This window comes from Notamacropus eugenii, chromosome 1 (assembly GCF_028372415.1).
Source record: "Notamacropus eugenii isolate mMacEug1 chromosome 1, mMacEug1.pri_v2, whole genome shotgun sequence".
In the NCBI taxonomy this organism is placed as follows: Eukaryota; Metazoa; Chordata; class Mammalia; order Diprotodontia; family Macropodidae; genus Notamacropus; species Notamacropus eugenii.
Window position 1 is genome coordinate 22,813,817 of NC_092872.1, and position 144,179 is coordinate 22,957,995.

Here is a 144,179-nt window from a genome sequence, read left to right on the forward strand (position 1 = left end):
AATTAGTCTAGGCCAGTATGGCAGGAGAGTGGCTAGCAGCCTAAGGAAAAAAAGCATTATCAGAAATCGAAAACAAATAGAATTGAACATGGTGTTTTATATCTGAAAGGTCAAAGTCTGTCATTTCCAGTTTCAATCCATTATATATTACTATACTCTGCACTTGGTCACTGTACAGAGGAATATGACCCTCAAAGAGAACTGAATCTCATTTTTGTTCGTTGACCTAGTTGGGCTCTTTCTGACTCTTCTACCAGCTCCTAGCCTCTCCTTCTAATCTATGGTCACATTTTCCAGATGTCCTCCTGCTAGAAGCCAGCTGTTTCTCATAATAGGCCAAGTGTCCCCACCTTGTCCTATCCATACATCCCTACAGTGGAAGATGATGCTTTTCCATTTCAATAGCAAATATTCAAGGCATTTTTGTCTTGTTTAGAGCCCACATGATTCAACAGTCTGCCTGCCAAATACAAGCCAGGAAAGCCAGGATGATATTAGGTTTCATTAAGAGATATAGCTTTAAGAAATAAGGAGGTGATAGCCTCAATCTGCTTTGTCCTGGTTTGCTCATATATGGAGTATGGTATACCATTCTGAGTACTACATTTCTGAAAGTACATTGGCAAGTTGGAGAGCATCTCAAGTCACGTGGTCAGAATGAAGACTTTTGAGATCATGCCGTATGTGATCAGTTAAAAACCTCCACCTTCACCAGCCCCCATCAGCTCTTACAATAGCTGAATTAGTATGTCTCCCACAAGTCTCTCTCCTCTCAAATCCATCCTCCACACAACTGTCAAACATTTTCCAAAAACCCAGGTCTGATCGTGTTACTCCTCAACTCAATAAACTCCAGAGGCTCCCTATTACCTCTTCAGTAAAATATGAAAGTCCCCATTTGGCATTTAAAACCCTTGACAACTTGACTCAAACCTAGTTCTCTAACCACATTATAGCATCACTCCCCTCCACATACTGTACACTTCAGCCAACTTGGCTTTGTTGTGCTTTTCCTCACACATAACATTCCTCCCACATCCATGCCTTGTCATAGCCTGGCCCCATGCCTAGATTGTACTTCCTCTTTCCGTCTGCTGCTTAAAATTCCTAGTTTCCTTCAAAATTCAAGCATTAGCCTCATCAGGAAACCTGATAGTGTCTTCCTCCCCCACCAAAATTATATTTTTATTTGGATAAACTTATTTCTACATGTGTTGTCTACTCTGATGGAATGTAATCTTCTTGAAGATAGGGTCTGTTTCTTTTTTGGTGTATTTAGACCCTCTAGAACCTAGTACAGTGCCTGACTCATGAGGAGAATTTAATAAATACTTTTTGATTGATTGAGGAATGTAGGAAATTTACCTTGAAGTCAGGAGACTTAGGAGAGACATGAAAACTTGTCTTCAAGTACTTTCAAGGCTGTCATAAGAGGGATTTGACATAATCTGTTGGGCCCAAGAGGTCATAGCTAGAAACAATGGGTGGAAGTGGGAAAGAAACCAATTAAGATTTGAGTTAAGAAAATACTTCTTATTAACTAGAGTTGTCCAGAAGTGGAATAGGGGATACTCTAAGAGGTAGTAGGTTCCTACTCAATGCAGGTCTTCAGACCAAGGTTAGAAGACCACTTGCTGGGTATGCATAAATTCTTTTATTTTAAGTAGGAGTTGAAATAGTTGAACTGTGAAGGTTTTTCCAACTTTGTCATTCTGATTCTGTATAATTCTGTGTAATTCTATGATTTTTCCTCTGGCTTAATAAAGCAATAACCATGCCTGTGGAAGCCTAACATACAAGGTAGATTCCACAAAGTACCCCAAAGACAAGAATGCAATTCCAAGGAGACAGAAGTCAGGAAAGGTTATAGGTATGGGGGGAAGGTATTATATTTATCTAATTTTAACTTTCAGTTCATGATAAAAAACATTGCTTGAGATGTTCTTTCTCTCTCCCCACCTCTTTCTCTACCTCTCTTTCTCTTCCAACTCTCTTTCTATATATGTATACATATATATTCACATATAGAAGGAGAATTGGAAGGGTGTATGTATATATGCATATACATACGTACATATTTACACAGACATACAAATAAACATATTGTATTTTATGACATGGACATGTCATATATGTGTACATCATATACATGTCACACATATGTGTGTGTTTATATAAATATTGTGTATATGTATGCATGTTTCTGTGTATATATATGTATGTGTGTATACACACACATGGATATGGATGTGTTCTATACTTCAGCTTTGTGCAGGATATAAACACAGTTTATTTTCTGAAGAGATAAGATTCATGGTGGAAAAAAAAAAACTATTGCCCCCAAAATTAAAAGGAATAGATTAAGAATTATTGCCCACTGGTGGTCACCAGTTCAGGAGCAATAGTTTTCCCTATTAAGCATAGACTTTGGTCTCTGTAATTCATCATACTCCTTTAAAAAGTCTCTTTTTCCCTAAATGTGCTGTGGCACTGGGTACTATATCTGACAGTCACTCACTTTTTTCAAGTGAGTGACTGGATAATTTCTCCATTCCAAGTCTCAGCTCCAGTCAATATAAATGAGAGAAGGCTTTAAAAAGAAAAAGAGAAATTATTGCTGTCTTCTGCTCTCCAGTCATAGCCCAGCATCCACCTTCAGTCAAGTAATAAATAAAACTGCTACTGCCCCAGTCTTACCTGAAGCTTTCCAGTAGAAATAACATTCAGCATTTATAAGGGGCTTAGTCTCTTCAAAGTGGTTTATGATCATAAATTAGTTAATATGCTCAACTTCCCTGAAAGATTGTTTAGCACACCTTGGTTTACAGATGAGAAGGGGGTGACATGGATCAAAGTGAAATGGCTCAGCCTTCCCTCCTAATGGGTGGAGGGGTTTGGGGGGCAGCAGAGGGAAACATCTGGAGCAGATGGCAGAGGCAGTGGTACACCTCACTCAGCCAAGGAGGTGTTTTCTCTTGTCCTTTGCCGCTATTATTTGAGAGCTAGGAAGGTTCTTGATCCCCAGCTGTTTCAGGATTCTCAGGTGCCTGCTTTGATCCATCAGCAAGTGAATTAAAGTCAATAACCTCTCTGCCTGGAGGAAGCCTTGACTCAAGATGCTGAGACCTTTGTAACCTCAAAGCTGCATTTGCTGTACTAAAAGTGATGCCACTGAGGAATGTATAGAATTCTGAGACTCAATAACTTAGCTGTGCTACCAGCTTGAAGAATCTGGGCAGACACAAGGCTCCAATTCAACTCTGTACAGTCCTAGAAATATCTGGGAGCCAGAAATTTTAGAAATTCCATCTGTATACTATTTCATGATAATATTCACTGGCTCAATTACTCCCTCATTCATTCATTCATTCATTCATTCATTCATTCATTCATTCATTCAACAAGTAATTACTAAGCACTATGTGTGAAGCGCCCATACTGGGCCAAAGAAATATAAAGTCACCACAAACCATCCATGCTTTCAAAGAACTTACCTTCTGCTAGGGGATTGCAGTATTTAATCAGGAAAATAAATACAATATAATCTAAGCAGAGAGTACTAAAAACTAGGGGAATCATCAAAGGCTTCCCTCAAGAGACAACATCCTCCTTTATATTTTCTTCAATTTTTGTGTCTAGTATTTGTTGTTTTTGTTTAATTAGGAGTTTTTTGTTTTTCTTTCTCTTTTAAGACAGTGTTTTGTCCATATGAATATTTTTGCTTATTCTACTTGGTTGATCCTATTCCCACAGGCTCTTTTCCTGTAACTTTCAATACCCTTTCCCCTTTTTCCCTAGTTTTAGAGTTTTATTTAATTTGTTGGTTCCTTTTTCTTTTTTGCTTCTTTCTCTCTCTATTCTCCTTCTTTTACCCTCTCAGGTAAGTAATTAATTAAAGATGCCTGCTCCTATCCTCCCCTGTAACGTCTTTTGTTAGCAAGGTTTTTTTGTTTGTTTGCTACATTTTTTTTCTAAAATTGATTCCATTACCCTATTCTCTTCATTATTCTCTGACTCTTTCAAACATTTATTCTTTGATTCATGGTCTCTCTACTTAATTTTTTCCTTGATTAGTTGCTTTGTGGTCCTCAAAGAATTAAATTGTCTAAACTACCAAGTTTGAGTTCCGTCTTCTAACCAATAGAGGGCAAATGATTCCTTTATTTCCTGACAAGTAGAGGAAGAAGAAATGGACACCATGTCAGAATTTATGTTCTTGGGTTCAAAGATCACTGCAGACAGCAACTGCAGCCATGAAATAAAAAAGATGCTTGTTCCATGGAAGAAAAGTTATAGCACATCTGGACAGTATGCTAAAAAGAAGAGACATCACCTGACTGACAAAGGTCCACAGAGTCAAAGCTATGGTTTTTGTAGTAGTAACGTATGGCTGTGTGAGAGTTGGACCATAAAGAAAGTGGAGCACTGTAAAAACCAAAGCTTTCAAATTATGGTGCTGGAGAAGACTTTTGAAAGTCCCTGGGATAGCAAGAAGATCAAATCAGTCAATACTTAAAGAAATTAATTCAGACTATTCACTAGAACTGTTCACTGAACCTGAAGCTTAAATGCTTTGGCCACATAATGAAAAGATAAGACTCCTTGAAAAAGATCCTAATGCTGGGAAAGACTGAATGTAACAGGAAAAGGGGATGGCAGAGGATGTGATTGACAGTGTCATGGAAGTAATGAACATGAACTTGGATAGACTTTGAGAGACAGTGGAGGATAGAAGGGTCAGGCATGCTATGGTCCATGGTCCACAGAGTCAGGCAAGACTGAATGACTAAACAACAAGAACAATTTGTATATTCAGAAGTTCTGAGAATTTTCTTGTATTATTACTTGACTTTTGATGTTCAGGTTTATTGATTTTTCACTTTCTTTTGAGAGGCCAATGAACTTTAAGCTATCTCTTTGAGATCAATATGTTCTGTTTTAAGAGAGATCATGTATTCTTTTGATGTCATTGCTTTTTTCTTCTGTTCTTCCCTTATGTCTTTCACTGCAGTATATTTGTGATTTTCTCTTCCCCTCCCTTGGAAGTTAGATACTATAGATTCAAGTCTTTCTATCTACTAAATATTTCTGTTATGAAAGTCATAAATTCTGTTCTGTCTTTTTCTAAATTCTACTCTTAATGTTCCAATTTGCCTCTTAAAGAATTTTGGAATATCCTGCTCTCTTAGGAATCCCCAGGATTCTATATATCAGCAACTATTAACGCAACTTTGTCTTGCAAGGTTGTTGTAGAAATTTTGCAATCTTGTAGCTGTCCTATTACTCATCTTCTCCTTTTAGCATTTTCCCTATGGATTTGCCCTGAGTGGATCCCAGAACACAAGGTAGGGGGTCAGTTTACACCCCCTTACCAGAGCTATGGCAGTGGCGCTAAGAGAGGATTTTAGGGATGAATGTTCTCCACTGTTAATTTATAAAGCTGTTACCTTATCAGACTTTTTTGTTTCTTATCCTGTAGAGACAACTATAATTGCACTACTTTGGGGACATAATTCTTCTTTGTGAGGGGTGTTTTAAGGATTAATGGGGACTGAAGAAAATGTCTAGTCCTCCATACTGTTCCCCAGGTATTTTTCTACACTCTTCAGTCACTACTATGATGCTATACTGGTAACTGTTACTGAACTCATGGGCAAATGTTCTTGGCCAAAAAGCTCAGAGATAATAAGACTGATCCAATCCCCTGACTCCCAAAGGAGAATGAATGAAAGTACATGGAGTTTTAGTAAATGCAACACTGAGATTATTAAGTCAATACGTGGTTAGCATAGCTACATGAAATGTATCTTGCTTTAAGAGCTGGTCAAAACCATATAGAAAATGTGTGTTTTCTATTAGTAAGGCAGCTCTATTGACAACCCATTTCTTCTATCAAAGCCTCTAACTCTGAAGTCCTTGGAAGACTTATATCTGCCATCTACACTTCCCGATTCCTGTTCTCCAGTCTCCACTTCTGTTTGGACAATCAAGTATAGCTTCTTTATCTTGGCATTCAAGGCTTTTCATAATCTGGTTCCTATCTTTCTGACCTTGTTTCATAGTACTCATTCTGTGAGTAGTACTCATAGTACTCATTCATACTCATAGTACTCATACTGTAATTTAAAGGGATCTTTAGAGATAATCTATTCCAATTTCCTCATTTTACAGATGAGGAAACTCTCAAAGTGACACAAGTAGTAAATGGCAGAGTAGGGATTTAAATCTAGGTCCTCTGGCTTCAAAGTCAGCACTTCCTCTATACCACATCATGCTCCACTTCTCATACTATCTGAATTATCCAAAATACTATACTCTATCCATTGTTCCTGCCTTGGCTTTTCATGCTTGTTCCCTGTATCCACAACTTCTTCTCCTAAACTGTATTTCCTTCTACTAAAGTAAAGCTCTTTCTTCAGGTTTTAATGAAAGTGCTACCTCTTCCATGAAGCCTTCCCTGACAACTCTAGTCAGGAGAAAGATTACCAGTACATACTTTAGTACCTCACCCTCCGGGAACACTTAATGGATACTTTTGGATGTATTGAATGAATGTAAAGATATGTGAGTATTTGGGCCATCTCACTTCTTGGGCTATTGTTCAAAGGTAAATCTACTACTGGTGATGTAGTATGTGTAGTTGAGTGTACTGTGGAGCAGGGAGAGACTCAGCATTTAATTGGGGCCAATCAGAGAGAGGAGATGCATAGTTAACACATTACTTAGATCACTGGGTTATTTATTTTTAACAAATGTACCCCAGGCATATAAAATAAAGTTCAGAACTAAGTTTTCCTCATACTAATCAATTAGGATTAGGATGGGAGCAGGCTCACTACAACTCTGCAAACTATTTTGACAGCCTTATATCCACCTAACTTAGTGGATTTCATGTTTCGACTAGACTGGTATGTCATGATTGCAACCCATGCATATTTTACATTCCCAAGACACCTCTCCCCCAACAAACATACCCACTAAATTTCTCTGTAGTTGAGATGGATTGTCAGTGACCAGGAAACAAATATGAAATATGAATAGTTAAAACTTGATTTGAATTCCTAAGAAGACTTTTTTTCACATCAACCATCCCCTGGCTTATATGTCTCCTGGAGATGGATCAATTTCAACCAGTCATGTATGGCTACCACAAATGCCTTTCCCATTTTTCTCAATGAAGTTCCTTCCCCAGATTGATTTTTGGTTGTATTTATTCTGTGCTCAGCAGGACATTCCAAGCTTATTCACCTAAAAACGTACCAGTTAGGCATGTATGAAATATGAGATGTGGCTATTATCTGTAATCTATGGATAATACAGATCAAACTTTGCTGTACTGTTGGGGCTTTGAATGGAAAATTTTCCATCTTGTTATCCATAGTTAAATCAGGTGTGCCTATTCATGTAGAAAGTCAGTCTAGATTCCCAAATAGTAGACATCTGCCACAAAGTGGACCTAACCAGAGTACTTTGTTCCACTATCAGAGAGAAGAATATAAACTCCATGGTGTGGTGGGAAGAGCTCTGGATTTAGAGTCAGGGGATGTGAATTCAAATCCTAGTTCTACTAATTATTACTTCTGTGACTTTGAACGAATGATTTCACTTCCCTAGAGCTGCCTCATTTTACTTATCTGTAAAATGAGGGGGTTGAACTAGATGATCTCTAAATCCCCTAATATTTCTAATTCTATAGCCCTAACGATGATGGCAAAACTCCTCAGAAGATGGCTTAGACCCATTCATCAAAAAGTAGTGTCATGTCATTGAAAAGGCAGCATATTGGTGAGTCAATTTAATGCAGAGGCTAGGCTCACTATTTAACAGCTGTGTGACTTTGGGCATGTAATTTGACTTTTGAGACTTCAATTTCTTCAAATATCAACCTGGAATAACAATTTTCACAAGTTTGATGTGAATGTCAAATGACATATTGATTAATCAATAAGTATTTATTAAGAATAGACACAGTGGGGATGTAAATTAGAAAAAGAAGACAGCCTCTGCCCTCAGGGAGCTTATGTTCTATTGTAGCATATAATATGTGCTTAGGTAAGTAAATGTTGTATATATTTTTATATATATACGTATACATATATATTTACACAATAAATCATGTAATATTGTGTATATCTATACATATATGTTCATATATGCATAAGTATATACATATACACTATATAGCATTGTGTTATAGATATGTGTATGTGTATATATACATGTAAGAATATATGTGTGTTTACATATACATATGTGTGTACATAAAGTTATATGGAAGAGAAAGAGGTAATAACAATTGCAGTGATGAGGAAAGCACTCTTGAAGGTCTCAGCTCTTCTTTGTGACCTTATGCAAATCATTTCACCTCAGTGAGCCTTGATTTCATCTTCAAAATGGAAATAATGCTCATACTATCTATCTCTTAGCATGAGAGTGAAGAAATCAATCTCTAAGCCTTAAAGTGTTATGTAGATATGAATCCTTTTTATTATCATGACTATGATAAACATCATCCATATTATTATTAAATTATTAATTTTCCCTTTTACTTTTTTATGTTTCCTTCGACTATGAAGGACCATTCTAGACTGTAGTCTCTAGAGCAGGCCCATACAACATACAGCTCATGGGCTCTTTACATTCCACCAAAGGTTTTCAGGTGGCTGGTGAAAATGTAGGATTACCATCTCACACTCTCTCCTGGTTGTCACATGACCTGTGGCAATCAGACATCATCAGTCTATCTCTAGTCTAGCATATCTGTAGGCCAAAGAAGTTTAGCCTATTTTAATTTTGGCCCCTACCTACTGCCAAGTTGTGCCAGTCTGCTCTAGAGAAACAATTGATTTTATTTCCAAATAGTGTGACCTGAACTCTCTCTCCTTCCTTTCACTTAGAACCTTTGTGATAAATCTCACAGCAACAGAAAAGGGAGACTGAGGACTCAGATGAAATTGAGGTCCCTAGCCTATTCAAGAAATTCGCAAACCCCTTACAGAATCCTAACAGAGCTTCATCTGGAATTGTGAATACCTTGTTAGCTAAAATTCATGAGGTGGGGTTACATCTTTCCAAGTGAGCCACAGGCCAGATGGAAGAGAAGCAGTAGTTAAATCAAGATCTCTTTTGCAATACATCAACATGGCACCATCAGCAGCTCCCATGTTCCAAGCAAAATCTGTCCCCAGCCGCCCAACATTACTGGGATCATCATCAGAATGGGCCACAGAATATCCCTAATGGGTTTTTCAAATACACTATACCTGTCTGTCCCTGAAGATGGTTAGGACTCTATCTAGCGTCCAAAGTTCATTCTCTCCATCAGCAGAGGTACTTGGCAATGAGGTTACTATAGATTCTCATGTAGATTTGTCAGTATTAATGCCATGGAGCAAACACTAGCAGGCTGGAACATGATACTGATTGTGGGCACTCTCTGGATAGCATATTTGCCAAGCCCCCTCAAAGCCACACTGGCAGCTCCTAAAAGCTGAAATCCAGTTCTGTGAATACAATGCTGAACTAGGGGAATGTTAACCCACATCTTCTGCTCATGCCAGATCCCAAAACAGTCCAGGAAATCTTGGTCCAAAAAGCAAGCACACAGCACTTCCAGTGGGAAGACGAGGGAACCACTGAAATTATTCTCTCTACACACAGGTTAGAGTAGGATTGATTGTGTTTATGACCTATATCCAGCATTTCTGGGTCATATTGAGGAAGGTAGATTATGCAGAATGATGGCACATACTATCAGTGAAATGATCATTTATTGTTCTTGTCCAAGGTTTGTGATTCAGGGACAGAATGGTACTATCCAACTGAGTAATCAGAAATTTCCACAATGGCCTGTGCTATAGGGTAAACTTACCAGCATGTGGTTTTTTCAAGAAGGCAGGCCATTAAATGGGGTGTAGAAATCTATCTTGTCCTACAAGAAAATAGAAGGAAGGGGATTAGGGAAGGGAGGGCAGATTGGGGGAATGGGTAATCAGAATGCACACTGTCTTGGGGTGGGCAGAGGGGAGAGATGGAAAGAAAGTTTGGAAGACAAAATCTTGCGCAACCGAATGTTGAAAACTAAAAAATAATGAATTAATTAATTTTTATAAAACCATCTGAATAACCACTAAAAAAAGACAGGTCATCAGGGTAAGGAACAGAGGACAGCACTGCCGGCACTCTTCTCTTATAACAATGGTTCTGGATTGAATTGTGGTAATCTCATGACCTTTGAGGAGATGGCTATGGCTGACTCAATGCTTAGCTTATCTCATTTGCACCTTATCAGGAACTACATCTGGGCAAACTACTAAAGTGTGCCTTGTCTCACTTTCCTCAACTACAAGATGGGAACGACACCCAATTACCCAAGAAGGAAGTTAAGAGAAATAGGAGGATTGGTAATTAGAAAGACTTGAGGATTGGTGTAACCAGTACATGCTAGAGTTAGTGCCTTGGGACTTGGGAGAACCAAGCGGTAAATGTGCAGTATGAGCATTTACACCTCAGAAATTAACTGGCTATTTCTTAGCCAGTGCCAAGTAGTTTTGATGATTCTTGCTTTAGAATACAATTTAAGATACTACGAGATCTTAAATTGTATTCTAAGGCAGCAGTCATCAAAACTACTTGGTACTGGCTAAGAAATAGACTGCTGGATCAATGGAATAGATTAGGTACACAAGATACAGTAGTCAAGGATTATAGTAATCTATTGTTTGATAAACTCCAAGACTCCAACTTCTGGAATAAGAACTCACTATATAACTAAACTTCTGGGAAAAGTGGAAAATAGTATGGCAGAAACTGGGCATAGACCAACATCTTACACCATATACCAAAATAAAGTCCAAATGGGTACACAATTTAGATATGAAGGCAGATAATATAAGCAAATTAGGAGAGCAAGGAATAGTTTACCTGTCTGATTTATGAAGAACAAGGAATTTATGACCAAACAAGAGTTAGAGAACATTATGAAATACAAAATGGATAATTTTGGTTACATTAAATTGAAAAGTTTCTGCACAAATAAAACCAAGATTAGAAGGGAAGCAGAAAATTGGGAAAGAATTTTTATAACCAGAGTCTCTGATGAAGCCCTCATTTCTAAAATGTATAGAAAATGGAATCAAATTTATTAGAATACATTGATAACTGGTCAAAGGATATAAACAGGTAGTTTTCCAAGTTATCTACAGGCAAATGAAAAAATGCTCTAAATCACTACTGATTAGAGAAATGCACATCAAAATAACTCTTAGGTACCACATCACACCTGTCAGATTGGTTAACATGATAAGACAGGAAAATTATAAATGATGGAGAAGATGTGGGAAAATTAGAACCCTAATGCATTGTGGCTGGAGTTGTGAACTGATTAAACCATTCTGGAGAAGAATTTGGAACTATACCCAAAGGGCTATAAAACTGCATATACCTTTTGACCCAACAATACCATTTCTAGGGCTGTATCCCAAAGAGTTCATAAAAATGGGAAAAGGACCCACATGTACAAGAATATTTATAGCAGCTCTTTTTGTGGTGGCTAAGAACTGGATATTGAGAGGATGCCCATCATTTGGGGAATGACTGAACAAGTTGTGGTATGTGACTGTAATGGAAGACTATTGTGCTATAAGAAATGATGAACAGGTAGACTTCAGAAAAACCTGGAAAGATTTGTATGAACTGATGCTGAGTGAAGTGAGCAGAACTAGGAGAACATTGTGCACAGGAACAGCCGCATTGTGCTATGACTGACTTTGATAGACTTAGCTCTTCTCAGCAATGCAAGGATCTAAAACAACTCCAAAAGATGCGAGGTGGAAAATGCCATCCACATCCAGAGAAAGAAATATGGAGTCTGAATGCAGATGGAAGAATACTATTTGCTCTCTTTTTAAATTTGTTTTGTTTTGCTGTTTTCTTTCTCATGATTCCTCCCATTCATTCTAATTCTTCCATACAACTTAACTAATGTGAAAATGTTTAATAAGAATGTATGTGGAGAGCCTATATTGAATTGCATGCGATCTTTGGGGAGGCAGGAAAGGAGGGAGATGGAGAAAATTAAAACTTATGGAAGTGAATGTTGAAAACTAAAAATAAATTAATTTATAAAATTTGTTTTAAAAAAGAACATAAAGCCTGAAAAAACAGAAATTAACACATGCTACAAATCAGAGTTTAATTTATTGGGATTTTTTATTATCTAGACTAAAGAAAGTGAGAAAATTTTAATCTTACAGATTAATTTTAAACATGTTTCATAAATACTTTCTAATCCAGTTATTAAACATTTACCAGCATACTTCTGATGTATTTCCATCTCACAACGCTGTTTCTGTACCCCATGGCCACATTCATTGTTTCTAGTTAGCCCTGGCTAGCATCATGCCTTTTTCTGGTCTCTTCCTGACACCCTTTCTTCTCTATGGATTGTGTTCCTTCAGAATTATTTCCTTTACTCCATTGCCCTTGACACAGGGAAAATCATAGTAATAAGAATTACTTATCAATAAAACATTTTCAAGTTTGGAAAGTGCTTTATGCACAGCACCTCGTTTGTTCCTTACATTAGTCCTGGCAGCTAGATTACATTTATTATTCCCATTTCTTAGATGAGAAAATTGAGTATAAGAAAAATTAAGTGAGCTGCCCAGGGTACCATAGCTAGAAATCAGTTGGGGAAGAATTTGAACTTAGGTATCACCTTACTCCAGGTCTGGCACACCAACCACTCATTATACCATCTCTCTGCCTCAAGATGAAACAATCATAAACCCTTTGGACGCATGTATGCGTAAATACTTAGGGTTTGTTTAGGCATATTTCATATACAAATGTACATGGAACGTATATGTGTGTGTGACTGTGTGTATATGTGTGTGTATATATAATATATATACAGTGTGTATATAAATATATGGATACATATAAATGTATGTATATATACAATATACATGGGTATATGTATATGCACACACACACACACACATACATATATATATATATGGAATAAAGGGAGGAATTTCACGAGATCAAGAGCCCTAAGAGTTACTGCTGGTGGCACCTTGAAGTTCTGAAAAATCCATGGTTTCATTTGGTGTAGTACATGCTCCATGGACACAGACCTCCCAGACTTCTGGGTATCACTCTTAATTAACAGTGTGCTACAGTAAAAAGAACAGAGGGCTATGAGTCAAGTGATACATGAGCTCCAATTCTTGGTCTGGTACTTAAAGAAAGGAAGACAATAAGCATGTATATAGCACCTACTACATGCCAGGACTGTGCTAAGTGATTTACTAACATTATCTCATTTGAGATACTTAGCCACATGACCCTTAACCCATCACTTCATGTCTCAGAGACTTTTTCCTCATCTGTAAAATGGAAATAAAAACATTCACATTCTTTCCCAAAGAGCTATTTGTAAATCTCAAAGTAATAGAGACATAGGGACTATTATTATTTTCATCCTGTAAAATTTGTGTCTCTCTTTTCCCATAAACCCTCCAGAGAACAATTGATAGCAGAATACTTTTCTGTCGGTTTCTGGATCTTTGGAATCTCAAGGGCACTAGTGTCCCACGGCACAGCTCACGCTGCCTATGCGTTGTCTGTCATGCTGCCTACATGACTAGTCTACCACCTTTTCCCAGATTTCACCTCCTCAGAGTAACCTTTCGTACAACTTCTTTCACACATCTTTACTGACAGCACACTACAGCCTGCCTACTCCCATTCTGAGTTTTGGCTATTGGCTTTTGGGTTGTTTGTCATATTTCTGGTAGTAGAACTAGGAATTAGGATTTTCCTGGATCTTCCTTTAGAAACAAACCCCACTCAAGACATGCCATGGCTTTTTATTACCAAGCTACAGTTTTCTAGATTGACAAACTCCGTATTCAGTCCTCCACCTGCTTCAAGCAGCACCATCTTGGGGTATTTCTGTATGGAGAGTGAATTGGGGAGGCTGAATCACCAAATCATTGAATCTTAGCACTGGAAAGCACTTCAGGGACCATCTAATCCAGCTTCAAATGGAACAAAAGTCTTTTCTATAGGCTTCTCTAAAATGATGCTCACAGTACTCACATGTTACCTCTTCCCACTGCATATATACATCAAACTAGTTCAAACTTTGGGAAAGTGTTTAAAAGTTGAAGAATGCCATTTTACTTCCAGCTCAAAATTCATCTAGAAACCAGATGGCTCTGATGGGGTTTGTTACGTGATACCTTTCAGGATCAAATACAAAAGGCTTTGTTTGGCATTCAAAGCCCTTCATTGCATAGACTCCTCTTCCCTTCCTTGCTTCTGTTCCTACCTCACTCCCTCACATGCACTCTTCAATTCAGTGACGCTGGCCTCCGAGCTGTTTCAAGAACAAAGACATTCCATCTCTCTACTCCAGGCATTCCCTCCCTCTCTCCCATGCCTGGAACACTCTCCCCCACCCTCCACTCTGACTATTGACTTCCCTAGCTTCCTTTAAATGCTGATTAAAATCCCACTTTCTACAGGAAGTCTTTCCCAACCCCTCTCAATTTCAGGGCTGTCTCCCTGTTAATTATTTCCTACTTATCCTTCATGTAGCTCACTTTGTGTGTGTATGAGTAGATATATGCATGTGTACATGTATGTGTGTACATACGCACATATATACATATATACATGCATATGTGTCTATATATGTGTGTGTATATATATATATATATATATATATATATATATATATATATATATATATACAATTTGTTTTCATGGTGTCTCCCCCACTATATTCTAAACTCCTTGAGCATAGGGGCCATCTTTTGCCTCCTTTGTTGTATCCCTGGCATATAATAGGAGCTTAATAAATGTTGATTGATTGGTATATAGCAAGTGCCTAATAATTGCTTAGCGATTGACAACATCTGAAAAAGCTTTTGTATTTGAAAATAAAAGCATAAGTCCCAGTAAGCATGTCTTGTTAAGTCTGAAGCTCCCTCACTTAATTTTAATTTTGGCTTTAGGGATTATCCTTAGTATGAATAGCATACATTAAATTTTCTACCACCTGTCTTTGAAGATACCAGTTTTCACAGTTAACTGTACTTTGTCCTTCACATCTATGGAGGTGGCCGGTTTGGGGAGCAGGGGGTAGTGGTGATAAGAGTGCTCCCCAGGCTTAACACTCAGACCTCCTATATCTGTTGACCTGAATGGAGCTCGATAAAGGGGTTACTGCCACCTCACCACAAGCCCTTTGTACTTCAGCGTAATCATTAATAATCCTTTACATTGTTTGGCTGTATGGAATCTCTTGATCTTCACAACACCCCTGAAAGGTATTCTTATTATTTTCTTATTATTATTATCTTATTTTTATTTAGGGAGAAAGTGAAGAAAAGTGTGCTGAAATAATTTGCCTAAGGTTATCCAGCTAGTAAGTGGCAAAGCTGGGAGTAGAACTCAGGTCTTCAAAGTCCAGTATTTTTTCTCCTATAGTACTGATTAACATTTATTCGCTTTTTAAATACATTTTCTTGCTTGTTTATTCGTTTACTCATTTCTTATTTAGTGAATTAATTTTTGGAATACATAGAGTCTTTTGTGTTGTTAAAAAAAACAGCAAATAATTATCAACATCTAGAACCCAGGAAAATCCACCCTTTTCTTCATTGATCCATTCTGGCCAGCTTCTCTTTTTAATCCTCTTAAGATAAAGTCTCTACTCAAGGTCCAGGTCATGGACCAGGGGTCCTATGGGGCTCAGAAGTCAAGCCCTAGAGGTTGTAGGAAAAGGCTATGTTTTTATTGTGGTGGCCCTTGGACTACTGTTCATGGTTTGGATGTCTTGTTGGTGCTGCTGAATCTTGGACCTGTTCCAAGGCCAGCTCTTGTAGGTGAAAGCTACATACCAGTCTTCTCTATACTTGGCTTTCTGCTAATTGTTCTGTAGCACAATCTCTACTGATCCTTGTGTTTGCCACTCCTTTTAAAAATCTGCTTTCCTTCTTGTGAAGGCTGATGCACAGGACTATCTTAGCCCTATGATTAGACCGATCCTTCAGGCTCAACCCCTTCATAAGCTGTTTGAAATGAAGTAAGCATTGAACAGGTGTGTCCTTGGGCTTGGAGGCAGAGGACCAAGAAGTACAAAAGCCAGAAGGCCCCAGGTCTAGCAGGCCTAGGTGTAGGTGAGCACAGCATGGAAGAGAGGATGCCCTTTAAAGCCATTGGGGGTAAAGGGAACCAGGTCCTCCCAAGGAAGAGGGGATGGCAAGGGAGATAGGGATGGAAAGTCATAGCTGATATAAAGGGAAACCAGTAGCCACCTTAAGGCATTATTAAGTTTGTCATCTAGCTCTTCGCATTTTTTCAAGTTTTATTATTGTGTTTCGTTTTTTATCATAAATGTTTATAGACTGCCCATTCTCCATGAAAGTGTTCAGCAAGAAAAGAAAACAATTAAACAAGACTAATAATAAATTGACCTCAACCGAAACGCATACAACAGCCTCCCTCACAACCTTTCTATTTTTTTAAACAAAAATCTATTTTCTCTCGTAAATTCATTGCAACACTTTTTCTTCCAAATTCCTTATAAAATATGCATAATCAAGCAAAACAAATTCTCTCAATTACTGCATACAAAAATATATACATCTCATTCTACACCTTTAATACAGTGTCTCTCTGTCATGGATAGCATATTTATTTCATCAGTGATTCTCTAGAATTATGAGTGGTCACTGTATTGACTTCTTACAGCTTTCAAAGTTGTTCTTCTTTACAGTTATTGTATAAATTGTTCTCCTGGTTCTGCTCATTTGATTCTTTAGCAATTTATAAAAGTCCTCAAAATTGTTCATTTTTCTAATGCTGATGTACAATGTATTTTTCTGTTTCTGATTACTTCACTCTGCATCAGTTCATATGAGTCTGTCCATGTCTTTTAAAAATCATCTTTTTCCTCATTTCCTACAGAATGATAACAATCCACCACATTCACATACTGCAACTTATTCAGCAATTCCTCAAATCATAAACATCCTTTTAGTTTCCAGGGATTTTTTGCCACCACAGAAAAAGTTTCTATAAATATGTTTATAGAGATAGGATATTTTCCTCTTTCTTGTATCTTTTTTGAGGTGTACGTCTAGCTATGGTATAGTTAAGTCAGTGGTTTTTTGTTGAGATTTGTACTTACAAAATGTTTTGATAATTTCTTTTGATCTTTACAGCAGCTTTATATTAAGTATCTATTTTCATATGATAAAACTAAGGCATATGACTTACCTATGGACCAACAGCTAGTTGATGGTAGAGTTGGGGCTAGAACTCATATCTTTTCATTCTAAGTTCAGAATGCTTTCTATTGCTCCTATACTGCCTCTTGTATAAAAAGTAGAGTATAGGAAGACCTGGGCACATCTCAGAAACTAGTCCGCTTTAGTCATGATGTGGTTGGAATAATAATTCATATCATCAACCCACCATTGCAATCTATGTTAAAAGTTACCCTATTAATGGAGAAGGATACCTATGATTCACAATTTAATTCCTTAGTTATGAATGTGGAAGGTATAATATTCCTTCCAATATTCAAAAGGGGAGTGTCTTGAAAGAAGAACTAGAAGAATGGGGACTGACTTAACCAGAAGAAGAAGGCAAATCTTTAAGATACAGTCTTAAATTTGGAATCATCTTGACTTTCTCTCTGTCTCTCTCTCTCTGTCTCTATCTCTGTCTCTCTCTGTCTCTCTCTCCCTTTCTGTCTCTCTCTCTCTGTCTATCTATCTCTCTCTTTCTCTGTCTCTCTCTGTCTGTGCCTGTCTCTGTTTCTTTCTGTCTCCCTGTCTTTCTGTCTGTGTGTGTGTCTGTCTCTCTGTCTCTCTGTCTCTCTCTTTCTCTCTCTCTCTTTCTCTCTCACTGTGTGTCTCTCTCTGTCTTTTTCTTTCTCTCTCTTTCCATCTCTCTCTGTCTCTTTCTTTCTCTGTGTCTGTCTGTGTGTATATGTATGTCTGTCTCTTTCCATCTCCGTCTTTTCCCATCTCTCTGTCTCTTTCTCTCTGTCTGCCTCTGTCTTTCTCTATCTCAACTTTCTCTCTCTCTTTCCATCTCTCTGTCTCTTCTCTCTCTTCCTACCTCCAACCCCTTTGGAGGAGGGGAACAGAGGGTTTGTCCCTCTTCTTCTATATGTTTCTGTTCACTTGGCAAAAAAGCATTGTTTAGCCATTCCATCCTTTTCAACCGATGGCAGGTCAGTCCTACTGGGTCTAAAACAGGTAGTTATGCGTGATCTACTACCATTTGCCTTTTAGGAACACTTTTGGAAGAGTTTGGTCAAACAGTAGAGAGTCTGAGTAAGCCTGGGGAAAAAAAGAGACTAGAGATAGATTTGGAGGGCTTTGAATTCCAAACAGAAGAGTTTGTATTTTTCCTCCGCTGAAGCAATTGGGACCCAGATCTTCTTGAACAGGAGAGTTCAGTTCAAATGTGCTTTAGGAAAATCCATTCAACAGTGTTGTCAAAAGTAGAGAAAGGAGAGGGGAGAAAGAAGAGTTAGAAAATCCAATTAGAAGGATATTATAATAGTCTAGGCAATAGATTATGAAGACATTGACAGATTCAAAGTGGTTTGTAACCTATAGCTCACAGGAATCAGTTATTCAGTTTGTTATACCGGAGTCTAGTTGAATCTTCCCTTAACATAGAACATTACAGCAAAACACACACACAAAGACACTCACATATATACAAACCTTTATCTGAATATTCTATGTTCTACTGCGATTGACATTGCTTATCGTAATTGTTAAAGTTATGACTGCACTCTATATCCAACATGGACACTGGATACTGGGTCTAGGTTCAAATTCTAGATTTTCCACTGGTTGATTTTGTAACTTTGGTCAAATTCCAAACTCTCCCTGACCCTCAGTTGCCTGATCTGAAACAGAAGAGTTTTGGGTGAGATGACCTTTAACTAAAGTTCATTCCAGGGATAACATTCCATGATTTTAAATAGGACATGTAATAAATTTGGCCTTAAACCTGAAATTTGAAAATGACAATGCCCCTTGGGATTTTTCAAGTCAATGTAAACCCCATCCAGGAAACCATTTCAGAGATGGGATGTGCCCAAAAGGAGATTACTTTAGTGGCAGCTCATGCTGAAAAGATCAATAGTTCTGAATTGTGGAGAGAGAATTCTTCTTCTAGTCTTCTCCCATTGACTCCACTGGCCATTATGTAGACAACCTTTCAAGGACACTCCTTTTCCTCACTGGTTCCTAGTAATGTCACATTCCTTTAGCAGTGGCATATTGGGAAAGTGCCCTGTTTTGTTTCATCTTTTTCAGTGATCAGACCATTCTCTGATGGTTGGCTGGTTCGTAGAGTTGCTGGGTGATTAAATTCCTTTCCTGCAGGCAGGGGGTGGGAAGGCAGGGCAGAGCACAGGCCTTTGTCTGAGGCTATGGAATGGACAGATTTAGGGAATGTGTTCCTCCCATTCAAAAGGGAAGAAAAAAAAGGCCCAGACCCAGAGCTCTCAAGAAATGCTTGACTGAGTATGCCTGTGGCCTCAGGGATAGAGAACAGATAATATGTTGTCCCAAGATAGGAAGCTGATGACAAAGGGGAGCAGCAGGAAGATGTTCATCTCATCATGACTGAGACCTTTGTGGAGCATTCACAGGGCACATCCTAAGGGAGAGGAAAACAGGCCAAACCTGTTTCCTGAGATGGGAGTAGAGGGAGGAAAGGAGGGAAGTAGAAGATGCAGTCACCCTAGTCCTAGCCTAGAAGACAAAGGACAGGGACATGGCAGGGGGCTAGGGAGATGGGGGGGGGGGCTTCTCTACACCCTCGTTCACCAATCAGCAGAAAGGAATCATCTTTCCTACTCAAATGATCTACTTAGGTCACACCTCTGGAAAAAGAGAGAGAAAGAAAGAGAAAGAGAGAGAGAGAGAGAGAGAAAGAATGAGAGAGAGACAGAGACAGAGACAGAGAGAGAGAGAGATCAAGGAAAGAGAGAAACAAAGAAAGAAATTCTCTACTGCCTTCTGAGTAAAGATAAAACTCTTTCAACCCTCAGATAGTATTTCACTACACACTCCTCTAATGTATTTTCATAAAATATTGTTGATTATATTTATCTGTGTCTTATCCTATTAGCCTGAAGGAACCATGAAAATAAGAAGTATGTCCTTTCTATGTTTTATATGGTACACAGGGCCTAGGACAGTGTTTCATACACAGTAGGCATTTAATGTATATTTTCTGAAATGTTGAAAAAACAAAAAACCAGAGAATTACTTATAGTAGACACTGGGCACATTACAGATGCCAGTCACCAAACGATGCCATTGTACCCACTTATGTAGTAATGTCAGTGAGGCCATATCACACATATTTCCCTGAACCTTTAGGCATTATATTTCCTTTATCTTCCCTGACCATATTCCTTAGTTTCTTTTACAACAAAGTCCAATATACTACCTAGATGGAGAGTTATAGACTAGACTAGGATACAGGATAACTGGGTAAAGGAGGTCTTCCAAGTACCCCAGGAATTCTGTTTGGTTTTGCATTGCTTAACTGTTTTATCAATGACTTAAAGATGTCATATTCATCAAAGTTTCAAGGAACACAAAGTTGGGGGGATAAGGAAAATAGGGGGGACAAATACATGGAGCACTGGGTAGAAGTTACAAAGAGGCAAATCTAGGTCTGAAGTAACAGAAACCTTCCTCACAATTAGGTCTGTCCAAAAGCATAACAGGCTGTCATGAGAGCTGATTGGTTCCCCATCACCAGAGGTCTTTGCTGAGTACATGCCTGATATATTATAATTAGGATTTCTTTTGTAGGATAGACTGAAACACTAGGAGGAATTCCACCTCTAAAAGTCTGTGATTTGGGGGATTCTATGATTCTGTAAGTACAAAAAGGACAAAATGTCCATTTCAGCTACCAGAGAGCCATCTTCCCAGTGGGAGACATCAAAAAGAGAAGGGAGAAGGAAGTCAGGAGATATGAATTCTAGCTCAGTTTCACTAATTTGTTAGATGACCTAGGAAAAGACATTTTACCTCTCTGTGCCTCAGTTTCTCATCTATAAAATGAAATACTGATATATGATATGTTTATCTCACAGCATACTTAAGAGAATCAAATAAGGATTTTAAAGCACTCTGGAGAAAAGTAGAATCATGTAGCCTTCAAATTGGGAGAGAACACAGAAGTCAACCTGTCCAACCTCCTTCCAATGAAGGAGTTTTCTTCACATTATACTATTTACCTTATGAGGTAATAGTGGGAATCACAATATAATACATGTAAAGTAGTCTTACAGATTGTAGAACTCTATAAAAATATAACTATCACTGTTATCACTGATAGAACTGGACTACCCTGGAATATCTCCAATGTCAGCGATTTTACTTCCTTGGCAGGTAGGTTTTTCCATCTTCAGATATATCTTATTCCTGTGGAGCCTTTCTTTTTAAGTCAAAATGTGCCTCTGTACCTTCTACTCATTTTTTTCTATTTCTGGTCTCTAGAGGTACACAAAATGCCGATGCTTTATAACTTCCCTGAGAAAATTTGAAGATAACCATCATAGGATTTAACATTGGAAAGGATTTTAGAAATAATCTATGCCAACATCCTTATTTTTCAAATAAGGATTGCAGTTCCTATGGTTACATAATTAATATGTGACAGAGCTGGATTTGAACTCAGGTCCTTTGTTTTTTGAATATAGAGCTCTTTCCACTACATAATTCCACTTTTTAAGACAAGACCTTCTTTGACCTGATAAGACTTTTATGGACTAAATTTTTCAAATTCCTTCAACTGTTTCTTATATGATATAGGTTCTAAATGTTCAGGTATCTATGGTCACACTTTTGTAAGTCACTCTAGTTTGCCTAGTATCTTCTTTCTAAAAAGTGGTGTCTCAAAATGGAATCCAATATTCTTGATATAGTTTTTTTTTTATTAATTCATTATATATTTATTTTTTAAATCTAGGGATATAATGAGTTTGCAGCTTCTCTCCTTGAGTGTCAGGAGTTAAATGAGACTATACAAAAAAGGATCAAGGCCCAAGGAAAAGGAAGTTTTTGTCCTAGTCCAAATAGGAAATGAGAAGTGGAATATGACACTCCTAAATGCATATGCTTGGGTTTTTTTGTCAATGAGTTCATTGACCTGATTTTCTCTGACATGAGGGTCTCCCCCTTCGTGACCAGGATAAGAGTTATGTTTTTTTTAGTGGTAATGTGGAAGTGAGCCTCTCAGAGTTGTCTCATGTTCTGGAGATATGTTTTGTTTGGTCAAACAGAAATCTGTCTAAAGGTGAGAAGACTGGTGGCCTCATGAACCTGACATTCTACTGCATCAGCCCTGAGAAAAAATTACAACTATATTTTCTTTAAAATGGACTTCACTTCTTCCGCTGGAAGAGCTGAGTTGAGTAAACTTGCAAGTATAACTGACTGATAGCAATTTTCCTTTTTGATCCAATAATGTACCAGCAAAGAATGATTTGGATAAGAACAAAAACCATCTCTTGTCTGTTGAACAGTTGTTGCTCATAGATAAAAGTGGTGGCCCTGTTACTTGCTCCTTCACCAAATTCAAGTGCAAATCTAGTCTCCTTGAACAGCAGAAATAATTTAGAATTGGTACTTATTGGACTAGGAGTCATGAGACCTTGGTAAGGAGACCAGTTTTATCACCAAATGGTTCTATCAAACAACCAACAGGCACTAACTAACTAACCAACCAGCTGGGTGATCTTGGGAAAATCACTTAATTTCTTGGAATCTCAAGTTTCTTGTTTGTAAATGAGGGCTAGACCAGATAATCTTCAGCACTCTTTCTGGCAGTAAGTAACTATAAAATTATAAATTCCTTCTTTAAAAGGATAAAGAAATTCTGGCTAGTTGTGTCAAGCAGGTTGGGCAAATACCATTGATGATTATTCAATGAGTGATTTCTCTAGGGGGTTAGTTTTAGGGACTGATAACATCTGCCCTCAAAGAGTGATGAGTTAGAGCAAGATGGAAACAGACAACTAATAGTATTTTGCCCAGATGAGGAGTGTCAATGGGAAGGGAGGGTGGGGAGGGAGTGACATTAGGTCAGCCCACTTAGGATCCTAGGTATTCAATCTAGAAGAGACTTCATAAGTCATCTAGTAAAGCCCCTAAGTTTTATAGTCCTTTAAAAAAAAGTTCTAGAATGCTGTCAGCAAAATAGTAATAGTAGTATTATTAGTGACGTTATCCATTGTTTAGCCTAAAGGAGTTGATGATCCCATTCTATTGCCTGCTGAGATTTTTTCTTATTTCCTCAGTTCTTTCACATTAGAAGTAGTGATGTTCTCCAAAGTTTAAGGTTCATGGATTTGCATGGAGCTTTCAAAGTGATTCTGGAACCTTCAGACTGAAGAGACCAGGTACAAATTGCAATAGCTTTTAAGATGCTGGATAACCTAGACAAATATACAGCACTAACAAGAAAACTGGAGGGATTAAAAAATCATTTTTTTTCTTGAGGTGTAATTTGAGATCACTGAAAGACCTGCACAATTTCCCATTCTTCTTTGTTTTCTACTGGACCTATTATTTCATTGGAGCATTTCATTGGAACTCCCCATGCTTTTTCTTCGGCCAGTAAAGATCAGTACCTTCTCTGTAACTTCGTCTAAAAGATTCACCAGGAGTGCTAAGAGGTTCCATAACTCACCAAAGGTGATGAACCAGTATGTGTCACAGGAAGGATCTGAGTCTAGACACCAACTTTCTCTATCCAAAACATCAAAGAACCTCATTATGCTAAACTTTTAAAAGAATACTTTCTTTATTATAGGACATAGTTCAGAAATTGTCCTAATGCTGTATGTATGTGTATGCATAAGTGTGCATATGCATATACATGTAAATATATATGTATGTATATGTATGTGCGTGGGGATATATACATATCTATGTATATTTATATTATATGTATGTGAGCATATGCATATATGTGTATGTATATATATTTTGCCTTTGCTCATGTTGTTCTCTTTCCACTAGAAATATTCCTCCTCTCTAAGTCTTTTGAGTAAGTTAAGGAAGTAGGAGATCAACTTGGATGACCAGAGTAGGGCACAAGGTAAGTTCCACAAGAGGTAGAATGTAGAAGTTGAGGTGAAAGGTAAAGGTGCCAAGAAACAGGAAAAAAAGAGAGAATGGGAGGGAGAAATATTGCCATTCTCTTCTTTCCCCAAGGGTGATGCCTTATATATCACCCTTGTTTTGTGCTGGAGAGGTCGGTGGGCATATAAATAAGTAAAAAATCCTTGGGGGAATTTTGCATGAAGGAACTTGTAACATTGATGCATAGACATTGTGATATATTTTTATTACTCTCTTTGTCAAGGACCACATCTTAATGGAGAATGTGATTGTTATTCATGATTTCCAAATGGTTAACTAGATCTGGAAGATTTGCATACAGCCAAATCATTCACCTTTCCATTGCTTCCATAGCAATGATCGATGGAAATGTGAGCTCCCATGACATCTGAGCTCACTTTTTATATATCTGTGAATGGGGAATTGGTTTAATGGTTTCTGCTTTGTATCTCCTTACCCCAGATGGGGCTAGTGGCTCTGCTCATGGATCTGATCATCTGCCTGACTTGTTTCAAAAGGCATTTTCAGCCCTTGGGCAATTTTTTAAAGTAGGCAGCATATTGGTATAAGGAAAATAAAATGTGGGTGATGGGAAATAGGTGACAATGACTATGCCACCTTCAGGGTACATGACAAACACATAACATTTCTTTGCCCAATATAGACTTTTAAAACTAGACGGAGTCAGCTAAATAATATTTCAAATGCTTAGCCTAACATTCAAGACCTCCATAATCAGAATCAACCTAAATTTCTAGTCTTATTATTTCTTAATAAAGATCATATTGGTACAGTGGATATTATGTTAGCCTTGGAATCAGAAAGACCTGGGTTTTAAACCTGACTCTGACATCTATTAACTGTGTGACTATGATCAAGTTACTCAAGCCTCCATAAGATTTTATGTCATCATCTGTGAAATGGGTAGAAGATCCTACAGTACCTATCCTCATAGGGTTGTGAAATAAAAGGGAAGGAAGGAAGGAAGGAAGGAAGGAAGGATTGAATGTCTAGGATACAAACACAAAAGGCAAGACAATCCTTACCTTCAAGGAACTTATATCCAGTAGAGAAAAACAACAAAAACAAGGGAGAGGTGAACCAAGAGAGTTCTTATTATCAGGGACATTTAAGAAATGGTGCATGAAATCATAAGGAAATTGATTGACAGGAACTTTCTGGGAATGATAGTGTGAATTTAAATACTGGTCCCAGAGCTGGAAGTAGAAATCTGGAGAAAGGTTGCATGGTGATAAAGATGGACAGAGAGTTGCAGCAGCATGGTGGGTCTGATCTGGACTAATTTCAGGGAATTCTCACAAATTCAAAGCTCTATTAGCTCAAGGTGAGAGGATTGGGTTGGAATTGGAGGTTGAAACACAACAGCATGGCAATCATAAAGTATGATGTCAATGTCAGCTCATAATACTACACACATTATGTTCTGTGGGCACGTGGGATTAATTACTATTTTCTGAATACACACTTGCTTTTTTCACACTACCCATCTGCAAGTAATGACATTCTATCACATCATCCTTTCTCCCATCATTTCTGGCTTTACAAATATTAGCCATTCTGTTGGTACTAGCTTAAATACTATATCCTTCAGGAAACCTTCGCTGGTCCTCCTACCCCCAAGATGAGTGGTGTTGCCCTGCCCTGAACTTCCATAATACTGACTCTTATGGCACTTATTAGATTCCATTTTGCATTATGATAATATGTGCATGTATATAGCTACATAATGTATAGATGTGTGCATGAGTATATAAACATACACATATGTATATATACACTTGCACATGTTATGATTTGTAAGTCATTTAAGATGAAGATCTAGGAATTGTCCACCTTTTATTTCCCATAATGCCTAGGACTGGGTCTTATTCATATTAATTCCCAAGTAAATATTTGTTGAACTTAGTTTGCTGCAGTACTCAAGAGCCCATGATGAAAAATGTGGCAAAAATGTGGCCAAATCTCTCAACTAATACCAATCATAACCTTGTCTATGTTTTGTTGTTGTTTAGTCATTTAGTTTTACCTGTTCTTCATGACCCCGTGGACCATTGCACATCAATATAGTCCATAAAGTTTTCTTGGCAATGATATTGGACCAGTTTGCCAAATCATTGTCCAGTGGATTAAAGTAAATGAGGTTAAGTGACTTGTTCAGGGTCACACAGCTGGTAAATGTATGAGGCCAGATTTTAACTCAGATCTTCCTAAATCTGGGTTCAGCATGGTATCCGTTGAGCCACCTAGTTTCCTCTATGCTTTAGGAGGCATTCATGAGTGGCTTTGGGGGGAAAAATCATCTCCTAGTGACTAGCCTTCTGGTTAAGACTCAATTACAAAGTAATGAGGCTGATAAAAAGAAGACAAGGTTTTAGTCTTTTTGGAGGTTTCATACTTGACAGTTTTTTCCAACTATGTAGAGTCTACCAAGGTTCCACCATGCACACCATTGCAATAATCTTGCAGAAATCAGGATTACCTATTTACCTCCAATAAAGCACAGATGAATGACTTTAGTAAATGAGAATTTATCTTAATCTTTTTTCTTTTACAAATGAGCAAATTAAAACACATAGAAGTATAGTCAGCATTCATCCCATACAATTAAGTGTGGATCTACCCACTGACTCTGTCCTGGGTGCTTTTCTTTCTATAAATTTTCACTTCCTAACATCATCAGTTCCTCTGAGTTCCATGCTCATTTCTATGGAGATGACATCCAGATCTATGTATCTAGCTCTAGTCTTTCCCTTGAGCTCCAGTATTGCTTCACCAACTGCCTATTGGATATTTCAAATTCCATGTCCTATAGGCATCTAAACTCAACACATCCAAAGCAGAAATTATCCTTTCCCCCACATGCATCCCTCTTCCAAACTTCCTTATTTTTGTCAAGCGAATCCTTCTATTCATCTAATTTCCTAATTTCTGTATGATCCTCTACTTCTCATTCTTACTCATATCATACTGAGTGCTGCCAAGTCTTCTCATTTCTACCTCTCTAACATCTCTCACCCATTTCCTTATTCCCTTCACATAGCCACCAGTTTCATTCACACCTTCAATATCTCTTGGCCAAAGTATTACAAAAGTCTCCTAATTAGATTCTGTTCTGCAACTGCCACTACCCCTCCTAATATAATCCACCTTCCATACAGTTGCCAAAGTGATTTAACTAAAACACAAGTACATCCATATCTCCGTTGCCCTACTCAGCCAACCCCAGGGGCTCCCCATCACCACCATATACAATACAAAACTCTTCACAACCTGACCCTTCACTTTTCCATGGTTAATACATAATACTCAATTCCATTAACTCTATGGTTCAACCAAACAGGCCTCTGCACTGGCAGGAAGCTTTGAATGAACTTTCTCCTCCCCTCTATCTCATCAACTCCCTAGTTTTCTTCAAAGCCCAGCTCAACTTTCATTTCCTATTCAAGACCTTTCTTGATCTCACTTTCCCTTGCCCAGGTTCTTAGCGTCCCCTCCCCTTTTACTTATTTTGTTCATATTTTACATGTATTTGTATATGACCATAGAATGTAAGTTTCTCAAGCAGAGACTTTTATTTTTGTCTTTGTGCCCCAAAGCCAACTAGTTCCTGGTAGCTTGTAGGCATTTAATAAGTGCTGTTGGTTGATTTCAATTTGGAATGTTCTACAAGTACTTTTATGCTCATTTTATTGATGAACATAAACTCATCAACTCATTAAATTGAAGCTGTGAGAAGTTAATTGGTTTGTCTGTGATAATAAACTAAATACCACAAATGGAATTGGTACCCAGATTTTCCTGACTAGAAGTCCAGTCCTCTATAAAATATAACTATACTCTCTCATTCTATGTCTTTAACATAAGGATCCAGGTTAAAATTTTTAATTGAATTGAATAATTCTACAAACTGACTAAAGGTACCACATAATAATAAAGTGATAGGAGGGCAAACAAGTGAAAGTATAACATTTTCCCAAACGAATACAGAGAAGACACTTGGGTCTCCATTAAAAAGAACACTGTAAATTAGAGCTTCTGAAATAAATTAAGAGAAATGAAGAAAGTAAATTTCTCATAAAGATAAAGAAAATTGTGGGAAGGAAAAGAGTAGATAAGTAGGAATGAACCATGGGTTCAATGGAGAAGATGCTAGTCTCACTGTTCTTGGTTCAAACCATATATGGAATATTGGGTTCAACTTTGGGTGAAATACTTTAAGAAGGATATGGACAAGCTGGAGCAAATCCAGAGGCAGATGACCTCCAGGACGGTGAAGGTCTTCATTATCAAGTGATATGAGGACTGATTGATAGAAACAGGCATGGTATCTTGGAGAAGTAAAGCCTCAAAGGGGAATATGATTACTATTTTCAGACACCTGAAGGTTTAAATGTATTTTTCTAGTAAACAGAAGGAAGACCAAGGGGAAGCAGATTTTAGTCTCAGTATAATGAAGAATTTTACAATGAAAGAGAAAAATTTCATGGACACTATTCAAGAACATGGACTACTAGGAAAGTTATTCACTCAATCCAAACATACAAATCTTTCAAAAATTATTCCAACACATTGAAAATATACTTTTGAACAATAATCTGAAGAATATGAAATGCATGATTATAGCTGTAAAGATGATGACAGTGGATTATATTTCCTGAATCTGGTTGGACCTAATTTGACTTCATGCCATATGGACTTCCAAGCTTCTAGTATATTGGAAGAGAGAGACATAGAAAGACAGGCAGAAAAAGACAGATGTGGAGAGGAGAGGAGAGTCAGAAACAGGGAAAGAAAGTATTAGCCAATGCTCTGCCCATCAGAAAAAGAGGTAAAAGCCTTCTTTTACTTCCATTAGGTAACCTCTTCATCTTGGTTAAACTTTTTCTTAGCTCCATTATCCATCAGGAAAAAGAAATGAGGAAAAGATAAATCCAATAGGCCCCTGTTTTCCTGTCTGCCAGGGAAAGGGAGAAAAGGGGAAGAAACAAGAAACTTTTGTTCTTCTTATCCCAGAAAGAGAGGGAAAAAAAGTGGAGCATTCAGTTCAAGAAAGAGGAAAGAGACCATTAGAAGAAACCTCAGAAGACCTAGACATTTAAGACCCCCCTGCTATTTCCATTCAATTCAATCTTTGGGTCTGCTCAATGACTACTACTCTTTAAAGATTAGATATTAGCCCATACTTTTTACATTATGAGTTCTGAAGTCTAGTACTGGATATTAATGCTAGTATTAATCAACAGGGCTTTTATATTCTCCTGCGGTTATGTTTTTCCTAGTATCTGGGGAATACATATTTTGTGCTGATCTCTCCACACTGTCCTATCTAGTGCCCTTTGTGACCAAAAGAAATGCATTTGGTTGAGGAAAAGAGAGGCGTTAACTACTCTCAGCTTAACTCCCACTATGATCTGATGAGGTAACCAGATACAGGGAAATTCACTTTAGCTAATGAGGAATTTGGAGGTAACCAGAAGGAAGAATTTCCTGAAGGCACAAGCTGTGAGATATTTCCCTGCAGTCAAAAGCTACCCTATATTACCTTCCTCTCAAGATTTTAAGAATATGGTTAGCCATTTCTTGTGATAGAACATTTATGCAACCCTATGTAGAGGCAGTGTCTATTGATACTGATTTGAGTTTTCTTTCGTATAATCTTAGAACAGCTCCTGTTCCTAAAGTCCAATTCTGAAGCTTTAGTTAAATTCTGAAGACACTTACTAAGCACCTACTGTACTTGATAAGTCACTTTGCTACTGTACTAAAAAGATAAAAATGTAATCTCTCAAGGGAATTACAGTCCACTGTCAGAAGGATGAATGCAGAGAATGGAGAATGTTTGGATGGAATTTACAATGCACGAAGGGAATTTAGATAAGACCATAATGTTGTCGTTGATCTCTTTATGACAAAATCCAGTGTTGGCTTTTCTCAGTCCTCATTTTCTTGACCTCTCTGCAGCATGTGACTTTCGTTTTTGTGGTTTGTTTGTTTGTTTTTGTTTTAAGACTTGGTCTTATCTCACCCAGGCTGGTAGCACAGAAAGTCCTCAGGAACCTGATGCTACTCATGACTGGCATGAGAACTTCGACCTGCTTCACTTCTTACCTGGGCTAGTTGGTCCCTCATTAGACACCTGGTGGCATTCCACTCCTGGGAACCCATATTATTCCTGGACTAATCCAGACACCTGATTTTCTTAGCCTACTCTAACCTGGAACTCCTGAGCTCAAGTAATCCACTATCCTCAAATTCTACCAGTACCAGGGAGGACAACCTTGTACCAATATTTGATATTGTTCATCACCTTATCCTCCTAGATATTATCCCTTTTCTAGCCTTTCATGATACTGATATGTCTGGATATTCTCAGAAATTCTGGCTGTTTCACCTCTGTTTCTTAGATGTTCATCCAGTCTAGCTAACTAACTATGGGTATTTTTAAAATCTCTGTCTTGGAACCTCTTAACTTGTCCCTCTATATCTTCTCACTCTTGGTAGATTTATTGGGCTCCGTGGGTTTGATTATCATCTCTATGGTACTGATTCTAAGCTCCATTGAGCAAGGGCTGATCTCTCTCCTGAGCTACAATTAATAGCTTACCAACTGCCTTTTGGGCATTGTGAACTAGACATCTTATAAGCATCTCAAATGCAATACATCCAAAACAGAACTCATATTTTTACCTCAAAACTCTCCCTTCTTCCCAGTCTATTACTAGTTATTTGACTTTTTGAGGGAAGGGACTATCTTTTGCCTTTTTTTGTACTTTTGGCATTGATCCCAGTGCCTGGTACCTAGTAGGCACTTAATAAATGTTTACTGACTGAAAAATTGTGGCTTCCGGATTACATAAATAACAATATGGAGTACTAGATATTTTTTTCTCACACCTCTCCAACATAGGAAATTTGTGTATGAGATGATAAATTGCAAACAAGTTGCCCATCTCAATCAGTGGAGAGAGTTCTTACAATAAAATTTCCCTGCTCTGTTGAAAAATCACAGGTAAAGACCAAAAATAAAAAAAAAAATTTCCTAATAAGGTATAAAAGCAAGAGCCAGAATCTTCCCTGGAAGTTTTTCTAATAATTACAATAATAAGAAATCACATTTATATAAGAGCTTTAATGTTACACAACATTTTGCTACTGTTTTTTTACCCCACAGTAAAACTGAGAGAAGAAAAGGACGTGACTGAATCACCCCAAACCAATATTTGGTGTGTATGTGGAATATACACCTTTCAAGGAGACTCAAAACAGTTAGGACTCCATGGATTTTTCCGTACCTTTCAGCCATTTGTCAAAATTTCACTGACGGTGAAGAGTGAAAAAACATCACTCAATTAAACCACAAGTTCCTTATTTATCTATCCCATGATGTCTTAGCCCTTACCAATATTTTTTTTTTCAATTTTTCTGATTTATGGCAATATTCATGATGGAACAAGATGGATGTAACAGGTGATACCATGATGTACCCTGAGAATCTTCCATTTCATAGCAAGTTTCCCATTTCATCCTTAAGTGAAAAAGTCACATCCAAGATGGTAGGACTTGATTACTGAGTGAATAGAGAATGAAGATTGAAGCAGATTTTTTAAAGCCATGCTTGAACTGGGCACGCTCGGATGCATATCAGGCCTCATGAGATGTTTGCAAAACACAGATTTTTATCCATTCAAGTCAGTGTAGCATTTCAAAGGGAGCATATTACTATTGAGCTGGAAAAGGTCGGCTTCATCTCATCAGTCGTGGAGCTGTGTGGGTAGGGAAATCTCCAATCTGGCCAACCATCCTGAAGGAGTGTGAATTCCCACCCTCACAGACAGAGCTATCTGCTAGATGTCTGCCAAAAAAATGGATGATTCTCAACCAAATTATCTTACTGTCTGCCAAAATATCTTGTTATGGCAGGATTTTCCAGCAGGAAACATAACCTGAATTGGAAAACATGAATGCAACTTGAAAACAAATAGTTTGAAATATCCCTCTCCTAAAATGAACTGTAGGGCTCTCTGCCTTCAGAACTTAAACCAATTAGCCAGGAGTGGAACAGAAAAGAGGGAGCAAAGGGAAGGGGGAAATGACCATAATTCTGGAAAAGAGGAAAGTGAGGAGGCTGTCTAGGAAACTGCCCAGGAGAGAATATTCCCAAGCTCTCCTGGACATTCTTTCCATTTGGAAGGCAGTCTTCTTTGTATAATACTTGTTTATGTGTTATTAACCTATTTCAATTGTGAGCTCCTCAAGATCAGGGATTATGTCTTTTTTTTGTCTTGTGGCCCCTGAACCTAGAATGATAAGGGTGCATAGAAAACATTTAACATGTTTATTGACTTGAATTGAGTGGAATAGAATGGAGTGGGGTGGAGTTGGAACAAAGAACACAGGGCTTGAAGGCTACCAGCTTCCTACAATAGGTGTGGGAAAAGGCACTTGGTGACTAGAATCATCTTTCCTAAATGGTTTCTTTTTCCTAGCATGTCCTCCTCACTTCTCTCCGGTTTTCTGAATCCTGACTATATATCTTTTAAGACATAATTCAAGTCCTATTTTCTCCACAAAGCCTTCCTTCCTAAATGAGTCCTACGCCTACCTCTCAAAGCTCTAGATTTTTATATTTGTGTTTATCACTTATTTGACATTTGTCAATTGCTAGATATAATTTTGAGTAGGTGTCTTGTCTCTACTTCAAATTTGTAAGCTTCTTGAGAGCAAGAATTATGTCAAAAAAAAAAACAACTTTGCATCTCCCTCATTGCTTAACACTAATTCTTTTACATAATGACAAGGCAAGAGAATACATGGCAAGGCAAGACATGAGAGCACCCATTTCTTATAAGATGAGAACACTGAGGTGCAGAAAAGTTAAGTGATTTACCCAAGGCCACTTAGTTAGCTAATGCCAAAGCCCAATCTAGAACCCCAAAATCATAGCTCTTTGTTATCACAGTTTTCTTTTCTAGATAGTAATAATCATAGCTAGCATTTATAAAATGCTTTAGGATTTAAAAATAACCATAGAGGTATTACAGCTTTTGATTTCCAAAACAATCCTATGATATCCATGCTATTTTCCCCATTTTGTGGATAAATAAATAGAAGCTGAGATAAGCTAAGGGACTTATGAAGGTGCTAGATCTAGTAAGCATCTGCAGCAGAATTTAAAGCCAGGCCTTTTCCCCACAAGTCCAGTGCTATATCCATTTTACCACTTAGATATCTCCAATGTTTGCCAACTATGTCTTTAATTATTCACTCTAATTTTGTCTCCTAATATAGATTGGGAAACAATATTTAATCTAATTAAAAGTAACTGCAGTAGAAAATAATAATTAGCAAATTAATCAATCAAGGTTTCACTTAGAGTCTTACTAAGAAAGACAATTTATAAGATCTTGCAATTGATTAGATATGTCAATATATAACAATATTGACTGAACCTGAGCCTGTTGAATAAGATGTACGAATATGAAATTCAAACATGTTTGCCCTTTTCGTGGGAACCAAAATTTTGAAAGTAAGGGGTTGTCCTTGTATTGGAGAATGATTAAACAAATCATGGTACATGAATATAAGGCAATATTATTGTACCATAAGAAAGAATTAAATTGACTATTTCAAAGGAAACTAGGAAGACCTTTATAAATTAATACAGAGCGAAGTAAGCCAAATTAAAAGAAAAATTCGTACCACATTCATAGCATTATAGGGAAAAACAACTTCAAAAAGCTTTAGAATTCAGATAAACACAATGAGAAACCATGAGTCCAATTGAGTAAAGATAAAATATGCCATTCACCTCCTAACAGTGATGAACTTATGTGGAATATAGTTTCAGAAATGACTAATGTGGGAATTTGTTGGATTTTTTTTCTAAATTACATAGCTAAGGATTGAGAACTTTGTTTCAGGATTTTTTTAATTGGCATAATGGTGGAGGGATGGGGGAGTGATAAGAGTAATAAAAATGCCTATTACTCAAAAAATAAATAAAATAAACTATTCTTTATAGAAAGTACAGTGTGATTAAAATTCTCTGGCAGGTGCTAATAACTTTAAGGACAGCAAAAATCATTAAATAAAGGCTTAGCCTTTAAAAGAGGGTAATAAATAGGCATATAGTGTTCTTTACCATTTTGGCCACCTGTGTGGTAGTACTGTCTTTCCTCATGATATTGACATCACAGGCAGATTGAACTTGGACTAATGTCCATAAATCCCGAACCACGCTGGACACCGGAAAGAGCAATGGATTTAAAATTGGAGATCCTGGTGGGCACATAACAACTCAAAGTTTCTTATGACTTTAAGAATGGAAAAGACAGAACAAAAATGACTAATAAGATTAAATTCAAGCTATACAAATAGAAAATATGACAATGCCTAGTTGCTTTTATTATCTTTGTGTAAAATAACATGCTTATTTTGAGGGATGATGGATCAACTGATATAACACAGGTAAAATGTTCAGCAAGCCTTAAAGCACTATAGAAATGCTAGCTGGTCCTGTATTATGATGATGGCAATGGGGAGCAATGGAGGCTCCCAAGAAATTCACTATTTTGAATTATGTTTCTAGTTCAGGTGTGATGTGTAATCATTTCTGCCCTTCACATTCAAACAAAGCTAGAACTTCCTCAAAATTCTCATTTGTAAAAGTAATTCCTGAGATCAGGCAATAATGAGAAAAGGTGAGGTGTGCTTGACACATAGTAAGTACTTAATCAATGACTTATTAGATTGAAAAATGTTTGCTGGTGGCCAATAAAATCTGTCTGCCTAATTCTTCAGTGAAACCTGGCTCCTCATGTTCAAAACAGGAGGTCAACATATACATTAGCCACTTTCTCATTTTATAAAAATCATTGAGTCTCCTTTGGAAGGGACCCCAGAGGACATCTAGTCAAGACTAAAAACCTCATTATATCAAAACTAAAAAGTAAGCAACCAGTCACTGCTTGAAAACTTCCAGAGACATCCCATTCTGCTTTTAGATAGCTACATTTGATGGAAATTGGTTTATTTTATGCTGTGTTTTTTTCTACACTGAGCCCAATTTTCCTTTGTTGCACCTTTCACCCACTAGTTCTAGTTCTTCCTTCAGAATCAGGCATCTCAAACCAGATCTTTCAACCTCAACACTCAAAGAAAAGTATTTTCTGTAAGGTTAACAAAGATCTCTGAATTACCAAATCCGGTGACCTGATCTAAGTCTTTATCCTTCTTGACCTTTCAGAAGCTTTTTTGATCATGTTTTGCTTTAAGTAAGCCTTTTTGTGACACTCCTCTCTTCTGGAGAATTCAACATGGCACGATGGAAAAGATCCCAAATTTGGAGTCAGAGGACCTGCGTTCAGACCTTGGCTCTGCCCATTACTATGGCTATGATCTTAGGCAAGTTATATTCCCTCTCTGGGATTCCTTAATTAGAAACCAAAAAGGCTAAATTCAATGTATGTTTAAATCTCTTTCAATTCAAAATATATAATCTTATGATATCAAGATTCTCTGGTTCTCCTCCTGCCTCTCTAACCTTTCTACATCAATCTTTTTGTTGTATCCTTATTGATATCTTTACCTTTAGGTGTAGAGGTACCCCAGAGTTCTATCCTGGGTCCTCTTCTCTTCCTACAACATCCTGGTTAGTGTTTATACTAGCTCCTGGTACTGAGTGATCATCTCTATACAGATGACTACCATATTTTCGGTCCTACTCTCTTTACTCAAGTTCTACATTATCAACTATCTGTTAAATATATCAACTTAGATCTCCTAAAGGCATTTCAAACCCAACTTGTGCTTTTCCCAAAACATTTTCTTCTCTTTCTAATTTCCCTATCTCTGCTGAGGGCACCATTGTCTTTCCAGTCACTCAGTTTCTTAATCATGGCGTCTTCCTCAAGTCTTCACTCTCCCTCTGATCCTAATTGATTGCCGTGGGCAGTCAATTATATTTTTTACAACATCTTTTGTGTATATCTTCTCTCCACTCACACAACTATAACTCTAGTTTAGCTCCCCATCACATCTCAAATGGATTACTGCAGTAACATCATTATGGATACCCATGCTTCTATTTTCTACTCTTTCTAATCCATCATCCACACAACTTCCAAAGTGATACCCCTAAAACTCAAAGTGTTACCTCCCTCTTCAGGGAGGTCCCTATTTTATGTAGGATTCAATATAAACTCCTCTGTTTAGTATTTAAAGCCATTCATGGTTAGTCTTCTACCTACTATTCCAGGATGATTATGTATTACTCTTTTTTGTGTTCTCTGCATTTCAACTAGTCTACCTGTTTTTCCTCATCCATGGTAGCATATCTCCTACTTCCATGTCTTTATGTGGTCCACCATCTTTGCTTGGACTTACTTTCTCCCCATCTCTACATCACTACATTTTACCAAATTCCATCATGGTTTAAAATTCAACTGCACCATCTCCTGTAGAAGGCTTAAGCTGGTCTGTCTAGTTGTGACAACCTCTTTTGTAAATTACTTTTTATTTGCTTCATATTATCTGTGTATTTTTTATTTGCCTCCAATAGAATACAACCTCGTCAAAGGCAGGGAATGATTTGTTTTTGTCCTTGTATCCTCATCAATTAGCATAATAATTTGACCATGCATGGTTAGTAGTTTAATAAATGTTTGATTAAGTATTGAATATGGGCCATGGAACAAAACAAAACATTTCCGGTATGGTGGTTACCATATATGAGTCTAGTAGGACTATCAACTTCCTAATTCCAAGTACTACAACTAGTAGTACTTGGTGAAGCTTATAATTACATTAGCTTTTATTGGCTACCCACATTTAGCTTATAGCCTACTAAAACCCCTGGCCTGCTGACTAGACATATCTTCCCAAGTGCAGAATGTTACATTTATCCCTGCTGAATTTCATTCCAAAGGAAGTCCCAGCCTAGCTCCAGACTCTAAAATTCTTTTGAATCCACTGGAAGCCATCTGGCACAGAAGTGGCAAACCCACATCCCATGTTAACCAAATTTAAATCGAGAAAAAATTAGCAATATAAATAAAAATAAAACAGAAGATAAATAATGGTAATATATGGTTTTGTAAGTTAATTGTTTGTTTTTGTAATATGTGGTCTATAGGGATCCTTATATATAGTTTAGTGGCCCCCATTTCTAATTGAATTGTATATCACTGATCTCACATTTAACTATTCCTCTCAGCTTTATGTTACCTGCCCATCTTTCAAGAAGATCATCTATACCTTTATACAAATCATTGAGAAAAATATTAAATAATACAGAGGTAAACACAAATTCCCTAAGGACCTTCCAAGCTGACATAAAATCGTTCATGACTAATCTTTGGACCCAGATATTCAACAGTTCAGAAGCCTCCTACCAGTATACTGTTGTATGACCCTCATCTCTGTCTCAGCAACAAAAATAGCAGTAGACACTTTGTCAAATGTTTTGCTAAAATCTAGGTCAAGTATATCTAGAGCATTTCCCTGATTTAGTAATCTTTTTCTTTAATAGAAACAAAGTTAGTCTGCCGTGAAATACTCTTGGTGAAACCCTACTGGCTTTTCGTGATTTTTTTTCTTTTTTTAGATGTTAATTGACCATCAATTTAATAATGCATTGAAGAATTATGGAAAGGATCAATGTCAAGCTCACTGAGTCTAAAGCTTTCAGACTCCATTCTCTTCAATTAAAAACAATTGGGATAACTGTTCATATAATCTATCCAACCAGGTGGCACAGTGGGCTTGGGGTCAGGAAGCCCTGAGTACAAATCTAACCTCAGACATTTACTAGCTTGTGACTCTGGGCAAGTTACTTAACCCCTTTTTGTCTTGATTTCCTCATCTGTAAAATGGGGGTAATTATCATACCTACCTTAGATGAAACAAGATTATGGTTGTAAATCACTTATCACACTGCCTGGCCCATAGTACTCTATAAATGTTAGCTACTGTCACCTCAGTCATTCTCCAGAATCTTTCAAACACCACTTCTAGTGGCGCAGCAATCCTAACTGCCAGTTCCTTAAGGATCCCAGGATTGAAAGGAAAATTCTTTGTTCGAGATTTGACCTTGATTAACAAGGCCAAATTCAAGAGAGAGAATTAAAAAGAGTTTATTAAAACTACGTCAAAGTAGTAATATGTTGATGGACTGATCACTGAAATTCAGCAAAAGATTCAAGATGGAACTAGATCTTATGAATAATTTTTGTAATGAGATAACGTCAATTCAGATAGGTCTATATCAGCAAAAGGGGATGGCACATTGCATCTCAGTACCATCTTAACTGCCAGTATATGAGAGTTAACAGGGAAGAGTACAAACATCACTGGTAGGCGTATGAGAGGACTAGCAGGTAATACAAAGACTGCAGACTGGGGTGATGCCTTCCTCAATAGAGTTTCCCCCAGTACTGATTTACAAGAAGAAATGTATGTATATATGTATATTTATGTGTGTATGTATGTATATACACATACATAAACATATGTATGTGTAATATTATATATAATAAAGATATAAAACATGTCATAATGTATTATAACATTATAATATATTATACATATATTATATATTATGTATAATTATATATTATTAATATAATATATTAATATATTAATATAATATAGTTATTTAATTAATATATTAATACATTACAATATAATTAATATATTTATTATTGTAACATAATTAATATATTAATATAATAGTAATATATTATTATATTATAAATATTTATTATATAATATATTATGTAATATATAAATATATTATAAATATGATATTATAATATATTATACAATATATACTAAAGATTTATTCATATCTTTTCATCATCATTCATGACTAGAAAAGCATTGGCATTTTCTTCAGAGTATCTAGTTACCTTCTCTTCAAGAAGAACCCAATACTTATTGTTTTGTTCCCAGTAGTCAGTGATTATCATCTTTACCCTTCTGTGTGTCACATTCTTGTACCTTCCAATCTAATGATATATGTGTTCATTTGTCCAGCTGCCTCTTAAGATTGGTTTTTTTTTTTTATTGTTAGGGCATTACATCCTTTTATTTCTTTTTTTTAATGGAACACTTCATTCTTCCACCTTAACCTTGAAAAAGGCAGCTACTGAAGCCCTTTTTACATCTCTTCTAGATGGAAAATCATCATGTACCCACATAGAGTGCAGTTACTTGGTCATGGAAAAAAATACAAATCTCATACACTGTAATCAAGGCACTGAAAAATTCTCTCTTCTCTCTCTATTTGATGGAATATGACAAGTTCCATTTTCTCAAAAGCAGCTTCATGCAAATAGTGTGCATGTGTGTGTGTGTGTGTGTGTGTCTGTATCTGTATGTGTCTCTGTGTGAATGAGAGTGCCAATGTGTACAGGTGACCTTTTGGAGAACTATGGACTGATGAGAGAAAGAGAGAGAGATAGAGATGGGGAGAGAGCAAGAGAAGGGAAGAAAGGGACAAAAAGAAAAGAGCAAGAAACAAACACAGAAAGAGGTAGGAACTCAAAGAGGAGAGAGACACAGAGATAGAGAAAGAGAAAGGAGACAGGGAAGAAGAAGGGAAAGAAAGAGAAAAGAAATAAAAGAGAGAAGAGGAGAGGAAAGGAGAAGAGAGTGAGAGAAGAAAGTGAGAGAGAAAGAGAGAAAGGGAGAGGGAGAGAAAAGAGAGAGAGAGAGAGAGAGAGAGAGAGAGAGAGAGAGAGAGAGAGAGAGAGAGAGAGAGATGGAGGCACGAGGGAGGGAGAAGACACAGACAGAAAGAGACAGAGTTCTTTGGTCATTTGCAAACGTAGAGTAGTGTATAGACAGCTGTTCCTCCCAAACAGGATATCACAGTGTGTATAATGGCATGTCTACTTTGGGGGATGATGGGGATGGGGAGCAATCGGTCAACTGCTGTGTGTACCAATTTCAAATTGCTAGTTACACCCTTAGATAACACCAGTGTTCCATGTTGCAAATCCAGTGTTACCATATAAAATAGTTGGCAAGCACACCTCCTGACAGAGATGGAGTAATTTGCTATCTGCTGGAGTGAGAGGCTAACACAGTTTGCTCTCAGATGTTTTTATTTAGATTTACAACGTCCCCAAGATTAACCATGACTGTTCCAGTTGTCCCTAGAGATATCCCAATAGATCAACATGCCCAGTGCCTGCTTCCTCCCCAAAGCAAGACAAATGCTATGTTGGCTATCCCAGGGTACATCTCGATCTGCTTATATCCTTATAAACTGTTAGAACTGGAAGGACCTTTAAGAGATCATACTATCAAATCCCTTCATTTTACAAGTGAGAAAACTGAGGACCACAGAGATAAAGTGAATTGCCAAAAGTCATAGAACTAGTAAGGGACCAGGCTAAGATCTAAATAAGGTCTTCTGACTGCAAGTACAGCATTCTTTCCGTTGTACTCTGTTGCCAGTCACTTTCAAAGCAGCAAAATATGGGGGAGAGGGAAGGAAAATAATTCAAATAAAAATTCCAAGGAATGTGAAATACCAGTGTTCTTTTTTCCACATCATATTGAACAACTAACATCTGGCTCTATTTAATATTTTTCTCCACATTTCTGCTACTTATCTATTTATATTCCCCAGAATATGTATATAGGGGCCAGCAGGAGAAGTGCAGACATTTAGAAATAGTTACCTGGCACACAGTAGGCAAACAGCAAGGCATAGTGTGACACTCTATGTTACATGTAGAAAATATTTAGATATATTTAGCAGAAGTGATTGAAAACCATGTCTCCCTATGCCTTACCCCTCCTAAAAAGTTTTCCTTCTCAGTAGAGATATCACCCCCTAAAATCCTCAGAACTTTGTCTCTGCCATCCTTAAAATCCGTCACTAAATGCTCCTATGTCCTCAAGACATCATCTTGTATCTCTCTTCCTTTTCACAATCTCTTAGAAAAAACTATTTCTACTTGCCATTTCCCTTTCATTTTTTCTCCTCACTTCTCAATTCAGTACAATCTGACATCCAACCTCATCATTCATCTGAAACTGCTCTCTCTAAAATTACTGATGATCTCTGTCTTAAAAAGTTTATTATTTTTGTTTTTCAAGTAACAAGTATTTTTATTCATCTGTTTCTTCCACTACCTCCAAACCTCACCCCCAGCCACTGAGAAAACAAGGAAGGAAGGAAGGAAGGAAGGAAGGAAGGAAGGAAGGAAGGAAGGAAGGAAGGAAGGAAGGAAGGAAGGAAGGAAGGAAGGAAGATTCCTTGATTCAAAGGTACATACTCCAGCAAAACAAATTTCTCACATCACCCATGTCTGGAAATTTATGTCTCTGCATTTTAAGTTCATCATCTCTCTGACAGGAGGTGAGTGGTGTATTTTATCTTCATTTCATTATTTTAGATTTAAGATGTATCATTGAGTTGATTAGAGTTCTAAAGACTTTCAAACTTTTTTCTCTATAATGTTGTTAACATTTATAAATTATTCACCTAGCACTACTTATTTTATTCACAATAAAGTTCATAAAAATCTTTCTAAATTTCCCAATAATTACACATTTAATTTTTCTTATGATATAAATGAAATATAGTAATATAGTATAAATATAGTATAAATTACATTTATATACAATGTTTTTGTTTATTCATTTCCCAATAAGATGATCCCTTAATTTCCAATATCTGTTATTATGAAAAAGCCTGTAATAGATATTTTTTGCACATAGAGTCTTCTCATCTTGATGTGTGGTGTTATGTGTTGGTCTAAAACTAATTTCTGCCAGACTGCTAACCAGTTTTTCTAGCAATTTTGGGAGGTCAAATATTGAATCCTTTCCCCAGTAACTAATGTGTTTGGGTACATAAAACACTATGGTACTGTGTTTAAACTAACAACAAATTATTTTAATGATTTCTGCTTTAAAGAACCATTAAAGGATTGGTACTGAAAGACCCTTTTCATTCCCACTTTTTGAATTATTACCTTTAACATTCTTGACTCTTTGTTCCTTCAAATGAATTTTCTTTTTTTCTCACTCTATAAAATACCTTTGGGGAGTTAAGTTGTTATAGCAACGGATAAATAGATAAATTTAGGTAGCATCATTATTTTTATTATATTGACTCAACCTATCCATGAGCAATTAATGTTTCTCTGGTTATTTAGGTTGGCATTTCTATAAAGAATGTCTTATGGTTTGATTCACATAATTCTTGGAATATGGGTAGATAAAGTCTCAAATATTTTAAAACTTTTGTGGTTTATTATCAGTGAAATTTTTCTTTATAGTTCTTCCTGCTGGGTTTTGTTGGTTAGATATGAAAATTCTGATGATTCACATAAATGTATCTTATAACTTACAACTTTGCTGAAGTCACTTTAATTAAATTAATTAGATTCCCTAAAATTCTGTAAGCACGCCATCAGATCAGCTTCAAAGAGCAATAATATTGTGAGGTGGTTTTGCCTGTCCTTATTCCCCCAATTTATTTCTCTTTTCATTATAGCTACATTTTTAGTGTTATATTAAACAGTGGTAGTGATTATGGGGGTCCCCGCTTTACCCATGAACTTATTGGAAAGACCACTAAATTTTCTCCATTACCTATAAGGTTTGCTCTTGGATTTAAATAGATACTATTTACTGCATTAAGGACAAGTACATTTAATACTATGATTCCTATAGTTTATATTATTCTTATTTTTTTTGTGTTGACCCAACCTTGCATCCCTGGTATAAACTCAACCAGTGTATGATGTTTCTGATGTGTTTGTGATACCCTAATGCTAATATTTTACTTAAAATGTTTAAATCAGTGTTACTCCAGGATACTGGTATTCAGTTTTCTTTGGTTTGCTCATTGAGGGGGCCTGTACTTGGGTCAAGTCCTAAAACTGAATGTGTGGGCAGAATCTGTCCAGTACTGAGTATAGTGGCCCAGTCTAGGTCCCTCCTTTAAGAAACCTGAGGTTGCTCAGGGGTTGCTCTAAGTTCTGAGAGATTCCTGGAGACTTCCTCTTATTACAGGGGTCCAGAAACCTCCCCTTAATGTGGGCTCCATCTGGGATCCTTCTCCTTTCTTACTGGGCTGTTGTTAATCCTATGTTGGAACTCCTTGACATATTTCAGAGACTACATGGGCTGGATTTTGCCTAAGGCCTTTCTTCTACATGTTGACTCTTACCATTGATGCCAAGATGTGCTCTTCTTCGAATGCCCTGAAGTTACTCTTTCTACAAATTGTGTGAAGGAGATCAGAGACCATACGTATCAGTAAGCATACCTACTTACACAGGGGCCTCTGCTATCACAAGTTCTTAGATCTGCATTAATAAAAGGAAAGGCAACTTTTGAGAGGTCAACAATCACTTTAATCAAGCACATGAATCATTCATTTAGTTCAGGGGGAAAAGTCAGCACACTGAACTTCAGAAAAAATACAGGGAAATCAAAGGTCAACAGACATGCTTCCAAATGTCTGACATAAGCAGTATATATATCATAAATCGACAGGTCCAACTGTCTGATCATAGTTACCAAACAGGAAAGCACCATCATGTGGGTTTTCAAGGGGGGCAGGGGAGATTGCTCAGTGGCTTCCCAGAGTCTCATCTGGCACACAAAGCTTTTTCCAAAACTAACCCCCAAAGTAAAATCTCATCCTCAGAGAATTTATAATTTTTTTAGAGCCAGAGGGCTTCACAGCCCTTGAGAACCGGTATCTCATTAACAAATCTTCCCAGACTCATTAATGGGTGGGGAAGATCTTCTTTAATCACTTTATTCAATCAGAGGCACTTTATAGTAAAACAAAAGCAGCTAAAGATAAAGACCCTTCTTTGCTTGTCCTTATACCATAGTTAGAAGTTAAAAGAGACCTCAGAGGCTCTCTATTCCAGACCCTTCATTTTCTTTACAACTGCCCTTTGTTGTAAGTAATATATAGAAATTAAGAATGTATAAAATTATTATTCCTGTTATACAGATGTGGAAATTTTGTTGCAGAGGCTAAGTGGTTTTCTAGAAAGAACATAGCTGAGAGTGTCAGATCTAGGAATTAAATTCAGTTCTCCTTTCTCCAAGTCAGGTTCTCTCTCTAAAGTGCTATATTGTCTCTCACAGTAATGATATATCTCTATCAAACATTTAAATTTAAATAGCATATATATGTATATACACATATATGAAGAGAGCAGGAAGGAGAGGGAGAGGAAGCAGGAGAGGGAAAAGGAGAGAGAGGGAGAGAAAGAGAGAGAAAGAGGGAGAGAGATTTCTCTCTAGTCCAGCAGTATAGCTTTTGTTCTTCACAGTTCTTTAAAAATTACTAGTAGCAGTCAAGCAATCACATCCAAGGTTTTTTTAGTACCCTGAGATGATGTGATTCATCTAGGCTTGATGACTTAAACTCATTGAGGACAGCAATGTTCTTACCGTCTCTATCTTCCCTTATCTTTGGGTTCCAATTTCCTGCTAAGCATTTTTACTCCATTCTCTCCCATCTGAAGATCATTCACTTTGGTGAGTAAACAGAAATAAAGCAGGATATTTTTAGCAATATTGGGAGTGAGAGGAAGATCAAGCCTAAGATAAGACCCCTTGCTTGCAGTAGATGGGACAATGATAAATGACAGAGAAGGTAGAACTACTCAACTCTCTCCTTTTTTTAATCCTATAACATTTATCACAAGCCTGAGTTATTACTCAGTTTTAGTCTTCCTAACACTATTTTTAGAGGACTATGACACTTTTTTAATCATCTCCAATTACCTGTCTTTACTTCCATCTCTCCTAGTGCCTTTATAATGTAAGATCATTAATGAGCTCTCTGTGAAATCTTATTCATCTTTTTAGACCCTTCTTTATTTTCTTTCTGATTGGAATCATTTGTGATTGCATCTTCAGAATTTCTTTCTTAAGAACCTTTCATCTCTCCCACTTCAAATTTGCTTTTACAATACCAGACCGGGAAAGCATAATGGAAAGAGAACTGGATCTATAATCAGGGGACTTTGGTTTGAATCCAAGCTCTCCTATCTATTATCTCTGTGACCCTGAGCAAAAGCAATTCCCTTTTCCAGGTCCCAGTTTCTTCATAGGTATTATGAAGGGAGATCCAGAAGATCTCTAAAGAACTTCCAGGATTCTAAATAATACAGTCCATGGGTACTATTGGTCTTATCTCTCAACTCTGAGATAGGAGAGTTCCTAGAGAACCAGTATACAAAGCATAATCCCCTACAGAACGTTATTAACCAGTCAACCAGCCACAAACATTTTCAGTGATAGGAGGTTTAATCGTAAGGCAGCCTCTTGCATTTAAAAAAAAAAAAGTGACTCTAATTACTAGAAAAATTCATTGTAAACTAGAGTGTTTTTGTCTTTTAACTTCCAGGAATAAATCCTGATTCTGAATTCTGAAGCAATTCAAAACAAGAATATTTCTCAGTTTGAAGCTATCTTTTATATGTCCCCAGTCCTCCCAAGTAATCTTTCCCCTAGATTAAATATTTCCACTGCCTTCAATTATTTCACTTACAAAATTTCCAGACCACTCACCATCCTGGCAGTCTTCCTCTAAATATATCCAAGTTAGTCAAGAGACCTCCTGAAAAATGACACATAGAACTAATATATATCTTATTCTCACTTTTAAAATGAGGAAATTGAATCTCAGAAATCTTGAATTATAGACAAACCCATCCAAGTCAAGTGAGTCCACCACCTCTCTGTCTGTATCTGTACGCTTCTATTTAGGCAGACTACTATTACATCACTTTTTAAAAAGCTATTACATCACTACTGGCCCATAGTGAGTTTTGTCAGCTGAAACCCCCAGGTCTTTTTCACCAAAGCTTACATCAAGTCAGTTATACCTAGTCCTGTATATAGACAGTCCTAAACATGGGACTTTACAGATTTTTTTTCTGTTTCTTTTTTTTTATATTTTGGATCAGTTGCCATTCAGTACATTAGTTATTCCTTCCAGCCACCTTTCTGTCATGTAAAAATCTGATATGCATCCATTGAAATGTGATTGATATGAGTGGAAGAAATTATTGGATGTTTCCAAGGGAGATATTCTAGTTGGGGGGAAATAATGATAATGGTGATGATGATAATAATGATAATAGCTTACATTTGTAGAAAACTAAACGCTTCCCAAAGTTACATACATGCAATTGAAATCTGCCTCCCTGTACCTTCCACCCACTGATCCTAGTTCTCCTTTCTTGAGTAAAATAGAACAAGTGAACTCCCTCCTCTCCCTCCCTATAGATGATGAACTATAAAATGCTGCAAGAGAGGGGAGAGAAAAACACCATTTTTTTTCCAAAACTATCTTTATATTTCTTTTCCTCACTAAAGAATGAATGAATGAAGTATTTATTCAGTGCCTATTATGTTTAAAGCACTGTGCTAAGATGTGGGGATAAACACAGAAATGTAAAACAGCTGTGGTTGTTCAATCATTTTTTTCAGTCCTGTCTGCTCTTCATGACCCCACTTGGGGTTTTCTTGACAAAGATACTAGAGTGGTTTGCCATTTCCTTCTCCAGCTTACTTTACAAATGAGCAACTGAGGCAAAGAGGGTTAAGTGATTTACCCAGGGTCACACAGCTAGTAAATGTCTGAGGTAGGATTTGAACTCAGCTTTTGCTGGCTCCAGGCCTGGTACTCTATCCACTGTGCCACCAAGCTGCCAGTCCCTGCTCTCAAAGAGCTCATATTCTGTTAGGAAAGACAACACTTATAGAAGATTTCCAATGAAAGTCAAGTAAAAAATTCCCATGGTCTTTACAGTGCAATAGCAAAACAGATGCTAATTCCTCATCATCAAAGTTATTTCAATTGTTAAAAATCACATCAAGTTCTGGTATTGAATTATTTGACAGTGCCAGACTTAGATGTCAAGAAGATTTTTTCTTTGGATCTTCAATAGCATTAGCTCCAGCAGTGGCAGGAACAGCTGCCAGACCATGTCTCCAGAGGGTGCTTCCTAGGATGATGGCTGAGGGCACTAGGCTGTAAGCATCATGATTCCCAAAGCTCTTGGGTTTAGAGTGTGAGAGAAGATGTGATCTAGTTGGTGGTAGTGACTTGACTTTCCTGGTACATACTGCCTCCTGTCTGTCTCCTAGGGTGCCTTGCTGCTTCAGCCAGACAGACTTGCCTGTTCTGTGACTGGCAGCTGGTTGGCTTTTGGTGGGAACCATGGTCGATTCTTCACAGGAGTTGCTTCCCTAGTTGATGGTTATGAGGATTGGGCGGGAAGCAGGACTGTTGGTCTATAGTAGGCTGTCACTCCCAGAGTTCCTAAACCCATCTAACAATTTGTGGGAGTTGTTTCTGGTAGTAGTAAGGAAGTAGGACCTTTCTCCACAATGATTTTTCTCCTCAAAGACTGTATGAAATTATACTAGCATTTGAATGACTATGCAGATAATTAGCCAACTGAGCCTAAACATGACCAAAGATATGTCCGGATTGGTTGCCACTGATAGACCTAATTCAGTGTAGGCAAAATGGCAGAGCTCTAGATCTTCCATGAACTCTTCCTGTTTGCTATAGCTTAATTTTCATTCCTATAAGTATCATCTGTGAGCTACCTCATCATCTGAAAGGCAATGCAAATAAATAAACTGTAGAGCTTGGGAGGCATTCAAATTCTCAGAAAAGTAGAGCTTCCTCTGTTTTTGGCCTTCAGAAAAAAAAAAAAACAATCTAAATGGCACACAATAAAACCAAAGGATTTAGGATCAAGGGTGATACCCATATGGTTCATCTGGAATCAGTCTTCCTGCCTTTGGACCAAGTATGCCTCCACTCGTCATTCCTACTACTTTACCCAGATCAGCAAAATCCCATTGCTACACTTTTGTATGATGCCTTTGACACCCCCTCCACATCAAAAAGCATTACTCCAGCTATTATCTTATTCTATTCACATTATAGATAAGGCAGGTATTTCTTCAATACTTAATATGATCCATGGTTTAATCTGTATGAAAACACCTTGCTCAGATCTAGATGCAAGCCTACCCATGGCTTAGTTACACAATGAAGTTTGATCAGTTACTGTCTCTCTCAATTCCACAAGACAAAACTAATCAGAACTTGTAAGCTAACTTCCTGGCACCAAACTTCTTTACAGTTAATAATTCATGTCCTCAGAAAACCACCACAGAGTTCATCTCAAATTTCATATTAAAAAACTTGCCACCTTGGTAAGATCTTCCAGACCACAACAATAAGGCAACGAATGTGTTCTTTAGTGATAAAGGTTATTCCCATATTACAAATGTGAAAAATGAGACACAAGGAATTTAAGAGCCTTATGCCTAATGTCAAAGACAATGAAAATGTGATAGTAAAACTGAATGGGGTGGAGTGGTAATGCACTTTGAGAGTTTATTTTTAAATTTTTTTAAAATCAAAAGAATCCACTGTAACTTTTGGTAACAACTGCTGAGAAAACTAGAAAGCAACCTAGGAGAAGCTTACCAACATCTCATATCCTATACCAAGTTATAGTAAAAATAGGACATGATTTAGACATAAAGGGAGAAGTAACATATTACTTATTGGATTTATGAATAAAAGAAGAATTTACGAATAAACAAGAAATAGAGAGAATTATAGTACGTAAAATGGATAATTTTGAATATATTAAATAATTTTAAATATTACAAATAAAGCCAATATAACCAAGACTAGAACAGCAAAAAACTGATCAAAATGTGTAGATAGATTCTCAGATAAAGATCTCATATCTCAGGCATATAGAGAACATTGTTAAAGGAATAAGAATACAAGTAATTCCCTAATTTATAAATGGCCAATGAGTATGAAGAAGTAGTTTTTGGATAAATAAATCAAAGCTATGTATCATCATATGAAAATGCACTAAGCCATTGTTGATTAGAGAAATGCAAATTAAAACAACTCTGAGATACTATCGCACACCTATTAGATTGGCTAAAGTGATAGAAGGGAAAATTATAAATACTGGAGAGGATATCAAAAAATTAGAGCACTAATATACTTGTGGTGTAATTGTGAACTGCTCCAAACATTTTGGAGAACAATTTTGAATCATGTCCAAAATGTTATAAAACTAGTTATAACCTTTGACCCAACAATATCACTATTAGGTCCGTTTTCTAAGGAGATCAGGGGAAAAGGAAAAGAACTTGTACATTCTAAAATATTTATAGCAGCTCTCTTTGTGGTGGCAAGGAATTGGAAAGTGAGGGGATGCCCATCAATTGTTAAATGGCTGAATAATTTGTGGCATATGATTGTGATTGAATACTACCATGCTGCAAGAAATGATGAGTAGGTTGGTTTTAGAGGAAAATAAAACATGAAAAAGCTTGCATAAAATAATGCAGAGTGAAATGATCAGAAACAAGAGAGTGTTGTATATGATAACAGCAGTATTGTTCAAGGAATAATTATGAGTGACTGAAGTATCCTGAGTAATATGAACATTCATATCAACTACAAAGGATTTATGAGGGAAGATGCTATCCACCTCCAGAGAAAGAACTGATATATATATAGGGTTCCATAGAAGAAAAAGAAGATGAAGAAGACAAAGAAGACAAGATGAAGAGGAGGAAGGGGAAGAAAAAGAAAGAGAAGGAGAACAAGGAGGAGGAAGAAAAGGAGGAGGAGGACGAGGAGGAGGACGAGGAGGAGGAGAAGGAGGAGAAGAAGAAGAAGAAGAAGAAGAAGAAGAAGAAGAAGAAGAAGAAGAAGAAGAAGGAGGAGGAGGAGGAGGAGGAGGAGGAGGAGGAGGAGGAGGAGGAGGAGGAGGAGGAGGAAGAGGAGGAGGAGGAGGAGAAGGAGGAGAAGAAGAAGGAGAAGAAGAAGAAGAAGAAGGAGGAGGAGGAGGAGGAGGAGGAGGAGGAGGAGGAGAAGGAGGAGAAGAAGAAGAAGAAGAAGAAGAAGAAGAAGAAGAAGAAGAAGAAGAAGCAAAAGGAGGAGAAGAAGAAAGAAGATGACAATGATAACTACTATAAGGTAGCAGAAGTACAAACAATATCTTCAACCACACAAGTCCTCAAAAAAAGCCAGCTTTCTCAGGAATCCCCTAATCTTAATCAAAGTTCTTTTGCCAGCCATCCCTAATCAAGTGACCTGGGAAAAACCTATTTATTTTGAAAAGATAAATCTATCTCTGGATAAAAATGAAGTAGAAACAAAAATGAAAGACAACATATAGAACCTGATGTTAGAAAAGGATTTTCCAGTGCTACTCAAAGTAGAATATCTACAATTATCTGGTCAAGAACTGTGGTCTTGAGTTTTCTCTCAAACTTATCCCTCCTACAATACAAAGGAAAGACTTTTGCATGACACTGAGAAGGCCTTTCCCTTCTTGCTTGACTTAGATTTCTCAATCTTCTATAACTCACAGGAAAAACAAAACCCCCAATCCATATGAACAATCTTTACACTCAAACAAACAAACAAAAATAAACCTAATACATGGGAGAATACAGTCTCAATTTCTGCTTGTAAAAGCTAGTGAACATGAAAAAAAAATGAATCATTCAGAAGAAGCAGAAACTGCTGATGGTGGCAGCTCAGAAAAGGGTCTTGATTTGATTACATTTTATGTTGTATAATATCTATTTGGTGAAAGTGGGATTGTTGGATTTCGGTCTCTGTTGAAATTCGTCTTTTCCATATCTGTTTCACATGATAGGGGACTCTAAGTTTAGAAAACATTGCAACTTTTTTGCTTAACTATAAAGTCGATACTTTCTTCTTAAGTCTATTTTTTAACTATAGCTCAGAAATCAGCAAAAAACTGAAAGTTGATTCTCTAAGTTCAAAATTATGTAATATAGATGAAACATATTTCAAAGCATATTTATTATTATCTTTATTTGAAGAATTTATGCTTCTAACTTTAATGTACTAAACATAAGAACTTACGTGTCTGTAGCAATTGATTATGTTACTTTCTTCACAACCGCATGAGGAAGGGAAAACAAGTATTACTATCCCCATTTTACAGATTAAAGTCCTGAGGCTTGGGAAGGGTAAGTGATTTACCCAGTGGTACACAGCCATTAGGTACCACAACAGGAATTCAAGCCCAGAACCCCTAAAAGAAATATCAGTACCGATATTGTTAGCAAAGTCACTATAGTATACAAAGTGAATTGTTACCTATAGCGGTTATACAGGTTAAAAATGTCATTGTTTTTTTAAAAAATTATTTAAATAAATAAATGGATAGAAAATTTGTGCCTCCTTTTCCATGATTTCAGACTACTCTCCAACACAAAACCCAAGTTTTCATCACTAACATTTTCTCAGTGGTGATATACTGCTGTGAATCATGAAACATTGCAATCTCCAAAAAAATACAATTGTGGGTGAGCCAAAGGGCAATGTACATTAGCAATATGTAGGCTACTGTATGTATGTTTTGAAAAATAGCTTAAATATATTCAGGAAATATATATTCTGTTGCTTCCATATATCAGTAGGTCTGGGATGTTACTCATATGATTATTCCCTCCAAGGACGTACGCTGAAATTCATTCATGCCTACCAATTATGTACAACTTTTTCCCAAGTCTACTCTATAAGTTTGCTGCAGTGGACCCATTCAGTGTTTTGGGGCATTCAGTGAATGCTCTTGACATGATGAGGATACAATGGAGTATGTGAGTTTTCCAATGGTTTATGCTTTACTCTCCCTATGTGACCATACTACTTTCTTTTTTATGCATGAAATCCCTGAGCTTATGCCCACAATGAGCCTCTCCATCACCTTATGATGAGTAATCCTCAGCTACCATTGTGTAAACACTATATAGTATTCTCTGACTCTCACAAGGAAAGTACCAATATTTAAAAGATGAATTTTTCTTTCAGGCAAAAACTTGGGATCCCTAATTGTACTTTGCAATTTCCCAAAGATAATTCAAGTCCATTCTCTTCCTCCTTTTCAATTCTGGGTCCAAATTGCTTTCTGTTTGCCCTCTCTCTCTCTCTCCTCTCTGTCTCTCTGTCTCTCTCTCTGTCTCTCTGTCTCTGTCTCTGTCTCTGTCTCTCTCTCTCTGTCTCTCTCTCTGTCTCTCTGTCTCTCTCTCTCTCTCTCTCTCTCTCTCTCTCTCTCTCTCTCTCTCTCTCTCTCTCTCGCACACATTCACATATAATGATTGATACTATGGATTGTCTGTCCAGCCTCATGTCTTCATTGAGATCATAGGCAGTCTTCATCCACTTAGTTTTCTGTGTATGAATAGTTAGGTCAACTCTTTAGAATGATTAGGGGTCTGATGTAAGACATTTTGCAGTATTCTGGAGCACAGTGTAATTAACATATTGTCATCTACAAATGGGAGCATCAAGACCTCACTAAGTATAAGGAATTCCACTTTTATTCAGAATTTGTGCTTTATCTCCTTTATCAGACTGCTACACTTCTGCAAGCATATATCCCTATTTTGTTCCCTACTTGATAATAATGGTGATCATAAGATAAGATTATCTCAGTTGTTAATATTTTTCAAATAATCTTGTATAATTTTAATATGTTCATAGTAGAGGATAGACTTTAAGGTAAGAATTTACCCTGCCAAATGAGAGACTTTTAATATTTAAAAAAGGCACAGAATTATCTTGTACTCTCTAAGTCTTTCAATCAGTTGTGTGATGGTAAATATGTGGCTTACTATGGAATATTACTTGCAAAAGACTGCCTGTTCCCTTCTCGCAGTGATCTCACTAGCTCCCATGGGTTCAATTATCATCTCTATACATATGATTCCTAAATCTGCATATCTAGCCCTCATCTATCTCCAGAGCTCCGTCCTGAATCTCAAACTGCCTGCTGGACATGTCCCAGGAGATGTCACAGAGACATCTCAAACTTGACATGTCCAAAACAGAACTCATTATCTTTCTCCCTAAACCCCCCTCCTTCTCACCTTCCCTATTTCTGTTGAAGGCACCACTGTTTTTAAACCTCAAAGTTATCGTCCATTCTCCTCTCTCTCTAACTACCCCAACCTCATATGTAATCAGTTGCTAAGTCCTGCCAATTGTACCTCTGCAACATTCTCATATCCATTCCCTTCCCACTACTCACACAACAAATGCCTTAGTTCAGATAATCATCATCTCTCTCCTGTATTATTATAATAACCTCCTAATTGGTCTCCAGTCTCTCCCCTCTCCAATACATTCACCACTCAGCTGCCAAAATAATCTTCATGATAACAAAACCCTGACTACATTACTCTGCTACTCAAGAAACTGCTGTGGTTGTCTTTTACCTATAAGATAAAGATTAAATAAAAACTCCACAACATGGGATTTAAAGCCTTTTCCAATTAGGCATCAGTCCTTTTCCAAGTATATTATAAATTACTTGCTCTCTTTCAATCAATCAACATTTCCTAAGTGCCTACTGTGTGCCAAGCACTATGCTAAATATTAAACACTACATTCTGTTCTGATTGTCATTCATAACATCCCATCTCTCATCTTTGCACAAGCTGTCCTCCAGAAGCCTCTAGAAGGTTTTCTTTCCTTATTACCTCTGGGAATCTATAGCTTCCTTCAAGGCTCAACTCAGATACAAATTCCTAGAAGAGATTTTCCTTGAGTTTCCCAATAATTAGAATTCCTCACTCTGAAATTTTATTGCACCTTTGCAACATCTCTAAAATACACCTCCTTCTCTCCTCTGACAATGCTACCACTCTGGTGCAAGCCCTCCTCACCTCACATCTGGGTTTTTGAAATATCTTGCCAGTGGGTCTGCCTACCTCAAACCTCTCCCAACTGAATTATCCTCCAGTCAACTACAAGTGATTTTTTTCTAAAATGTAAGTCTAGCCATCTCATTCCCCTGGGTCAATAAACTCCAGTGTCTTCTTATCCCCCCAGGAACAAATACAAAAGGCTGTGTTTGGCATTCAAGGCCCTTCATAACTGAGTCCCCTCTACATTTCCAGTCCTCTTACATCCTACTGCCTGCCACATACTCTTTAATTCAGTGACACTGGCCTCTTGGCTATTCCATGAACAAAACACTTAGCTCTGGTCATTTTTTCTGGTTGTCCCCCATGCCTGGAAATTTTCTCTTCCCTGCTCTGATAACTTACCTAACTTCCTTTCAATCTAACTAAAATTCCACCTTCTACAGGAATCCTTCCTCCAACTCTCTTAATTTTTGTCTTTTCTCGTTAATTATTTCCTGTTTATCCTATATATGGTTTGCTTTGTATAAATTTGTTTACATTTTGTCTACCCCATTAAATGGTAAGTTCCTTACCAACAGGATCTCTATTTTGCTTCATTTTGTATCCCTAGCACTTAACACAGTGCCTGGCACTGAGAAGGCACTTAATAAATGTTGCTTGATTGAAAATTAGTTGACATTATATAGCTGTAACCACACACAACTACTGCTGGGCTCAAGGTGGCTGGGTCACTCTCTGTCTTTGTCTCCACTAAAGGGACCCTCTCTGTTTTTGAGCCATTCTTGTGAACCAGGTAAGTTCTGAGGGAGCCCATTGTCTAAAAAGAGAAGGACCAAGCCCTTTCTCAAACTTTTTGCATCTTTATATCCTCACTCAAGAGTCCTAGGGGAAATTTTTTAAGTTTCACATTTAGGTAATGTCTAGGGATTCATCAAAAAGATGGAACAGAAAGATGATCACTGTACAATATTGTCTGTCCTGCATTTTGAAGAAGACCAGTGACATCACAGGCTATGTCTTCACTCATTCATGAATTGGATTTAAGTGAAGCAAAGTCATCAGCCTCCCTCTCTCTTCCAGAGTTGTTCAAGTCCAAAGGCAAGGAAAAAATCACAATGACTGGCGATGGCCCAGGAAGCAGTAGATGACCTTGGTGTCTTGAATGTCTGACCAAACTCTACTTCACTTGCCTCCAGGACATTGGGAAAAATTGTTCTCATCCACCCATTTCATCAAGGGAAGTCTTTATGTGCTTGTGGTAGACACCTCCCTAACTCAACCATGGGTTTGAGGTCTGTCAGTTACCCTCAGCCTGATTTCACCCAGCTACCAAGACAGTTTGCTGGGGGTGTGACTGCTGTGCATGTTATAGCTTCTTGGAAGCATAGATGAGATTTGAGTCCCTGGTAGACACCACAGGTGAATGAATAGTCCAGAAAAGGGCCCAGCAAGTCCTCATATCAGAGTTGCTAGTTCTCCTTCAACAACTCATACACCATGTTGACCAGATATAGGACAATTATTTATTTCCTCCAAGAATTGGGAATGAGAATAAGATTTATTAAGGTACTGTACTAAATACTTTACAAATGCTATTTCACTGGATCCTCAAACCAGTCCTGTGAGGTAGATGATTTTATTATTCACATTTTCTAGTTGAGGAAGCTGAGGTAGGCAGAGGTTACATGATTTCCTCAGGGCCCCACAACGAGTAAACATCCAAGGCTAGATCTGAACTTAGGTCTTCTTGACTCCAGGCTCACTTCATTATCCTGTATGCTATCTAGTTGTCTTTCCACACACACCACAAAAGAAAAGAAATGCTAAAACCAAAAAAGACTCACAAGCCTGCGTTGACCTAAAACAAAAACAGAAACAAGCAAACAGCGGTAACTTATAATTCATGTAATATTCTCCCAAGAGGTTAATACTTAAAAACATCAAAACATAAAATATTTTGTGAGACTGCTGAATCAGTATTTCACCTTCACCTTATCTCTTCACTGTACAAACAATTTCTTCCATGTCCCTGTCTTCTGGCAAATCAAGGACTCCTCCTAAAGTAAATTTGGCGTTGACCAAGGACCAAGAGTCCCCAACCTCTCGAACTCACAAAATTGCCTCCATGGCTAAAAAAATCTCCTTCAGGATCACTTTTCTGTCACCTATCCTTAGGAAAGAAAATCACAGTAAAAGAGACATTTAGGACTTTGGAATCTAATTTAAAACTCATCTGGGCTAGCACATGAGCTGGCTCCCATGTGCAAGGAGGGCACCATTACTGCCAAGGAAGGGATGGGCACTAGCCACTCTCCTTTCTCTCCTTGAAGAATGACTTGTTCTAAGTTTTGAAGTCATAAAGAAAATAGAGAGGAAAAAGTAAAAGTTTTTCTTCTTTTTGTTTTCTTTTTTACTATGAACTTAACAAACATAAACATTTCAATATTGTAAATAAGGATAGCAAAGAGGATGGCTTATAAAAACGTAACAAAACTTCTCTGCATGTTTGTGTCCCATTCTGAACTTCATAGACACTCCATTGATGCTACTTTCTTTTATTCACTCTTTTTTGACATTGCAATAAAGCTACATTATAATCGTGCCTCCTTTGAAAGTTCCTTTTTTTTTTTTTATTAATCTGCACCTCCCACTATTTCTCTCCCATTAATCTAATTTCTAAAAAGGTCTCAATACATACATGCGTAGTCTAGCAAAACCAATTTCCACATTGACTAGGTCCCAAAATTTGTACGTATCTGCATCTGTATCATCATGTCCCTTAAAAAGGGGGATGACATGCTTTGCCTTCTTTTGGGATTCGTGGTTTCTTACTGCATTGATCAGAATTCTTAAAGAGTAGTTCAAAGGTATTTTTCTCCTACAATACCGATATCATTGTTCAAACTTTTCTCCTAGTTCTACTCACTTTGCTCTATATCTGTCCATAGAGGTCTTTCTATTTTCTTCTGAAACTCTCCATTTTTGTCATTTCTTTGATACGATAATATTCTATTATCACATTCATATACCATAGTTTGTTTAACCATTCCTCAATAGGATACCTCCTTAGTTTCAAAGTTTTAGGTACAACAAAAAGTTGCTATAAACGTTGGGGGGTTTGTACACATAGGTCCTTTTGCTCTTTCTTTGATTTCATTACACCCTTTAACTCTCAGGATGAATACAATAAATATAATATAATATTTATGATGTGTTTTTTTTATTTATTGTGTGTAGCTCTGAATCTTTCTCATTTTAAAGATTTTTTTTTTGTGTTGGAGGAAATAAACAAATGCCCTACGCCAAATTCCCACGTCATACAGTGTGTTCCTTATCTAGAATTGAACCTATCCTATTACTCATATTTCAGAAAGACCCAAGACATGAGCCATACTTAAGCTTTGTTTTAAAGATTTCCCTAAAGCTATCCCAAGTAGGGGCAACAGGCACGGATTGAGAGAAATTTGACCCTCATCTCTGGGGTCCATTTAGGCCCCAGGGTGAACAAGAGTCTATGTTTGTGCAGAGGTGGAGCCTTTGAGGGTTGGGGGAGGGAGAGGATGGAACAATAGCTACAGTGACTCTAGCAATGTATGATGAATTCTGACCCCATAGCCCCCTTACTCCCTGGGAAAAGGAGGTAGGAATGTTCCATTTTATATTCTCTGGGAACAAAATCATCCATTAAAATTGTTCAGAATGTGATCTCTTTTTGATAATCTCATTTCCATTATTGTTATCATTATTTACATTATTTTTCTGTTCCTGCATAATTTGGATTGCATTAGCTCATACCCATTTCCCTATATGTATGGCATAGATATGTATTTATTCTTTTTTGTATATATACGCATACATATAATGACTAGGATTATAGCCCTTCACGCTACCTTCCAGAGTCTGTTTTTATTATTATTATTAGACTTATCTGTTTCAGATCTTCCTGGACTAAGAGCTCCATGAAGGCAGGAACCACTATTATTTATAACTGTATTCCTCATAAGGCCTTGAACGTAGCAGAGATTCAATATTTCTGCAGAATATTGACTAAAATAACCAAACCAGTCAGTCAATAAAAACGAGTTTGCAAATTGGGAGCTCTAATTTGTTTCTTAGGTTTCCAAAAGTACCTAGCACATTGCTTTGCACATAGTAGGCTTTCAATAAATTTATTTTCAAATTTTCTGTCAAGGTTTTTTTCATATACCTTTACAGAAATATAGTCAAATACCAGAATAACTGACAGCAGAACTTTAACTAGATTGGTGAGACCAGAATTGCCTCAGGGCTCTAGATTTAGAGGGTGCCTAGTTTAGAGAGAGTTGATAGCATTAGCAATTCCTTGGGGGCACTGGGATGAGTTACTCCTATAAATCCATGACTCCTCTCCACCAGCAGCAGCCATGATGTTCCATGGTTTCCATCTTCCCGCTATGGGAAAGTGACCCACACTTATCCAGAATGGAAACATTTTGCTTATTTGATTATACCTGGGAAGTATTCTCCTCATTTGATAACACCTTTCTTAGGGTGAGGCTTGCGTCAGTTGCAAAAATTATTAGTTACAATTCTGATTTAGACTGAGCCCCTTATTCTAGTTCTTGCTTTCCCTCATTCATTCATACAATAAACATTTGCTCAGTGCCCTTGCTAGGCCCTGGTGTAACAAGGTGAATAATACTCTAACAGATGTTAAATTTCAAAAGGAGAGGTAAGGAAAGCATACAAGTAATTACTGTGCTTGTTGGTTATTGTTCATTCTTCGGTCTTGAAGACCACCAATGACAGGAGGGTGGTGTCTTGACTTACAAGTGAATTGGATTTAAGTGAGGCAGAGTTGTGCAAAGTCATTAGCCTCACTCTCTCCTCCAGACTCACTGGAGTCCGGTGGCAAGACATAGATCAGGATGACTGGAGATGGCCCTAGATGCAGTGGGAGACCTTGACCTTTTTAAGCTAAGGTCTTTCCCAGGTATGAGTTTGTCTGAGGCAAAGCCTATTGACTAATTAAAAGCTGGGTAAGAACTCAGGCAAAAAATGGCCTAATTTGTCTTCATACAATTACTATGTTTGTACATGTGTTCAATAATTATTTATCAAGCAACTCATGTGTGCCAGGTGTAAAAATTTCAGTAGAAATAAATAACCCATACCTTCAAGAAGATCGGATTCTATTGGGAAAAAAACACACACACAATAAAAGTGAATATAAGCCATATACAAAGTAATTTGGAGTGCACATTAGCAACAGATTTGGAGGTCAAGAAAAGCCTCATCAAAGAGGTGACCCATGAGTTAGACCATGAAGGAAATTAAAAATCTCTAAAAATCAATGGTAGTGATGGAAAGGATTCCAGGTATGAGAGATGACTGCCTTACTGAAAGGTAGAGAGATAGAAGATGGAAAGTCATGTGTGAGAAATAGCGAGCTGGCTAGTTTGGTTGGAATATAGATCTTATGGAGCCAAATAATGTCTAATAAACCTGGAGAGAGATTCTAGATCCTGATTATAAAGAGTTTAAAATATCAAACAGAAGGATTTTAATTTTATCCTAGGGGCAATAGGGAGTCATCAGCGCTCTGGGTAGAGTAACATGGTTATACCTGTGTTTTAGGAATATCATTTTGGCAGTTGTGTGGAAAATGGATTACAGAAAAGTGACAAATGAGGAGGCTTTCACAACAGTCCAGGCAAGAGATTATGGGGACCTGAGCTGGGGGTGGTGACCATATGAATACAAAGAATCAATCAATTGACGTTTGTGTGGCATAGTAGATAAAGGAATTGGGTTTGGAATCAGGAAAACCTGAAATAAAATCTAGCCCCAGGCAAGTCGTTTTACCATTTGTCTCAGTTTCCTTATCTGTAAAAGGAGCTAGAGAAGAAAATGGCAAACTACTCTAATATATTTACCAAGAAAATCCTAAATAGGGTAAAGAAGAGTCAGATGTGACTGAAACAACTGAACCATAACATGTGCCAGACATTGTGATAAGCACAAGGGATACAAAGAAAGAGCAAACACACTTCTTGTACCCAAGGAAGTGACATTCTAATGGGGGATAAGTGGAAGGTAGCCTTAGAGTAGAAGGTACTAGTGGATAGAAAAAAAGATATAACACATCACGAGGGATTAACCAACCACTAAGAACTGAAAACTAACTGCACATGTAGATTGAAGGAGAGTGAAGAGTCAAAGATGATTCTAAACCAATGAGTAAGAATGACTAGAAGAACAGTGATGCCTTCAACAAAAGGAGATGTTAAAAATGTTAAGAATAGAGGTAAATGACAAATATGTGATATATGCCCTAATCTAGTCATCTTTTACATTCTGTAAGATGTTCAAAGTGCTAAAGGAATTTAGATGAGGAAGAGATGACCCAGAGAAATCTCTCACATCCAATCCCTCTTCAGGAATTTGCTGCCTATATGTCTCCCCCATTTCTCAAAAAACCATCACTTGATCTATCCGTTCCCAACAGGTATTTGTCCCACATTTCTTCTCCCTTTTGTGACTAAACTCCTTGAGAATGACATCTATAGTCAATGTCTTCACTGCCTCTCCTCTCATTTTCTTTTTAACTTTTCACATTCTGATTTCCAACCCCATCCATCATTCAATTGAAATGACTCTCTTTAAAGTTGTCAATGATCACTTAATTGCCAAATCTAATGGCTCATTTTAATCCTCATCCTTTTTCACCTCCCTGGAGCCTTGAATATCATTCATCAACCACCACCTTTTCCTTAATACTTTCTTCTCACTATGTTTTCATGACATTTCTCCATTCTGGTTTTCCTCCTACCTGTCTAACCATTCTTTTTGAGTCTCCTTTGCTGAGTTTTTCTATAGTTCATACGTACTAAAGTGCCTCTCTCCTCTATCCTCAGAATTCTGTCCTGACCCCTCTTCTCTCTTTAATATGTTTCACTTATGACCTCATCAGCTCCTCTGGTTTCAATTATTACCTCTATCCTAATGATTATCATATCTACTTATTGTATCCTAACCTCTCTGGTAAATTTCAGCCCTCTCATCTCCAATTGTCTCTTAGAAATCTCAAACTGGATGTCCTGTGGAAATCATCAAATCAACATGTCCAAAACTGAACTCATTTTCTAAAAACCCTTCCCCAACTCTAAACTTCTGAATTACTCCTGGAATTCAAGATCAAATATAAAATCTTCTGTTTAAATTCAAACCCCTTCACACCATATTGCCCTCCTATTTTTCTAGTTTCATCATGCCTTACTCCCCCACCACACACTCTTTGATCCAGTGACATGGGCTCCTTGATGTTCATTCAGCAAGACGCTCCATTGCCTGACTACAGGCATTTTCCCATGACTAGAATGTTCTCCCTCATTGCCACCTCCTGGCCTCAAGACCCAACTAACACCCCATTTTCTATAAGATATCATTACTACTTCTCTCTTAATACTAATGCCTTCACTCCATTATCTCTAATTTTCCTGTTTGTACCCAACTGTTTTCATGTTCTCTCCCATTAGACTGTAAGCTATTGAAGAACAAGGATGGTATTCTGCTTTACTTTGTAACCTTAATACTTGACATAATACTCAGCACATAGTAGGTGCTTAAGAAAGGCTTACAGACTGACTGTCAGATACCAGCTTCATTTGGGCCTTTATCATCTCCCACATAGTTTGTTCCTGTCATATAGGTTACCGTCTTCCTGCCTCATTTCTTCCTCATGCAATCCACTGCTTCCAAAATAATCTTTCTTAACCTTAGATGTGATCATGTGATTCTACTTGGTAAACTCCAATGGTTTTCTATTTTCTCAAGGATAAAACATAAACTCCTTTGTTTAGCTTTTAAAATCCTAACCCCCAAACAACCTCTCTAACCTCACTGGCCATTACTGTCTTCTGCTTCTCATACATGGCACTCCATCTTGTATCCCTGTGCTTTTGTACTTACTATTCTACATGCCTTAAGTGTATTCTTTTCTAACTTTGACCACATAGAGATTCTCTCTTTCCTTAAGACTTGGCTCAAGATCAAGGGCCAAGATGGTCAAGTAAAGGCAGGCACTCACTCTCCCCAAATTCCCCTCCAAACAACATTAACATAAAGGCTCAAAATTAATTCTGGATTGATAGAACCAACAAAAGGATGGGTTGAAACTATTTTCAAAACCAAAATAATTTACAAAGTCAGTTGGAAAAATCTGTTTCACTAAGGTGAGAATAAAACACTGTCCAGGCCAGGTCACACTCAGCAAGCCTAGGCAGCAGTGGCTGCTTTCAAAGGTCTCAGACCACAAATGGTAAAGGGGTTGCAAAACTGCTCAGAAGGAGGTTACAGGGAACACCTCTTCTGGCAATGGGAGCAGAACTCTGTTGTACTGCTGATACAAAGTTCCCTGTCATAGTCCCACAGTGAGGAGTTGAAATAGTAGTATCTGGGCTCTTAGTCAGAGTTTGAGGGTACAAATGAATGCTTGTGGTCACTCATAGACCTGAACATGGGACAGTGACCACACTTCTCCTTAAATCAGAAAACTGACAGACCCACAGAATTAGCTCTGAAAGCAGCAGCACAAAAATGTGAAGTTTGGGATAGTGCCCCTTCTACCTTGGGAGTAGAGCCTAACTTTAACATGGAGTTAAAAGTAAGAAATAGGCTGGAAAAATATGAAAAAAACTGATCATAGAAAGTCACTATAGTAGCACAGAAAATCCAAATACAAACTTAGAAGAAGACAATGAAATCAAACAACTTCATGCAAAGTCTCAGCAAAAATTGTGAATTGTTCTCAGGCACTGGAACAACTCAAAAAAATATTCTAAAAATCAAGTAAGAGAGGTAGAGGAAAAATTGGGAAAAGAAATTATAATAGTATAAGAAAATCATGAAAAAATATTCAAACAGCTTGGTAAAGGAGGCACACAAAATACTAAAGAAAATAACACCTTAAAAAAACAGAGTAGGCCAAATGGTAAAAGGAACAAAAATTCACTGAAGAGAATTGGCCAAATGGAAAAGGAGATACAAATACCACTGAAGAAAATAATTATTTAAAAATTCAAATTGGGCAAATGGAAGCCAATGACTCCATGAGACATCAAGAAACAGTAAAACAAAATGAAAGAAAGAATAAAATGTGAAATATTTTATTGTAAAAACAACCATCCTGGAAAATAGATACAGGAAAGATAATTTAAGAATTATTAGACTACCCAAAAGTCATGATATAAAAAAAAAAAAAGCTTAGACAAGAAACAGAAGGAAAAATAAAAATTGAAAGAATCTACCAATCACTTCCTGAGATTCCAAAATGAAAAGTCCCAGGAATATCATATCAAATTCCAGATCTCCCAAGCCAAGGAGAAAATATTGCAATTCAAATATCATGGAGCCATAGCCATGATCACACAAGATCTAGTATCTTTCATATTAAAGGAACAGAGGACTTGAAATACAATATTCTAGAAGTAAATAGGAATAGAATGAAGATATCCATCAAAACTGAATATAATCTTTTCAGGTAGAAAAGAATATTTAATGAAAAAGAGGACTTCTCAAGCATTCCTGATGAAAAGAGCAAAGCTAAACTGAATATTTGACTTTCAAATACAAAACTCAAAAGAAACATAAAAAGGTAAACAGGAAAGAGAAATCACAAGAGATTCAATAAGGTTAAACTGATTATGATACTTGGAACAATCATTATTAGGGCACTTAGAAGGAGCGTACATAGACAGAGGGCACAGTTGGGAGGTGACTGTGATGGAATGATAGCCTAAGGAATAGAATTAAGGGGAAAGCCACAAGGATACACTGGAAGAAGGGGGGAGGAAGAGGAATAATGGAGCAAATTGTCTCACATAAAAGAGATGAGAAAGGGCTTTTTACAGTGGAGAGGAAGATGGGCGGTGAAAAGGCAATACTTTAACCTTAGTCTCATGGGAACTGGCTCAAAGAGGGAACAATATACACACTCAGTTGGGTATACCGATCTATCTTATTCTATAGGGAAGTAAGAAGGAAAGGAGATAAGAGAAGGGAAGCTGACAAAATGGGGAAATGTTTGGGGAGGCAGTAGTCAGAAGTAAAAAAAATCATTGGAGGATGTACAGGGTGAAAGAAGAGAGGAAGAAGAATCAACAGGAAGAGAAAAGCCGGATAAAGGGAAATACACAGTTAGTATTAACAACTGTGAATGTGAATGCAATGAATTCACCCATAAAATTGGAGCAGATATCAGAGTGAATTAAAAATTAGAATCCTACAATATATTGTTTAGAAGAAACATACTTGAAGCAGAGAGAGTTACACAAAGTAAAGATAAGGGGCTGGAGAAAAATCTATTGTGCTTCAGCTTAAGGAAAAAAAAATAGCAGGGGTAGCAATCATGATCTCAGACTAAGCAAAAGCAAAACCAGACTTAATTAAAAGATGTAATTAGGAAAACTATATTTTGTTAAAAGGTACCATAGACAATAAAGTAATAGCAATACTAGACATATATATGCACCAAATGGAATAGCATCCAAATTTTTAAAGTAAAGTTAAATGAGTTAAAGAAGGAAACAGAAAGTAAAACTATAATATGAGGGACATCAACTTTCCCCTCTCAGAACTAGAAAAATCTAACCAAAAAAAGTAAACAAGAAAGAAATTAAAGAGATGAATAGAATTTTAGAAAAGTTAGACATGATAAACCACCGGAGAAAATTGAATGGGAAATAGAATAGGGTAGACCTTTTTCTCAGTAGTACATGGCACCTACACAAAAAACGACCATATATTAGAGTATGAAAACCTCAAACCAAATGCAGAAAAGCAGAAATATTAAATGCCTCTTTTTCAGATCATAATGCAATTAAAATTGAATTCAATAAATGGCTGTGGAAACAGACTAAAATTAACTGAAACCTAAATAATCTAAATCATAAAGAATGCGTGGGGCAGAGAGCAATTCACAGAAACAATCAATAACATCATTAAAAAGAATAACAACAATAAGACAATATATCACAATTTATAGGATATAGCCAAAGAAATACTTAAAGGAAAATTTGTGTGTCTAAATGCCTATATCAATAAAAATAGAGAAAGAACAGATCAATAAATTGGGCATGCCAGTAAAAAAAAAACTTAAAAAGAATAAAAATATCTAATTAAACACCAAATTGGAAATTGAAAAATCAAAGTACAGATTAATAAATTAAAAGTAATAAATAAGTAATAAAAGTAATAAAACCTGAGTTGATTTGTGAGAGGGAAACAATAAAATGGATAAGCCACTGGTTAATTTGATTTAAGAAAGGAAGAAGAAAACCAAAGTATGAGTACTGAAAATGAAAAGAATGAATTCATCACCAATAAAAGCAAGTATTGGGAGCTATTTTGTCCAATTATATATAAGTAATTCTAACAAATGAAATGGATGAATATTTACAAAAATATAAAATGCCATGATTAACAGAAGAGTAAATAGAATACTTAAATAACTATATCTTAGAAAAAGACATTAGACAAGCCATCAATGTGCTTTCTAAGAAAATATATCTAGGACTGGATGGATTCACAACTGAATTCTATTAAACATTTAAAAATCAATTATTTCTAATACTTCATAAACTATTTGGAAAAATAGCAAAGAACGAATTCTACCAAATTACTTTTGACACAAATAAAATGTTGATATCTAAACCATAAAGAGACAAAACCGAAAAAGAAAATTATAGACCAATTTCCCTAATGAATATTGATGTAAAAATTGTAAATAAAATGCTAGCAGGAAGATTACAGCAAAATCACAAAGATGATACAATACAACCATGTGTGATATATACCAGGAGTGCAGGGCTGGTTTAATATTAGGAAAACTATCAGCATAATTGACTATGTCAATTAAAAACAACAATAAAAATCATACAGTTATCTTAACAGATGCAGAAAAAGCTTTTGAGAAAATAAAATACTCATTAAAAAAAAAAACAGCAGAAAGCATAAGAATAAAGGGACCTTTCCTTAAAATGATACTTATCATTTTCTATCATAAAATGATACACTGTCTAAAACTATCAGCAACAGTATCTATAATGGGAGTAATCCAGGAGCCTTTCTAATAAAATCAGGGGTGAAATAAGGATGCATTATTATTGTTATTCAATGTTGTACTGGAAATGTTACAGAAATAAGAGAAGAAAAAGAAATTGAAGGAATTAGACTAGGCAATGAGGAAACAAAACCATCATTCTTTGCAGATTACATGATGGTATACTTGGAGAATCTTAGAGAATCAACTAAAAATACTAGTTGAAATAATTAGCGACTTTAGCAAAATTGCAGGATATAAAATAAACCCACATAAATCATTAGGATCTCTATACATTACCAACAAAGACAAGCAGTAAGAGATAGAAAAAGAAATTCTATCTAAAATAATTGTAGGCAAATAAAATACTTGTGTGTGTGGGGGGGGGGGGTTATGTTTCAAGACAAACCCAGAAATTATATGAACACAATTACAAAACATTTTTTACACAAATAAAGTCAGATAAACTACTGGAAAAATATTAATTGCTCATGTATATGCCAAGCCAATAAAAGTGACAAATCTGTCTAAATTAATTTACTTATTCAGTGCCATACCAATCAGACTACAATCACACCTTTAGACTGACTTATATGAAAGAAAGGAAAATGGAGAAGGCTGGAGGAGATTTGGGAAAATTAGGACACTAATGTACTGTTGTGAACTGATCCAACCATTCTGGAGAGCAATGTAGAATGATACCCAAAAAGCTATAAAACTGTGTGTGCCCTTTGATCAAGCAATAGCACTATTAGATCTGTATCCCAAAGAGATTTTTTTTTTTTAAGGAAACATTTTTGTACAAAAATACTTATAGCAGCTCTTTGTGGTAGCAAAAAAAGTGGAAATTGAGGGGATACCCATCAACTGGGGAATGGCTGAACAAGTTGTGGTATGTGATTATAATGAAATATCATGGCCCTATAAGAAATAATGAGCAGGATGCTCTCAGAATATCCTGGAAAGACTTATATGAACTGATGTAAGGTAAAGTGAGTACAACAAGAAACCATCGTGCATAGTAAAAGCAACGCCGTGCAATGATCACCTGTGAATGACTTAGCTATTCACAGCAATACAATGATCTAAGAAAATTCCAAAAGATTCATAATAAAAAATGTCATTCACCATCACAGGAAAAAAAAGATGGAATTTGAATATATTTCTTTTGCTTTTTAAAATTTTTTCTTGCTTAATTTTTTTTCGGTCTGTGTTTTCTTTCACAACTAATATGGAGTTATGTTTTGCATGAATGTACATGTATAGCCTATATCAAATTCCTTACTTTCATAATGAGGGAGCAAGAATGAAATAAAGGAAGGGAGGGAGGGAGGAAGGGAGAGAGGGAGGGAGGAAAGAGAACTTAGAACTACAAAATTTAAAAAACAAATGTTAAATTTTTCACACCTAATTGGAAAAAAATAAAATATTAAAAGATGTTTGACTTCTTACCAAAAGAAAAAAAATACTCAGTTCAAGTATCATCTTCCATATAAAACCTTTCCAAGTTCCTCTAATTACTAGTGCCCTCCATCCCAACATACTTGTACTTAACTACTTTGTATGCATTTGTATTTATACACTACATGTATATACATGTATATTCATATGTGTATATGTCTATATGCTGCATATATTATTAGATTCACTTGTTTCCCCATTGGAATATAGACTTCTTGCAAATAGAGACTGTTTCGTCCTTTCATCCTAATATACAATGCCTGGCACACAGTAAGCACTTAATAAATACTTGATGATTGATTTAAAGAGGTGGCATTTGAACTTGAGCTTTTAATGATAGGTAGCATTTCAGTAGGTAGAGATGGCGAAATGGAATATGGAAATCAAAAGTATGAAGTTGGGAAAACTAGGTCAATCTTGGGAAAAGTTATGAGTAGAGTAAGGTTTGTTTTTTAACTTGGAATACATTTAAGAGAATGTGGGAGAGAAAACTGGAAAGGGGAAGATAATTTGGTGTAAGAATGTGAAGCACTATATAAGTTCCTTGCTAAGGATTATTAATGCATTCCATGATCTAAGGGAGCCTTCACTTTATCTATACTTAATTATTGCATTGATCAGATTTCTGCTGGATTTAGGTTTTACCATGCAAAAATAAAACTGACAGGAAGTATGAAAGGAGAGAAGTGCAAAAAGTGTCAGAACAAAAAAAATCAAACTAAGGTAGAATTGAGTTCATTGTAAAGAGGAAACTGAAGCAAATAAAAGATTAAAAATGAAAATGAAAAGAATGAAAAATGATATGATATCCCATGACCTTTGTGGGCATAGAAACAAAAAAGGAATGAGGAGGACACTTACTTCCTTATACATGGTGGTTGGTAACTAGAGTCCAAGGAATAAAAGAGAAAAGACACGCTGCAAGGCTGTTTTGCATCTGTGATTACAAATGAAGAAAGTGGATCCTGAGAACTCTCAAGAGTCAGGCTTCCAGAAGGGAGAGATGGGGGTTTGGAGAGATATGCAGATAATAATCAGTAGTGCTATTAAAAGACTTTGGAAAATAAGAAGACAACAGATTCTCCAAACAACCACCTAATCATGCCAGCAATGATCCCAGGCAGAGGCAATAGCTTAACAAACACTTCAGCACATTTCATTTAGCAGAGATTCCTAGAACCACAAGACAGAAATAAAATGTCATCTTTCTGTACCTCACTCTCCTAAAGGCATGATGTACACAGATTATATAAAATAATCACAGTTCACATTTTTATAGTTCCTCAAGGTTTGAAAAATGTTTTTCCCCTCACAACAACCTTGTCACATTAATAGTAAAAAAAACCAAACATCATTTACATTTTGTAGATGAGGAACTGGGGCACAAAAGATTGGCTCTTCCATGATTCATGGCAATTAAGTAGTCTAAATTCCAACACACCACACAGTTTCTCAAAGACCAACATAGGCTGGCAGTAATGTGCTTGAATAAGCACATCGAGCTCACGACCATGAAGATTCATGTTCCTAGTTCTTTCCCCTTAGGCATGAGTGGGGCAAGGGGACTGGTTAGAAATTACAACTATGCTTAGCTTCAACAAAAGTAGCAGTAGAAAGTAATTTAAGAGGATCAAAATTTCCAATCAGCTATCCATTTACTCTGTCCTTAGTTCATACTAAATTCCCCTAAAAACACTGGACCATTCTGAAGGCTATTTTGGCCCCTTCTTTCCACTCATTCTTATGTGATTGATTTTGTTTGTTCTTTACCAACCTTTATTAGATTTTTTAATCCATTATTTATCAATCTCCCTTTTTTCATAAAGATAAAGACAAAGGAGAAAGAATTGACTTTCTTAACAGAAGTCCTTTCACAAAAAAGTAACAATAAAAAAAACAGTATAGGAAAGAAGCCAATACAATGGATAGCACTTTGTAAAGAAAAAGACCAATTTTAAAAAACATCTCTGAGGGAGGAGAAAGGACTAGTTTTAAAAATTCTACAATCTTACCAGAAATGATAATGCAAAAGTTATCAAAAATTATGGGGTAACAAAATAAAAGGAATTAAGGATGAAATAAGCAAATCATAGATGGAATCCAATAAATACAACTCATTTCTTACAAATATGAAGAAAACTAGAGGCAGAGAGATTAAGTGTGTCTCCCAAGGATGTGATGGAGTTTGGCTTTGAAACCAGATCTTTTGACTCCAAATCAAGCTTTCTTTCTTTCCTCTATCATTTTTCTTCAAGTTAGGAAGGAAATAAGAATTCTTCAGGATGAAATCAAAATAAATAGGAGAGTAAAAAAGATAGAATGAATGATGGAGGAACTCTATAAAACAGATTATCCCAAGAGAAGAACAGTGCTTTAGCCCTGAAAAAGATAAAACATTAAATAATAAATGCAACAAAGGATTTTTATGATGCCAGAAGAGAAGAATAACTCAAAAATACAATCAAAACTTCAAAAAAATTTTCTTATAATACTTAGAATTCCTAAAAGAAATTATATATCTTAAAGAGTCTAAAATTATTATAAATTAAATAAAAGCTGAATTGTTGTGCTATGATTTAATACTGAAATAAAGACTATATGATCATACTATAGACTGATATAAATGAAATAAGAGCAGTACATTTGGCCTAGGAAAGGTAAAAGTCAAAGAGAATAACAATAAAACTAAACTCTAGGACTATGGAATTAGAACAACAGGGAAAGATAACAAACAGAAAGAAAAGCCTGATACCAATTTAATGTAAGCAAAAGAAAGAAGAGATTAAGCTTTAATTTCAAAGAAAATTAGAATGAATATAAAATCACCTTATATTAATTTTGTGTGTATGTATGTATACATATTCATAATCATATACATAAGCATGCATATACATATGCACAATATGTCTCCTTGGACAAGACTCTAAGCTCAGGTATCATGTTAAATTTTGGAAGCCTGGGCCTAGAATACTGCCTGGCACATGCTTATTACATGTTTGTTGATTATTTGACTAAACTCTAAATGTAAATGGATTTAACATCACCAGTAAAATGAAAGACAACATTAAGACAAAATCTAAAAGCTCCCTGCATATAAGAAACACATTTGATACATATTGATATATAGAGAGCGAAAATGAGTAGTTGGGATAATTTTTATTATGCTTCAATCAATTCTAAAATAGCAGGAGTTGTGATCACGATTTTAGATAAAACAACAGTATAAATCAATAATGTTGAGAAGAGATAAACAGGGAGCATGCATTACTATTAAAGACATGAACACTGAAATATGATTGTTAAATATGCCAGTAACAGATAGTATAGCATAACACTAAAAGGGAGAAGTAGGTAAATTATAAAAGGCATTAAGAGCTGAATAGATTGCTAAAATTTAGATGTAATAATCCTATGACTGTTTCTGAATGACAATACTAAATAAATGAACACATTTCTCAGCATCACAGGGGTGATAAAAATTCATCCTGTGCTAGAGTATATTCCAATCATAAATTAATCTAACAATATTTTTAAAACATCTATAGACAAAAATGGAAAAAGGAATCAACAAAAAAAGTAAAAAGCTCTAGAATGGCGCTAAATTATGGTATAGCAATTAGAGTATTTCAATTATTCAAACAATAGAGAAAAGTCTTCTAAGAGAAGAGCAGCTAAAAACTTCTTGACTTTCTTTAATAAACATTCCATCCTTCGCAAGACAGAGGAGCTCACAAAGGGAATTATATTATGGATATAATTCTCATTAGTGATAGGAAACTTCTTTTTGGTATAAAAATATGAGTACCTAGGGTGAACTTGATTACTTACTATTTGATTTTGTGATAAAGGAGAAGAAAACTGGGTATAGTAGGACATGTAGCACATATTTTTGGAAATTATATTTCAAAGACATTATAGGGAGTATAGATAGTGCCAGGAATTAAAGTTCTACCAAAAAAGTCAACACAAGAGGAACTAGAAATTGTCAAAAATTAAATTCTGAAAACACAAAAGGGAACAATTCTGATGAGCAATAAAAAGGAATTATCTAGAAAGGCCATTGTGAATGAATAGCAAATAGCACCCAACTTAATTTGTTTTTTGAAGATTTACTTGGAGATAAAAGATCAGGCAACAGGAAAAGAGCATAAGAGGATGGCATGATCTGGTGGGATTTTTTTAAGTGTTCAAATTGCTAAATCTTAGAATAAGCTAAACATGAAACTAAGGAAAATAAAAATTGAATTTTAAAGCTATATTGAAAGTAACAGAAGAGTTAAGGATATAAAACTGTGACTTTAGATGAATGGGATAGTTAGAATTGACAGCAAAACTGATGAATTTTTGTTTTTCTTCTGTTGTTTCAACAAAGGAGGATGAGCTTTCCACAGGAAGGGACAGAACAGAAATAGCTAGGAAGGACTTGATGCCAAAGACAAATCAATAGATAGTGAGAAGGGATCTAGTTTCCCTTGATGAATTCAAGTCACCTGGCTCAAATAAACAATATCCTGCCTAAGCACAAATAGAACAGATGGGTGTGGGTCCTAAGCCACTGTCAGTGATATAAAAAATTATGGTAGAAGAGAGGGATAATATAGGAATGGAGAAATACAAGTTGTCTTGATTTAAAAAAAAGGTCAAAGAAGACATATAAAAATCTTTAAAAATTATAGCACTCATTCAAAAACAACAAAAATCATTGAAGATAGTTCATTTTTTTCAGTTATATCAAATATGTCAAAAATCAATGTTGTTCAGTTGTGTCTGATTTTTCCTAACCCCTGTTGGGGGTTTTCTTGGCAAAAATGCTGAAGAGGTTTGTGATTTCCTTCTCCAGCTCTCTTTACAGATGAGGAAACCAAAGCAAGTATTAAGTGACTTGCTCACAGTCATACAGTTAATAAGTGTCTGAATCCAAATTTTAACTCAGGAGGACGAGTCTTCTTGACTCCAGCATTCTATCCACTGTGCCACCCATCTGCCCCTCACAATCAAAAACTGATATTATTTGAATAAATATTGAAAGTTTTCCAAGTTATTTAAGGGTAAAGCAAGAATGTTCCTCTTCCTACTGTTACGTAGCATAATAATAGAAGTGCTAACTATAGCAATAAAAGATGGAAATTAAACAAAGGCAAGGTTATCTGCATTTACAAACATCATTATGCTTTACTTAGAAAACACCCAAATCAGCAATGAAATTAATCAAAATGATTATAAACTGTAATAAATAAGCAGGGTGAAAATGAATCCACAAAATTTATCAACTTTTTATAAAGTATTAATAAAAAGTATGAAAGAGGTATTCAATTAAAAATAACCATAAAATCTATCAAATTTTAGGGAATTAGTCTATCAAGTCATATAAAGGATTTATATAAAATGTATATATAAAACACTATCTGCAGAAATAAAAGACAACATAAATAATTGGAGAGGCTTTCATTGTTGAGTTTAAGCTACACAATATATTAAAATTATGTTACCTAAATTAATTTACAGATATAATACCAAATAAATCACACTACCAAGGGATTCCTTTATAGATATAGCATTGGAAAAACAGCAACAAAATTAATTATGAGGAATGAAAAGTCTAATGTATCTAGGGAATTAATGGGAGGGGAAATAAAAATAAAGGTGATATAGATATCAAAGCATATTATGAATTAGTAGTCATCAAAACTATGTGGAAAAGAGAGAAAAGTAAATCAGATAGAAAACATTCAATAAGACCCAAAGAAATGAGCACAAAAACCTAGTGTTCTGTAAATTCAAGAACACTGATTACTTGTGGAAGGAAGTTCCAATTTGACAAGAATTCCTGGGAAAACTGGAATACAGAAATATCTTCAAAGAGGATGAAGTAGAGAAATGCTAGCAAGAACTTAGAAAGACCCTCTAAATTAAATGAGTGTTTACTTTGGAACTTGGAGATTTTGCTATAAAGGTGAGCACAAGTTAGAAGAGTAAGTAATATATTAGAAATTGTGGGTTACTTTTATGAGTTATCTGAGGAAATAGAGTTCTTTTTCACTAGGTTAGTATCAAGGTATGCTTCATAGAGAAGATGGATAGTTTCATAGAGAAGAAACCATCTATTTCTGTTTCTATGGCTCTTCAGTCCATGAGATTGCTCCAACTACACCACTCTCCGCCAAAAAATTCCCCGCATGTGAAGTAAGGTGAGAAGAAGGTGAAGAAACTGCCCTGAGAAGTAGAAATTAATTCAGTTATTCAATAAGTTGAATTGATGAAGCCCCTACTATGTATCAAGTACCCACTGATTTGGGCATTGGGGGTAGAAGGACAAAAAAGAAAAAGTGCTTGCCTTCAAGTTTCTTAGATTCTCAGGGGGAAATGTTTTTTTCAGTGAGGAAAAATTTCTCTACTAAGAATCATTTCTAAATATGTGATACCACCAAACCACTTCTGGAAATTCAGTGAATTCAATGCTTTGTAGTCCATAGAAAACATCACAGTTTCCAGGGCCACCACCTAAAATGGCAGAGCTTCAGACAAACTCTTAAAAACTATATGTAATTTACAAAGGAAATGCTGATCAATGTCAATGGGTAAAGTGGGTGTTTCTGTTACTGATAAAATCACAGATTTTAACCTCATCCTAAAATGGCCTCAAAATATATTTGCTTGATGTTTTTTATTGAAAATAATTTACTGTCTGTAAATATTAGTTTTATCTCCTGAATATCTATGTCAGTGTGTCTACAGGTCTTTTTGTCTATTTAAGAAAGTAAGTCCCTAAAGAGCAGTGACTATGTATACATAAATTATTTGGGACAGCAACTGGAAATATATAGGTCAATATTATCCTAATGATTAACTGGCCTTCTAAGCTAAAGAATTATCAGGGCAAACCTCAATTGTGAGAGCAGGTCATTTTTTAAAATTAAATGTCCTTTGCCTACCTTTGTCAGAATATAGTAGCTCTGTTGAACTCACATTAACCTAAAAATCCCTTAAGTTTGCTTTAGCATTTATTGTAGACAAAACGAGTGCCCTATCTTAACTCCCAAGTTAGGAATTCTTCAAGACTGAGTTTGTTTTATTTTATTTTATTTGGTCCTCTTTTTTAATGTTTATTTATTTAGTTTTAGTTTTGAACATTCATTTCCACAAAATTTTGAGTTCCAAATTTTCTCCCCATCTCTCCCCTCTCCCCCCCAAAAATGCTGTGCATTCTGATTACCCCTTCCCCCAATCTGCCCTCCCTTCTATCACACCCCTCCCTTCCCTTATCCCCATCTTCTTTCTTGTCTTGTAGGGCAAGATAAATTTCTATACCCCATTACCTGTATTTCTTATTTCCCAGTTGTATGCAAAAACAATTCTCAACATTCATTACTAAAATTTTCAGTTCCAACTTCTCTCCTTTCTTCCTTCCCCATCCATCCCCACTGAGAAGGCAAGCAATTCAATATAGACTATATATGTGTAGTTTTGCAAATGACTTCCATAATAGTCATGTTGTATAAGACTAACTATATTTCTCTCTATCCTATCCTGCCCCCCATTTCTTCTATTCTCTCTTTTGACCTTGTCCCTCCCCAAAAGTGTTTACTTCTAATTGTTCCTCCCATTTGCCCTCCCTTCCATCATTCCCCCCACCCCACTAATCCCTTTTCCCTTACTTTCCTGTAGTATAAGATAGATTTTCATGCCAAATTGAGTGTGCATGTTATTCCTTCCTTAAGCCACATATGATAAGAGTAAGCTTCACTTTTTCCCTCTTACCTCCTCCCTTTGAAAAGCTTTTTTTTGCCTCTTTTATGAGAGATAACTTGTCCCATTCCATTTCTCCCTTTCTCCTCCTAATATATTCCTCTCATCCTTTAATTTTATTTTTTAGTTATCATTTCTTCCTATTCAATTCACCCTATGCTTTCCGTCTATAAGTGCATGTGTGTGTATAATACCTCCAAATGCCCAAATAATGAGAAAAGATTCAAGAGCTACATATTTTATCTTTCTATGTAGAAATGTAAACAGTTCAACTTTAGCAAGTGCCTTATGATTTCTCTTTCCTGTTTACCTTTTCATGCTTATTTTGATTCTTGTGCTTGAAAATCAAATTTTCTATTCAGCTCTGGTCTTTTCATCAAGAATTCTTGAAAGTCCTCTATTTCATTGAATGATCATTTTTTTTCCTCTGAAGTATTATACTCAGTTTTGCTGGGTAGGTGATTCTTGGTTTTAATCCTAGTTCCTTTGACTTCTGGAATATCATATTCCAAGTCCTTCAATTCCTTAATGTAGAAGCTGCTAGATCTTGTGCTACCCTGATTGTATTTCCACAATATTTGAATTGTTTCTTTCTAACTGTTTACAATATTTTTTCCTTGACTTGATAACTGTTGAATTTGGCTATAATATTCCTAGGAGTTTCTCTTTTCAGATCTCTTTCAGGAGGTGATCAATGGATTCTTTCAATATTTATTTTTCCCTTTGGTTCTAGACTATCAGGACAGTTTTATTTGATAATTTCATGAAAGCTGATGTGTAGAATATTTTTTTAATCATGGCTTTCAGGTAGTCCCATAATTTTTAAATTGTCTCTCCTGGATCTATTTACCAGGTCAGTTGTTTTTTCCAATGAGACATTTCACAGTATCTTCTATTTTTTTCACTCCTTTGGTTTTGTTTTGTAATTTCTTGTTTTCTCACAAAGTCATTAGCTTGCATTTGCTCCATTCTAATTTTTAAAGAACTATTTTCTTTAGTGAGCCTTTGAACCTCCTTTTCCATTTGAATCATTCTGCTTTTTAAAGCGTTCTTCTCCTCATTGGGTTTTTGGACCTCTTTTGCCAATTGAGTTAGCCTATTTTTAAAGGTATTATTTTCTTCAGCACTTTTTTGGGTCTCCTTTAGCAACCCATTGATTCACTTTTCATGATTTTCTTGCTTCACTCTCATTTCTCTTCCCAATTTTTCCTCCACCTCTCTTACTTGATTTTCAAAATCCTTTTTTGACCTCTTTCATGGCCTGAGACCATTGCATATTTATTTTGGAGGTTTTGGATGCAGAAGCCTTGACTTTTAAGTCTTCCTCTGATGGTAGGCATTGTTCTTCCTCATCTGAAAGGATGGAAGAAAATACCTGTTCACCAAGAAAGTGACCTTCTATAGTCTTATTTTGTTTCCCTTTTTTGGGCATTTTCTCAGTCATTTACTTGACTTTTGAGTCCATTGTCAAGAAGGGGTTATACTCTGGGGACCTATAAGTTCTCAGTTCCTCCAAGGTGGCACAATCAACCTGCACTCTGGTCTGGGAGCTACCAAAGCTTTTCTGCTCAGCATCTGCAACTAAAATTCCCTTTCCAGAGCCTCCACCAGCTCCACCACACCAGCCAGCACTCTTCCTTATCCCAGGGCCACCACTCAGGGCTGAGACACAGATCAGTGGCTCAATTCCCCCAGAGGCTTTGGGTTGAGGGCTCCAAAAATGGATGTTGCTGCTGCTACTGCTGCCCTGCTGCCACCTGGGACTGGGGATAGGGGAGGACCCTGCTCCCTTCTCACCCAGGTAAAAAAGCTTTCTCACTGACCTTTGAAGCTTTCTTTGGAGTTGTGAGTGGAGGGATCTGATAACCACAACTGCTTCAGGGGATTCTGCCCCTGAGACCTGTTCTGTTCCTGTTCTTGCTGATGCTGCAGGAGCAAAGCTTGGCTAGGCTGGGCTCTGTGGGCTGAACTCTGCTCCCCACCCTGTGTGATAGACCTTTCTTGTCAGTCTTCCAGGCTGTCTTGGGCTGAAAATCTCTTTCTGTCATTTTGTGGCTTCTGCTGCTCTAGAATTTATTTATAGTCATTTTTTACAGGTGTTTTATGAGCTGTGGGGGAAGAGCTAGAGTAGGTGTATCTTTCTAATCTACCACCTTGGCTCCACCCCCCCAGCAGGTCATTTTTGAGAAGTTACATCATATAATAAGGATACTGAATTCAAGTCAGAAGACTCAAGTTCAAGGTCTACCTTTGTTTTTCCCTTAAGACCCCAAGCCTAAAATCATCTAACTTCTCTGATCCTGGGTTCTCATTCATAAAATGGGAATAATAAAAAATACCTGCACTATTTGCATCCCAGAGCTATTGTGAGGAAAGCATCTTATAAATCACTATGTAAACGTGGCCCCTGCTAATTATGATAATGATTCACTAGGTAATTAATGAGTAATTTTGCATGAACAGAAGGATGAAATGCAATTCCCAATTAGAAATGCCTTGTTTTGGAAGGAGATAGCAACAGCAAGTCAATAACTGAAATCAATTCAATAATGTTTTCTAATAGTTGAACAAATAGTTCTTGAATATCTACTTAAAAGCAAGGCTTGGCGCTATGTGCCCTAAGGACCACCACAGACCTTCTTCCAGGAGCTCAAGATAAAGAAGAGTCTTCCCTTCACTATATACAACAGTGGCCACGAAAGTGATCGTGTTCCATCTTATTTCTTTCCTTTGTTTGCTGGTGGGTTTCTGCTTTTCCTTTGAAGCATTTACTTCATTTACATACTTAATTTTGGCATTAGAAATGAGGAAAAACATAACAACCCACAAATAGAGAAGGGTCTCTGCATTTCTTATGTTTCTTACTCAGGAGGGATGGCACGAGGAGAGGAAGAGAAAGGACTGCTTTGGGAAAGAGCTTAGTGACCACACATAAAACTTGGTTAGTGTTACCATAATCAGGAAGGCCAGGCTGTTGATCTGTGGGTCAGGAAGGCAACAGCTCTGGCCAGTTCTTCTGACACGAGCACAAGTTCTCTTCCCTTCTGAACCATTCTATCAAAGCACCCCTCAACCAGATTACTCCTCTTGTATTCCTACATTAATTTTTATTCTCTAGGCCTGATCCTGTGGACAAAAAGGAAAGCAGGAGAGCCAGATGACAACTCTCTTTACCAGATCATGACCGCTCTGGGGAGACTGTTCTTGAGCAGCTTTCCTTGTCCTAGGTTATAAGAGGCTACTATATACTATACTATACTATACTATACTATACTATACTATACTATACTATACTATACTATACTATACTATACTATACTATACTATACTATACTATACTATACTATACTATAAGAGGCTAGGTTATAAGCACCTACTACGTACTTAGCACAGGAGACAGTTAGGTGACTCAGTGGATAGAGCATTGGGCCTGAGGTCTGGAAGATCTGAATTTGAATGTGGGCTCACACACTTACTACTTGTGTGACCCTGGGCAAGTCACTTAACTTCTGTTTGCCTTAACCCATTAGAGAAGGAAATGACAAATTATTCCACTATCTTTGTCAAGGAAACCTCATGGACACTATGTTCCATGGGGTCATGAAGAGTCAAGACACAATTAAATGACTGAACCATAGCAACAGCTATATAACAGGTACTGTGCTAAGTGCCAGGGATACAAAAAGAGGCAAAAGAAAATCCCTGCTTAACTTCACTGATACCAGGAACTCCCAGTAAAGAAACTCCTTCTACCAATGTAAATGACATCTGCTCCACAATTTAGAGCCTTTAATAGTTGCCCAGAACACTGCAAGGTTAAGGAATTTGCTGAGGTTCCCATCAAATAACTATTATGCATCAGAGACATGTCTTGTACCCAGGTCCTCCTAATTCTATTACTGACTTTCAGTTCACATCATGCTGCCTAATGTTGTAATTCTTAAGGCACAATACATTCTCTTAAGTCTAGAGAATAATGATGCTATATCCTAGGTCAGTGGCAGCTTCATCTACTAAGCATTTGCCTATTCTCTTGGGGAGGCATATGCCAGAGATCAGAGGTCAAATGACCCCAGTAACCAGAGGTCACAGACCCTGACAACCAGAACATGCTTTCTAAGCAGAAATGGAATCCTGAGTCCAGGCCCAGATTCCTATATTCAAATGTGAGGAAATCCACCCTGAGGACTCTAGGGGGTTGTATTTGGGACAGCATGGAAGCCATCAGAGCAACCCAGCTGGCATCTACCAGCTAACTCTGAGGGCACAGTGACAAATGGCATAGCCCTTCCTGGATGGTTCGATGCAGGGGCAGAAGGAAGATCCAGCAGTCTGTGGCTCCAGTTGGCCTCGCCAAACCTTTGAAGAAGGGATTCAGAGCCCAGGAATCTCCGACTCCCAGGCACCACACTGCCAGCCCAAGCTCTCTGTCTTCTCAAGGCCATATTTCTGAGGATGACATACAATTAGAGACAGTTGACTACTCCAGAGGGATATCTCCCACACACAAAAGGCTGGATTCATCATTTACCATTCCCCATTAGTTGTCAGCATTCTTGGAGAGATCGGGTAGCAGGAGCAGCTGACCTTGGCTTCAGACTGCTTTTCTTGTGGGGCCCTATTTCTCAGCTTGCTCAGGACCCAGGGGGAGCTGATTCAAGGCCAAAATTGCCTTTGAAATCAGCAGAAGCTCCACACTGGGATCTGCTCCACAGCTCATGGAGCAGGAAAGGAAACAGGCCCTGCTTGGGTAGGTGGCTTGGGTTTTGGCTCCCTGACTTGGATGGATCCCATCTCATTTAATACCATTCAGACTCAGCACAGCAGTGAGTGGCAATCCTGGCTCTTGCTTTTGAGGATGGCCTGGCTTTTCAAGTAGCCCCTCATATAGCGTTGAGGACATCAGGAATGATGTCATGGTATATGGCTCTTAAGCAGCTTTGCAAATAGCCTTTCGCCAATAATGGGGAGTGATTTATACTGAGAAAGTTATAAAGAGTGCTGACTTCATTCACCCCAGTGCTCATGTACTGTAGGGAAGGAAAATTAGGCTGGTAAATGGTTTTTCCATGGATTGGTAAATGTTTGTCCTTATTTGCTAAGCTACTCAGACATAATGTATGCATTTCAGGAGGCAGTTTACTACCAGACTGTAAACGTACAATCTTCTATTTAGATAGAACCACCCTCTAAGAAGCTCCAAGTGATTTGCAGACAAGCAGGAATAAATATTACAATTATGCACAGCATACTTGTGTGAAAACAGGAGCAGGGAGCCTAGTTGCACCTATACAAGGGAAAGGCAATTGCAAAGTGAAAAATCCAGTCTGTCACCTAGACTGTTTTGTCTATACAACAACATTGCCAAATAAGCACTTTGCGTGTTTTCCCCCTTTGAATTGATGATAATAAGCCTGTGAAGCCATGCAGCTCCATAGGCCAAATGCACACTGCGCCCTTCACTTTTTTTTCACCCACTGGTGTAATAATGAGGATAGTAACAATCAAAGCCTTAACTAGAACTATTTTCACCTAGGGTGAACATAGTTGGAGGAAGGTGGCCAGACAAAGGACAATGTGGCCATGCAAAGGACAGTCCAACTCTCAGCAGCCAATGAGAGAAAGGAAATAGGACTGTCATCAGGGTACATAGGCCCCCATGCAAAAAACATCATAGTGACAGGACTCTAAGGGGTCAGGGAGGGCTGAGATGATCAGCTAGGTGATACAGAGAGAATGCTAGATGTGGAGTCAGAAAGAACCGAGTTCAAATCCTGCTTCAGACACTTACTAGCTCTGTGACCCTGGGCAACTCACTCAGCCTCTGTTGGCCTCAGTTTCCCCATCTATAAATTGGAGATAATAACAGGATCTACCTCTCAAGGTTGTTGTGAGGACCAAATAAGATAGCTGTGTAACACTCTGCAAGCCCTAAAGCACCATGTAAATGTTATTTGTTGTTGTTATATTTATATTTCTTATTATAATATTATGGGAGGTTGCATAGTCATAGAATCATATGGGTAGGTCAGAAAAAGAACATCAAATAAGGCAAAAGAATGGAAAGTAGGGTATAGAGAAAGTATCCTCCCCAGATGAAGACCTGAGACCAAGAAAGCCTCATTCATCATTCCATGATGTTCTAGCTCTGATAACATTAACTCTATTTCAGAAGCACAGAATATTAGAGCTAAAAAGGACCTTAGTGGTCACCTACTTCAACCTCCTCATTTTACATATGGAAAAACTGAGTTCTAGCAAGGGGAGAGACTTGCCCAAGGTGACACAAATAACTAGTATGCTTCTCCTGTCTGCATCTCTGAAAACAATAGGAAAGTGTATAAATAAATACTTGGCTTTGGAATGTACTATTACTAACCACTGGTCCCCCACACCTGGAATGCTCTCCCTTCTTGCCTCCTCCTGGCATCCCTGGCTGTCTTCAACACTTACTTTGAATCTTGCCTTCTTCAGAAGACTTGTACCAGTCAAACCTATTCTAGGACTGTCCTCAGAGATCACCTTTCATTCACACACACACACACACACACACACAAATACACACGTGTGTGTATGTGTACATATGTATATATACATGTACATATAAGCACATACACATATACATATATAAAATTTGTATATATTATATATAATGTGATATGCATATGTATATACAGAAAGAAAGAAAGAAAGAAAGAAAGAAAGAAAGAAAGAAAGAAAGAAAGAAAGAAAGAAAGAAAGAAAGAAAGAAAGAATCTTTGAATTTGTCTCCCCCCCTCAGAAGCTCCCCTTCCTGAAGGACAAAGACCATTTTTTTGTCCTTATTTTGTATCCCTAGTGCTTAGCCTGGCACATACTAAACACTTAGTGAATGCTTGTTGACTTTGAAGGTAAATGTATATGCAATTGATTGGCAGAACGGAAGCACTTAGCTCTGGTGATACCACATATCTAGGTATATTAGGGCTACAACCTCTGTGGAAGGAGGAGGCCATGCTTTTGGCAGCACTTATAATGATGCCCATTTTCAACCTCAGACCTGGGCTTCTTAGAGGGATTGGGATCAGAGGTCTTATCACTTCACTCCTGTCCCAGTGACAGTGGCACTTAATTTACCCTTTATCACCAAGTATTTGCCCACCATTGCCATTGGTAAAAATCCATTTTCTGCTCAGTCTTTAATTACCTCAGGTCTCAAGTTCAAAGGGTTTACTGACCCAGGAAAGAGAGGAAATTAACCTTATTTACTCCAAACTTGGAGGCAACCTCAGCCAATCACTGAGACTGTGGTGGGGCAACACAGTCATGTACTACCCAAAATTATAGGACTCCTTCACCACACGACACCTCCCTCTGGTCCTTTGAAATACTAACATGAGTGCCTTTAGAAGCAATGTGGCATCATGGATAAACTTGGTTTCAAACTCCATGTTAGCTAGTTACTAGCATATCACTGAGAAAAGCATTTTACCCCTCTATGGCCCAGTTTCCTCACTTGTAAAATAAGGCCTCTGAAATCCCTTTCAGTTCTAAATCTATCCTTCTGCATAGTACCAAGGAATAATAGCCTCCTTCACCACATGACCTTCCCCACTACCATTCCCAATGACTGCTTTTATTAACTAAATGGCCTGACCAACTGGTACTCCCTTGGTTTTTCTAGAAAAAAAATCTCATCATTCACTTTGCTAATCCTTGTAATTCAGTCGCCATCTGTCAACATGAAAACTCCTCCCTCTCTGGTCACTTATTCACCTTTCATCTCTGTCAAGCTCAACCTTATCTCCTCTGTAGAGCTCCCAAAGCCCTTGATCAATCATCAACAAACGTCCTTTCATCCTAAAACTCGTCCTATACACTTTGCATCTCTTATTATCATAGAAATATGGCTTTCTAGAGAAGACATCTCACCCTCTAGTTCTTGTACCTTCTCTCATGCTCTCTGATATACAGGGACTCTAGGAGGAGATGACCTATTCTCCAAACCCAAACTTTCAACCATGACCTCTAACACCTCCATTTCTCTGCAACCTCTCCTTTGGGCGGTCACTCCATTTGCCTGCTGGGCCTTGCCTAGAATTTGCTACTGCCGTCTACTATTCTCCAGAGATCACAGTGCCACCATCATAACCTCTGCCCTTATACTTTGGCAATTCAACATTCACATTGATATCACTATGAACACCCTGTTTATCCAACTCTTCCATTGCCTCCTCAACTCTCCTCTCCAGACAATGTCTCTATTATATCTCAACCACACACAGAAATGGTACTCTGTTAGGCCTTACTATCATCCCAAAGAATTATATTTCCATGACCCTGAACTTTGAAATGCCATTCTCTGATCAAAGTGCTTATTTTTACATCTATTCCTCTATCACATTCCTCAACAGATCTTTTGTCCTCACTGTGACCTCATTCTTTCTTTTTCTCCCAGTCCATCATTCCTGCTCTGACCTCACTTTTGCCACCTTCAGTTTTCCAGATATAGTCAACTAGTTCAACTTCACTCTGTCCTCTGTGATGGAGTCCCTTGCTCCCTTGTCTTTCAGCTGTTTACGTCCTACCAATTCTGAATCCTAAACACACCCACTATCTGCCTTCTCCCTCACTATTCCCAGATTGCTGAACCTTGGAGAAAGTCACAGTTTGGTTACACTACAAATAATATGTTATCTAATCTCAGTGAGGCCCTTACTCTGGCATAGCAACCCTTTTATTTTACCTTGATTGACTTTCTATCACAGTCCCTGCACTGACTATTCCAAGCCTTCTCCTATCTCCTAAAACCTAAGAGACCACCCACATAGCTCCTTCTTTCAGTAAATTATTTTACTTCCTTTTTTTACTGAGAAAATTAAGGCCATCTGTTGTGAGCCCCCTCATTTGCCTTAATCCACTGTGCCACACCTCCACCTCTAAACTACCCTGACTTCCTTAAATATTCAGCTCAAATCTCACTCTCTGAAGGAAGCCTTTCCCAGTTCTCCCCTCAGTTCTTAGAGCTTTCCCTTCTGAGGTAGCCATCCATCTATTCTGCATATATGTTACATGTACCTGGTTATATATATACATACATACATCTCTATTACTAGAATATGAACTCCTTAATGGCAGTAGTTACTTTGGCCTTTCTTTGTATCCCCGCTGTTTCTTGGAGTGCCTACTACACAGTATGACCTTAATAAAAGCTTATTGACTTAGTGACTAAACCTACTCTCATTCTCTCCATCTCTGATCTAATCTTAGAGGAAGGAGATACTCTTCCCTCTGGCAATTCTGACAGCCCTACTTGTATCTTTGATTACATCCCCTATCTCCTCAAAGAATTCATTCCCTGATCATACCCACCCTCTCCCCTTCTACTGGCTCATTCCATTTCCATAAACAAGTTCAGGTCTCCCCTGTTTTCAGGAACCTTCCTTGATCCTGTCATTCCCTCAAGTAATTGTCATATATCTCTCCTACCTTTCATTGTAAACCCACTAAAAAATAATCTATTTACTCTTGTTGCCTAATTTTCCTCTCCATTTACTTAATTCTCAACCCTAGAAATATGCCTTCTAACTCTCCCAAATGCCTACTAAAACTGCTCTTTCAAAGCTTTCCAGTAATTTCCTAAGTGCAGAATTCATTGACTTTCTTTAAGTACTCATTCTCCTGACCTTTCTCCTTGACGCTATTATCCATTCCTTCTTCCTGGATATCCTCCCTTCCTTTTACTTTTGTGACATTATTTTCAACTATTTCTCCTGTCTTCTTTGTCACTTGTCAAGTCATAATCTATCTAGGGTGTTCTCTGTAAACCTGTCCAGGGACCTCTTTTCTTTCCTTTGCATATTTTTTCCTTTGATAATTTCACCCACTTTAACAGGTTAATTTGTTAGACATTTCCCTAACCTTCATTCTCATCAGAAATGGACAAGGAAAACTCCTGTCTGTCTCTGCTTTCTGGTGCACTAGATTCAAAAGACCCCTCCTTACTTAACTTTCAAAGATCCCCATCTAGGTTTTTACCTCTCTTGAAATAACCTGAACATTTATTCTTTTATATTGTTAGTGATTTTTGTGGCTCTGGTCCTTAAAAGTTCTCTCTCATAGTGAATTTGTCTATAAATCAGAAAATAATATAGATGTAATATCTTGAATTTCTTTTTGAGTAAACTTACTAACAATAAACATTATCAAAAAGCATTTCAAAAGTTTTAGTACAATTTTAAACTATTAAAAGTTATGGCAAGACAGATTTTTTTCTTTGATGTAGATAAAAACTTCCTAACAATTAGTGCAATCAAAAAGTGAAATGGGCTGCCTTTGGAGGCTGTAGGGTCTCTTCCATTAGTCATCAAATGGTGATTGGTTGACCATTTGTTAGGTCATTGTAGAATGGATTCCTATTCTGCTGTGACCTAGATTCTAAGTATTCTGAAGTCCCTTCTAACCTCTGGAATTTTGTGAAAATTAGGCTTTGAGTGGTAAAGTGGTTTGAAATTGTAGGGGTTATAGTGGAATTGAAGTTTACTAGGCCTCTCGTCACAAAATCCAGTGATCTTTTGACTGTATCATGTTCTCTCTCTCCTTAAAGTGTTTCTTTCTCATCTTAATGTTTTGCTGCCCATTAATTACAAGGCCATAATTACTTTGTAGTGTCTCCTCATGTATCTCATCTCTCATAGTTCATTAAGACAGGACTAGTGAAGACAACGTAGCATGGGCATCCTGCTGCTTCTTCGTCATTTCTGTTAACTTGCTCTCTAGTTTCAAAGCCTTAATGATTGTCAACAAAAAAAAAATCCAAAAGTGAACCTAGGACAAATATAAAAATTAAAATATCAATACAAATATTCAAAAAAACCTCTTTGTTGAGGTATTTAGAAGGAGCGGGGATATTCTTACCCCAGCCCAAGCCTTTTTTATGTTGTTCTTCCAGCGTAATCCAACAAATAGGTATTAAGTACCTAGTGTGAACAAAGCACTTTTAGGCACTGGATCTACAATAATAAAAACACAAATTCTAAACACTGGAGTTAACAAAGAAAGTAAAACACAAATAAAACCACAGAGGTAGGCATAATGTCTAGATCAAGAAAGTATATCCTGTTTTGTTGTATTTCATCCTGGTCAAATCAGCTCCGAAGTATTGGGTTCAACTCTAAGTCCATATTTTAGGACTCTGCTTAAAGATCTTAGCCTTCTAAGAGCTTCCACTCTACTGGGCGAAATCAACAAATATACAAATATGATGTAACAAGTTGAGAAGTAAGGGAACCTTAGTGTTCTGAGATCAAGAAAGAACCAATAGATGGTCAATGAACTGAGGTTTGGAGGAATCCATATTGGTGAGGAGAAACTGCATTACAAGGATTGCGGCAGCTTGTGCGAGGGCATGAAAGCAGAAAAATAGAGACTAGACCAACTGTCCTATCTTTTGTGACTTGCACTAACACACCATTCCTTGTCAACACGCCTTTGGTAAGGTATTCCCACATAACCAAAGTGAGCTCTTTTTCTTGTGTCAATTCAGACTCGAAATTTTTCCTGATTCCCTCTCCCCTCAGTTGGTAGTGCTCTCTCTACTAAAAAAATTATTTTATATTCACTTCTCTATTAAGACAAGGTATTCCAAAAATTTTAGTGCAATTTTAAATGATTAAAGCCTAAAACTGCACATGTATATAATATATGTATCCTCCCAGGAGAATGGAAAGGGCAAAAACTAATTCACTTTTGTGTTCAGATACTCAGTGCCTAGCACAATGTCTTGCATATTGCAGTTGCTTAATAAATATTTGTTGACTTTATACAAACTGTGGACTATCATCTGTGGTCAATCATATTCAAGCAACATTGCTTTAGATAAGGAAGGAAGAATGGATGGAAGGAAGGAAGGAGAGAGGGAGGGAGGGAGGAAGGGAGGGAAGGAAGGAAGAAGAAAAGAAGGAAGGAAAGAGGAAAGGAAAGAGGGAAGAAAGGAAGGAGGGAGGAAAAGAATGAGGGAAGGAAAGAGGGGAAAGAAGGAAGGAAGGAGGGAAAGAAGGAAACAAGTATTTATGAAGTGCCTGTTAAGTTCTAGGCTTTACCAATATTATCTCACATTGTTCTCTCTCTAATAATCATGGGAGGTAAGTTCTATTATTATTCCCATTTTACAGTTCAGAAAACTGAGGCAGATAGAGGAGAGTGGAATTCTAATCTGGTCTTAGACACTTAACCATCTGCATGATCTAGGGCAAGTCATTTCACCTCTTTTTGCCTCAGTTTCATCACCTATAAAATAAGCATAATAACAGCACCTACTTCACAAAGTTGTGAGGATCAAATGAAATAATTTTTAAAGTATTTAGCACATGGTCTGGCCTGTAGAGCATGATACATAAATATTTATTAATTTCCCTCCCCTCCCTTTCCTTCCCCTCTTCTTTTCTCTCTTCCCTCCCCTCCTCTTCCCTTCTCTCTAGTAAGAGGCTGAGATTTGAATTCAGATCTTCCTGACTCGGGGCTCAGCATTCTTTCCATTTATTGCCCCACCTAACTGCCTTAGAGATCATATTGTTCAAAGTCCTCCTGATACAAGTAAGGCAATTAAAGCCCTGAAATGGAAATCAACTCACCCCTGTCATGAAGAGAACCAGGATCCAAACCACTCCTCTGATTCCAAACCTCATCAATGCTCTTTCCCCCGCATCATAAGGCATATTTTAAGAAGCAGCTGGAAGTCTTTGTGAGGGCTCTACTACTACCAGGCCAGACAGACAGAGCAGAAGATGGCTCTAGTTTTCCAAAGGAGCTGAAAAAAAGTTTTGCCCTGGAGGTTAATGACCCAAGGAGTCCAGAATTGGAACACAAGAAAAGTTGCCAAGTGAAAATTGACTTTGGGACATAACCCACCAGGAACCTGTAAATATCATTTTTAAGGTGGGAAAGAAGATGGCACCATCTTAGTAACAAGGGGAATAAATGCTGGGGTCATGCTGGCTAATTGTTTATAGGCAGAGTCCAGAGGACAATTTGCAGAACTTGGGAGACTTTTCAAGTCTGCGGGCAATGTTAAATTGTACTAGATAGCAATACCAAAGAAATAGCACCTCCCAAAAGGGAAAGATCATATGACTGAGTTGTCTTGTCTCCTTTATAAAATGGTTTTACTGCCAGGATCAAGGGCCAACATTATGGACCTACAGAATAAAGTTTTGTTGTGGTGGTGGTGGTTTTTTATTTCATCTCTGAATGCCTCCAACTCTAGCAGCAAAGACATGTTACTTCCCCACTGGTCCTACATCAATAAGCCTTAAACCTAATTCAGAGTGGAAAGGGTAGAGGTGCCCAAGGGCCCTCCTTACTCATAAACCAAAATGGGTCAGGAATGAACCGAAAGCAAATAATGGCCAGGCACTCCCAGCACCAACAATTCTGAGGAGGATACAGCAAACAGATCTCAAGAGGAAAGACACCATGGGAACGATAAATGACTGCTTTGTTGGGTTCTGGCCTCTGATCTCCTGTGTAGCTTTGGACTATATCACCCTCTCTATATATATCACACTTTCCTGATTTGTAACAAACACGGTAACTTTCAGAGAGGTTATTTAGCCTCTGAAAGAGCAAGGTTTAACTATTGTCTATCCCTAGCATGGACCAAAGAGAGAATTTTGTTCTCATGCTTAGCCAAAAAACAAGGAGACTGAAGGTAGGTCCATCGGAAAGGGAAAATTGCAAAATTTCAATAAGGAAGGCACATAAAAATGTTAATTATTATTACTGCTTAATAAAACTAAGCAGCAATGTACAAAATTAAATAAAAGAATTCTCCACTAATGTCATTTCCTATTGCCTGATTATGGCATGGAAGGAATCTGATTTCTCATAGCATCAGAGATTTAGATCTAGTTTTATTCCCTCATTTTACAGATGAGGAAAATTAGATCCGAGAATAAAGTGGTCTTCTCAAAGTCAACAAGTTAGTAGGAAACATTAAAAGCTGGTTTTAAACCAGACACTTTAACTTCAGAATTTTAATTATTTAAATAAATAATTTTCATCAAATCTTATAAATCCCACTATCCAGGGGATAACTGTCTTAGCAAAGTACATACTCCTTTAGAAAAAGGTATAAGGATGCTCATTTAGGTGACGTTAGACGTATAGAGTCATCATTAATGGTTAGAGGTCAACTTGGAAGAATGCCTCCAGTAAAGTATCTCAGGAATATGTATCAAATTCTGTGATATTTCATATTTTTATTCATGATTTGGATAAATCGATGGCATGCTTATCAAATTTGCAGAAAACACAAAACTGTAAGGAGTAGCTAACATACTGAGTTATAGTCAGGCTTCAGAAAGTTATTGAAATGGTTAGAACATTCAACTGAATTGAATATGAGGAAATTTAATGATGATCAATGTAAAGTCTTACCTTTGGATTCAAGAAATGAATTCAGTATCATACACGTAGAACTAATTGTAAGGCACTTTAGAGATGATCAAAATGAAACACCCTCATTTTACAAATGAGGAAATTGAGATCCAGGAAAGTGAAATGGGAAATACAAAATGGTATGAATAGACATAACTTGATCTGAAAAAGTCTCGCAGGTTTTAATAGATTGCAATGTCAATATATGAGTCAAAAAGTATGATATGGAAGCCAAGGGAGATAAGGAGATCATCAGTCATATTAAGAGAGTATCCAAGACTATGGAAAGGATGTGCCCTGGTCCAGTTAAATCTAAAGTACTGTGTTCAGTTCTGGGTAGAGAAAGTATTGGCCTTGGACCAAGAAAGCTGTATTCAAAACCCACTTCTGACTCTTATTACCCATGTGAAACCAGGCAAGTTACTGAACTTCACTGAGTCTCAGTTTCCTCATCTATAAAATGGGGGTGGGTTTAAACTTGACAGCTTCTCAGATTTCTTTCAGATCTAGGTCAGTGATCCTATTATAAGCTACAAAGGTCCAAAAGACAACCAGGGAGGTAAAGGGCCTTAGGTTCATATCAATAAAAATCAGTTGAACTTGAACCTGAAAGGTTTAAATTGGGGCATGTGATGACTATCTTCAAATGTTTGACGGGTTATCACATAACGTGGGGATTGTACCTATTGTGCCAGGCTTCTAAGCCAAAACAATAGCAATACTTGGGAGTTACAGAGATAGATTCTAATTTGATGCTAACACTCAGAGTTATCCAAATGTATAATGGTTTGCCTCAAGAAGTTGTGATTTGTCCCACCCCATTAAGGTTCTTGAAGCAAATATTGTCAGATACATTGTCGATTATAATTTGTTGTTTAACCCACTCATTCTTTAGAATTAGCTTGTTTAGTTTTCAATTAGTTTTTGGCTTATATTTCCATGGTCTTTGATTACACATAATTTTTATTGCATTATGGTCTGAGAAGGGTGCATTGACTATCTCTGCCTTTCTGCACTGGATTGTGAGGTTTTATGGCTTAGTACATGGTCAATTTTTATATATGTGCCATGTACTATGAGAAAAAGGTATATTCCTTTCTATCCCCTTTCAGTTTTTTCCAAAGATCTATCATATCTACTTTATCCAGAGTTTTATCCAACTCTTTAACTTCTTTCTTGTTTATTTTGAGGTTAGATTTATCAAGTTCAGAGAGGGGGAGGTTGCAGTTCCCCACTAGTATAGTTTTGCTCTCTACTTCTTCCTGTGACTCCCTTAACTTCTCCTCTAAGAATTTGGATACTGTACCACTTGGAGAGTATATGTGTCAGCTACATTGTCTTGGTTTGGTAAAGGTTAGCCTGTGCTCCCTCCTAAATAAGATGTTCTTTAATTTTGTAACTGAAAAGCTCTCTCTAAATGCCCACATTAAGATGGAAGGAGGGGGATGACAAAACAAGCTTTCAAGATCATACAACTGGAGCTGAGCACAACAACCAGTTCCCCAATGGGGGAATGGAACAATGTGAGGAATATACAGCTCTGATCTTTGAAACTGTCCTGGAGCAGTAGTGATGAGTTGAGAGTGGGGGTGGGGAGAGCACCAAGTGAGAGATACAGAGAGCAGCATAAAACCAGGGGAACAAACAAGCAATTCCCGAGCAAATGTTAGTAGAGCTTCAAGGATGTCAGATCTAGTGAAATTTACCAAGATGTCTATTTCCAAATCTTACCACCAAAACTTATCACATTATGGAGATGACCTTGGGTTCTCCAAGGCTATACAGCACTGGAGTGGCAGACCTTTACAGACTGGAATGCCTTTAAGTATAGGCCTAGAATCCTACGCCAGTTGTTTGAGGACCAGCTTTAATTGGACCATAGAGTCCCTTTAAGAAATGGTCTATTAGGTGAGACTTTTAGATACACAAAAATTCACAATGCAACTGTCTATTGAGGCATACCGAGATTGCAAGGAAGGAAATACCCATAACACAAAATCACAGATTCAAGATGTAAACCCATATCCAAACATACCTTTGTCTCCTTGGATCCCCAAAAGTTCTTTAAGAGATGGACCAGAGAGTTAATACCAGCCAGGATAAGTCCAAATAGACCCCTTGAGGAAAGAAAGGGGGGATGGAAAATGGAAGAAAGGAAGGAAGGAAGGAAGGAAGGAAGGAAGGAAGGAAGGAAGGAAGGAAGGAAGGAAGGAAGGAAGGAAGGAAGGAAGGAAGGGAAAAAAGGGAAGGGAAAAGAAAGGAAACCTGAGTGAGGAGAAGAAGGGGTAGGACTCTTTAGACTCATTGCTATAATGTCTGCCATTTGTATTTCAAAAGCTGTAACAAATTTTCAAATCTGTAGAATTTTCTCCCCCTCTTTAATAAGTTGCATTTTAAAAAACAACTCCAGTGGTGCAGGATTTATTGATCTATAGCAACGTTGAACTTCAAAAATTCATACAAAAGAGTCATCTCATTACAGAACCATTTAAAGGACTTGTTTAGTTTGGTATATTCACTGTGAAGTTTATTTTTTTAACTTAGATAATGTATAACACTGAATCTGAGGAGCGTCTCTCTCTCTCTCTCTGGATTATGGTTTTTGTGGGTTGGGTTTTTGTTTTTTTTTTTGTTTTTGTTTTTTTTTGGCATATCGTTTCAGCCATATAAGCCATAACGTTTTTACTTTGGTAGATCTTACCAGGAAACCACACCCTGGTGAATTATTTTCCAGGGAAGATTAGCAGAAATAAGTCCAGGGTTTTGAATTGTTCGGATTCGTGGAAAACAGAGCCCAGCACATCATTATCATGGATGCTGTCTCAGCTACAATTAAGAAGCCCAATTTGTTTGGCTCCAACCTAGCCCAAAACACTAACAAAGGACAAACAAAGGTGAGAAAGAGCAAGCAGATCTCAGGAAATAACCAAGGATAAACTCCATTTCAAGTCAAACACTGCTCATTTATAACAAAATTACTCAAAGGGGACAGTGAAGCAAAGAGCAGCTCTTTTCTAAGTAGACACAGTAGCTGGAGAAAGATGAAAAATAGGCAATAGAGAGCAGATATTCTTGTAAGGGAAAAATGAGAAGAGTTATATGATATATTCCAAAATCTTTCTCCTTCCCCTCCTTCTCCTTCATAATATTTAGGGCAAATAGGACACTGGAGATCATTTAGCCCAACTCATTTATTTTACAAATGAGGAAACTGAAACTAAGGCTCAGAGAGATGAAATAATTTGTCTAAGGTCACACAGATAGTAAGTAGCGTAACAATTATTTGTATCTAAGTCATACAACTCCAACCAGACTTCCCATTTATCCAGACTTTCATTCAAATTTCTGTTCTGGAACATATTGGAACAAGATGGCACCTTCTTTGACCTTATCAGTTAGGTAAATTTTGACTATTCCAAGTCCAGGGACTTTCTAGGGTTTAGACCCACTCAGACATTTAACTCCCTACCTTGTGAGGTAATCAGTTTCCTATCAACAGAAGTGTTAAAGCTGCATTGAGCAGAGGGTTAGACTAGATAACTCGTCCAAATATAAGACTCAACTAATTTCTCTCTGTAAGAGACTTAAAGTATTCTTTTCTAACTTGTAATTAAGGAAGAGGCGTATGTAAGAGTTTATGCAAAGTTTTAAAAGGAAGCAGATTGATTCAGATAGCCTGGTATGAATTAGAAATAAATGCAATTGTTCTTATGGAATGCTTTGCCTATGATTCCTTTACCAAGTATAACTCCATATCTGTTTAAAATGGACTCTTGGCCTCTGACCATAGAGAATCACTATCTATATCCATACAATCAAACATCTGTTTTCTTTGGAAAATATGGAGAACTCCACACCAGCATAATGCAACCAAAGGACATTTTTAAAGTCCTTCTGGTGGAATGGTCAGCAAAGAAGTGAGGCACTGAATGGTCTTAGATCTTTTTTTCTATTTGCATTTAAACAGTCTTTCTACCTATGGGCTTGCTATACCAAATTGCAGAGATTCGCACCGATCTCTGCTAGGAGAGGACACTTTTACAGGGGTGGACTGCAACTTAATGTTTTGCATAAAAATTCATGAAGTGCAGTATCTATTTCACCTATGTTATAAAGTAGTAAAAGGAAGACAGAGAAGGGGTGGGGGCAGGGGTAAGTTTAGTCCAGCACTCAGAAAGGGTTCATTTTGACTGATGATTGCAAGCCATCCCTGAAAATTACAGATGCTACTTGGTTCACTATTATTTTGCAGCATCTCCAGTAATCTTCAGTGATCATTTATAACAGCATGTCTGATGACTTTCAAAATGCAACTGGAAAGGATACTTCTGTGGAGCATGGTTTCTCAAAGGAGAAATCAATCTTTGCTTCTGAAGGAGTGAACTCTGCACCACCGTGATTAGACAGTTAAAGATTTCGACATACAAAAAATAGGAGAGCCAGGGCACACTATATCTGTGTATATGTATAAGTGTGTATATATGTATGTGCATACATATATGCAGACATATATATGTGTGTGTATACATATAGATATATATATATATAAAACATTTATTAAATATCTACTGTGTGCAAGTCACTATACAAGGTTTGGGGGAGGCAATAAGCAAAATTGTCCCTGTTTTCAAGAAATTTATTTTCTACTGGAGAAGAAAACATACACCCAAGTTAGTAAATACAGTGTAGGTACAAAGTAATTTCAAGAAGAAGAAAAAAACTACCTGGGGTACAGGGTCAGAAAAGACCTCATGCAGAAAGTGACTTTTGAGCTGGGTTCTGAAAACAGCCAAAGAGGGGAGGTGGTAGATATCTAGATCTAGATGATATAGATATATGTATGTAAGTATGTATATATATATATATATGTATATATATGTATATGTATGTGTGTGTATGTGTGGACATTTGTATGTATGTATTATGCATGTATGCGAGTATGTTGCATGTATCCATTTATATGTTTGTATATGTTGCATATGTATACATATATGCATACATATACCCATATATACTTATATATACTCATACATAGAATTATATAATGTATACATATATTTATATTCATCTAAAGGTATTTTCATACACCTATACATGCATATGTATGTACATATATGTGTGTAAGCACATGTGTATTTTTGTATTTGTGTACATGTATATTCTGTGACATAGATGTGTGTGCATATATACTATATCTTCATATATACGTAAAAATATATACCAGCTGTTCTTACTGTACAACTTTAGTTAAAAGTCTTTTTTTGAAAGCTACACAAGGCTGACTAACTGAGCATCTTCAGGGGAAGTATATTGGTGGGCGCTTAGGCCATTGTATTAGAGACCACCTCTGATCCCACAGAGGGATTTGGGACATACATACATATATATGTATATAGATCTATATACATATATATAGAGAGATCTATAAACATTATATTTTATACATAGATATATATTTATATATGTATATATTATATGTGGGGGAGGGGCATGTATGTGCACAGGGGAGTTGAAGAGGGCTCGTGTAAGCACTTTAATATTTATCCCAACTCACAATCTTCTCAACATGTTGGGTTCTCCAAGTTTGGCTGAGTACATCTTCCCCTCAAAGTTCTAGGACCACTTCTGAGGAATCTGGAGCATTCTCTAGTACAATGGCCTGAGCCCCAACCAATATATTTCCCTTGAAGATGATCAGCTGAGAATTATGTGATCAACCAGCTTTAAGTGGCTTTTAGAAGATCGTATTTAACTAAAGCAGTATAAGAGCAGCAAGTATAAAACATTCCCCCAAATCTGTGACACTCTCCCACGTTTTCCAGAGGTTCAAGATTAGAGTAGAGAGGACCTGTGACCAAGAAGTAATTCACATTTCCTGCTTAGTTCTTTTCTCCCATTTGTGGAAGGCTTGTGATGACTTCAAATATGTTGTAGTCTCTTTGCAAAATGAGATCTTTTGCTGGTTTTGGTTGAGTATAATCAAGTGCTTCTGCGTGAATCTTGCTTTTATCAATCAAGAGTCTTTAAAGTACAGTAAAGTAAAATACAGAAAAGAATTTCTTTAACTAGAAGCAGTGTATGTATTTGAATTATTAATTATTTTAATGTAATTAAAGATCTTCACCTCCCATCAGTGGGCCTGCCCATTAAAGGGAATTTGATTAAGGAAGATTTGTGGAAAGGCCCAGGCATATTGTTAATGAGACCTGGTTCTCAAGGGCTGTGATGCCCTCTGGCTCTAAAAAAAGTATAAATACTCTGAATTGAGGTCTTACTTTGGGGCTTTCTGGAAGTGTTTGTTTGACCAGAGGAGGACTCCAGGAAGCCACTAAGGAGGACCTGGCTTTGAAAATCCAGATGTCAGCACAACCCTCTCTGATAACTATGGTCAGACAGTTGAACCTGTCTGTTGATGGTCAGGCAGAGGAAGCCATGTCTTTTGATCTTTGATTTCTCTATATTTTCTTTGAAGTTCAGGATGCTGCCTTCCCTGAACTAGGTGAATAATATATGTGCTTGGTTAAAGAAGTGATATGTGTACTTGATTGAAGTGATTGTTAACCCCTTGAATGTTGCTTTCCTTTTATAAATGCAGATCTAAGAACCTGTGGTAGCAGGCCCCCCTGTGTATGTTGGGGTGGCTCTTGACTCTTGAGGATGAAGAGACCACCTTCAGATGATCTGGGGAGTGCTTTTTGGGATACCATTTGGAAAATGGGAGTCTCTGCTTTCCTCGGAGGGAAACAGTGCTAGAATGATGGGAAGAGAGGAACTTCCTCCGGATCCTTGAAAGAAGCTCTCCAACTTTCTCTGGATCCTTGAAAAATGTAAGACCCTCCTTGGGTCAAAGAAAGAGAGGAAGGGAAGGGTAAGATGCAAGGAGAGCTGGCCAAAACCAAGGCCTCTCCTTCCCTCCAAGAAGTCATCACTTCTCCGCAGTATACTAAATAGCCATATGCTCAATTTCCAGAACTGCCCCATTTTCTACTTGATTGATCATTTATGAATGATCCCTGGACCATGGTCAAGTTTTCTCAGTCTGTTTGAACATGATTCTTGTGCAATTTCATTATAGTTCAAAGGCCTTTTTGACCTTGGTCTAAGGTCTTTTAATTGACTGATTTTAACATATTATAATCAAGTTAAGGTATCAGAGCTAAAATCTGGTGGAGTGGTTTTGACCCACTTTGATGCTATCATAAGGATAAGTACTGGACCTGAGATCTCAATAATATAGGGAATCCTGCTATCAGGGAACTTTGTCTACCAATGCAGATTGGGGCCTTCCCGGTGACTTACAGTCTTAGTGAGTTGCCTTCACAATTGAGAGGTTAAGTGATTTGCTCATGCTCACACTGCCAGGATACATCAGAGGTGAAACCTCCCTTTGTACATAAAATGAGATATGAAAAGTAGTCTACTTCAGCTGTAGTGTATTCATTTAAAGGGGAGTAGAAACTGCAAAGATATGCTGGAACCACACTGTGGGTGACTTTTTGTGCTTGGATGAGAGCTTGGTATTTTATTCACTAGCCAGTAGAAAGCCACTGAAAGTTTTTGAGAGGAGGAGTGATATAGTCAGACATGTTCCTTAGTAAAATTTTACTTGTGTTAGGTGGGTCTTTTCAGGGTTTAGGTGCAAGGGTCTGGACTAGGACGGTTCAGTAGGAGTGATGAGCAAAGGATGATAGATATGAAAAATGTTGCATATATAGAATTGACAGGACTTTCCAACTGATTAGATATTGGAAGAAGGAGAAGGAAAAGCCAAAGAAGACTCCTTGTTTTTCAAACCTCACTGAGAGAGAAGACAGTGGTGCTATTAGACAGTCTGCCTTGGATGGTGTTAAGTTTAGTATCAGAAATAATAAATCTGAGAAGCCAACAGAGCACCCACGTAGAGAAGTTTACCTGGTATCTTCTAGAATCTCACATTGTTAAAGATAGCAAAATAAATTTGGGAATTATCTGTATATAGGTAGTAGATGAAGTCCAACAAAAAAATCACCCATACGGAGAGATTCCAGATGGAAAGAAAGAAACTTCATGTTTAACAGAGACTTGAAAATGTCCACATATAGAGGACAGATACAGGCAAAGAAAAGAGGTTGATAAATAGCATACACACACACACACACACACACACACACACACTAATTGGGGGGGCAGGTACTTTTGACCCTCACCTTTGCCTCTAGGAACTCCTGGCTAGGGACCCAAGATTCATGGTTCAAGGGTTACATTTTTCAAGGTCTTTCCTGATCGCACCAATTTTAAGTGCCTTCCACTGTATATTTTTGTATATATCTTATGTTTTCTGTTTACTATTTCTTGACCCCTAGTAGAATACAAACTCATAGCGTGAAGGGTTGTTCTCACTTTTGCATGGATATCCCCAGTGACTAACACAGTAGACAAAGTAAATACTTAATAACAGCTTGCTGTTTGATTGATTAATTATGTGATTTGTCAAGTGATAAGGGACAAAACTGGGATTTGAACCTAAGTTCTTAGATTTGTTGATCTTCCCACTACACAGTGCTGAAGAATTCAGTAAAAAAGGATCACAGAAGCCACGGTAGATGTTATTTTTTAAAAAAGGAAGAGGTGGGTAACAGAATCAAGGTTCCAGGGAGGTCAAGGAAAATGAGGAATTTTAAAAGGGACGTTGGATTTAGTCATTGCTGACTTAACAGAGAAAAGTTGCCTTCGAGTGGTGGGGATGGAAGCCAGATGGGTAGATAATGAGTTGAGATAGTGGCTGTAGATCACTCTTCCTAAGCATTTAACAGTTTAGGGAAGAGGAGAAGAGAGGACAAAATCTTAATGGTAGTTTAGTATATGGAAAAGAGCACTGGATTTTGAGTCAGACCCTGGGCTTGAATTTCTGCTCTGTATGAACTTGAATTAAGTCATTTAACCTGTCTGGGCTTCAGCTTCATCATCAGTAACATGAGGAGCTTGGAGCTATCTCTGAGATCTCATACAACTCTAGCCCTTATGACCATAATCTGCAGGAATCAAGGAAACTGGCATTCACACTGCTGTTGGCGGTGGTGCTCTTAGGGCTAGGGGAAATCTTTACTTATGTGAGAAAGGGGCCAACAGAGAGGGAAAGATTGAAGAGGAGAAGGAATAGGATTAGTGGATAGAGAAATATCACTGAGGGGATGAATGGAAGGGGATCTAAGGAATAGGACTAGATTTGCCAAGGAAAAGGATCACCTCTGTCTCTGATATCAGAATGAAGGAGCTGAAAGCATGAGAACATAGAGACTTTTAGAGGAATTGGAGGAGAGTTTCAGGAGTTCATAATAGATAACCTTGATCTTCTTAGTAAAAAGGAATGAATGAGAAAAAAGGAAAGAAGAAAGGATGGAAAGAGACTTCAAGGAAAGAAGAAAAAAGGGAGAGAAAAAACAAAAGGAAGGTAAAAAGAAAATGGAAAGAAAGAAGGAAAATGACAAAAAGGAAGGAAAGATGAAAGAAAGAAAAGACATTTATTAAGCACTTTGCCAAATACTGTGTTTAGTGCAAACACAGAAACAGATATACCCTGACTTTAAGTACCTTACATGCTATTAAAGTAGACAAGAGACACAGGGAAATGATAGCCATGGAAAGGTGCTTTGTTCAAGAAAGTTACTGGGATGTCGAGTCTCCAGAACCTTAGGGAAATAGACAGACCCACTTCTCTCAGGAACAACGGAAGGTTTGATGAGATCCTAGTTCACAGTTTTAGAACACAGTAAGGAAAGGCAAGATTATTGTACAGACTATGGAGGAAGTAACTACTAAAGGCATCTGTTAAGAATATAAAGCAGTGGGAGGGAAAAGAGGAGTTTGAGAAGAGAGAAAGGTCTGGAACAGTCACCATGAGAAATATAGCAGTGATATGAGATAGAGAAAAGAATTCTGGGAATCAGTAACAGCACAGTTAATATTAGATGACATATTCCTATTGCCCCTACCATTCTGGAAAGCAATTTGAAATTATGCTAAGAATGAGACTAAAATATCTATACCCTTTAACTCAGAGACCCTATATTTAGACATGTACCCCAAGGAGGGCAATGATTTTTAAGTCTCCATGAATTTATATATATATGTGTGTGTGTGTGTGTGTGTGTGTGTGTGTATGTGTGTGTGTGTGCGTGTATATATATATATCTGTGTGTGTGTGTGTGTATGTATATATATATATCAGCACTTTTTTGTAGGAGCAAAGACCTGAAAACAAAGCCGATGACCATTGATTAGGGAATTGCAAAACAGACTGTAGTCATGAATGTAATAGCTTCAACGAACTGACAGTGAAGCAAGCAGAAGAAGGAAAACTATGTACACCACATAGAGGGAAAAAAACTGCAACAAAGTATCAGAACTGAAATGCTGTGAAATTATAATAAGCAATCTTGGCCCAAAAGAATAGATTTGAGAATGTATCTCCTTCCCTTCTTCACAGAGGTGGGAAAGCAAAACCAGGTAATACTGCATATATTGTAGGATTTGCTTGATAATTAGGTTAGCTTTGCTTAACTTTTTCTTTCATTAATAAATTAATTAAATTAAAGAAAAACTTTTTCAGTGTTTATTATGAAGGGTGGTTTTGTTATAAAGAAAGTGGGGAGGGATATATAGGCAAATGTAGGTAATCTAAAAACTGAGAATAAATTTTTAAAGATTTTTTTTTAAATCTTAGATAATACATATTAAAGGAGAACCCAGTCCCTCCAGTTTTATGTTTCTCCAACAGCATTCAGTCACAGAGTCAGCTGGTCATGCATAGGATATAGCTCAGGGCCTGGAGTCAGGAAGACCAGAGTTCAAATATGACCTCTACTTGGGTGACGCCTGGGCAACTCACTTCACCTCTGTCTCAGTTTCCTCAACTGTAAAATAGAGATAAGAATAATAATAATGAAACCTACTTTATAAAATTATGAGAATCAAATGATATAATATTTCCAGAAAGGCTTTTTTGTCTCCATGTTTTATCTCTCCTAATATATTGTGAGCACCTTGGAAATATTATAGGGACTATGAATTAAGATACAAATTTAGACATACAAGAGACTGAAGGTCATCTTGTCCAGTTTTCTCATTTTGCACATAAGAGTTAGACCCAGAGAATTTAAATAACTTGCCCATAGTCATACAGCAAATGAGCAGTAGAGCTGAGTTCATCTTTGTATCTTCCCTCATGTCAATAGGCTAAACCAGGGATCTGCGAGCTATGGCCCAGGTGGGCCAAATCTGGCCTGGAGCCTGCCATTATAAAACTCAAGAGTTAAGATGTTTTTTTTCACAATTTAACAAAGTTTTATTGTGTTTTTAAATGTTTTTAAAAATTTCTTGTTGTGCGTACAAAAGCTGTCAGTTCAGATTTGGCCCCTAGTGGATAGTTTGCCAACCCCTGGACTAATCTGACACATAGTAGGCACTCAGTAAATATTTCTTGAAAGAACAAATGATTGAACAGATGGATGGTTGAATGAAATCTTAACCAAACCAAATGTAGAGCACTCCAAACAGTGAGATAATGCCCCAGTGGTAGACTTCAGTGGGCAAAACCAGCCACCAAAATAATACAAGGATCCACCAATATCTCAAATGAATTTAAGTATTGTTTCAAATTAGTGAATTCCAGAGGCATGCATGTAAGTGTAACTTATCGGTGAATCCAAATTAATAACTCAACACCTTTACATTAGCAGGTAAAATAATTTTATCCATTCAACAAAACAAAGATTGTGTTTTTAAGGAAGATCATAATCAATTATTCCTCACATTTTAAATAGATACACCGCTTTTTTAACTTGTATCTTCATACTGAAATTTTAAGTGACCCAAACATGAAAATAATGATTGAATGATAAAGTTTTTATTAACTTTGAAACAGGTTTGTCTATCTTTGCTGTATTATAAATTTCTCCTTTGGGGAGTAAAAATCAGACAACACTTCACTATTCAGCAAACCTGCAGAATGAAAAAGGTCCTTTAAAACAAAAACTTTAGGCTTTTAAAATCAATCAGAACTTTAGCTCTTGATATTATTGATTTAAAGCTAGGAGGGTCTATGGAGGCCAACTAGATCATTTCATTTTTACAGATGAGGAAACAGAGGTCCAGAGAATTTAAGTGAATTGTCCGAGATTAAACATTTGGTAGAGTGACTTCTAGATTGTCCCTTTTACACTACTCCAAACTTGAAGGGTCCAATTAGCCCCATAAATCCTACTCAGTCCAAAGGATGGAGCCCTAGAAAAGTCAACATAGCACCATCAGCAACCTCCATAAACACTTACTGAAAACTTATTAAGGATTTAGCATCTGACTCCCAGAGTTGTGAGGATTAAATGAGATAATATAAATCATTTTGTAAACCTTAAAGCACAACACAAAATCTAGTTATCATTAGGATACTGTTCTACATACTGATACTTCCATTAAAGGATATATACACTCTAGGAAAAGAGAACTTGAAAAATAAAGAAAAATAAAAGCATATGATTAGAGCCCAATGAAGGGTGTAGATGACCCGAATATCCTTAGTCGCAAAATGAGTATCCCTCAATTATAGTCTTTATCTCTTCAAAATAATGCTATATATTACTGGCATATTACTCTTCCTAAAGCAACGTTTAAAGGAGAGTGATGGAGTTTGGAAATGTAATAGACTTTGGAAAGATAGGTAAGTAAGGGCCTAATATTAAAAACCTTAAATATAAAATAAATGAATATTAAAAACCTTGAATAAACTCCATGAAATTCAGACCTTATCCTAGAGTTGGTGTAGAGTATTAAAGGTTTTCAAGTAAGCTGTAATATCTTCAAAGTAATGCTTTAGAAAAAAATTAACACAGGATAGATTATAGCAAAGAAAATCTGGATGCAGGAAGACCTGCTAGGAGACAATTACAAGATGATATGGAAAGAGTGTTCTATTTGGTGCCAAAGAACCTGAATTCAAATCCTATCACTGCTACTTTTCTGTCACTGTGTCTCTGAAGAAGTTACTTAACCCGTCTAAGCCTCAGTTATATCTTCTGTAAAATAAAAGTGTTAGACAAGATGATTTCTCAAATCTCTTCCTAGTCAATACCTATGATCCTAGGATTCAAGAGACTCTGTGAGAGACAATCAGGATGACAGCCATGGGAATAAAAAGGAAGAGATAGGGGAAAGAAATGTAACAAATAAATAATTAATGCAGTGGGTTCTGAACGGAAATGGAGGCAAAATCCAGAGAAGGAAAAGGAGAAGGTGAAGATGAGGGAGAAGGAGAGGAAAATTACAAAGAAGAAAATAAGGGAAAAGAAAGAAGAATGAGGAGATGGGAAAGCAGAAAAGAGACAGAGAGGAGAGGGAGAAGGAAATAGAAAAGGAGAAGGAAATTGTCAAGAATCAAAGATTGGAATCTATATGCCTTGTTGTATTGTGTCATTGACTAGAGAAAAGATGAGTCCTTTTTTTTTTTTTTTTTGACATTTTGAGTTTGAGGTGCTGGCAAAACAACTAACCAAGTGAAGTTATCCAGCAAGTAACTGGAGATGGAGATATCACAAAATCTTGGAATGAGGTCAGAGCTAACAATGTAAATTTGGGAGTCTTTCCCTCTGAGGAAGGAATGTGTGATGTGAGAAAATCAGAGAGACTGAGGACAGAGGGGTGAGATATACCCACAGTTTTAAGAAGGAAGAGGTTTGGGGGTAAATAATAACTTAAGGGGTAAAGCCAGAACAATATCGTATCATAAAAAAGAATGATTGTTTCAAGAAGGATATAATAGTTAGCAACGTCTGCTTATGTTAAGGGTTGACCTTAAAAAAACCTCTAAAGGAATAAAATGACTCCCTAGGTAGTAAAAGTTCTAGTGGATCTGTGATAGTTTGGGCATATATGTGTGATAAAGGACTATCCATCTCAGAAAACATTTAGGGAAATGGCAAACAAAAAAGAAACAGCAAAATAGTGCGTTTAGGGCAGGCCAAAGCAGGCAGAAGGTCCTGGTCATTGGCCTCATAAATTAAAATCACAGAGTTGGGCATTAGTAGGAAAAAGAGAAAAACTAAAGGCCAATGAAAGCCCAAATGTGTCTTGCCCCAAGCAATTTCAAGAGGAATTTGGATATTAAGGGGAATGGAATCCATATGTCTCAGATTCCTTTACATGCCTCAAAATGTTGGTGCATGAGGGCTCTTTGATGTTCAGAAATCTTTCCAATTCTTTTTTTATGAGTCTTGTTAAAGCATTTCACTTCCACATTGGAAGTTGTGTTTTGCACAGAATAAACAAGTTGAAACACCATAAAGTCCAGGTTTGGGTCAAAATGGAGAAGATGTGAGATTCAACAAATTATTTATCCAGAAAAGAAGAAAAAGAAAACATTATTTCCTTCCTTTACACCCAATGAAAATGCAACTAAGAAAGCTCTGGGAAGTCTTTGAACATTTCTAATGATGTCCCAAATGAGTATGGCCCTGGGTCAGAACATGGAATTCCTTTTGCATACCCATTCTGAATCTTAGTAAGAGTGACCATGACCAAAACACTTAACCTCTCTGAGCCTCAATTTCCTGATCTGTAAAATGGGGCTAGAACAACATGGACTATCTATCTCATGGGGTTACTTTGAGCAGAGAACTTTGTAAAGTTTAAAGAACTATATGAGTGGGAGATATTATTAGCACATATTTGTTTGAGTCCAGACCTGTGATTGCATCAGTGTAGGGCATTCCATGAAAACTATCATCACCAATGATGAGGGGGAATTTATCATGAAGGGAGAATGTATAAGTGGCAGAATTTGAGCTCAGGTCTTTCTGGCTCCAAGGCTAGCACTGTATTCATTATGGTGTCATCATCTTCATCACTTCTACCTCTCTTTAAAGAGTAAGCACTGTGAACTCCTTGAATTATACCATTCTGATCATTGCTTTGTCCCCTAAAACTGGGTCAGTTTTATCTTCCTTATACCGATCTAAGTAGATTAATAAAGGTAATGCTTAGCAAATGTTGTACAAAGGAGATCTATGTTATTTATAAACACTGTCATTGTAAACTTTATGTCAGAAGCACCAGATTTATCAGCAGAAGTGTGAACACCAAGTAATGATTACATTGGCCATGACAACTCCTCAAGACAGTCCACGAAGACTTCAAGGGGTTCAGAAATATATCAGAAGAAGAATATCTCCATCAATGAAATCATGGACATAAGTCCAAGACACCTCTAGAAGAGACAAATGGCTACTTTTCAGCACTATGATGCTTCCTGTGGCTCAGTCTCCCAACTCAGAAATCTGGAGAAAGTTTTCTCTGGATATCCCAGTACATTGACACCAGGTCTCCCCGCCTATCAGCAGCTTATCCGTAATGTACGAAAAGAAGGCACTGAAGGAAAAAAAAAGAGCAAAGAAAAGTAGCAGTAACAGTTAACAGTGCAAGAAACAAACCACAACAGTCTATTGTCCTTCAGTGCTGTGCGGTGCAGGTCATTATCGACCGCATGAATGGTCTCTTTCCTCTTAATGGGCTACAAACAGCCAAAATTTGGAGCTCCAAGAATGGTGCATCCTCACCCAAAGAAATATATCCCTTTTATCTAGAATTTAACTTATGCTTCAGGGGAATGACTGGTTAATAGAATTTTAAATATGGAAGGACTTTCAGAAGACATCTGGTCCAATGCTACCTGAACAGGAATTGTTTCACCTTCAACGTTCAGCATCTACTTCCAGATCTCCAGTGAGTGAGATCTCACTGCTTCCCAAGGCAGCCCACTGTAGTCGAGCTGTAATTGCCAGGAATTTTTTTAATGGGTCCAAAATTTTATTCTCTCCAAAGTCTACTCATTATTCTTAGTTCTATCTTCTGAGACCAAAGAAAACAAACAGAATCCCTCTTTCACATGACAATCTTCAAAAAATTTAAGACAGCTGTCATGTGCCTCCAATCCCACTCCCTGAGCCAAGACTCCTTTTTTCCTGGCTTAAAATTCTCTTCAGCCAACAGATTTTTATATGACATAGTTTCTGGTTGCCTTTGAATTACGGCGACTCTCCCCTGGACATGTTCCAGTTTTGCAAGACCCTTCTTTCTAAAACTGTGGTTCCCCAAACTAGACACAATTTGACCAATGTGGCCTGCCAGGTCAGAGACAGTGGGACTATTCCTGTCACTGACTCAGGGTGAAAGACAAAAGCAACTGAAGACTTTAATGTCCTGAAGACTTTACTATAGATACCACCATTGTCACTGTTTAGTGAAAATTTCTGCCAATGAACAGGTTCCTTCATCTGCTCCAATAGATTTTCACTGACTTCATTCTTTTTTCCCCTTTAATTGGATTGGCTGGTGGTTTCAGCATTGTGCAGGCACACTTTAGTACACAATAGCAAGGAATGAAACTTCGAAAAGATGAGTTGGGAAGCTAGTAATTACTCCATCATGGATGGTGTTCTGAATCAGCTTTTAGTTGGACCATCAAAGGAGAAGAAAGGGCTCTGACTATTACTGACGGAATAATAGGCCACAATCTTACTTCCTTGGATAGTGGATCTGGCTATTAGCAGAATGAGGAGCAGATCCAACCCAGTCTCTAGCACTCTGTAAGGGTACAGCTGCAGGACCTGGCTCTCTGAGGGGGTAGGGGTGGGGAAAGGGGAGAAGGGACTGTCTTGTTCTGAGAATTCCTGTCTTACCCAGTCTGCTGATATGAGAACGAGGCCATGGGAACCACTGTGTTGTGGCTCTATCTCCCTCACTTAAGCATTATATATGCTATAGCTATACTTGACACCTCCCCAGAGAAGAGAGTCAATTGACATCAGAGTCTGATGAAGAGACAAATGTATACAATCCAGACTGCATGCGAGATAATAAGAATTGTCTCAGACATCACCTCGTTACTACAGGGACACGTAGAGGTACTCCAAAAAAGAAGACTATTACTCTCAATGGTTTTTCTCATCACTGGTTTCTCATGCTTTTCAACACCATTTATTCAAATGTTGGGCAGGCTTTATATGTCAAGGTCAATTTCAAGGCAAGTCAATAAGCATTTTTAAGCACCTACTATAATGTCAGGCATTGTGATAAGCAGGGAGAATGCAATGAAAGACAAAGAAAACAGCCCCTTTTCTCAAGGAGCTCATGTTCTGATGGGAGAGAGACAATGTACAAACCTCTATATACAAAAAGGATCAACTGAAGGAAAACACTAGTTTTAAGGGGAATTGGGAAAGGCTTCTTGCAGAAGATGGAATTCTAGCTAGGACTTAAAGTAAGTCAGGAAAGTCAGTACACAGGGATGAGGGGGGAGAGCATTCCAGCCATGAGGGGCAGTCAATGAAAATGCATGGAGGCAGGAAGCAGAGTGTCTTGTGCAAGGAATAGCAAGGAGGAGAGTGTCACTGTGTGATATGATTTAAGAAACAACCGAACCACCTTGCTAACCCCATAGCCCCTCTTATCCAAAGGATAAGACACCATTAGAATGGTCCAGGTATCTGAAAAATGAGCATTAGTCCATATTCTACTGATTTTAAGCCTCTTTGCAAGGTAACTAAAAGTGATAACCAAGTCCAATAAAGAACTTAACTCATTTTATCATACACAAACTACACCTACACCTACTCTGAAGACTTGACTATCCTTTAAAAGTCAGGAAGAACTTTGGTCCACACAGGTTTCAAGAGTTGTTGCCCAACTGGCCCTTCAAGCCTAGCAGCAATTATCAACCAGTAAATCTGTTCTACTTCTAAACTAGAGCTCTTTACCCAGCTCACCCTCTTCAGTTTCTTCACCACTCACTCAACTCCTATAGTTTGGCATAGATTTCAATCTCATGCCAACTCTTACCCCTTCTTATCTACTCATTGCTAAAGTCCTATTTATCTTCTGCCGCCTATTGTGCAGAGCCATCGGTAACTTAACACTTGGTCTCTATGCCCAACCCAGCAGAATTTGGTCTAAGGTTGTAAATATTTCCACTTATGGACTAAAGAACCAAAGCACAATTTCACCAAGGGTGGCCCATCTTCCCAATCTCCCACTCCCAATGCTTCTCTGGAACAAAGGATAAAACTAAAATAATTTCAATCATGGCACCTAGTAAGTCAGCAAAAGGGAGGAACTTAGGATATCACTAAATAAACAAGTGAATAAGTAAAGATACAAATCAAACGTATCTTTGGATAGCATTGTTCCAGAGTTTGGTTTTTTTATTATTATAACACAAAGAAGGTCTCAAATTTTAACTGTACCAGACTTGAGAAAGATCTTGAACTCTGTTATAGACAATAAATAGTGAATGAAGTCAATTGTAATTTTAAAACTAAATCTGCATATACATGGATATATGTCAGAGGAAATAGAGTGAATCTTGGAGCTAGGAAACCTGGTCTAGGTTCCAGAACCACTTTTGATGCAACCTGATATATGAGCCTGGGCAGCTTGTTAAGGGCTCCCTCAGGCCCCCAGGCAATCCTCAAAATCTATAAATTGCTGGTATGTATAAGTGGAGGGAATTTCATCATTTGAAATTCTCTATGTCATTTAAATCATAGAAATGAACACACATATATGCATACATCTATATGTATAACATATATGTGTGTTTATGTATATATACATACATATATATTTTTTCTTATATGTATAGATATGCATGGATATGTATATAAATATATACATATATGTGTATAGAGATATATATATGTAGTATTTAGAGTTTGAAATTACCTTAGAGATCTTTCAGTATGTGGGGGGGAGGGGGCATGTAAAAAGAAAAAGGAAAGATAAAAGAGGAGAAAGAATATTCAAAGAGCCCACGTTGTTTCATCCCCAAAGACCAAAATCATAATAAAGTGAGATCATCTTGTGAACAAGAAGATATTCACTTAAAGAATGACACATGGAATAGAGGACTACGTATGGGATCAAGAATATCTGAGTTAAAATTCTGCCTCAGACCCTTCATGGTTGGGTGATCCAGGGCAAGTCTTTTAATCTCTGTCTGCCTCAGCTTCCTCAACTGTAAAATGGGGATAATAATAGCACCACTTCCCAGGGTTCTTGTGAGGATCAGATGAGATAATATTTGCAAAGTTCTTTCTAAATCATAAAGTCCTATCTAGTGCTAGCTATTACCATTTAAAGAGATATTAGCTTATACAATTATACCTGCCAAGAAAATAAACTAAATGAGATGGAGTGTATCCCGCAGCACAATTGGCATTTAACGATTAAAGTAACTATTAAAACAACAATACAGACATTTCTCTAGCATTTTTAAAGCACACACAGGTATTTCCTCACCATCTTGTGGGGTAAGAGGTGAAAGAATTCTAATCCCACCACTATCTGAGGCCCAGAGAGGAGATGAAGGCATATCTCCTGACTATACGACCAGCACTTTTCCCATTGCATCATATTACCAAACATAGAATTAAATTTACCTCAATTTGTTTTGCTGTTTTGTCATGGAGGGTGGGGTGGATAGTGGAACAGAGTGATTAAAGACCAATAATCTCATTAGCCTTTTATGAATGATCATGGCTCCTCAAGGACAGGTCACTCATCAATAAGAAAATCCTATGAATGGCTAGAGAAATCATCAGCTTTTGCAGTTTACCATGAGCCACCTATGGGAGTGCAATGGTAAAAAGCATTAAATGGGTTGTTATCCATATTGAAGAACAACATAGACCCATAGGACTCTAGAGTCAAGAGGGCCCTGATGTAGAAAATCAAATTGGACAGGTAAAGTGGTTGAGGACAAATTAAGTAGGGTCATAAAAGCTGGAAGAGTGTTAGGGAACCAGTGTAGATCACAGAGCAGGGGAATGAGTGACTTAATCAAGCATTCAAGATCTTCCGTAATGTTGCCTCAACCTAAATTTCTAATCTTATCTCCCACTACTACCTCCTGAATCTTGTGCTCCAGCCACACTAATATGTTCACACCTTCTGCTTTCCTACTTCTTCCCAAGTCCTTATATTATTCTCCTTCATCTCAAACACCCATACACTCTTGTTCATCTTTCTCCAAACGTCAGCTGAAGTCTCACCATCAAGAAATCGGCACATAGACACAAAGAAATATGTGTTCAGCTGGGTTAAATCATCCCTGCCTATTCTAAACGCAATGTCCCCTTCCTCCTTTGAGATCCCATAGGACTTACTGTCAGTTATCTACTTAAAATAATTTGAATATCTAAAATGAGAAAGTTGGGCTACATTTTAAAGACTACTCCCAGTTGGGACATTCTTTTGTGGTTGTTCAGTCATTTCAGTCACATCTGATTCTTCATGGTCCCATTTGGTATTTTCTTGGCAAAGATACTAGAGTAGTTTAGCATTTCCTTCAGTTCATTTAACATATGAGGAAACTGAGGCAAAATGATTAAGTGACTTGCCCAGAGTCACTCAGCTAGTAAGTGTCTGAGGCCAGATTTGAATTCAAGTCTTCCTGACTCCAGGTCCAGCACCCCAATTCTGACGTTCTATGACTCTATAAATGATAAAGACCCAGAAATCCTGTCCCCACTAAGGGTGATTTAATGATCCATGGAGGATAGGAAGGTCTGTCTTTGTCAACTGAGTCAGATTTCATGATCTGTCCACACATGTGACTCCAGGGTAAATGAAGAACACAGGCCTCTGTTCAGGAAAGTTATATTCTATTTCATAATCTAACAAGATACACAAGATGCCTAGTACCTCAATTTCCCCTTTTACAAAAGAAAGATAATAATGTCATAATCTGTGGCCCTCTGGTTTCAAATTTAGGTGATTTTTTAAAGAGCTCATCAATTCTATTTCAAGGAAATAAAACATACGAGCTTTCTTGGGCTACTGTGAGAAAAAGTAATTTACAAAACCAGAATATGAGCATTGTCATTATTTTTGCCATCAGATGGATTTCTTTTCTAGCCTTTGGATACAACTTTAAGCCATCTATTCATGCTGACCCCAAAGGCAACAATGCATAAGCATGGAACCATTTGAGCTAACCACATAAAATTAATACGTTACTCCCTCAATCACCAATCTAGTTGTCACTTTCCCATCCAGCTAAAATCCCACCTCTTCCATGAAGCCTTTCCTAATCCCTTCAGGTGGTAACAACCTTCCCCCCTTGTACTACATCTGACAACTTGCTTTCCACTTCTCTAATGTACAGTACTTAGGTAATATTGTGTTTTATAGATCTCTCAGTTTGTGACTTATCCTCCTACTGGACAGTGAGCTCAATATCCTATGTAAATGCTGTATCTCCCTCATCTCCAAGTATAAGGCTCTGCATGCAGTAGGTATTTAATAAATGTTTGTTGTGGTTGCATGCAGTATTACTAGAATTCTATCTAACTCCATGATAGACTTATTTCTTCACTGGTGTTGCAAAAACTATAATGAGGCTGTAAATGAGTCTTTTACAGGAAAGATAAAGTTCTCTCAGGATCATGGTGGTACTCAAGAGGGAACTACTAGCTCAGCGGTGTTCTTGGAAAAGGTCATGGTCATTTATTTCACCCATAATGTGCTCCTTACTGTTTTTTTCTATCTCTCTGTTTCTTCATAGCTTAGAGCTTTGTGGTGCTTAGATAAGATCTCATACCATGTTCATGAATTCCATCTCAACTCAACTGAGTTCTTATCCCAGCCCAGCCACTTTTGTCATTTTTCCCATCTTGGCTTCAGTTTCATTTCAATCAATCAACAAATTCTTGTTAAGCATTCACTACATACTAAACACTGTACTAGGCACTGGGGATAAAAGGACAAAAAAATGAAAAGATCTTGCCTTTAAGTGAAAAGGAGAAAGTGTTTTTGACGATATTTTATCTGGAAAATTATGCAGTGCTTTGAAGAGGATTTAGAATCAGATTAATTGGAATTAAATATTGCCTCTGATACTTACTTTCTGACTCTGTAGCCATGGGTAAATCGTTGTTCAGTCATTTCAGTCTTGTCTAATTCTTCATGATCCTATTTGGGGTTTTCTTGGCAAAGATACTGGAGTAGTTTGCCATTTCCTTCTCCAGATCATTTTATTGATAAGGAAACTGAGGCAAGCAAGGTTAAGTGACTTGCCCAGGGTCACATGACTAGTAAGTGCCTGAAGTCAAATTTGAACTCAGTTCTTACTGATGCTAAGCCCAACACTCTGTCTACTGCACCACCTTTAGCTGCCCTCTTTAGTAAGTTACTTGCCCTCCTAAGGGCTCAATTTCAGGTGACAGTAGAAAAGAAACCAGTCAGGGGACCTGGTTTCAAAATCTGTTTCTGCCATTTCCAACTTGTGCGACCCTGAGCAAGTCACTTCACCTTCTAGACTTCAGTTCCCTCATCAATTAAATGATATAGGACTCCACAATATGGCCCAGAAGTGCCCTTCTCCCAACACAATGTGAGTTCCTTGAGGGTAAGGATAGTTTCATGTTTGTCTTTATGTACTACACCTGGCACATGATAAATACTTAACAAATCCTACTTGATTGGTAGATTGATCCATTCTACAATATCTCTGATGCTATGACCCTGGGAGCATCATAACCTTAGTCTTCCCATACCAGCCAGGGGATCATTTCCTTGCTTTCTATACCTCCACCTAGGAAAAAGGGGTCCTGTTTACGCAGCCCCCTAAGATGGAACTTGACTCAGTCATTGTTGGGATAAGTTGGTAAAACGTGGTGCCTCTCTGAGCTGGGTCCTATTAGCAAACAGAAAAGGGTTGGATCCCCTATTACACTCCAGAAAAGCCTTCTCCATCTCTGTACCTACATTCCAAATGGCCCATCCCTGCCTCAATACATTTCACACAAGAGGTGGAACAGATGCTGGGGTAATGTTGGCTAAAAATAAAACCAAGAGGGGAAGGAAAAACTCTATTTTACAATAAATATCTCATCAAAAAATTTATATCCTGAATGGATTCCGCAGCTAAATAGCAGCTGCTCTATGTTTGGCTTTTCTTCATCTCCTCCCCCCATCACTTTTTTTTATAACCTGATTAATATGCCAATCAGGTTCTTGTAATCAGGAGCAGGGGACATTAATCTCATAAAGCACGTGAACTGTATTTTACATGAATAAAGAAGAAAATGTTAGTGAATTGGCATTTTTGCTCTTTTTTTTAATTGCATTGAGAATTCAGTCTGTGCCAGGGATGACCAAGAGTCCTTCCCATCTGTCAGTCATTTGGTGCTCTCTAAGAAGCAAGCTGATGTTCTCCATGTAGCCCCAGTGGACCCAGCACTGACATCATGAAAACAGACATTGTGCTTAGCAACAGTTGGTGCCTTCTAGGGCTGTCTCCAAGGACCTCCAGCCCTGAATGGGGCTGGAGACTGACCAACTTCTTCCAGTCCTTCAGACTAGAGTGAGTAGGCCCTCAGGGAGCTTGTACTGAATGTCTCCCTTTGCTCCTGAGAGCATCCCTTGCTAACAGAAAAGGTGCCAGATTCTCCATCCGGTAGATAGTTGGCCTCACCTGGGCATCCAGAATTAATTTCCTATTATCCTTGTATAGAAATTCATTCTGTGGTTCATTTTTAAATAGATACTAAATCTATGTTGTCCGTTCTTGCACTGAGGACCCAATATGGTGTCCATGCTGTTCTTACACTATAAATTATAATAAACAATAATTCTGAGAGTTGATACTTCCATAACGCTTTAAGGTTTGCATATTGCTTCATCCTTCTAGGAGTTTTAGCATACTGAACATTTCATTGGATTATCATGAAAATCCCTCTGACGTAAGTTCTGAAGATATTACTAGCCCCACTTTAAAGATGAAGAAACAGCCTCAGGGGTGCCAAGTGATTTGCCCACTCACATGGCTCATATCAGAGGCAGCCTTTGGACACCAAAGACCAGTGATTCAGAGCTAGAAGAGACCTGAGAGGTCAGAAGAGGAAACTAAGGACCATAAAGAGTAATTGACTTGCCCAGGGTCACACATTCAGTATGAGAATCAGAGCTGTAACTCATACTATCATAGCTTTAGAGCTATAAGAGACCTGGAAAGCCAATCTAGTACAGTCCTCCATTTCACAGATTAGGAAGTTTAGACCCAAATAAGTTTTGATTTGTCCAGTGTCACATAAGTAGTAAGGGACACAGCCAGTGTCTGAACTCAGACCCTCTGACTCCAAGTCCTGTATGCACTCTTTTCCTGGGGTCATATTACGAGTTACAAATCCAGTGCTGTTTACCCAAACCCACCAGACAACTCAAAGTGGCCATGTGCAGGAGGGAAAAATGAAAAGTAGCCTGTCATTTGTTCATTTTCGCAAGTTGTAGGCACTTCCTACAGAAAGAGAAGAAAAGCAGGGTTATAAATCAGCTTGTTTAGTAAACTGCAATTAGCATTAACTGACCTTCTCAGCTTATGAAGACAGATATAGATAAATATAGATATAGCTTTGTTTGTGGGCAGATCGAGCCCTGAGCATCTGCATTAGAGTCAATCAAGGGATGCATTAACAATGGTGATTACATCAGATCTGGTTCAGACTTACCCAACAGGATCTGGCATCTAATCTGCCATGAATAGACCCAGTCACACTGGATAACGTTAGTGAGGCCAATCGAGCTGAGACACAGAATGAAACCAACATTCCCAGAGACTGGGCAGCTACCAAGTGCTCAGAGCTTTGCCCTGAAAGGAGGTGGGAACAGATACTGCAAAGCTGTTCATGGTCACCTGGATTGGGCCCAGGCGTAAGCAGATTGAATCTAATTAGACATTGCCTCTTGTCTTATCCTGCCAAAGCCATCAATCGATGAGCTAGAGGGGCCATGAGTGGGGGGCCCCTCTATGATCCTAACAGTTAATTATTTGGAATAGAAACTGAATATCCCATACCTCAGGATTTTCTCCAAGGTGGCCTGGAAATTGTGGGTTGCCAAAAACTGGCACCAACCAGCTCTTGTCACTGAGAAGAGGCAGAAATGAGAGCATCCTCCCTTTCTACAGGGCAGGAAGGACAGCAGACGAAAACTGGGAATGGTTCTCAGTCTGGCAAGCCAGCACACAGGGTAATGTCCTGACCATACCCAGGGCCTGAGGCTAAGGCTAGCAGGCTATAGGAGGACTTTAAATCTCCCAAGGACTCATAAAGAGCCTACCCTGACCCTCACATGGCCTCTACTAATAGCAAAAGAGACAGATGGCCTTTACCCAGAGGAGAGCAAAGTCTGATATGAGCTACTGATGCTCCTTCCAAACCCCTCACTGTGGCCACATGACAGCTGCACATGGTAGAGATCATTATTATTTGGAGACAAAGAGAGGGATGAAGGAGATGGAGGGAAGGACTTTGTCTGGGAGAAAGGCAGCCCCTGTTTTTGTAGGTTTCTGGAAGCTGCTGTCTCTCGGCTGTTGGTTGCCCTGCCTATTAGAGGGAATTAGACTCTTCCTCACTTGCACAAGTCTCTGTGTGAACTCAGACATTAAAAACAGTTTGCTTCCAATCAAAATGAGAGAGGGAAGTTATTTCAGGTCCATTATAAAGCCCAGGGACTTGATACAAGCCATCTTTTTAATTTATGAAATGGTGGGATCTTGACTCTTCACATATAACTGACTGCGTATCAGCATTCTATTTCTTAAAAGGGGGCATTGTATTGTACTGGGAAGCTTGTCAGACTTAAAGACAGGTGAGTCTAGGTTCAGATTCCACTTCTGATTCTTATGTGACCATGGACAAATCACTTAAATACCAGACAACTCCAAGACTACAGATTATATAGATGGATTACAATCTGCTTTGGATGAGAGTTCATATACTACTAACAAAATCATAGAGTCTATATATGTATTCTACTAAAATTTTTGAGTACCCCAAATTACTTTAAACTTGGTAAACTTGTTGTCTTATCCTTCCACTAGATCATAAACTCCTCAAGGGCAGATGTCTTGTCATCTCTACATCTGAGCATCTCTCTCCAGTTCCGAACACAGAGCTCTGCCAAAGTAAACGCTCAATAAATATTTGTAATAGTATATTATTTTCCTTCACAAAGTTTATTTTAAAAATAAGAAGGTGGTTTATGGTGGAGATATGTCTGGGGGAGGAAAGAGAGGGAGAGGTGGGGGGAAGAGAAAAAGAAAGAAAGAAAGAAAGAAAGAAAGAAAGAAAGAAAGAAAGAAAGAAAGAAAGAAAGAAAGAAAGAAAGAAAAAGAGAGAGAAAGAGAGAGGGAGGGAGAAAGAAAGAAAGAAAGAAAGAAAGAAAGAAAGAAAGAAAGAAAGAAAGAAAGAAAGAAAGAAAGAAAGAAAGAAAGAAAGAAAGAAAAAGAGAGAGAAAGAGAGAGGGAGGGAGAAAGAAAGAAAGAAAGAAAGAAAGAAAGAAAGAAAGAAAGAAAGAAAGAAAGAAAGAAAGAAAGAAAGAAAGAAAGAAAGAAAGAAAGAAAGAAAAAGATAGATATGAAGAAAGGAAGGAAGGAAGGAAGGAAGGAAGGAAGGAAGGAAGGAAGGAAGGAAGGAAGGAAGGAAGGAAGGAAGCTGCTTAGCAAGTTCTCTATCCTCCCAGTAGGGCTTTCTGCCTTTACCCCGCTTCCACCTCCACAAAGTAGTCATCACCCTCTTGCCAAAAACAAACAAAAAAGATTCCCACAGATAAAGAGGTTCCTCTTTGATTCAATTCATTGAGCTTGGTATCCTTGCTAATCTGGGTGGTGGCTGGGGAGCACCAAGACCAGGGGTGTGTCCATAGTAGGTGGCTTGCTGTCTGTAACATTTGACCCAGGCAGCTCTATACTTGAGTTGGTTCTGGGTCCACCACCAGAGGCCCCTTGTGTTTGTTTCTTCTAGTACTTCTCCCAGGCTTTTGTGCAATCCTGCTGAGGGGGAGTACCAGGAACACCAACACTGAGGCTCTTGGCCAGTTTCTTTTTCTAATGTTCCTCCCATGCTTTAGTGTAGTTTGATTGTCTGGTGGACAGGAGGGGGTGGGGAAGAGGACTGTGGGGGGTTGCCCCTGGACAGGTGGGGCAGTGGGGGCTGCTGGTAGTAGTGTGAGTAGTAGGCAGACCAGGTGACATTGGGATCTGCTGCTGTAGCTGATGCTTTATTTGGATCATAAGGCTGCCCCTGGTGTGGGTACTGGTGTGAAGGGGGACCCTCCTGCATGAGGAGGAGGTCCTGGAGGTCCCTGGCCAACAAAGATGTGTGAGATATAGATCCTATCCTCACAAAGTTCACCATCTATGTGCCAGGCACTGTACTGAGTGCTAGGAAAACAAAAAAAGGAAAGAAAAAAAGTAGCTATGCAGTCAGAGAATATGACTTGAGGTCCCACTTCTGACATTTATCACCTGTGTATAAATAATCAAGTCACTTAACTTCTCTAGGTCTCAGTTTCCCCTTTTATAAAATATCAGGGTTGAATTAGATTGCCTCTCAGGTCACTACCAGCTCCAGAGCCTTTGAACTAAAAATATTAATACAACATGAACTTATTAAATGTGTATTAAGTGCAAAATATTGTGGAGTTACTGGTCAGCAGGATAAGGATGGAAAGGAGTGGCTGGGGAAGGACTGAAAAATATAAAGATGAATAAGAAAGTTCTCCTGCCCTCAAAGAACTTATAATCTAGTTGAAAAAATAAGACAAGTACATTTATAACCAGCAGTTAGGTGGTGCAGTGGATAGAATGCTGGAGGTAGGAAGACACTTTCCCCAATTCAAATCCAGCCTCAGACATTCACTAGCTGTGAGACCCTGGCCAAGTCATTTAATCCTGTGTGCCTCATCTCTAAAATGATCTAGAAAAGGAAATGGCAAACGACTTCAATATCTTTGCCAGGAAAACCCCAGATCAGATCACAAAGTCAGACATGACTGAAACGACTAAATGACACATATACAACTATGTGAGTTTTCTTCTTCAAGGACTGTCTACCTCATTCGATTAAACTTGGAACTCCTAAAGAATAGGAACAATTTTTTGCCTTTCTTTGTATCCCCGGCACTTAGCACAGTGCTGGTACATGGCAGATACTTAAGAAATGCTTATTGACTGACTGACTAAAATTCCATTTTAAAATCAGGAACAAAGCATTAGAGGGGTCCAGAGAATGATTGCTTCTGGCCAGAGTCCACAGACAAGGTCTCATGGCAGAAGACAGGCATAAGCTGAGCCTTAAAGGATGGATTCGATTTTAGTAGGCATAAAGGGAGAGTATTCCAGAATAGCAGGTATTGCAGTCTGGAATTCCAGGTCTTCTAGATGAGCAAAGGATTTAAAACAAGAAAGTCGAGGGACATGTCCAGAATTGGTGAGAAATTTGACTTGACTTTTGGACAGAATATATGAAGGGGAGGACTCGAATCAGGATGAAAATGTAGGTTTAATGCCAAATCATTAGGAGGGTTGAATAGTTATATGAAAGAGATTGTACCTTTCTAGTAAGTAATAGGTAGCCACTGAAGGTTTTTGACATAATCAGAGAGATGTTTATGGATAATTAATCTGGTGAAGGTGTGGAAAATGGGTTGTAGCAGGGAGAGGAAACAGAGGTAGAAAAGTCAAAATATACATCCCAGACTCTTTGGGTGAAAAAATCTGTTCTTCTACTCACTAGTCTCTACCTTTTACCTTTTCAATAAACCAAAATACTTATCAACTCTCCAGGGGATGTCATTCTGTCTCAGACTCAGAACATGAAGTAGTTAGAAGTCATTCTTATAAGACAGAAGGAGGTCACATTATGGCCTAAATACAGCACAATTCATTTGTGGTCACTGAAGGGCATTCAAAGTTGAAGACCCCAGTATGAGTTAGGAATTAAAACCTCCAAGGTTTCAAAGAGATTTTTTTAAAATGTAAAAATATTAAAAATATTTCACTGGTCCATCAATCATAGTGACATAGCCTTTAATTATTCAAAAAGAAATTTTATTTCTGGTAACAAAAATTTGGCTCTTTTCTCACGAGGTCTGCCTTACAGACAGTTACTTGGTTGAGTGTTCCGTAAGACTTCTTAGCAGTTTATTAGTGCTTAACAGTCACACAGATAAATCAGATCTTTTAACTTAGGTTACTGTGACCTAGAATGAGTGAGACTAGATTTATGAAGTTACTGGTTATTCTTCAGTCTCCTCATCTTTCTTAAATTTGCAGTACTGCATCTTTCCCCTAGCCTCAACTTCCCAATGGTAGTGAGTTCTTAGTAACATTGACTCTTCAGAATCTGACCTTCTTACCTCGTCAGCCATCTTATCCTTTATGATCCAGGCAAAATTATCAACACTCAATGGAGTCCCACTTCTGCACCTTTGGACTGGATATCCCCCATGCCTGGAGTGTTATCCCTCTTCACCTCCCCGTACTGGCTTTCTTCAAGATTCACCTCGTAGCCTACCTTCTACAGGAAAACATTCCCACAGTTGCCAGTGTTTTCTCCTCTGAAACTGCCTTTTATCTACTCTGTATATATATATAACAGAAGTGGAGAACCTGCGACCTCAAGGCCACCTGTGACCTTCTAGGTCCTTGGGTGCAACCTTTTGACTGAGTTCAAGTTTTTCCAGAACAAATCCTTTTATTAAGGGGGTTTTATCCTGTGAAGTTTGGATCCAGTCAAAGGGCCACACTAGAGAACCTACGGGACTACGGGCCTCAAGGCCGCAAGTTCCTCACCCCTGATATTATGTCTCGTATTTTACACGTTGCCTCCTCCATTAGAATGTGAGTTCCTTGAGGGAAGAAGTAGAGTTTTGGCCTTTATTTGTAGCTCCTGAGATTAGCACAGCTTCTGGCACACATTTTAGATCTTAAATGCCTGTTGACTGGCAATGAGGCAAGAGGTAGTGGCCTAGACACCAGGCGCTTCAGAAATTAAAGATAAATTGCTAGCATTTGGCTTAGAGAATATGCATCTGATTTGATGGCATACAAAGGCTATTTCTCCATCTCTGCTACAGACATAGCCTCAGTAGCCTTCTGCAAAATAAGTGATTTGAACCTGATTATACTTGTATTATTTTCCAACTCTATATCTTATGTTCCTATGGCTAGGCTTTGAAATCCATGGAGAAACTGAGACCCAGAGAGGGTAATGACTTACCCAGGGTCACTAAGCCAGAAAGTGACAGTCAAGATTCAAACCCATGTCTTTTGACTTCAATCCATGGTCTTTCTACTACACTGAGATATATTTGTCTATGATGGTTTAAGTCCTTTTCTTACAGAAGACAAACTATCTGATCTCAAAGATCCCCTTGAGCTGTAAAAATTATGACCCTGTGATTTTCTATAATGAAGGGTATGCTGCCTTGTATTTAACAACCAGCTCTGTGGTGGGGTGGGGGTGGGGGAAGAAACATAAGGCATGCTTTTAATTTTAATCTGTATTATTAATGATTTCTTAAGTTTAGACTATGAACAATACATCAAGCCCAGAGGTGATTTCTGAAGTGTAAGGACTCACACTGAATATTTAACAATCATCTCTCATGAGCCTGTTCGAAATGACTTCAAGACACAGGAGGCTAATCCCCCCACATGCAGCATAAAGGTGTCATTGAGTGGCTTGAAGGGAGGCAGAACAGACATCTTTAGCCTTCTTTCCCCCACTCCTTTTTCTCCAAGTCATAATTTAATTATTGCCAGGAGAAAAAGCAGGAGGTGGGGGCCAGAAGCTTGGCCAGCAGAGGTACCAGGCTAGAATTAAATGTCCCTTAAATATTATCAGTCTAGGATATGGTGTTTTCAGATTCAAGTTAAATTTCTGATGACTGTTCATCAATTGAGAGGGAAGTGGGACTCCAAGATTTATATTCAAAGCTTGACTCTCTTTCCACCAAACACCAGTTCCACAATAATGCATGTAGCAAATAGCAAAGAAATCCATTTATCCAAGTCAGTAGCACAATAAAAATCAGGGATAGTATACACGGAAAAATATATACCAGAAAATACAGAGTGAAGAATCTCTCCTGTTGGGAGTGAGGTAACTCAACCTGACCAAGAAAAAGAGTCCTCAATCTCACCCAAGGGGAAGCTCCCAGAAGACTCCATTGTAGCAAGCTGGGGAAAGGGACATAACCGAGACTCTGAGTTCCTTTCGTGTCACCATCTTCCCAGAGTTTTACTTTCCCCTCAGCACCCTGAAGTGGACTTGGCATTATCCACTTTGTCTTTCAAAGCTGGGAACTAGAAGTACCCAAGGCAACAGCAGAACCCAAAGAGACTGAAGATTGGAGCTCCCTTCTCTCCTGCTATCACTATCTTTTCCCTGCCCCTCACACAGCTGCTGGGCACTGATCTCTATCAACCAACGGGCTTTCAGACTGCGATAACATGGAAATATTGCTGTGCTGTTCCGTCTGCTGGTCATTTCTCTTTCCTGTTTATGTTATCTTCTCTCATTTTGAATATAAGTTTCTTAAAGGCAATGATTGTCTTCCTTGTTTGTGTTTATATTTGTCTCCGTAGTGCTTAGGAAAGTGCTGGGCACATAGCAAGGTCTTAACTCCTTTTTCATTCATTCACAGATTCTAGATGCAAATCTGATGCTTACCTTCCGTGCATCTTTAAAGAGCACTGGATTTGGAGTCAGAGGAACTGAATTCAAATCCTGTTTCTGCCACTGGCTACGTGAGATCTTATACAATTTGCTTAATTTCTCTGAGCTCTGTTCTTCATATAAAATGAGGGGTTTAGATGACAATCTCTAAGGTCCTTTCCAAATCTTAATCTGTGATTTCAGCCCTAAGTAACAGCTTCTCTGATCATTAGTTCCCTTAATTAGAAAATGAGGGTGGTGGACTAGATGACCTCTAATGTCTCTTTGAGATATCAAATTATTTAATACCCCTTCTAGAGCTACTTCTCAAACCTCACTCAAAATCACAGGTTGGTCCCCTGGCTCAGGGTTCTAAGATTAACTCTGAAGAACTAGATTTCTAGTATTGCTCACAGGTCCCCACCAATGACATTCCACTCCCATTGACAATTAGCCACTCCAATTTCAATTCGTTTTTAGAAAGGGTATTACTAAGATGCTCCATAATAAGAGCATTTGGTAAAAAATCATTTCTTCCCAACTCCCCCCAAAGTTCTGGGATATGCTCTTCTCCAAATCCACATATACATGTAGAGAATACATGTGGTCAAGAGATAAAATTAGAACTCCTGGAAATCTTTTCTACAGTCCTTAGCTAGCATCTTCTCCAACACAAGAAGTCACATTCTCTGAAGTTGCTTCTATATTCATCCATCATATCCAGTGTTGATCTGGGTTTTTATTCATCTTGTCTCTCCACTCCTGATTGAATGTGTTGTCTCCTACTGGGCCAGTTGTTCTAATAACGTAAATAACGTGGCAGGGTGGAAGACAAGCTCTTTCCTCCCACTTCACACTTCAGAGTTATTCCCTCTCAGAGGTTTACATCAACTGGAATTCTCAGCTCTTGGATTTGAATCTTCCATCACTAGACTGGACTCCTCTAGAGTTAGGGAGCTGCTGAAATACTCTGCCATTTCACACTTCCAACAGAATGATTAGCTTATTTGGTTAGCCATCAAACTTTTTTCTCTGCTTTCCCAAAGAAATTTATACTTTAGGGTATAGAATATCTTGTTTATAAGTTATGCCTCTTGATTTATTCATTGACTGATTTTTGTAACTCAAAGAGGCATTCTTACCTAAAAAAGATATTGAGTAAAGGATCTTGCTAATTGAACTGAGTGGTATCCTATCCCTGACATATTAAATTCCATGACGTATTAAAACTCAAGGTTACACGATGCTGATAAATATGTCCCCACTTATCTCCCCATAAACAATTAACAAATGTTAAGTACCTGTCAGACTCCAAACACTTCAATGAATTAGGTGGATGTCTACCCCAAGCATGTGAAGACTTCCCAAGGCAGAATGGGTAGATGAGAATAACTTATCCCAATGGCTGAGAAGGCAGCTGAAGCAGGCACTGTGGAGCCCTCAGAGCCTGGTCAGACACCAAAGACATCAAGATCATCCACAGCATCCCAGGCCATCACCAGTCATCTTGACTTTTGTCCTGTGACTGCACTTTGGTGATTCTGGGAGAAAGAGTGAAGTGACAACTTTGTGTAACTGCCTCATTTAAATCCAATTCATTCCCTAGAAAAGACCACTCCTCGATGTCATTGGTCCCCTTAGAAAATGAAGGACAACCAACGATATGTATTTACTATTTCCCAGGTACTGTGCCAGGTGGTGGGGAAAGAAATATAAAAAAAAACTTACCTAATTCACAAAAAGCCTACATTCTAATAGGAGATAAGGTAAGTGAATATATGAATATATATGGTATAAATACAAAGTGTGAAAAAAACAAATACGTACAAAGTAGTTTGGGGAGGGAGGGCAGTGTTTGTTGTGGAGATCAGCAAAGATTTCGTGCAGAAATTGTCATTTGAGCTTCATCTTAAATAAAGATAAGAACTCTCTGAGGTAGAGGCATGGAGGGAGTACATTCCTAAAATGTGGAACAGTCAATGCAAAAGCATGGAAATGGGAGTGTGGTGGGTATATAAAGTAGAGAAAAGTCCAGTTTTCTAGATCACATAAGAAGGAGTGCAGTAAGTGAATAATGACTGATAAGAGTGGAAAGATGGCCTTGAGCCAGGCTGTGTCTGGCTTTAAAAGCTAAATACCCCACCCAAACAAAGTCTAGCTAATCTGTAGAAGGAACTGTTTAGCCTGAAGAAAAGACACAGGAGAGACATGATCACTATCTTCAAGTATTTAAAGGGCTGCCATGTGGAAAAAGGTTGAGATTTACTCATTTTGGTCCCTGAGGCAGAACCAGAAGAAATGGGCAAAAGGTGCAAGGAGTCCAGCTTAGGCTTGATTTCTGAAGAAACTCCCTAACAATTGGAGCCATTGAAAAGGAAGCTCTGGTGCCAATAAGGGTTATGGGTTCCCTCTCAGAGTTCATTAAGCAGAGGTCGGAAGATGCCTCAACTAGTTTGTTATAATGGGGATTCCTTTTGTGTATGAATTGGATCAGATGGTCACTGAATTCCCTTCCAACTCTCCAGTTTGATGATTTTAAGTCATATCTCAGTGCTCTGTAACAGGGGCTCCACTTCTCCAATTCCATTCAATTCAATTTAACACGTATTAAGTGCATATTTATGCTAGTTACCTACCAGGGATACAAAGACAAAAAAAATATGACAGTCCTTGGATCAAGATGCTTACACTCTACAGAATTGGAGACTACAATGTATACACATATTCCCATAATAAAAAGAAAAGTCTTACTTGATGCTAAGAAGCACTTAATAGCTCTCTCTACATTTGATTTATGAGGGTCTCTGTTGGCTGTGGCATATAGTTATCAAACTTTCATCTAAACTGAATGGTATAAAATGGCCAAGATGTGTGTGTTTGTGTGAGTGTGTGTGTGGGGGGGGGGGGGGAAGAAATGGCAGAAATTAGGAAGAGGAAGAAAAAAAAAACAAAGAAGCCAGTTCTGTTTTGTTTAACCAGGAGAGAGATACTGAAGAAGCAAGAGAGCAGTAACCAGAAAGATATGAAATGATAACTTTTTTTAACAGTTTATCTCAGGGAAAGGAAAGAGGAAGCTGAACTTAATTGAGGAGGGAAATGAAATTAATCATCATGACTATTCAATGTTTGACACTGCACTAATTTTTTAAAATGTCACTGAAAAGAGAAAAGCAAAGATCTGGGAAAGCATCACCCCAAATATTCATGAAAACCAACTAACATTTTTACTGTGCTTTATACTTTTTGAAATATTTTCACAATATCATCTCATATGGTCTTAAAGGATCAGGAGCTGAATGTGATCTCAGAGCTCTCATATGTTCTTTTTTAATTTTTATTTATTTACTATTAATTTATGAAATAAAACAAGCATTTCCATAATATAGTATAATAAAAACGTTTGCACATGAAACTACAAATATACAACTTGATATTTTTTAAAATATATACTAAGGTTATCATATAAACTTCTTTCTTCCCTCCCCCCATTCTAGAAATGGCTACCATTAGACACAAAAAATGTCAAATTATTCCATACATAATTCTGTTTATCAGTTTTTTCTCTTGAGGCATGTAGCATCTCCCTTCATATGTCCTTTGTAGTTAATTTGGGTATTTATAATACTTAGTCACCCCAAGTTGCTCTTAAACAATCTTGGTGTTACAGTATACAATGTTCTTTTGGTTCTTTACAACCATCCATGACATAGGTAGGGCAGATATTACCATACTAATTTGACAGATAAGGAAACTGAGGCACTTGTGTGCATATGAGATGATTTTCAATCCCAAGAATAATGAATTTCAGACGTAGAAGCTCTACCTTCTTTTCCTTAAGGCTCCCAACCTGATAATTGCTAGGAAATTGGAAGCAAAAGCTTTCTCCTTTCTGGTAGCTCATCTCTTTTCCATGGTGACTACAATCTCCATTGAGATTGTGGCAACCATAGTCCCTTAACATTCTGTCCTCCTAGTCTGGACAAACAAATTCAGGTCTTTCCTGAAGTGCTAAGATTTGAACAGAGTGGACAGCCCACCATTAGGTGCCCATATAAAATATAAGTAGGGTTCAGGATCTGTAAAATTTACAGAATGGTGTGGCTGCAAATGCTGGACTAGCTGTTACTATCCAACCTCTCACACAACTAATCATCTTCACAATCTAGCTTTCCTGCCTTTCCAATCTGCGTATACTTACTCCCCTTCACACTCTACCACTGAGCCACACTGACCTACTTGCTGTCATCCTTGGATGCTCCATCTCCCCATCCATTCCCTTTGTAGTGGCTCTCCTGCCTGGAATGCTCTCCTTCCTCACCACCATCACTTAGTTAGCCTACTCTCCTTAAAGCCTCAGCTCCAGTTGTATTCTTTGCAGGAGGTCTTTTCTGGTGCCCCACTAGCTGCTAGCTTCTTATCTGAGAGTACTTCCCCTTTATTCTGTTTGTAGCTCCTTAGGTACATGGACTAGGTTTGTCTTTCGTTGAATCTCCAGTGTGTATCACAGTGCTTGGTACAAAGTGACCAACTAATGTATGCTGGTTGACTGACTGACTGAATAACTGACCAGCCCTGCCCACATGCTTTACTAGGAAAGGAAAAGGATGCCCAAGGGACGCAGTTAAAGAGTTAAAACATTTGTAGTTGGCAGTAAAGAACCACTGATGACTTTTGAGCGGGAGAGTGGCAAGGTGTATTAGGGAGATGAATCTGGTAGCAGTGTGCAAGATAAAATAAGCAGTAAAAAGACTGAAAGCAGGGAGGGAAGCAAAAGAATTAATTAATCCCTAAGTACTGTTGTCACAGAGAGAATATTAGGTAATGTAGCACAATTACTTATTTTTTTCCCTCTGTATTCATTAGCATAGTGTTGAAAGCCTGCCCCTACCACACCATGTCAACTGTCTATTCTTCTAATATATAAGTTAAATGACTTTCTCTTGGCCACAGAGCTCATATGTATCTGAGGCAGGATATGAACCCAGATATTCCTTTTTTATTGACTATTAGGCTACGTTTCAAAGTCTTTCAATGGCAGCCTTAAAATCTTTTTTTTTATTAATTAATTAATTTTATTTATTTTCAGTGTTCTACAATAATTGCCATAGAACTTAGATTATGATTTTCCCCTTCTTCCCCACTACGTCGCCCCTCCCTCCCTGAGACAGCATACAATTTTGTATAGGTTCTACACATACGTTCCTATTAAATACATTTTCACTATAGTCATGCTGTGTTGAAGAATTAAAATCAGTGGGAGAAATCATCTAACAAACCAAAATGCAATACACACACACACACACACACACACACACACACACACACACACACAATGATCTGCTACATTCTGCTTTTGAATTTCATAGTTCTTCTCTGGATGTGGAAGGCATTTTGCCTTAGAAGACCATTGGGAATTTTTTTAAGTCCTTGCATTGAAATGAAGTTCCAAGTCTACCAGAAAAAACACACACTGTGGTTGTTGCTGTGCACAGAGTTCTCCTGGTTCTACTCCTTTTGCTCACCATCAGATCACATAAGTCTTTCCAGACTTCTCTGAAGTCTTTCTGTTCATCATTTCTTATAGCACAATAGTATTCCATTACACTCATATGCCATAATTTATTCAGTCATTCCCCAATTGATGGACATCCTCTTGATTTCCAGCTTTTGACCACTACAAAGAGTACTGATATAAATATTTTTGTACAAGTGGAACCCTTTCCCATTTTTATGATCTCTTGGGGATACAGTGCTAAAAGTTCTATTGCTGTATCAAAGGGTACGCACATTTTTGTAGCCCTTTGGGCATAGCTCCAAATTGCTCTCCAGAATTGTGTCCTAAAAGTTCTATTGCTGTATCAAAGGGTATGCACATTTTTGTAGCCCTTTGGGCATAGCTCCAAATTGCTCTCCAGAATGGTTGGATCAGCTCACAGCTCCACCAATAGTGTATTAATGTTCCAACTCTCCCAAATTTTGTCCAACATTTATCATCTTCCTATTTTGACATGTTAGCCAATCTTATAGGTGTGATGTGGTACCTCAGAGTTGTTTTGATTTGCATTTCTCTAATCAATAGTTATTTAGAGTAATTTTTCATATGGCTATAGATATCTTTAAATTCTTCCTCTGAAAATTGCCTGTTATATCCTTTGACCATTTATCAATTGGGGAATGACTTGTATTTTTGTGCATTTGACTCAGTTCTCTATATATTCTAGAAATGAGCCTTTATCACCAACATTAACTATAAAAATTCTTTCCCAGTTTTCTACATCCCTCCAAATTTTGATTGCATTGGGTTTGGTTGTGCAAAAATTTTTCAGTTTAATGTAATCAAAATTATTCATCTTGCACTTCATAATGCTTTCTATCTCTTCTTTAGTCAAAAATTCTTCCATTCTCCATAAATCTGATAAATGCACTATTCCTTGCTCCACCAATTTGTCCATAGTATCAGTCTTTATACCTAGATCATGCACGCATTTGGATTTTATTCTTGTGTATGGTGTCAGGCATTGGTCTATGCCTAGTTTCCGCCACACTTTTATCCAGTTTTCCCAGCAATTTTTGTCAAACAGTGAGTTCTTATCTCAGAAACTGGGGTCCTTGGGTTTATCAAACAGTAAATTGCTATATTCATTGTCTCCTGTGTCTTGAGTATGTAGCCTATTCCACTGGTCTACCCTTCTGTTTCTTAGCCAGTACCAAGTGGTTTTGATAATTGCTGCTTTATAATACAATTTGAGATCTGGTAGAGCTAGGCAACCTTCCCTAGCATTTCTTTTCATTAGTCCCCTTGATATTCTGGACCTTTTGTCCTTCCAGATGAATTTTGATACTATTTTTTCCAGCTCTAGAAAATAATTATCTAATAGTTTAATTGGTATGGCACTAAATAAGTAACTTAATTTAGGTAGAATTGTCATTTTTATTATATTGGCTCAGTTTACCCATGAGCAACTGATGTTTTTCCACTTACTTAGATCTGACTTTATTTGTGTGAAAAGTAACTTATAGTTGTGTTCATATAGTCCCTGGGTTTGTTTTGGCAAGTAAACTCCCAATTATTTTGTAGCATCTACCCTAGCTTTAAACGGGATTTCTCTTTCTATCTCTTGCTGTTGGACTTTGTTACTAATATATAGAAATGCAGAAGATTTGTGTGGGTTTATTTTGTAACCTGCAACTTTGCCAAAGTTGTTCATTAGTTCAAGTAGTTTTTTACTTGAATCTCTGGGATTTTCTAATTATATCATCATATCATCTGCAAAGAGTGATAATTTAGTTTCTTCTTTGCCTATTCTAATTCCTTCAATTTCTTTATCTTGTCTAATTGCGATAGCTAACATTTCTAGTACCATATTGAATAATAGTGGTGATAATGGACATCCTTGTTTCACCCCAATCTTATTGGAAATGTATCTAGCTTATCTCCATTGCATATAATGCTCACAGAAAGTTTTAGGTAGATACTGCTTATTATTTTGTGGAAAGTTCCCTTTATTCCTATGTTCTCCAGTGCTTTCAATAGGAATAGGTGTTATATTTTGTCAAAAGCTTTTTCTGCATCTATTGAGATAATCATGTGGTTTCTGTTAGTTTTGTTGTTGATATGATCGATAATGCTAATAGTTTTCCTAATATTGAACAAGCCCTGCATTCTTGTTATGAATCCTACCTGATCATCATGTATTATTCTCATGATAAGTTGCTGTATTTGTTTTGCTAAAATCTTATTTAAAATATTTGCATCTATATTCATTAGAGAAATTGGTAGCAACCTTAAAATCTTGACAATCTGACTTTGTTGAATTAAGCTGAATTTATTTTAAAGGCCCAGTTTGCCACATGGCATATTCCAATGCTTTACTTTGCACACACACTCCAATCCCAGGTGTTGGGATTTCACCCTCTAATTTGCTTTTCTGTTGTTGTTGACAAATACAAGATCCAAGACATCTAAGAAATTTGGCATGCAAAGATGACCTTCAATACTGTGTGCAGCCGCCAAGGCTTTCCTTATTGTGATGGATTCACTTCCTTCCCAATGCACTACACTCTCATTAGCCTCCGGGGTGGTGAAGGACACTTTCCCTTTATTTAGCAAGCCTGTAATAAGACTGAAGGGCTAAGGACACAAGCTTATCAACCTAGTTCTTATGGGCTCACACTAAAAGGTTAAAGCTTATTAATGATGAAACGCCAATGGTAACTTAGGCAGGCAGTTCACCCTACTCAAAACAGCCCCCAGCATTCTCCCAGAGGCCCCTGTATTGCAATGGAAAGAACCCTGTCTCTGAAATCAGAAGACCTGACTAACTCTGTCTTTGTTGTTTATTCTTTATAAAACCTGAGCAACTTACCTGGCCTCTCTGGGCATCACTTTTTTTTAATTCATAAAATGGGAACCATGACACCTTTACTACTATGGTTTGTTGTAAGGATCAAATGAGATAACGGTAAAGTATCTTACAAGTGGTATTTAGAATTATTTTTATACAACATATATGTCCATGGGATCACAGATATAGAGCTGGAAAAAAACTTACTTGGTCATCAAACCCAATTCTTTCATTTTACAAATAAGGAAACTGACGACCAGAAGGTGATACTCCCAAGTGACTAAGTGGCAAAGTCAGAAGTCAGAATTCAAACCAACTGAATTCAAGTTAGCCCTCTTTCCATTAACCAAAGGACCATAAATGTACATAAATTTGATTGTTTTTGTCCTTCTGGATAGCTTTTAAGTGTTCTCAGGAAGTAGTCTAGTTAGAAGGAGAATGGGTTTAATCCATTTTTAAACAAAAGAATGGTTTGTTAAGCAAGCAAATACTTCCTAATGTAACTGCTTTGTAAATTGGAATTTTCATATATTCAATTTGCTTAAAGTAAATTCCATCCTTAGACTCTCCTAAGTGCTAGTGACAGGGCTGCAGTGCTTAATGCCTCAGCTCTTCTCGAGATTTTGTCACAACAAGCACGGTGGGGGATGCATGTCAGAACTCCTGGTTGGTTCTGGATCATGCTTTACATTGTACACAGAAATCTAGAGAGAACAGAGAGTGGAGAGCTGAGAGGCACAGAGACTGTGGGAGAGGAGAGATTACATATGGCTCATGGACAAGGCTTAGTCAGCCAAGGCAAGCACAGAAGCTTATGGCTTGGCAGTCAAATGTTTAGCAAGAGCACAATGAGCTGGAGAGGGTAATGGCTGTGCCGACTCCAGGCTAGACAGGCGATCAGCCAAATAGGCAGCTCTTTTCCCTAACATCCTTTCATTTGCTCAAGAGATCATGGAAATTAAATTGGGCAATAACAGGGCTGGAATTCCCCACCCTTGAGGACAGGTGCCATATCTTCCTCATTAGCTCAGACCATAAACTCCAGGGGAAAGTAGAGAAAAGGCTAGCAGAACAGAGAGACACAGAGAGGGTGCTCATGAGGAGAAAGGAAATGGTTGTAAAATGGGTGGGGAGCAAGCAGGAGAGTTAATGGCTAAGCATTGATGTCATAGAGCTAAATCATGGATAATGTTCATGCCAGGCATCCTTGTTCTCTCCTGAGAGAGAAATAACCCAATATGGAAGTCCATGCTATATAGCGAGGTGTATTCATTGTATATGAAAGCTTTGATTCCCATTGGGAAGAACTTTCTGTTGGTTTTGTCATTTGTCCTTCGTTTTGGAAGAGGACCAATGATGTCACGGAGTTCATGACATGCACATGAACTGGATTTAAATGAAGCAGAATTGTGCTAAGTCATCAACTTCACTCTCTATTCCAGAGTCATTGAAATCCAGTGGCAAGACAAAACTCTTGGGCAATGGTCCAGGATGCAGGGGATGACCTTGGCATCTTTGATGTCTGACTAGGCTCTAAGCGCTCCACAGTGCCAGCTTTTTTGGCTATTGGAACAAACTGTTCTCAACTCTCCTTTCTGCCTTAGGAAGTCTTCATATGGTTGGGGTGGACATCCCCCTAAATCACCAATGGGTTTCAGGCCCATTGGTTACCCTCAACCTGATTTATCCCTTCTGCTGAAATAGTTTTCCAGGAACGTAAGAGGCTAGATTAATAATAGTCTTATTCCAATTGGGATGAACTCACTGCTGGTTTTATTGAAATTGTGAAGTGTATGATTAAAGAAGTTAGACTAATACATAGCAAGAGTCAGTTCACATTACAAAGAGGGAGGTAATGTGCAATCACCTATGTACCAACAGACAGTCTGTGAGCTCCATTGTTATACTTGCTATGGGATGAGAACAATGGACGTCTCCCACTACACTGAGTGAACCCTTCCTTATGCCACAGTGAAATTACGGGAAGTCATAAGCAAAAGTAGCACAGGATGGAAAGATAGGCAGCACTGATAGTTGGGATCTGCACCATTCAGGAGGATATCCAAAATGACAAAATCTTCACAAGTTCCTTCAAATATTATAGATCCAGGATTATAACTAGAATTCAAGTTGTATGTTTACCTTAAATATTTCCCTAGGAAATATCCACAGCTGTTTCTAGAATTTTAGTTGCATGTTTTCTCCTGTGTCCAATGAAAATCAGGGGGAGTTTTACAAAGAGAAACTTTGGACTGTTACTACATCCCCTAAACACTGGAGTTCAGACACTGCTAGGAGAGAGAGTTTGGTCCTGTGCTATAAAAGCTTGGCAAGGCACCAATGGGTTAAGGAGCATAAGCAAGTTTCCCAAGTCAAAGAAGACTAATCCTCCTTCCCCCTGCCATACAGCACAAGGACAGAAAGGAAATGAGGATGTGACCTCAAGCACGGTGATGTTAACTTGCTTCCCTAATGCAAATTGAGTACATAATTTGCTCAAGAATTCTTTGTTTTAAGAGTTGGACAGTGTGTTAGCCATGGGTTAGGTTAAAATGCAGAGACCCTACTTGAAACAATCACAAGGAATCATGCTGTGACTCTTTCACACCAAAGATGTTGCTCAGGTGAAATACATTCCTATGAAGAGGAAAAAGAATAATCTGCAATTCCACAGTTAACTAATTGTGTAAGCCCAGGCAAGTCACCTAGGCCAGGTACTGTATTAAGCACTAGAGGTACAAATGACAGTGAAAACATGACTGTTGTCCTCAGAGAGCTCACATCCTGAAGCAAAAGGCAGCATTGCCAACAACTAAATACAAACAGGATATAGACATTGCATTATGAAGGCAATCTCAGAGGGAAGCAACTAACATGAAGTGTGATAAGGAAATGTTTCTTAAAGAAGGTGGAATTTTAGTTGACAGTTGAAAGAAGCCAGGTGAAGTTGAGGAGGGATAATATTCCAGGCACAAGAAACAGACAGGGAAAATGCACAGGCAGGAGATAGTGTTTTGTTTGAGGTATATCAAGTAGTATCACTGGCTCATAGGATATGTAAGATATAAAAAGACTGAAAAGAGAGGAAATAGCCAGGCTGTGAAGTGCTTTAAAAGACAAATCGAAGATTTTATATTTGATCCTGGATCAATTTTTCACCTATAAAATGGGAGGGTTGTTCTAGATGAGGAATTCTCAGCCTAGGGTACATGGATCTCCAAAGCATCCAATGAGAGATTTCAGAGAGTCTGTAAACCTGCATGAGAAAAAAAATTTCAGTATAATTGGTTTCCTTTGTAATTTTGTTATTTTATTTTATACATATAAAAACATTTTTCTGAGATGGAGTTCACAGGCTTCACCACACTGCCAAAGAGGTCCAGGACAAAAAAAAAAGTTGAGAAACCCTGGTCTAAGAGATCTCTAAGGCCCTTTCAGTTCTAAGAATCCATAAAACATTGGGTACCCTCCAGAAACAACCAGGGTGGGCACTAACTAGAATTGTGGCCCAGTGCCAACAAAAAGAGGTACTACCTGAAGGCAGCTGCTATTTGTGGTAGAACTTTGAAAGGAATCCTCCTAGAACTAAAAAGAAGTAAGCATATTACAAGGAAATGCAGAAACATCTTAGAACACGGTGAGCAAGCTGGCTATTGCTGAATCCTTTCTGAGTAACCCTCAGTGAATACGCCCCCAGAGCAGGACCAGACATGGCAGATAGACAATCTGCACAGCAGGCAATCCCTGGAAGCTAGTCACAAGAGCTATCAACAAAATAACAGAGAACTGCTTGCCTCACTTTCAGTAAGGATGGAGGTCAAGGGGAATTTTCCAGGAACCCACAGAGAGGATTTTTGTTTATATTTCTTCTAGTGTCAAATAATAGGCATGTGTCTTCTAAGTGCAGATTGGTGTCCCTACAGAGCAGGAAGTGAATGGACTTAAGGAGTATCTCTACTCTCCAGGGTCCCAGAAAGAATAAAATATTTCTCAAAAGGATGGAAGATGTGTTTTCTAAGGAAAAACAAGAAAGAAAACAGATCTGAAGTAGCAGATGGGGGAATCCCAACCTGTATTTGGTTGAAGGGTGAAAATAGGTGCTAAACAGAAATAAAAAGAGCTCACGGAACTTTGGAAGTTATGTATTCTATATTCTTCCTGCAGTAAGTGGAGCTGCCAGCTCTGAGGACAAATCAGCTGTTTGTTTGCTGAGGAATAAAACCACAAGATGGTGCCATGAGAAGATGGCTTGTGTGAAAACAATATGGTGGCATTCATGAACAACAGTAGGGTATGGCAGCCAAAAGCAAATGTCATATTAAGTTGCTTTAAGAGAGGGCCAATATCTAGAACTAGACACCACTTATATTCCATCCTGCTCAGGTCACATCTGAAGTACTGTTTTCAGTTTGGACTATAACATTTTATATTACAATGAGGATAGTCTAGCTTCCCCTTCAAAGTAAGGAGACCAAGATGTCATAGGATGCTGGGCTAAAAGTCCTGAGAGTTTGTATCCTGGACGTTAGATCATCATATGACAGTCTAAAGCTATTTACAGGTAGTAGAGAAAGGGGGATGAGACTTCTTCTGCTCAGCCTCAGGGGCTAGAATTTGAAGTATAGAAGTTGCCAGAAACAAATTTTTAATTAATATGAAGAAAACCTTCCTAATAATTCTCCACTTATCTCCCTAAGATTAGAAAATATTTTTTAATTACGTTTTTTTTTTATTTTGGGGGGATTTTGCCTAACATTCTCAGTAAGTGGCATAGTGCCTAGAGCACAGTGGAAACTTAATAAATGTTGACTGAATTAGCAGCAAGATTAGAGACTTTCAAAATGATGGAGCTTCCTGTTGAGATTTAGGTTGGGTTACATCTTTTCTAAGTTGTCTCCCATTTCTGAGATTCTGTGATATGCATATTGGCCAAGTACCTTCACATTTCAGGAATTTTCCTCACTTGTAAAACCATGGGGTTGGATCAGATTATCTCTGAGATCTTTTTAGTTCTGTGTCCTATTATCCAAATCTTACTTAATAAATTTTCTTGGTGAGACCTAAAGAGGTGAAGTTACTTAACCAAGAACACCAGATCCAGGTCTTAAACTCAGATCTCTCTCCAAGAGTGGTGATCTTTCCACTATATCTCACTAATTCTTATTCCCTGCCAGAAAACTTAGGAAAATTGGCACTGCAGAAATTCCCCAGGATGGGTTCAAATTGATTTTTGAGTTGTTTGACCCATAGATACCAGCTCCTTTTCCTACATGAAGAAGATGTGTGTGTGTGTGTGTGTGTGTGTGTGTTTGTCCTTCATTGCTGAAGACCACACCGTCAGAGAAATAATGACATGACTTGCACTTGACTTTGTTTTGAGTGAGGGAAGGCTGTGCAGGTCACCAGCCTCACTTCTCCTCCAGAGTCATCTGAATCCAGTGACTAGATATTCATCAGGATGACTGGAGATGACCCAGGATGAGACAATTGGGGTTAAGTGACTTGCCCAAGGTCACACAGGTGGTGAGTGTCAAATGTCTGAGGTGAGATTTGAACTCAGGTCCTCCTGACTCCTGTAAATACACACATAGTTGGGGAGAGAAATCTATTTTACCCCATAGAGAAATAGAAGGGAGAGGTGGTAAGAGATATGAGGAGAATAATATAAAGGGATAGATTAAAAGAGGTAGTAGTCAGAAGCAAAGGAGAGAAAGACAAAGATAAATAGAAGAAAATGGGATGAAGGGAAACATACAATTAGTAATCATAACTGTCAATGTGAATGGGCTGAGATAACCCATAAAATGGAAGTGGATAGCAGAATAGAGTAGAAGCCAGAATCCAATGACATGTTGTTAACAAAAGACAAACCTGAAACACAAAGACACATACAGAGTTAAAAATAAAAGGCTGATACAGAATCCATTATGCTTTAGCTAAAGTGAAGATGACAGGTGTAGTGATCAAGATCTCAGACAAAGCAAATGAAAAAATAGACCTAATAAAATAGGTAACCAAGGAAACTACCTTTTGATAAAAGGTACCATAGGTAGTTCTTTTTGTGATGGCCAAGAATTGTGTGCGTGTGTGTTCATCCTTCGTTGCCGAAGAAGACCACACCATCAGAGAAATGATGACATGACTTGCACTTGACTTTGTTTTGAGTGAGGGAGGGCTGTGCAGGTCACCAGCCTCACTTCTCCTCCAGAGTCATCTGAATCCAGTGACCAGATATTCATCAGGATGACTGGAGATGGCCTAGGATGAGGCAGTTGTAGTTAAGTGACTTGCCCAAGGTCACATAGCTAGTGTCAAGTGTCTGAGGTAAGATTTGAACTCAGGTTCTCCTGACTCCTGCACTGGTGCTCTATCCACTGTACCATCTAGCTGCCCCACATGAAGAAGAACATAGCCTAAGAAAAGAGGACTACTGGAGTTTTGTATATTGGTTAAAACTAGCAAGCTAACAGCCAGGATTTGGAAATCATTTTGCTTCAAAAGGACTTTTCTAGTCATGATAAACAGTATAGTTGAACTAAAACTAAAACCAGGATTTCATAACCTGGAAAAATCTCTTTACCTCAGTTTGGTTACCAGCCACAAAGGAGGGGTACATCAGCAAAGTATGGGCTGCCAGCAGACAAATATCTCTAGATGTGCAAAAAAAATCATAGAATCTGAGAATTAGAAAACTCCTCCAAAGAAATAGCAAATTGTACCTAACAGATTTGCAGTTTCATGTGCAATCATCTTTTTCATTATACCATGCTATGGAAATGCTTATCTTATTCTATAAAATAAATTTTAAACTAAATTTAAAAAATAAGAAAAAATACCTCCAAGGTCATCTTACTCAACCTCCACCTAAAGCAGGTGTCTCAGCTACAACATTTCTGTTCAATTGATCATCCAACTTTCAACTGAAAACCTCAAGAGATGGAGAATTCATTAACTCATAATAATACATTCCACTTTTGGAAAACTCTCACTGTTTTCCTTGTATCAAGCTGAAATCTACCCTCTCGAAGCTTCTACTCGTTGACCCCAGTTTAACCAAACAAAACAAAGATAATCACCCTTCCATGTGATGCACAGAAGGAGAAAGATAAGAGAAGGAGGAAAAGAAGAGGGAAAAAGGAAGGGAGATCCGTATATAATACTCTATGGTTTAGAATAAACCTTACTACATGATCTCATTTTATTTTCACAAAAATACTTCAAGATAAACAGCACAAGTGTTATTAACAACATTTTATAGATGGAAAAATAGAGAGCTAGACAGGTTCAAAATGACTTGTCTAAAGACACACAGAAAGTGGTTCTGACTCTAAGTCAGTGCTCTCTATAATAGAGTTTCCTGAAAAGCTAGCCATAAAGACAAGTTTGATATATTGAGCCATATTTTTTGCCATGGACCTATGTTAGAAAAGTGACAGTCCTCCAGGGTTTTCCAGAAAGCTATAAAGAAAATCAAGAGTTAAGTGGTGCCTGATAGTGGCCAAGACTTCGTCAAGAAGGAGAATCGTAACTTGGACACAACAACTGGGATTCTGCTCTCGGGTACCAAACTTTAGTGACTGCCAACAGTACTTGCATTCCTTCAGCAATATAGAAACAACTGAGCTTAGCACCTAGATAGTAACAATAATTAAACTAGAAAGATACCAGATGGTACTGCTTTCCCACAAGGGAAAAATGGTAGGTGATAACCTCCCCATCTTTGATCTGTGAGCTGCCTGCCCCAAGTGGCAGCTCCCTCACTAAGTGCCTCAAGGTGTCCAAAGGTCTATCTTCTCCAGCCACTGGGCACTGTCCCAGGGTCTCTCTATGCCTTCCTCCAACTGAATTTGTCTTTGAAAGTTTATTTTAAAGCGTATTTTGTGCTAGATGTTTGAAGTGCCAAAATTGCTATTTGTGCATCTGAGCACTGTATTTCTTACTCATTACTATGTCTATTATCATATATCCTTCTTAAGTAATGTATATATTCATAATATATGTGTTGCAATGGATATGTTTCTTCATACACATTTTAGAATTTATTAATGTATATTAATTTAGAGCAGGGACCTACAATTGCATCAGTATAAGGAAATCCAAGTCTATATATTCCTTTCACATATAAGCAACTTATTTATATGTGACGTAGAGTCTTATTGACTTGGCTAGGGCTTTGACAGTTTAAGTGGCCTATCTGTCCTTAGGTAATAGGAGACAAAGGCAAGATTTGAGCCCAAACCTTTTTGACTCCAAGGATAGCCCTCTGCTCATTATGTCACAGTGTCCTTATAGTTATTCATAAGACACAGAGGGCAGCTAAGTGTCCCAATGGATAGAGCACCAGACCTAGAATCAGGAGGACCTGAGTTCAGATGCAGCCTCAAACTTTTACTAGCTATGTGACCTAGGGCAAGTCAGTTAACCCTGACTGCCTCCAAAATTATAATAAAACGTAGATGTAAAATTAGAAGGGACTTCAAAGACCATCTAGTCCAACTCTCTTATTTTGCAGGTGACAAACGTGAGACCCAAGGTCACCAGCCTCACTTCTCCTCCAGAGTCATCTGAATCCAGTGACCAGATATTCATCAGGATGACTGGAGATGACCTCCAGAGTCATCTGAATCCAGTGACCAGATATTCATCAGGATGACTGGAGATGACCTAGGATGAGGCAGTTGGAGTTAAGTGACTTGCCCAAGGTCACATAGCTAGTGTCAAGTGTCTGAGGTAAGATTTGAACTCAGGTTCTCCTGACTCCTGCACTGGTGCTCTATCCACTGTACCATCTAGCTGCCCCACATGAAGAAGAACATAGCCTAAGAAAAGAGGACTACTGGAGTTTTGTATATTGGTTAAAACTAGCAAGCTAACAGCCAGGATTTGGAAATCATTTTGCTTCAAAAGGACATGATCATGTTCACAAAGGTAGGTTCATGAGAGGCAGGATTTAAATCCAGGTTTTGCGACTCGAGGGCAAGTAATCTTTTCACTATACCATCCACCACAACCCACAGATGGATAGCTAGAGATTTAACTTTACAAATAGATACAAAGATAGAACTATGGATGTTACATGTTATTCCTCATGTCTTAGCATATAATTGTAGTAGGGACTAATTTTCTAACGTATAATGCCATCTTAACAAAGTATTCTACAGAAAAAAGTAACTTTTAACTCTGTTGGCTACTAAATGTCAAATATTCTGTTTTCTACATCTGGGTGGATAATTTACCCACCCGGGGTTGTGTAACATAAATTGGTGCTGTCATGAACTTAGTAGTGGCTGTCCAAATTAAAGCCTTAAGTTGAAATTTAACACATTTTCTCATCCACAGGAACCTACGTTGCAGATCTTGTCGTAATGAATACCAGCAGACTGTCCTACTTCCAAATTCTCTAATTGTATTGAAATTTTCCCATATGTCATACTATTTGAAGTAAGTGGGCTTTCACTTAGAGTTTGGATTCTAGGGGAAGAAGCTTTCCTTGGTCAAGAAAATATCTGTTCAGTCTAAATCAATTCAATTCACAAGTATACTAAGTACCTACTGTGTATAAGTCATTGTGCTAGATGTTAGGAAGAAAAAGAAAAAAAATTAAAATGACATGTTGCAATGGGATTAAACCTGTAGATAGCACATGCTACGCACCAATTCCTTTACAATTATTATCACCTTTAATCTTCACAACAATCCTGGGAGGTAGGTTCTGTTATTATTCCCATTTTACAGATGAGAAAACTGAGATTAAGTGACTTGCACAGGGTCACACAACTAGTAAAATGTCTAAGGCCAGATTTGAAACCAGGAAATCTGAACTCATATCTTCCTGATTCCAGGTCTAGGAATCTATCCACTGTACCAACCTAGCTAAGTAACACTAGTATTCTGGAGTCTTCATAAATAAGTCAGTTTGCCCATGGCTGACCAAAAGGTGGAGATGCCTTTGGAAGGCTTTCAAGTAAAAATCTTTCTGGAGTAGTTTCTAGTTGGACGAGGACATCTCTAACCCAGATGCTCTTAACCATTTTTTTTTTTTGGATATCTGATAAAGCTCTTTGGATATCTGATAAAGCCTGTAAACCTCTCTTAAAATTATGTTTTTAACTGTACAAAATAAATAAGATTACAAAGGAAAACAATTACACTGAAATAAAGAGGAATTTTTCCTATCTAAATTAGTAGATTTCCACCCTGCATCTATTCATTGGCCCTAAGTTAAGACATCAGCTCTTGATGTCTCTTCCATTCCTACAAATGAATTCATAATTGCAATGAAGGAATTAGATTGAGTATGGTCAGGCCACTGTGTGGATCTGTGTGCTCAGATAGGAGTGCCATGATTATAAAAATGATGTGGTTGCGTCCATACTGAAGATGAAGGAAGCCAGTCCATAGAAGGAAGAGGCATCTATTTAGCCTCCTCAGAGGTTCCTTCAGAAGTTAACCTTCTTCAGAAGTTAATTTTCCCTGGACAACACTAGATCTGGGACTCCAAAACCAAATCATTCACCTTTCTTTTGATGCAGGTTTTGAACTCTCAGAGAGTGGGATCTATGTGCATGCAAAGAATCTCTTAATGCCCTAATATAAACCCACATGCAAATAGGAACTTAAATAAATTCCTTTTGATTATGTTAATCCGTAATATGAGAAATATATCTCCTACTCACAGGAATCCATGAGGATAAATGAGACAATATATGTGAGAATACCTTGATTTTTGAGAAGAGAACTTCTTTACATACCTGGTATCATTTTTATAAATAATTTATAATGTTAACAACAAGAATAAATTTGCTATAAGAGAAATCAAAACTAATTATGTCTGTTTCCTTAAGGAGATCCTCTGAAGGCTGCTTTTGATGGCCCAGTAACAGATGTTACTTAAGGTTTCAGACACATAGAAATATGATAGTGGGGGAAACCAGAGGAACTCTGAAGGCTCATTGTCCCTTACTGTTCTATAATTGTGAGTGGCAATGGATCTCAAGTTATTTGCTGCTTTGATTATTTTAACCATAAAATACACCACACAGATTTCTTTTCCTATTGACCTAGCCCTATTCTGAAGATGGAATTTGTCTTCCAAGTGACATGGCTCTGACATTTATATCCAAGGAGACATCATCCCTGATCATATTAAAGGGATCATTTGTGAAACATCTGACTACTTTGCCCTCCTCCTCTTCCACCACCATGATACTTTAAGATGAATGTCCAATTTCTCACCTTTATCAGTTTCTTTAAACAGTCACTTTCTCTCCATTTCCAAATGCTTAGATCAGCTCCGTTCAAAGAAGAAACATATTCATAGCAAGTTCTCTATTCCCCCTAGGATGCTTTCAAGTCCTCTCTGTTTTTAATCTTTGCCTAGCTCCAAAACTAACTGTATTGAGTGATGTGAATGCAAGGTTTCTTGTTTCAGTATGGAGATGGCCAGATTGAGTTCTGCAAAGATGAAAAATAAAATAAAGTACAATAAAATTCGTCTTCTGTAAAACTGTGGATTTGAAAAAGTGCATCATGATAAAGATTAAAAAAGGATTCCAAAAAAATGGGAAGATATAAAATATTCCCATCTTATCTATAGAGAGGTGAGAAACTCTAGTATAAACAGTGATGCTGACCTGCTCCTTAATAACACAGAAAGATAAAGAACACCGAGACAGAATTTGGAGTGCATCTGAAGAAAAATACAAGGTTGGGGGTTTGGGATTCACATCACACAGAGAAAAGGGGCTGTTGATTTAAGTGGTGTGAGAAAATGGAGAAGATACTGCTTAAAGCGGTAACCAATGTTGTTTATTTTGGATACAAGCTGGAGAATAATATTATGGCAGAGAAAAAGAAGTTATCTCTTGTGAATTGTCTTGAATTATGGGGGGAGCAAGAGAGGCTTACAGCATATGACATTTAGAATTGCAATTTCTAAGCAGAGCGCCATGTCTGATATATCATTTATTGTCTCTGTCTCCATCCTTCTCGGGCTGCATTAAGGATAGATTCAAACCTCTCTTCTCCGGGTCTCGGTTTTCATGTTGATTTGGAGGGCATTTCCCCCCCCCTCCTTTCAACAGAGACATATTTTTCTCTCCCTCTGAATGTTTATTGCTTCAGTAAATATGCAGGTCTAGGAAGCGACTTCCTTTGCTTTTTGAATGAGTCCTACCCACCATCTTTCTGGAATTGTGCATCTTTTCTTGAGAACAAGAAATTGCCCAGGAAAAGGTCACTAGTAGAGCGGTGGGTCGTCCAACATGTTGTGATTGAAATTGGTGCTTAACTATTCTGGTGGTGGTTGTTTCTACTGGGCCAGTGAAAGAAGGCATGCCAGATCATACATCACACCATGCTGGTTCAGAAGATCAAAAAGACAGTTTCAATTACCACAGAGTGTTCTCATCTACTTCCTGTTGTAAAAATGCACTTCTTCTAAAGTGCCACTGTTTGTAAATGTTTCCTTCCCCCTCCGAAGCACTGTATTTCAGTGCCAGGCAGAGGATATGTCTGTATTTAAGACTGCCACATAACATGTTCACGTATGTATAACCACAAGTCATAATAAAAATAATGATGCTGATAAAACACATTAAGATTTGTGAAGTGTTTTAATGACATAGTGTGTCGCTGGATCTTCACAACAACCCTGTGAGATAGGGACCAAAGGTAGGAAGGATACAAGCATTTATTAAGCACCTACTATTTGCCAGGCACCACACTAGGCATGTTACAATTATCTCATTTTATTCTCACAACAGACTTGGGAGATAGTGTCTATTATTATCTCCAATTTACAGTTGAGGAAACTGAGGCAAACAGAAACCAAGTGTCTTGCCCAGGATCACATAGTTAGTAATTGTCTGAGGCCAGATTTAAACTCATGTCCAGGCTGAGTGCTTTCTCTATGCTACCTAGCTGCCTCATACTGTAGGTATGATTATCCTTACACTACTAACAGGTACCTGAAAGTCTTATGATTTGCCAATAGTTGTACAGCTAATATGTGTCAGTGATGGAATTAGATCCCAGTTCTTCCACACTCTACACACTAAACCATTTTTGTATACTTATACAGCCATTCTTACTAAAAAAAAAAAAAAAGTTACCCATTCACAGATTCATGATAGTACATAGCTTTGTGCAGAGAAAAGCTTGACTCAATAAAGAAAATGAAATTCATTTTAAAAAATACTGCCCAAACTTCATTAGAGGATTTCAAAATAATTCCTAATATCAAAAGTAGTTTTTTGGAATTAACTATATTTAAAAAGAGAAAATATTTAAATAAGCTTTGATTGAGATCAAAAGAGCCAAGACTTTGAAAAATTTATTTGCTCTGTTGTTACTTAGACAATTACTCATGTCTGACTCTTCATGACTCCATTTGGGGTTTTCTTGGCAAAGATACTGGAGAGCCATTTCCTTCCCCAGATCATTTTATGGATGAGGAAACTAAGGCAAACAGTATTAAGTGACTTGCCCAGGATCACACAGCTAGTAAGTGTCTGAGGTAGGGTTTGAACTCAGCTCCTCCTGACTCCAGGGCCAGCACCATCTGTTGAACCACCTACCTGTCCATATTTGATAAAGAATTCACTTTTTTAAAAAACCTGATAAAAGTTGAGGAGGAGATATTTTTACAAACTTCATTATGACTTTATTAAAGGTTTTCCTGAGCTTTGGCAGGTCCCATCTTTGAATCTGCAGCTGGGCTGGTTTCTGAATATGGGTATTATATCCTGAATACTCAGAATTTTTTCTAACATTGCCTACAATCAAATGGAATTCAGTGAAAAATGAATCTCCTTACACAACTATTACAAGCACCTCATTAAAAATAATGCTGTCTCCCCTAGAAAAGTTTTCATGAATTGATCCTGAGGACAGTGTACTTGTTTCAATCTAAACACATGGCATAACTCTAAAGTCAGTGCGATTATTTTAAATTTTATATGGCTGTGAGTGTGTGTATGTATATGCATGTTTATGTGTGAGTGGGTGTGTTTATATGTATATGCAGCCCTGGCTTCAAGCCTATATCTTTGGCCTAAGATTTTCCTTCTTGGGAAAAAGAATCTTTCTCCTCTCTAGAGGCCAAGATTAAATATGTGTGTGAATGAATCTACACGTAAACAACACACATACACATATACATGCACACATACTTCTTATACACACATATTTTTCCCTCAAGACAACCTTCATACAAGTCTACAGCACAGTCACATTTTTTTATGACTTGAAAGTCATATGTCATCTCTGATTTTAGAAAAAAATTCTTTAACTTTTTTAAGTAACTAGAAATTCCCAGTCTTGCACATGAACTATATTCATCAGTCTTAGTTCTAAATAATTCTGTCCACTGTAAAAAATCAAATGCAACCTCAAAGGTCAGAATTTGTTAGCATTGAAGATATTCAAACAAACACATTGTGGACACAGTAGCCAACGACAGCACTGTTGGCAGAAGATTATATAGACTTCCTAGGGAGAACATGCTGAACATATTACCTCACAATCATACTACACACATACACATATCCATATACACACACATTTAGTAAGAGGGGGAATAGGAAAAGACCTATGATTTCCATGCTGTACAGAATTCCAAGTGTAGGCACTCCCTCCAGTGATA

At 37.7% G+C, this 144,179-nt stretch overlaps 1 pseudogene; it reads right to left on the reverse strand.

Annotated features, from left to right (window-relative positions):
• Window positions 1–116,318: 116,318 nt before the first annotated feature.
• LOC140499345 (far upstream element-binding protein 2 pseudogene) lies at window positions 116,319–118,899 on the reverse strand (annotated as a pseudogene).
• Window positions 118,900–144,179: the final 25,280 nt, after the last annotated feature.